Raw genomic sequence first — 134,241 nt, 5'->3', positions numbered from 1 at the left:
CATTTGAAATATAAATACATAAACTATCCAATTAAAAAAGGCAGCTATCGATACTCAAACTGTAGACATAGGACCAGAAAATTTTCAACCTCCCATAATTACTGAAACTAAGTAATCACTCAATTAGCCTAGTATAATAAAGATTATTTCTGAGAGCTTTAGTTCACTCTATCACAGATGAGGACCTCATCTCAGAGTTCACATTTCAGTTAGGTTTCTATTAGCTATATACGCTAACATCTCCGAGATCACGGTAGCTAGGGAAGGAGTGAGGAGGAAACAGGTGGCATCCAGGTGACATTGCCTCTACCAGCTACTAGAGAGTGGCAGTACCTCCATTACCTTAGGCCTGGCTAACTCTATTGTAAATGGCAAGGGATTAAAGATGGGCATTGTGCCATGCTGGACAGAGGGACAGCATGCAGCAAGGACTAAACACATGCTTCTGCAGCTGTGCCTTATTACAGCCTCACCTGCAGCTCCTTCCCATATGGTTATGCATGTGTGTCCCTTCACCTCTCTGAGAAAAACAGCTAATTCCTCTGCTCCCATTACTCACTTTGCCACATTAAAATGTCCTCTTAGAAGAAGTCAACACATTTTTCCTCTTGTCAGATGAGGAATCGGAGTCAAAAGCATGAGGGCTTCATACAGGCAGATAGAAGAGAAGCTAACACTGACTACTAAGCCCTATCAACTAAAGATTTTATATTTAATTATCTAAATTTGTGCATATGAGTGTAATTTGAAGAGACAGAAGATAACATCAAACTCTTGAAGCTTGACTTAGAGGTAGTTGTGAGCTGCCCATTGTATTCTGGGAACTAACCAATGGCCCTCTGCAAGAACAGTACATCCTCAAAACCGCCAAGACATCTTTTCAGCACTGCTGACCAATATCACTTCTAAACCCAGCCCCCATCGCTCTGAGTGCGCATCCAAGCACAGTCACTACTGGAGACACACAGATGACACCACTGGCTTGGTTCAGACGCTCAGGATGCCTCAGTCACAGTGGAATATGTCACAAAAGCTAGATATGAGCTCATGCCAAGGCCTTACCTACTATAACATTTCCAGAGAGTTCCCACATAGGTCTCCACCCATTCAAGACGTGGTCACCAAGAGTGGAATCTCTAATTGGAGAAAATAATTTCCTAAATATCTTAGGAAAATACATAATTTTCTCTGTTACATAGAAAGTTAACCTGCATATTTCAGTATCTCATAAACTCCACATACAGGCCATGACACTTGTGAGCACATCTGGTGAGAGTAAGGAGAACTATGTGTGTTTATCATGGACTTCCCGACCCTGCTTTGAACCTTGAGCCATCTTGGATTAAAACTTCAGAGTAGCACAGTAAAGCAATGGAGCCGTATCACCTGGAGTACCCTGGTTTGTTGACTCTCAAATTCATCTCCAATTACTTGGCTCTAGTCACTTTGGGATGTGATAAAGAGGAGCCACAGTTGATACAATGCCTGTAGCTGACTGACATGCAGACAAAATTGATGGAGGAGATCCCAGTCCACCGTGAGTGGTGGTTCTGAGCTGTGTGAGAAAGCAGGCTGAGCAGTCATGGAGAGCTGCCGATACACAAGGTTCTGCCCTGGCTTTGGCTCCAGTCTCTGCCTCGGTTCCTGCTTTGACTTCCCTCAGTGATGGACTGTTACCAGGAAATGTAAGGTTAATTAAAGCATCTCCCCAAGGTGCTTTTGGTCTTGGCATTTATCACAGCAATAGAAGCCCTAAGACAGAAATTGGTATCAGATGTGTGTGTTTGTGTGTGTGTGTGTGTGTGTGTGTGTGTGGTTACTGCTATGAAAGGCCTGACTACACTGTTTGTGGGAGGGTTGTATAAGGAGTTTAGAACTTTGCAAGCCATTGTGTGTTCATAGCTTAGCCAGCTGTTATTGACCTTGAAAGACAATGCAGAGAGCAGTACAGACACGGAGGCCTGGCTTGTGACATCTCACAGGGAAGCAGTGACTCTAGAGAGCCACCTATGTGCTTCTTTCAATAAAGACTCCAGGGTTCCGGTCATCTAGAGCCAAAGGACCAGCTGAGATTAACAAGATCACACCCTGTACCCCAAAACAGTGGTTCTAACATACCTAACGCTGTGTCCCTTTAATTCAGTTCCTCATAGTGTGGTGACCCCAACCATAAAATTACTTCATTGGACTTTATAACTGTAATTTTGCCCCTGTTATGAAACATAATGTAAATACCTGATAGGCAGGATCTTGATATTCAACCCTTTGAGGGTCGAGACACACAGGTTGAGAAACACTGACCTAAAGTAACATTTGCTTTGCTGGGACAATAAATATTTGTTGGCTGGGGCTGGAGAGTCAGCTGTGGTGAGGAAGAGACCGGAATCACTGAAGCAAAATGTCCTGGCACATGTCTCCTCCGGGTCAGTACACAGAGGCTGTGGTCTAGAGGGGGCAAAGGTGACACCCGTGGAGTCCTCCAAACTTGTCATCCTGCTGTTTACCAGGAGATGTACTGGGTTTAAGGACATATGGGGACCAGGAAGAGCACTGAGGCTTGGCTCTGTGAGGGGACAGGAGAGGCCATTGTGCAGATGCAGCCCGGGTGCGGTGGGACCACAGTGCCACAGGACAGCACTAAGGACAGTGGCAGCCATGAAGCAGAGCCAGCCTGAGCCTAGGAGCAGAGCTGAGGGCTGAGGAGGCCAGAAGCCAGTGCATCCCAGACCTCTGAGGGACGTCCGTTTGGTTAGGATCTTATTGTGACTGTGCCTGTATCTTCCCCATTGGAGTAAGAAATTGTCTTTTCTGGTTTTACAGGAACCACTGTAGACAATTTGAACTATGAAATAGAGGTTGAATTTTTTTTGATAGGGTCTTACTATGTAGCTCTGACTTTCCTGGAACTTACTATTAGACCATGCTGGCGGTGAACTCAGTGATCCACCTGCCTCTACCTGTGTATGCTGGGACTTAAGTTCTGAAATTATATCCAGCTGAGATGGTGGATGTTTTAAGGAATTGGAATGTTTAAAGTGCTTTCATTTTAAAGACTGTGGGACATTTTGTGTTATTTCTTTTATATTGTGATGTTAATATTAACATGAGATCTTGAGCTGAACATAAAGGAAGGGTGAGCATTGGTGTCAAATGACCTTGGTCAAGTTGACCATGGGGTTAATTGTTCTGAACATATTATTATTACACAGTTCAAGAAAAAGAATATCAACCTAGAAAACTTCTTATTTCCTCCCTCCCTTAGAAGTGCAGTTTAGTGGTTTTGAGGGCAGTATGCAACAGCCTCCTCCTGGCCATGAGACCTTGTATCACTTGAGAGTAACAGATGACCGTGATGAGAGATACTGTGTATGTTTATTATTGCTTTTTCTGTTCCTGCTTTGAACTCCGAGCTCTCCACTCTCCACAATGAAAGCTTTCTGAGATGCTGGTCAGAGCACTCTTGCGCAGCATAGCCTTGAAGACCCTTGGGTTCTGTTGAATATAAAATTTGACTTCATGGCACTGGTCATTGGCAGGCAGCTATAGAGAAGGAATTGGAAGTTTAAATGGCTCTGACTACAGTGTAAGTACCCAACACTGAACACACCGTGAATTAAAAACTAACTATAATCTTTTTTTTACTGAAAATAATTACCCACCTGTTGTTGAAAATGATACAGCCTAAAATTCTTTGCAATTTTATATATGTTTGTGAGAAAAATTGAGCTCTGAGTTTAAATATTAAAGATAAAAATAACAGTGATGCAAGAGATGGTTATCAGCCCAGGATACCCAAAGACTAAGTTCTCTGCCCAAAGGAGATTTATTTTCTAAAGAGGGACAGATGGCAGGGAATTAGAGAAAAAGACAAGAGCTACAGGACCAGGGAGAATGGGAAGGGAACAAGGGAAAGGTTACTGGAATATTTGTCACAGTAGAAGAACAAAAGACTGCCTCTGGATAGAAAAGAGACAAGATAGGGTCATAAGAAGATGGCGCTACTTTAAAAAAGAAACCCCTTGTTAGGATGAGATAAGTAATTCTAATTAGGCATGTAAATTAGGTGAGCCAGTGGGGATTCTGTATTGCTGGCCTTCAATACTTTGATAGCTGAACCTTGGTAGTCAGCTTCAGAAGGAGGTAGTGGCTAAGGGAACAGACATTGGTGGCTAGCTTTAGGAAGGGAATCTAATGGTTTCTAGCAATGCAGAGGGAATGGGAGAAGCAAAACCTGCCAGAGCCATGTTTGTGATCTGAGTAGAGTCCCTTCAAATGATATGACTCAAATGATGAGTAATTATTAGCTAAAGAGGCCTCTTTTCTCCACCTCTCCCAAATCCTCAGGTTTATAAGTCCATTTCCTGCAGTGAAGGATATTCACACCACCATCAGCAGCTGGAAGTCAGAGGCTCTTCATCAACCACTTGTCACAGAATTCGGACTCACAGCCCAGCGTGCTGGTGCTGAACTAGCTTTAGAGCCCAACACTGCACACGTGTGGCATCAACACCCAAACAGAGTAAGACACAAAGCATGTAACTCATGTGCAAATTGTCTGCTGTACATTTACCGTCAGTCTGTGTGTGCGCTGTATGTTCAATCTGTTTCTCTTATATAGATTGAGAAATGAATTCTTTTTCAGCATTTTCTGCTTTCACCTGGTAAATTCTCCCATCTGAATAAGTTTTTTCTGTGACAGTGTTTCATGTTAGAAACCTTTCTGGAGTCACTAAAGTCATAAGGTTACTAACCACCTTGTATATCTTTAAGTCAACTGAAGCATCACTAATTATACAAACTTTTTAAAAATTCATGTTATTTCACAAGTATGAGTTGATTATGCAGAAAAAGACGACTTGAGTAGAAATCCTTCCTCCGTTTGTACAGTCCTGGTATGTCACACCTGTATGTGTTCTCTAGACTTGACTCAAGACCTGGCTCGTGGAAGGACATTTTCAAACATTCTTTACCTTCATCAGTCTCACCAACATGCTTTGTCTGATGTCAAGTGAGGACTGACATTATATAGCAAGGTTTCATGAATTACCCAGGGCTTCCCATGAGTCGGCCATGGAGAGAGGCTGGAGACAGAAATGCTTCATGCATCTGTGTTCCCAGAGCTCACTTTGTGGTTTCAGTGAGGTGCAATGAGGGCTGACTTACACTACTAAGTCTCCTGTGTCACTTGCACTCTTAGGCTTTCTCCCTCGAGTGAAATCTGTCCTTGAGAGAAATGACGTCTGTGGAGAAGCTTTCCTGCATTGTTTACACAGTGAGGATCCTCACCTGTATGAGTCGCCTGATGTCCATTGAATTTGACTTGCTGTAGAAAGTCTTCCAGCACTTTTCCCCTGATGGACTTCTCCCCTGTGTGGGTTCTCTGATGTAAAGTGAGGTTTGAGTCTCTATAGAAAGGGTCTTACATTCTTTACATTCACAGGGCTCTCGCCAGTATGAGTTCTCTGGTGTGCAGTAATGTTTAATTTCTGTCAAAAGGCTTTTTTTTTTTTTTTTTTTTTTTTTGCTTTTATCCCATTGATAGGGCTTCTCACTGGAAAGCCTTCTCTGATGTTGAATGAGGTGTGACCTGTAAAAGAAAGCTTTCCTGCATCCCTCACATCCATATGCTTTCTCATCAGTATGAGTTCTCTGATGTAAATAAAGGAGCCACTTATAGCAGAAGGTTTCCTTAGATTCTTCACATTCATAGGGCTTCTTTCCTGTAATGGTTCGCTGGTGTTGAGTTAGGTGTCAATTGTGATAGAAGGAAGGCTTTCTGGCATTCTTCAAATTCATAGGGATTTGCTCTAGTGTGTGTTCTGTGTTCAGTGAGTGTTGACATATAACGGAAAACTTCACAACAATTACCGTAACCACACTGTTTCCTGCATATGTGATTTCTTTTATGCTGCGGCCTTTGGCAGTATGTTTCTACACAGAAATGGGTTTTGCCCTTGCTGGATATTCTGATGACCCTTTAGTTGTGTCTTAAGATAGAAGAATTTTTGTATTCATTGTATACATTATCAAAGCATAGATTCTTAATATTTTGTGACGTCTTTTCCATGAACAGTAGTGTGTGTGTGTGCATGTGTGTGTGTGTGTGTGTGTGTGCGTGTGTGTGTGATTTCTCATCTATGTACTTCATTATTTGCTGATTTTTTCACACAATGGGTTTTTTTCCTAAAAGAACTTGTTTCTTGAGCCTTAAGTACTAAAGATTTGAAAAATTCCTTGAAATAACTAGAGGTGTCTTGATTCTGAATCTCCTTTATTGAATATTACCTTTGTATAGAAGGATTTTCCTCATAAATACATCAAATATGTCATCATATTATTTTATTCTTGTTACAGGGACTAAGATGCTTAGAATATGAGTTTTTCAGCTCTTCTCCAGCCTTCATGACATAAGACTCAGTAGGGAAAATGTGATGTCATAAATAGGTTTGACCCCCATAAACTCATGTGTTTGAATGCTTGCCCTATAGGGAGTGACATTCTTAGAACATGTGGCCTTGGTGGAAGGGGTGTATCACTGTGGGGTGGACTATTAGGTTTCCTGTATTTAAGATATGCCCTGGGTAAGTCTCCTGCTACCTGTGGTTCAAGATGTAGAACTCTTGGCTTCTCCAGCTTCATATCTGCTTGAACCCTGCCATGCTTCCTACCACAATGATAATGGACTAAACTGCCAGGAGCCGACAAAATTAAAAAATTCCCTTAGCCTGAGTAACACCATTTTACACATATCTAGGCCTAGGTTTCTGTTTTCCACAATAGAGGCCTTATCCCAGAAATCAGGTGATCTCACTGTGTTCAGGTAGCTAGCTGAGTAGAACGGTCACCCAGACAGCAGATCCTGGTTGGCAAAACATTCTCTCCTGCGCCTGGGTAGTCCCCCTCCCCACGTAATTCTCCCTATTTTTCTTTAAAAGAAATGGTTTTGACACAAAATAAACAAAAGCTTGATCAGCACTTTAGACTTGCTCTGCTTTGTGTCTCTTGTCTGTCCCCCTATTTTCCAGTCCCCTCCTCAGATCTACGTTGAAGACCCCTTGGGCCAGGGCATCTTGAGGCCTGAGGAACGGGGATCGTGAAGAACGCCCCTAAACCACTGTCGGACGCCACTCATAGGATCGCGAGTGAAGATCTGCGCTGTGACCACCAAAGTTACCCGCCTGTGAGCCTGATTCGCTGGAAAAATAAGTGAGAGCGGCACAATTATGGGACAGGCATTGAGTAAGCGTGACTTATTCTTAAAGGGACACAAGGAGTCTCTCAAGACACGAGGAATGGGTAAAGAAAAAGGTATCTGTGCAGGCGCTGAGCCTGAGGTTTCTGCAGTCATTTCTGAAAAGCCTCTAATTAAGAAATCGGCTTCCAAGGAACCCTCCGGATGGTTTTCGAAGCCATCTTGGTTTCGAGAATACTAATCTGTCACATAGACTGACAGATTGTGGACTCCAGATAGCCCCGGACAAATTTCAATCAAAAGACCCTTATTTTTATTTAAGATTTGAACTCTGCCATTAAACCATAACTACTTAAAAAATTCAACTAAAAATTGGCCACTTACAAACCTTGAATGATTTTCAGAAACTCTTAGGGGATATTAATTGGATTAGGCCTTATCTTAAACTTACTACCAGGGAACTTAAGCCACCTCTTTGATATTCTTAAGGGTGACCCTAGTCTTTCTTCCCTGAGAATTTTGACCCCTGGAGCCAGAGAAACTTTAAAATTGGTTGAAAAAGCTATCCAAAATCAATGATAAACCTCTTTTGTTTGTTATATGTGATACAACTCACACTCCCACAGGGGTGTTTTGGCAGAATGGCTCTCTCTTTTGGGTACACCTTTCAGCCTCTCCTTCTGAAGTTCTTAGCCCTTAACCTTCCTTAGTAGTTAAACTTGTTATGTTTGGACGAGAACAGAGCCACCAAATTTTTGGTAAAGATCCAGATAGACTAATTGTTTCTTATTCCAAGGAGCAGTTGCACTGGCTTTTCCAGACTACAGATGAATGGCCTGTAGCCTACTTTTTTTTTTTTTTCTGGGATAATTGATAACCATTACCCTGCTGATAAACTGCTTCAATTTGCAAAAATACATCCTTTTATTTTTCCAAAAGTAACCTCTCCCTGTCCATTATCTGAAGCCTGCTTGGTATTTACAGGTGGCTCCTCTAATGGGATTGCAGCCTATGTTATAGATAAATGGCCAAGTTATGTCTGTTCCGTCACCCTACATGTGTGCCCAGTTTGTTGAGCTTTTTGCAGTTATAAAATTTTTTCAGTTGTTAGCAAATCATTCCTTTAATCTGTAAATGGATAGTGCCCACATAGCTCATTCTATTCCTATTTTGGAGATGGTCCATCAAACCTTCTACAAATGCTGCCCCAATTTTTTCTCAGCTCCAAAGCATAATTTCCTCTAGACAGTACCCCTATTTCATCGGCCATCTCTGAGCTCACTCTGACTCACCTGTTCCCCTTTCCAAGAGAAATGCTTGTGCAGATACTGATCCCCAACTGACTTTCCCCATGCTAACTGGTTCTGTCGACCAAGCAAAGAAAATGTATGCCTTACATCATTTAAATGCTCAGACCCCAGACTTCTTTTCAAGCTTACTCCTGAACAAGCTGACATGTTGTTAAACAATGCCCAACTTGTGTAACACTGTTGCCCACGCCTCATCTCAGATCCCGAAGGTCTGGTCCCTAATGAGATATGGCAAATGGATGTTACACATTTTACAGAATTTAGCAAGCTTAAATATATTCATGTTGCAATTGATACCTTTCGTGGATTTATCTTTGTCTCCCTAGAAGCCAAGAGAGGCCTCTAAAAATGTAATCGTTCTTGTATTGAATTGCCGTTCTGTCATGGGTAAACCCAAAATAATTAAGACCGATAATGGACCTGGTTATAATGAAAAGAACTTCCAACAATTCTGTGCACAGCTTCAAATCAAACATGTAACAGGTATTCCTTATAATCCCCAAGACCAAGGCATCATTGAGCATCAAACCTTTAAAAAAATGCTCTTCAAAATTAAAAAGGGTGAATTGTACCCCTTCAAAGGATCTCCTAAATTATGCAATGTTTGTGCTCATTTTTTTGACCCTGGATAAAGATGGAAAATTGGCTGCAGACTGCTTTTGGCATCCAGAGACTAATAAAGATTTTTCTATGGTCTTATGGAAAGATCCCCTTATGTTTAAATGGAATGGCCCTGACCCAGCCTTCATATGGGACCGAGGATCGGTGTGTGTTTATGATATCAAAGAAGGTGCCTCCAGATGGCTCCCAGAAAGATCAGTAAAATATGTAGATACTCCTATTTTAAACTCATCCTTAACCTAGCCAGGGGACAGAATGCTCCTGGGAAGAAATTCCCTTTTCTTATAGGAAACAATGATGCATTGATTGCTGCTTATGTAGGCCAGACAGAAGAAACACTCATCATCTCCTCAACGACACTTCAGCAGGGGGACCTTTGTGCAGCATTAAAAGAGGAATGTTGCTTTTATATTGACCAAATAGGAGTTGTTCGAGATAGTATGTGCAAAGTGAGAGAAAGGCTAGAATGGCGCAAAAAAAAAAGCAGAAAGAACAAGAAGAAGGATGGTTTAAAATTGCTTTTCCACTTCTCCATCACCATTCTCCCTTCCATTCTTGGCCCATTGGTCAGTTTCCTGATACTGCTGGCCTTTGGACCCTGGGCCTTTAATAGGTTCATGAAGTTCATCTGTCAGCAAATTGACTCCCTGGCATCCAAACCGATACAAGTCTATTACTACCAACTTGACCTAGCAGATGAACCCACAGCGAGTGGGCCTCCTATGGGATTTGCATAGAACTCAGAGCTATGCACACTCACTTACGAGCAGCATGGACACCAGTGAGAGGTGGGAGGAGAAGCACTGCAAGGGAAGGACCGTGCATCCTGTCTCCGAGTCCCTGGGAAGCAAACCTGGTTTTGTTGGTGTTCAGAGGTGCTCCTTGGCCATACTTGAATCTCTGACAAGGACACTTAGACCCTCTCCTCTTCAAAAAGACACCATGTAAACACATCTAGGAGGATCAGCTCAATACTTCCCCTCTCTGGTTAAACCCCACTGTCTCCAGACAGATAGATGTCCACTTGCCTATATCCACACGTATTATTAAAACAAAAAGGGAAGATATGCCAGAAGCTGACAGAGTTAAGAAATTCCCTTAGCCTGAGTAACGCCATTTTACACATATCTGGGCCTAAGTTTCTGTTTCCCACAATAGAGGCCTTTTCCCAGAAATCAGGTGATCTCACTGTGTTCAGGTAGCTAGCCGAGAAGAACGGTCACCCAGAAAACAGATCCTAATTTTAGAAAATTGAAATATTTATTTAAATATTAACACCTTTCCAGGCTTTCTAGTTGCAATGAAACGTGTATATTCTCTGGACACTTGTGTCCTCTGTTTGGTGTTCTTAAGAGTAACGCTGATCCCATCTCTGATAGACAACCTGCTACTGAAGACAGAGATTATTTGCAAAAGGTCCAACAAAACATTTGAAAGAGCTCGTTTGAAATGTGTAGATTATTCAATGCCCTTACAATTATTATTTCCATCTGAATATACTCCAACAAGATTATTTTGGCAGCAAAGACCTATTTTATGGGTATATTTACAAGCCTTGCCTTCGAAAATTTTTGTTTCTTATCCCCAAGCTGTTATTAATTCTTAAAGCACAAAAGATAGCAGTGCAGACCTTTGATAAAGAGCCAGAAGGTATCATTATACCTTATACTAAAGAGCAAGTGTGCTTTTTAGCGCAAACCCATACAGCTTGGGCTATATTTTTATGCAGTACTATTACCGAACTTGATAACCACTATCCTGCTAATAAACTGACTTAATTTTTAAAAAACATCCCATCGTGTTTCCTAAGGTGGTTTCCTCTGTCCCTCTTCCCCATGCCAGGTTGGTTTTTACAGACTGATCTTCTAATGGCTTTGCTTCTGTAGTATCTGAAGAGATTTATGAAACCTATCAAGTAGCAGTTAAATCTGCTCAAATGGCTGAAATTATGGCTATGCAATTGCTTTGCAGAGATTTCCCGAAGAAGCCCTGAGTATTTATACTGATAGTATCTATGTTGCTCAAATTTTGTCACCTTAGGAACTGGTGCTTATATTGCCCCTGTGTCAGCAGTTATTTATCAGTCATTGAAATTACAGACTTTGATTTGGCAAAGAAAGTTTCTTATATTTGTAGGGCACATTATTGCCCATACTGCCCTTCCAGGACCTCTTTCAAGGGAAAATCGTCTTGCAGATGGGTATGCTCACCCTCTTGCGTTGGTTATAGAAGAATCTAATGTGGATAAAGCTATTAGGATGCATACTAAATTTTATTTGGATGCAGAATCTTTAAGATTTTATTGCAAAATTACAAAGGACCAAGCTCTACAGATAGTCACTCAACGTCCCATGTGTGCAGAATTCATTTCTGCTCCTAATTTGGGAGTTAATCCTAGGGGACTCTCTTCTTTTGGAAAATTACAATTTCTGCATGCTTCAATTGATACTTATTCAGGAATGATATATGCATCTGCACCTAGTGGTGAGAAATTAAAAGGTGTCAAAAAATCACTGCTTGCAAGACTTTGTGCATATATGAGTGTTCCCAAGAAAATTAAAACAGGTAATGGTCCTGCCTATTCCAGTAAATGGTTTGAACAATTTTGTTTAAAATATGCTATAATTCATAAGGCTGGAGTTTCCTATAATCCCCAAGGACAAGCCATCATCGAACATATTCATCAAACCATAAATATAAATTTGTCTAAAGCAAAAATGGGGGAGCATACCTCCCCTCATGCACATATCCTTAATTTTATATATTTTAAAAAATTTTATCGGTAAATTCTGAAGGCCGCTCTGCGGCTGATCGACATTGGAGAGCATGCCCAGCGCAGCAGGGAATGGTGTGATGGGAAGATCTTGTCTCCCACTTGTGGCGGAGACCAGACCCTATTTTGATTAGGGTCCAAGGCTCTGTTCGTCTTTCCTTAGGAATCACCTGTCTGGGTCCCTGAGCACTGCTTCGTCCTGTGAAACCCAAGGAGTAGTTCTATTGATACTAACAAAGGAGACAGTCTTAATTGTTCTCAACAGGAATGTCTTCTGAGAAGTCACTGGGAGAGGGAAGACCTTGTAGCAGTGACAAGGATCCCAGGATCTGCACCTGTGCCTGTGGAGTGAACTGGGGAGAATCAACTGATTCCTGCACCAGGATTTTGACCGCAGCCGTTATTAGTGCTGTTTCAGCAGCTGCAGTTTTTGAGATTGCCCTTCCCCACCTTATTGCCACAGCTGCACAGTGGAACATTCTGAAGAAGTGGCTGAGGCCCTCTCCACTTAAATTAATTTAAAAATCATTCATTTAATTGGATATGCATTCAATGGGGAATGTTACATTTGAATTAACAGATGGCACTGTTACAGGAACAACTCCTTGTGTTGGTACTAGCCCGTAAGACCAGGCTAGTACCACAGCTCTGGGCATTATCCTCTACTTATCCACCGAGCAGAAAGGAGTCTGTTGAGAGCTTTTAGTGCTGCTTATAGTAATTTGGCAAGTACTTGTCTCTGGGCTCAAGGAAGTAGGCTCAGATAAGAATATTCTTATTTCAGCTGACTAGAGGTTCAAGGTAGATACAGCCAAGGAATGTGTGACTTCCCTTTTGTCTTGGTGATCCTGATAAGGCCCCAGACCCAGCAACTCAGGAGACTTTGTTTACCACTTTGTTTGACTCCTACCTGGTGTGATCTCTTTGTTTATCGGTTTGCTTACTACCTGGTGTGAGCTCTGTTATCGGTTTGATTACTACCTGGTAATCTGGCTCTTTGTTCTTTGCCTTGCCTGCTCACTTTGTCTTTGATCTGAAAACTGGCCATAGTCTTTGAAAATACCTGGATTGATATAAAAACAGACCGGGAAAAAACTAAAGCCGCTTCAGCCTCAGCACTGGCTGCAGCCAGGTTATAGTGTCTGTTGGGATTCTGCAAACCCCACCCCACAGTTACCTGGCAACAGCCAGGTATGCTTCCCCCCAGTTACCTGACATTATAAAGGTCTCCTCCTCCTCCTCCTCCTCCTCCTCCCTCTCCTCCTCTTTCTCCTCCTCTTTCTCTCTCTCTCTCTCTCTCTCTCTCTCTCTCTCTCTCTCTCCCTCCCTCCCCCTCCCCCTTCTTCTTCTTCTCTCTCTCCCTCCCTTTCTCCTCCTATTCCTCCTCCTCCCTCTTCTTTCTCTCTCTCTCTCTCTCTCTCTCTCTCTCTCTCTCTCTCTCTCTCTCTCTCTCTCTCCCTCCCTCCCTCCCTCCCTCCCTCCCTCCCCCTCCCCCTTCTTCTTCTTCTTCTCTCTCTCCCTCCCTCTCTCCTCCTCTTGCCCACTTTCCCTTACTCCCTTTGTCTCTCCTCTTCCCCATTCCTTTCCCTACTCTCTCTTCACGTGCTCATGGCCGGCCTCTACTCTTCTCCTCTTTTCTTCTTCTCTCTCTCTGCCTCTACTACCCTCATAACTCTCCTCCCCATGCCCTGATATAGTACTCTATTCTGTACTATATCATCGTGTGGCTGTTCCCTCGGGGGAAAGGGATTCCCAACATGGACTCCCCCAGAGGCAACCCCCTTACCCTTCCCCAGTGCCTTGTCGCACTTCCATGAGCCATATCCTCCACACACTCTCTCTTCATCTCTTTCCTAACATTGTCTAATTGTCTTTTTCTTCTCAATCCTCACTCCCTCCCTTGAGGCCCTGTTGACTGACTGGTCAGTTGGTGCCTCAGGACTGGATCTTGAGTAAGTGGGATACAGTGAAGGGCACTGCCGGAAGGGAAGCTTGAGCAAAGACAGCAAAGAAGACTTAAAGATTTGGGCCAGCGGTGACTAAACCTTGTACAAAGGGACAAGGTAATGGTACAGTGTGTGTGTGTGTGTGTGTGTGTGTGTGTGTGTGTGTGTGTGTGTGTGTGTGTGTCTACATTGTGAGTTCTTTCTTCAACCCTTTTCTATCCCCTAAAACTAAATAAGAGAGAGGGGAAAGGATGGGGAAGAGGGGGTGATGCTATCATTAGATACTTCCTGCTGATTAGGGGTGTTGAGTTCCTTGGGGCAAGTTTGATCTTCACCATTTGGATATTTAATTTTTTCTTTTTGTCTCTTCTTTGTACATGATTATTTAACAAAAGCAATCAAAAGCAACCAACAGCCCACACTGTTGCTAGGGGCTCTAGCATTTATATATCCTCTGGAAAGTCCCCGGGATACCAAACATCACACACGGAAGCCATCTGCAGCTGGCAAAATTATGCCACTTTCAGAGCATAAGGCAAATCATGATTGCTGTGGATAATCTGAAGCAGCCCCATACCCCACACCTGGATGGATATAAATGAAACATACCCCCATAGTATTTCTGTGTTTTTCAAAGAAACCAAATATTTCACCACAGAACTCTGCCTGTTGGCTGTTCTCTATGGCTTGTTCAGTTTGCTTTTTATGTAACCCAGGACCACCTGACCAGGAGGGGCATCACCCTCAGTGGGCTGGACATTCCCATATCAATTATCAGTGAGGAAAATGCCCCATAGACTTGCCCATAGGACAACTTCACGGAGGTATTTTCTTAGTCAATGTTCCCTTCTCCAGATGACTGTAGCATATGTCAAGTTACCCACCCCGGCCCCCCAAAAAATAGAAAACAGACTCAGTATTTGGGGGGAGAGAAAACCATAAATATCTTTTATGTCAATTAGGTGAACCAATATGATTATTTATTTGTAATATATAAAATAAAATATTATAGAGTTTTTCCATGCACTTGAAACAAAATCTATGGAAGAATATGTGTGTGTGTGTGTGTGTGTGTGTGTGTGTGTGTGTGTGTGTGTGTAAGGTTGTTATTAAGAGCAAGGGGAAGGTATATATAAACCCAGCCATATAAAAATAGTTTAAATCTGTGAAGAGCAAACACCTCAGTGAAATACAAATATCCAGGCTGTTGGCATAGCGTTGTGAGAAAGCGCACACCCGGGCTGCATGGCTGTAGAATCTGCTCATAGTAAATTGGGCTGGAGAGAAGGCTCAGCAGCTAAGGGTACTTCTTTCTCTTTCAGAGAACCCTCGCTTTCAGAGGTCCCAGCACTTGCTCACAAACACCTATAACATCAGGCCCAGGTGATCCAACACCCTATTCTGACCCTTCTTTTCCCTTTCATAAGACTTCATTTTTAAACTGTTTCCACCTTTTAACTTCACTGGAAAGCCCTGGTACCAGTCACTGAGTCTCCTTGGGCTCTTAGCCCCAACCCTTGTTAAGTGTAGTGACGGCCACTGAGCAGCTTGCGTCTCCCTTATTAGTCCTCCCTAAATTCTGGGTACGTCCTGGACTTCAGGCTTAGGACCTTCCCTTCTTCCCCACCCATGGGCGTGGCATCATCCTTACCTTCCAACTGCCCCTTGGAATGCCTTTTAGAAAACCCTTTGCTTCTCCACAAGAGAACCAACTGAAGGGACCCCAAATTTATTCACTTGTGCAATCAAACCTGGCCTTGATATCTCTTAAATAATCCATCCAAATGTGGCCAACTAGCAGCACATTATTATTATTTGGAAACTTTACAAATACTGCAAGCGATAAGCGAATGGAAAGAGCTCCCCAACTCCCTACTTCTTGTCTGCCTTCCTAGCCCTGTTTCCTTTTGCCTGGTCTCCCCACCATGTCTCGTCTTTAAGTTGCTGTTGATGAATTTTTAAATTTATTGCAAAGAGGGAGCCAGAGCTATCAGGAGGGGAGAAAACAGAGGAGTAGGCTGGCCGCAGCGAGCACAGAACCCTCACTGGCTAGTGTGTGTCTCTGTTCCCCTCTGTATCGTCCTCTCCTCTCTCGGGGTACAGATCATTTGTTTCTACTGGTTTCTGTCACCCAAAAAATTTAACTCCCGATTCTAGAGTCCAATTCTTCAGCTGCTGTTCCCCTGTATCTGCTCTAACCATTTGTCTCTCCTCTCAGCTCTGGCCTGTTTCTGCAGCCTATACCTTTTGATTGTTACATCCAGGAGAATCCCTCCCTTTTCCTCCTGCTACCTGTACATTATGAGTTTTCTTGCCTCCGCTAAGAGCTGCCTGCTAAGTCCTGCAGCAGCTCTATAAGTCCTGGATCTCTGTGACCTTTTCCCTCTGGCACTCAGCTTCCTCCTGGAAGTTCTGCAGCTTCTCTACCCTCATGGCTTCTACAATGTTGGAGCCCTCCCTTGAGTGGAGTTTCTTGTCTCATAACCATCCTTCCCCTGTGTGGCATAGTGTCTCCTTAACTCCTGAAGTTTGCTATGCCCTTGCGGTGCCTGCCACATGAGCAATTTTATATTTACATCTCTCCTGGCCTGCTACATTGGTCTAGGTCTCTCTCCTAAAGACACTTCTGGCTCCTATTTCCTTTGCTCTCTTCCAGCTTCCTCTTGCATTCCCCTAGATTTTATTACAACAGCTTGTCTTCAGCTCAGTGGTGCATCTGATTTCCAAATTCTCATAAATCTATCAACTTAAATCTATTGATTTAGCCACTGCACAAACCAGATCCCTAAATCTCTTATACCTAAACTTGCTGTTCTACACTTCCTTAAAGTCCAGATTTTATCCCCCTCCCCGTCTACCCTCTGAGTGTTCCTTGTCCCATACTTCCCCCGTCATTTCCACGAGGATATCCCCACATGCCCCACCCCTCACTCCACTAGACCTCCCAACTCTCTGAGGCCTCCAGTCTCTTGAGAGTTAGGTGCATCTTCTCTGACTGAACCCAGACCCAAGAGTCCTCTGCAGTATATGTGTTGGGGGCCTCATATCAGCTGGTGTATGCTGCCTGGTTGGTGGCTCAGTCTCTAAGAGACTCCGGGGTCCAGGTTAATTGAAGCTGCTGGTCCTCCTACAGGGTCGCCCTCCTCCTCAGCGTCTTCCAGCTTTTCTCTAATTCAGCCACGGGGTCAGCAGCTTCTGTCCATTGGTTGGGTGTAAATATCTGCATCTGAGCCTTTCAGGTGCTTGTTGGGTCTTTCAGAGGGTAGTCTTGATAGGTCCCTTTAGTGAGCACTCCATAGCCTCAGTAAGTGTGAGGCCTTGGGGCCTCCCCTTGAAGTGGATCCCAATTCCAGCCTGTCACTGAACCTCCTTTTCCTTAGGCTCTTCTCCATTTTTATTCCTGCAGTTCTTTCAGACAGGAACGATATGGGTCAGAGATTTTTGACTGTGGGATAGCAACCACATTCCTCACTTGATGCCCTGCATTTCTACTGGAGGTGGGCTCTACAAGTTCCCTCTCCCCACTACAGGGCATTTCATCTAAGGTCCCATTGAGTCCTGAGAGTCTCTCACCTCCCAGGTCTCTGGAACATTCTAGAGAGTCCCCCTACCTCCTACCTCCTGAGGTTGCCTGTTTCCATTCTTTCTGCTGGCCCTCAGGGCTTCAGTCCAGTTCCCTCCACCCAATACCTGATCATGTTCCCCTTTTCCTTTTCCTGTTCTCTTTCCCACCCAGGTCCCTCCCTCCCCGCCTCCTGTGATTACTTTCTTCTCCCTCCTAAGTGGAATTGACGTGTCTTTAATTGGGCTCTTCAGCTTGTTAACCTTTTGAGTTCTGTGGATTGTATCCTGGCTATTCCGTACTTCTGGGGGGCAAATATCTGCTTTTTAGTGAGTACATACCATGCCTGTCTTTTTGGGTTTGAGTTACGTAACTCAAGATGATATTTTCTAGTTCCATACGTGTGCCCACAAAACTCAGAAGGTCCTTGTTCTTTATAGCTGAGTAATACTCCATTGTGTAAATGAACCCCATTTTCTGTATCCATTTTTTTTTTGTGGACATCTGGGTTGTTTCCAGCTTCTGGCTATCACAAATAAGGTGTTATTAACATAGTGGAGCATGTGCCCCTGTGGCATGGTAGGGCATCTTTTGGGTATATGCTCAAGAGTGGTATAGCTGAGTCTTCAGGTAGATCTATTTCCAATTTCCTGAGGAATCTCCAGATTGATTTCCAGAGTAATTGTACCAGTTTGCAATCCCACCAGCAGTGGAGGAGTGTTTCTCTTTCTCCACATCTTCGCCAGCATTGGCTGTCACCTGAGGTTTTGATCTTAGCCATTCTGATTGATGTGAGGTGGAATCTCAGGGTCATTTTGATTTGCATTTTCTTAATAACTAAGGACTTTGAACATTTTTTTAGGTGCTTCTCAGCCATTCAAGATTCTGCTGTTGTGAATTCTTGGTTTGGTTCTATATCCCATTTTTTGATGGTGTTGTTTGTTTTTTGGTGGTTATCTTCTTGAGTTCTTTATATATTTTGGAAATTATCCCTCTATCTGATATGGGGTTAGTGATGATTTGTTTCTGGTCGGTAGGTCGCCGATTTGTCTTATTGACAATGTCCTTGGCCTTACAGAAGCTTCCCAGTTTCATGAGATCCCATCTATTAATTCTTGATCTTGGAGCCTGAGCCATTGGAGTTCTGTTTAGGAAATTTCCCTCTATGCCAATGAGTTCAAGGCTCTTTCCCACTTTCTTTTCTATTAGATTCAGTGTATCTGGCTTGATGTTCAGGTCCTTGATCCACTTGGACTTGAGCTTTGTGCAAGGTGACAAACATTTCTTTTCATTTGTCTACATACAAACTGCCAGTTAGACCAGAATTATTTACTAAAGATGCTTTTATTTTTCCCACTGTATAGTTCTGGCTTCTTTGTCAAAGATCAATTGTGAGAGGGACTCGGGATCTGCCCAAAAAGCCTGTGCTCAAGAACCAAATGCACAGGCCCTTTGCCACCTGGAACAACAGAGATCCAGGGACAGGGGCCTGGTGAGATTGCACTGTGAGTAACCAAAGCACAGAGAGGGCTGGGCAGAGCTCACGGAGGACTTGCCCCTGCTGCCCACAGTAGGGCTGGGCCTCTGCCAGAGGGACTCAGGATCCACCTGGAAAGCCCACGCTCTCGGACTAAATACACAGACCCACAGTAAGGCACAGGCCCTTGTCAAGTGGGAACCTGGGTCTGCCCTGGAAAGGCAATGCTTGAAGTTCAACTCTACAGGCCCTCATACACCTGGACCAGAGAGGAGCCTGACACATAGGCCCAGGAAGAGCACACCGGGAGTTCTCAGTGAGCAGAAAGTACTGTGCTATCTGAAAAAGGGTTCGTTTTGGCCTAGAGAAAGAGCCAGGTCCCTACCAGTAGTACTCAGGACCTGTGGGCAGAGGGCTGAGCTCTCAGAACAGCCTCACAAGAGCTCCCACACCTAAGCCCACAAAGACAGAGCTGAGTCACTGATACTCACTGCTTGCCCACTAAAAGCCGAACACTCAGAAGCAATTTTCTTCCTGAGCCAACGGGCCCTCAGATCCATGGGAGAGACAGGTGCCAGTCACTGACAACAAGACCACATATAACCACAGATAACAAGATGGCAAGAGGAAAGCAAAAGAATTTAAGCAATGGAAACCAAGACAACCTGCCAACATCAGAACCCAGCTCTCCCACCACAGCAAGTAGTGGATTGCCAAACACTTCAGAAAAACAAGACTTAGACTTGAAATCATACCTCATGGTGATGAAGATCTTCAAGAAGCACATAAATAACTCCCTTAAACAAGCACAAGACACACATAAACAAATAGAAGCTTTTAAAGAGGAAACACAAAAATCACTCAGAGAACTACAGGAAAACACAAACGGATGAAGAAATTAAAAATGGAAATAGAAACAGTAAAGAAAATACAAAAAGAGACAACCCTGGAGATGGAAAACCTAAAAGAGAAATCGATCACAAAATAAGCCTCAATAGATATAAGAAGATTGAAATGCTCCCATGCATCCTATCAGATCACCATGAACTAAGGCTGGTCTTTAATAACAACAAAGACAACAAAAAGCTCACATACACATGGAAGTTGAACAATGCTCTACTCAATGATAGCATGGTCAAAGAAGAAATAAAGAAAGAAATAAAAAATTTTCTAGAACTTAATGAAAATGAAAGCACAATATACCCAAACCTATGGGATGCAAGGAAAACAGTACTAAGAGGTAAACTCAGCTCTGAGTGCCTCCAAAAAGAAACTGGAGAGAGCACACATTAACAACTTGACAGCACAGTTGAAAGCTCTAGAACAAAAAGAAGCAGATACACCCAAGAGTGGAGTAGACAAGGCTGCCCACTCTCCCCCTACCTATACAACATAGTACTGGAAGTTCTGGCAGGAGCAATTAGACAGCAAAAGGAAATCAAAGGGATACAAATCAGAAAGAAAGAAGTAAAAATATCACTATTTGCAGATGACATGATAGTATACTTAAGTGACCCCAAAAATTCCACCATTCCTAAAATGGCCACCTCCTTTAACCTTCAACTCCAAATTTGTCCTGCCTTCAAGAAGTACTGGGACAAAGATGGAGCAGAAACTGAAATGACCAATAAAGGACTGGCCCAGCCTGAGACCAATGCCATGGACAAGAACCAATCCCTGACACTATTCCAGATCCTGTGCAGACAGGAGCCTAGCATAACTGTCACCTGAGAAGATTCACCCAGCAAATGATGGGAACAGATGCCGTGACCCACAGCCAAACATTAGCAGAGCTTGGGAAATTCTGTGGGAAAAGAATAGGAAGAGGAAGGATTAAAGAAGCCAGAATGGTCAAGAACACAAGAAAACCTACAGAATTAACTTACTTGGACCCACGGGGGCTCACAGAGACTGAACTGCTAAGCAAAAACATGCATGAACTGGACCTAAGCCCTCTGCACAGATCTAACAGAGTGTTTTGACTGAGACAAGCCTTTTGGGGGTTGATCTGGTGCTCCTCTGAATTCAAATACTAAGCACTAGCCTCCAAGATCTGATTAGTCCCAACCAGCACATTCTTACATAACCTGAATGTAATAATGTTATGTAAACTCCTTTGTTCACCAATCTTCTCTGACTGGCTAAATAAAAGTGGCTGACAGCCAATTACTGGGGAGAACAGAGGTAGGTGGGACTTGGGTTACCAGGCTGTGGAAGGGGGGCACAGGAGAATGGGAGAGGGAAAGGAAAATGGAAAGAGCAGGAGGTCTCCATTAAATGGGATGGACTAGGAGCATGTGGCCAAGAGAAACACACGTTGAGGACAGACTGATGGACCCGAAACCAGCCCAGGCGTGGGGAGTGTAGCTAGAAAATAGCCAGTCTAGCACAGAAAAATAGTTTAGGGATAATCGTCTAGTAATCCTGCTAAAGCTGATTAAATCAGCAGGACTGTGTCTCAGTTGTTGGGAAGCTGCCTGGGTTATGTTAGGAACTAATAGAATCATTAGATATCTTACAACAATGGCCACACAGGCTCGTAGATTTAAATGTTCTAAAGATGGTAGATGTGTTTAGGAATGATTAGGAGGTATTATTGGAATGGGTGTGGCCCTGTTTAGGGGGTGTGCCACTGGGGGGATGGGGGGAGGAGGGCTTTTAGACTTCAAAAGCCCAGGCCGAGGACAGTCTCTCTCTCTCTCTCTCTCTCTCTCTCTCTCTCTCTCTCTCTCTCTCTCTCTCTCTCTCTCTCTCTCCTCTGCTGCCTGTGGATCAGGATGTAAAGCTCTCAGCTAATTCTGAGATGCCTGTTCGCTTCCCACCATGATAGTCATGGAGTAGCCCTCTGGAACTGTATGTAAGCACCCAGTTAAATGCTTTATTTATAAAAGTTTCTTTGATCATGGCGTCTCTTCTCAGCAATGCAACAGTGCCTAAGATGTAGATGGTATCTGTTCTGTTTGCTAGAGAGCCATAATAGAGCAGCTCGGCAGTGAAGCCATTAACTGACTACTGTTTCTCACATAGATGGGGCCTTATGATCTCTTCCTATGGTTTCAACATTCCAATTTTTCTCTAGCAGAATAAAGATCCCTAACAGCTTCTAACTCTCAATAGCCTCACCTCATGTCATTTCCCTACAACTTCTTCCTTTTTTAGTTTTAAATTCGGTTGCTAAAATATTTTGCCACAAGGTAGGTATTTGTAAAGTGTGCTTGTGAAAGCAAGATGGATAAGCAGCCAGTCCATCCATGCCAACAAAAACCACACTAATGAGTAAAGCAATGCTGGCTCCTCTGGCAGCAGGAGTCATATTCTGTGGAAAAACTTTAGGATCCCTGCCAGACAACTGATCAACTAATATTTGAGCAAAGTCAGATACATCGTCAGTTTGGAATTATTTTTTGAATGTGTCCAACACTTGGTGTTGGAGTTGCTCAATATTCTTTTCTAACAGTAGAATTTCCTTTCAAATACTGTTGCATCTTTTTCCCAATCCTGAAGGCTGACATTATGTTGAAAATTAGTAACACAACATGCAGTAGAGTTCCAATCACAGTCTGACTGCAGCTGTTGCTGCACACTCAAATGTCCACATCATTTCAACGCATCTGCTTCTGCCTGCAGTTTCTGCGATGGGAGAGGTAACCTAGGAGGATGTTCAAAAATGGAGGGCAAACTTAACCACAACTGGTAACAGACATAATCCTATAACCATTCAAGTACCCAAGGCAAGTACTGAAAAGGTCAAACGTGTAAATGATGAACAGGAAAGCACTCTCTTTCTTAATTGCTCTAACCATTCAGAGGCAGCCTTTGCAGAATCACATTGCAGGGGGTTAGCATCTTTTAGACAAATCACTGGATCTACTCAAAGCTTTTTGAACTTCATCTGACACTTGCAAGCTTCTGTCCGAATACGGAAGTTCTGAAACATCAACTGAAAGGGCAACAAGTGAAAGCTGATGAAACATTGTAACTGAAAGTCATTGTAAAATGTAAAATACACAGTAGCCAAATTGCAGTCATAGCAAGTTACATTGAATCTATACATTGATCCAATTGAACCATACAGAGTGATGCTAATGTTCCCTACCAACATTACATACAGCAGGGAAACACAGGCAAGCGAGTACATTTCCCTGACATCCATCTGAACGCATACAATAGCTAACAGCAAGGTCGTCACAGGTCACATTAAACAAATCTCCAAACACAGAAGCACGAATGTGCCCGGTCATCAACACAGGAAGCAAGGATATAGAAGCCATTACAAATGTGACAGGGGACACGGGGTTGTTTTCAGTGTGTAGACCCAGAGGGATTCCTTTTTGACTTCGCATTTCAGGCTGTAGAGTGGGACAGTGGATGCTGAATCTCCTATATCTGCTTCCTGCCGACATTAGGATGCTGCAAAAGGTCCCAGGAAGGCCGAGATGCTAGGTAAAGGCTGGACATTGGGGCATTTATAAAAAGCATCTGATTAGCTGATCCATTTGAAAGAACTAGCTAACTAACATCAGCCTTCAGCAAGTCCAGAGTTGAGCAAGTCCACAGCTGATCCCTGGATGGAGTCTGTCAGCCAGGTGAAAATCTGCTGAGACAAATACAGACTTGGGATAGAAATGAAAATTGCCTAGCAATTGTCAAAGGTTACTTATCTGGAGCCTGTTTGATCTGTGACAGGTAGGTTCAGCTCTTAGGACTCTTGATTCCCTGAAGCTTGTGTGAGGTTTAGTTTACAAAAGAATATACATCAGCATTTAGCATTGTATTGAGATCCATATTTTAGAAATCTAGTTGACAGGTGTCTGTTATAAAAGCTACAGGTTTATAGCTATAGATCTGTAGACTGAGCATACATTCTTTTAGTATGATGAGAAAGAAGCACCTGTAAGTGTATATTCAGAAAATATCTTTGCTTCCCTGAGAGAGGCACAGCTGAGAACTTCTGGTGCTGCTTCTGGTCCCTCGTGCTGACTCAGCTGAGGCTGAGGCCTGGCTGTCTCTGCTGGGTCCTGTCACCACTCTGATCACGGCTCTCTGTCGCTGCTGATGACACTTCTGAACCAGACGGCTGGTGTATCAATGAAGTGTTTGTGAGCGGACAGAGCTGCCACTGCTGACCCGTGAACTCAGTTGGCAATTTCCTGACAACACAGACAGGAGTTGCTCCAAAGAACCTTTCTGAGCAGGTCCCCCATATCCTTTCTTTTGCACTGCCTCTGGTGGGTGGTGGGCTACAAGGGAGGTTGAAGCATTTAAGAACCATCATTATAAATAAGGTTTGAAAAGATGAATATTATACCTGATCGTCTAGTATTCATGCATGCTTACACACATTTACTTTTGGATGGATGGTGTCCTGGAACTCGCTCTATAGATCAAGCTGGGCTCCAACTCAGAGATCCACCTGCTTCTGCCTCCCAAGTGCTGGGGCTAATGGTGTATATCACTACCACTAGGCCTACATTAGTACTTTTTTTAAAAAAACTCTGTTGGCCTTCAATCCTGTGTAAAGGCAGTCCTCTAGACACTGGCCAGTGTGGAGTCATTCTTGTTGACTAATATCTGAATAATCTACCCCAGTGTCTAGAATGCCTCTAAAGGGATAGCTTTCAGTGTTTAAGGTCAACATAGGACATCTATACTCTGATAACAGCCTTATCTATAAAGCTAAAAAATTTAATTCCATTACACTAGATCCTGTTTCTCCTCCTGAATAACTAGATATTGTCCTTGAACCTGATTTATTTTGTGCTGCCTGGGTCAATGTCCACTCTTGTACTGGGGTTAGGGGGTTGCCCCCTTGGGAGTGTAAAGGCTTACCACCCTTGTCATATTTGGATAGACACTTTTTAACCCAATGTTTTCCTTTTTTACATTGTGAGCAAAGAAGGAGATCTGGATTATTAGAATTTTCCACACTCATTTTTTCCAGTGTTCTCTCTTTCCACATTCAAAGCAAGGTCCTCTTTGAAAAGTTTGCTGCATGTGAAAATGGCTGCTACCGTGGCCACTGCAAAGAGAGAAGCTGCCAGTACCTCGAGTGGCTGGTACCAAACATGCTTGGCTGGTGCTGGGGCAGCCCTGTCTGATCAGGATATCTGCAGCTTCACGAGTGATTAACCATTATACTGTGCTTTTAATGTGAGCAAGAAACCAGGCCAAGGCTCATTAACTTTCTGGCTTAAAGTTGTTGCCCAAGGAACCACATTTTCTCCCTGATCAGTAGAATTCTCCAGGCTCGAGCTGAAGAAAGGTGCATTTGGTCTAAGTGGTAAGAGGAACCATTCATTTGTACCTAAATTGTCACACTCCATGAAGCATGTCCAGCTTAAATAGGCACACTGTTTACTGTTCTGGTTTCTTTCTGCGGTTCATCACATTCATTATAACAGTTTGCTTTCTACATCAAATTTTGTTTTGGAGCTAAGGAAGCTTTGAACATTTGCTTATAGTCCCAAAGACTAACGGTGTCTGTCTTAACTGGTGTTTTATTGCTGTGAAGAGACACCATGGACACAGCAACTCTTATAAAGAAAAACAGTTAATCTGGACTTGCTTATAGGTCACAAGTTAAGCCTGTTATCATCATGGCTGGGTGCGTGGAGACATGCAAGCAGACATGGTGCTAGAGAGTAGCTGAGAGTTCTACATCCGGATCAGGAGGCAGCAGGAAGAGAGAGATAGACATTAGACCTGGCTTGAGCATTTGAAACCTCAAAGCCCACCCCCAATAACGCACTTCCTCCAACCTTCTAATCCTTTCAAGTACTGCCACTCCCTGGTGACCAAGTATTCACATGTAAGGGCCTAGAAGGGCCATTCCCATTCAAACCAAGCCATGAACCTTTTCTGAGGGTTGAGCTCTAGTTGTCGGGATTTCTGCAAACGCTACAGCCATGGCCAGCAGAGGAAAGAAGGAAATCTGGTGCAACGTGACTTAGTTATCAGCCAGCGTGGTTCATTTTTCACAGTAACATTTTGGAAAAGTTTCCTTGTGACAGTTGCCACAACAAAACTTAAGGCCAGACTGCACCAAAATATCTTTGCAAAGTGCCTGGAACTTACTTCATAAGAATGGCTTCAATTCTGTCAGGAGTGCACCTTTAATCCCAGCACTGGGGAGGCAAAGGTAGGTGGATCTCTGAGTGCAAGGCCAACCTGGTCTACAGAGTGAGTTCCAGAACAGACAGGGCTATACAGAGAAACACTGTCCAAAAAAGGGGGAGAGGGTAAGAATGAATTCTACTGACTAGGAAACAATACTCAGGAGTCTGGGAGATCTTGGTGATACCTGGATCTGTAGGATAGCAAAGATCACCAGGTTATTAACAATAACCACTCCAGCCTTTGGATGGAAAATGGGTTTTGTTGAGAAAAAAAGCTTGTGTGTATCCAGGTGTGGGGGCTCCACCTTTAATCCCAGCACTCAGGAGTCAGAAGCAGGCAGATCTCTGTGAGGTGGAGGCCAGCCTGCTCTACATAGGAAGTTCCAGACCAGCCATGGTGCTCAACGACACAGTAGAGTTCTACCTGTGGACCAGTTGGTCCATCGCAGATAAACGCGTAGAAGACTGGCCGCTGATGCAGTCCCCATGGCCAACTCTAAGCATAAGCACACTCTATCTCCTGTTCGTGTGGCTGGATGAGAGACCGCAAGCCGTTTCAAATGCGCCTAGTGCTCATAGTCTATCATTGTGGCAAGGTTTGGCTTAACCTTTTTATCTCCAGAGAGCTATTCGTGGGATCATACAACACAGGATACAGCTACATTTGCCAGTCAGTGGATTATTCTAACAACGTTAACGAAGTCAGGATAGCTGCTGCCCTGTGGTGGTACTTTGTATCGAAAGGAGTTGAGTATTTGAACACAGTGTTTTTTATCCTGAGGAAGAAAAACAACCAGGCGTCTTTCCTTCACGTCTACCATCACTTCACCATGTTCACGCTGTGGTGGATCGGGATCAAGTGGGTAGCAGGAGGCCAATCGTTTTTCGGGGCCCAGATGAATTCTTTCATCCACGTGATCATGTACTCCTACTATGGACTGACTGCATTTGGACCCCGGATCCAGAAGTATCTTTGGTGGAAGCGATACCTGACCACGTTGCAGCTGGTTCAGTGCCACGTGACCATTGGGCACACAGCACTGTCTCTCTACAGCGACTGCCCCTTCCCCAAGTGGATGTGCTCGACTTCGATTGCCTACGCAATCAGCTTCATCTTCCTCTTCCTCAACTTCTACACTCGGACCTACAACGAGCCCAAGTCGAAAACAGGGAAAAGGGCCGTGAGTGGCATCTCAGCAAACGGTGTGAACAAGTCAGAGAAGCAGCTGGTGTCAGAAAACGGGAAACCCCAGAAAAACGGGAAGCCGAAAGGAGAATAAATTGAACTGGGCCTTAACCAGTAGACAGTGAGGAAACTCCTGTGTCAGGGGGAACAGAAGGAGAGGGTCTGGGGTGGGGAGAAAGGCAGATAGGGTCTACGCACCTTCAGACTGAGTAAACCTTTCAATATATGGTACCCAGATGTTTTATTTATGAAGTTTTTATTTTTAAATAGCCTTCATGTTGTCCAGACCAAAGCAATCCCAGTGTGACCTTGGAGCCTCTCCTGTTCACATCCACCTGTGCAATGTGTGGAGTTTCACCCATCTTCCATTGACTCTTTCCTCAGTCTGAATTTTAGATGATCACAGAAACACAGTTTTATGGGGGAAAAAAATTTCCCCTAAATCTCTAGTTTTCTACTGGTCGCAAATCAGTTCAGAGACAGAACAGGAACATGCTTTTGAATTTGGATCCATTTACTGACCCCTGTGGCCAAACCTCCCTCCACCTCTAGCCAGAATATTCCCTTTTGGCTGTAATTAAATTCGAAAGCTCTGCAAAATCTCTGTAGAATCATAGAGGCTTGATGATGATGATGATGATGAAGACATCGACGACTATGATGATGGTGTTGATGAAGATAAGAAAGAATAACAGTAAAATCCTGTCTTGTGACCCAACGGCCAACATAACTTACGGCACAAATCACTGTGGGAAACAATGTATCTCTATTTTTTTGTAATGAGGCAGGTAATCTTTGAATAGGCCTATTATTAGCAGAAATGCATTATGAGAATTAAGATGGTTGTGTGACTGAAACATGAAAGAACTCATGTCTTTGTTAACATCTAAGGTACTCACATTCACATGCACTTAGAACTCTGAGGGTGGATTGATTTTTATCAGGGCTTTCCTTGTTTTGATTTGTGCCTGTTGCTGATTTTTTTTCCATACATGGACAGACATACACCTACCTCTTCTGTTGGAAAGAACATTTAAAATGAAATAAGTTTTACTTTAAAAAAAAAATCAAGGAGTCCTCTAATGTAGACTTTAATTTTAACTTTCAAATTTTACTTTTTATTTTAATTTTATTTTCAAATAGCTCAAACATTTTTGTGATGTCATACATCTGTTTCAGTGTGTCTAATTCTGAGTAATGCTTACTTCCCCTGTGACTACATTGCAAAAAAAAAAAAAAAAAAAGAATCTTCTTATTAACTAGAAAAGTATAAATGCATTTTGGTGCAATATCTTGACTCCTTGGTGCTAATGATCACTAAATTCAGTACTTGCTGTTACAAGGTGTTACTTATTAATACAGGATGAGAAAAATTGAGACTAAGTCCAATCTCTCAAGTCAAATGTGGTGTTTACAAAAGATGTATCTCATGTAATCAAAAGGGGAGACTGGAAATCTGCAGAAGAGATGTTGTTCCACAGTTTATTTTTACACAGATCAGTTCATTATGGGACGTCACAGAGGGATCACATGGAAAGAGAAAATGGGACAAAAATAATTAGCATGGATATTTCTAAATCTTCCAACTTGTCCAAACTGCATGTGTAGGATGCCTGCTGTTTGTACAGACGTTCAGAACATTTTGTAAATTATAAAATATTTATTGTGCGCTGAGATCACATTTTCCCCCAAAGGCACGCAGTCAGGAACATGGCAGAAATGAGCGTCGCAGGCTACAGCTCGGTCTGAGAGGATCAACACTTTGGTTTGTGCCAGTGTGTAATGACTGGAGATGTGTAAATCTTTGTGAACATTCTGTACTGGCTTCCCAGACCCCTTCATTACTTGCTATCAGATTTCAGCACAATAAATATACTACTTTTTTCAATCAAAAAAAAAAAAAAAAAAAAAAAAAGCAGGCGATTCTCCATGAATTGAAAGCCAGCCTTGTCTATATAGTGAGTTCAAGGACAGTCAGGGTCCCTCAGTGTCTCACATGCTGACACACATGTAAGCTGTTTGGGAACCAAAATTAACATTATAATACAAGCAGCATTAACCAAACCCACTACATGCTATGACAAATGGGTACAATGAATATAATAAATTCTTCATTCTTCTGTCTTAAGGCACAACTACGGGTTTGAGAGAAGATCCAGCAAGGGGGAAAACCCTGTTCCTGTGTAGAAACATACTTCCAGGAATAATACATGCAGGAAACAGTGTGTATGTGGTGATTGTTGTGATATTTTCCCTGATAAGTTAACACTCACTGAACACCAGAGTATACAAACCAGACAGAAGACCTATGAGTGCAAAGAATGCAGGAACAAATTCTACTTCAAGTCACAACTCTTTGGACAACAGAGAACTCGGACCGGTGAGGCTTATGGATGTGAGCGATGCAGGAAAGCTTTCTTTTACAGGTCACACCTCACTCAACATCAGAGAAGGCTTTCCAGTGAGAAGCCCTATTAATGTGATAAATGCAAAAAAAAACCTTTTGACAGAAATCAAACATTACTGCACACCAGAGAACTCATACTGACGAGAAGCCCTGTGAATGTAAAGAATGTAAGACCCTTTCTATAGAGACTCAAACCTCACTTTACATCAGAGAACCCACACAGGGGAGAAGTCCATCAGTGTAAAATTGCTGGAAAACTTTCTACAGCAAGTCAAATTCAATGGACATCAGGCGACTCATACAGGTGAGGATCCTCACTGTGTAAACAACACAGAAAAGCTTCTCCACAGACGTCATTTCTCTCAAGGACAGATTTCACTCGAGGGAGAAAGCCTAAGAGTGTAAGTGACACAGGAGACTTAGTAGTGTAAGTGAACCTTCATTGTACCTCACTGAAACCACAAAGTGAGCTCTGGGAACACAGATGCATGAAGCATTTCTGTCTCCAGCCTCTCTCCATGGCCGACTCATGGGAAGCCCTGGGTAATTCATGAAACCTTGCTATATAATGTCAGTCCTCACTTGACATCAGACAAAGCATGTTGGTGAGACTGATGAAGGTAAAGAATGTTTGAAAATGTCCTTCCACGAGCCAGGTCTTGAGTCAAGTCTAGAGAACACATACAGGTGTGACATACCAGGACTGTACAAACGGAGGAAGGATTTCTACTCAAGTCGTCTTTTTCTGCATAATCAACTCATACTTGTGAAATAACATGAATTTTTAAAAAGTTTGTATAATTAGTGATGCTTCAGTTGACCTCAAGATATACAAGGAGGTTAGTAAACGTATGACTTTAGTGACTCCAGAATGGTTTCTAACATGAAACACTGTCACAGAAAAAACTCATTCAGATGGGAGAATTTACCAGGTGAAAGCAGAAAATGCTGAAAAAAAATTCATTTCTCAATCTATATAAGATAAACAGATTGAACATACAGCGCACACACCGACTGGACGGTAAATGTACAGCAGACAATTTGCACATGAGTTACATGCTTTGTGTCTTCCTCTGTTTGGGTGTTGATGCCACACGTGTGCAGTGTTGGGCTCAAAAGCTAGTTCAGCACCAGCACGCTGGGCTGTGAGTCAGAATTCTGTGACAAGTGGTTGATGAAGGGCCTCTGACTTCCAGCTGCTGATGGTGGTGTGAATATCCTTCACTGCAGGAAATGGACTCATAAACCTGAGGATTTGGGAGAGGTGGAAGAAAGAGGCCTCTTTAGCTAATAATTACTCATCATTTGAGTCATATCATTTGAAGGGACTCTACTCAGATCACAAACATGGCTCTGGCAGGTTTTGCTTCTCCCATCCCTCTGCATTGCTAGAAACCATTAGATTCCCTTCCTAAAGCTAGCCACCAATGTCTGTTCCCTTAGCCACTACCTCCTTCTGAAGCTGACTACCAAGGTTCAGCTATCAAAGTATTGAAGGCCAGCAATACAGAATCCCCACTGGCTCACCTAATTTACATGCCTAATTAGAATTACTTATCTCATCCTAACAAGGGGTTTCTTTTTTTAAGTAGGGCCATCTTCTTATGACCCTATCTTGTCTCTTTTCTATCCAGAGGCAGTCTTTTGTTCTTCTACTGTGACAAATATTCCAGTAACCTTTCCCTTGTTCCCTTCCCATTCTCCCTGGTCCTGTAGCTCTTGTCTTTTTCTCTAATTCCCTGCCATCTGTCCCTCTTTAGAAAATAAATCTCCTTTGGGCAGAGTACTTAGTTTTTGGGTATCCTGGGCTGATAACCATCTCTTGCATCACTGTTATTTTTATCTTTAATATTTAAACTCAGAGGTCAATTTTTCTCACAAACATATATAAAATTGCAAAGAATTTTAGGCTGTATCATTTTCAACAACAGGTGGGTAATTATTTTCAGTAAAAAAAGATTATAGTTAGTTTTTAATTCACGGTGTGTTCAGTGTGGGGTACTTACACTGTAGTCAGAGCCATTTAAACTTCCAATTCCTTCTCTATAGCTGCCTGCCAGTGACCGGTGCCAAAAAGTCAAATTTTATATTCAACAGAACCCAAGGGTCTTCAAGGCTGTGCTGCGCAAGAGTGCTCTGACCAGCATCTCAGAAAGCTTTCGTTGTGGAGAGCTCGGAGTTCAAAGCAGGAACAGAAAAAGCTATAATAAATATACACAGTATCTCTCATCACAGTCATCTGTTACTCTCAAGTGATACAAGGTTTCATGGCCAGGAGGAGGCTGTTGCATACTGCCCTCAAAACCACTAAGCAGCACTTCTAAGGGAGGAAGGAAATAAGAAGTTTTCTAGGTTGATATTCTTTTTCTTGAACTTTGTAATAATAATATATTCAAAACAATTAACCCCATGGTCAACTTGACCGTGTCATTTCACACCAACGCTCATTCTTCCTTTATGTTCAGCTCAAGATCTCATGTTAATATTAACATCACAATATAAAAGAAATAACATGAAATGTCCCACAGTCTTCAAAAATGCAAACACTTTAAACATTCCAATTCCTTACAACATCCACCATCTCAGCTGGATGTAATTTCAGAACGTAAGTCCCACCGTGCACAGGTAGAGGCAGGTGGATCACTGAGTTCACCGCCAGCATGGTCTAATAGTAAGTTCCAGGAAAGTCAGAGCTACATAGTAAGACCCTATCAAAAAAAAAAAAAAAAATCCAACCTCTATTTCATAGTTCAAATTGTCTACAGTTGCTTCTGTAAAACCAGAAAAGACAATTCCTTAGTCCAATGGGGAAGATCCAGGGCACAGTCACAATAAGATCCTAACCAAACGGACATCCCTCAGAGGTCTGGGGTGCACTGGCTTCCAGCCTCCTTAGCCCTCAGCTCTGCTCCTAGGCTCAGGCTGGCTCTGCTTCATGGCTGCCACTGTCCTTAGTGCTGTCCCCTGGCACTGTGGTCCCACCGCACCCGGGCTGCATCTGCACAATGGCCTCTCCTGTCCCCTCACAGAGCCAAGCCTCAGTGCTCTTCCTGGTCCCCATATGTCCTTAAACCCAGTACATCTCCTGGGAAACAGCAGGATGACAAGTTTGGAGGACTCTGTGGGTGTCACCTTTGCCCCCTCTATACCACAGCCTCTGTGTACTGACCCGGAGGAGACATGTTCCAGGACAATTTGCTTCAGTAATTCCGGTCTCTTCCTCACCACAGCTGACTCTCCAGCCCCAGCCAACAAATATTTATTGTCCCAGCAAAGCAAATGTTACTTTAGGTCAGTGTTTCTCAACCTGTGTGTCTCGACCCTCAAAGGGTTGAATATCAAGATCCTGCCTATCAGGTGTTTACATTATGTTTCATAACAGGGGCAAAATTACAGTTATAATGTGCAATGAAGTAATTTTATGGTTGGGGTCACCACACCATGAGGAACTGAATTAAAGGGACACAGCGTTAGGCATGTTAGAACCACTGTTTTCGGGGGAGGGGGTAGGTTTGTTAATCTCAGCCAGTCCTTTGGCTCTAGATGACCGGAACCCTGGAGTCCTTATTGAAAGCAGCACATAAGTGGCTCTCTAAAGTCACTGCTTCCCTGTGAGATGTCACAAGCCAGGCCTCTGTGTCTGTACTGCTCTCTGCATTGTCTTTCAAGGTCAATAACAGCTGGCTAAGCTATGAACACACAATGGCTTGCAAAGTTCTAAACTCCTTATACAGTATAAACTCCCCCAAACAGTGTAGTCAGGCCTGTCACAGCAGTAACCACACACACACAAACACACACACACAAACACACACACACATCTGATACCAATTTCTGTCTTAGGGCTTCTATTGCTGTGATAAATGCCAAGACCAAAAGCACATTGGGGAGATGCTTTATATAACCTTACATTTCCTGGTAACAGTCCATCACTGAGGGAAGTCAAAGCAGGAACCGAGGCAGAGACTGGAGTCGAAGCCAGGGCAGAACGTTGTGTATCGGCAGCTCTCCATGACTGCTCAGCCTGCTTTCTCACACAGCTCAGAACCACCACTCACGGTGGACTGGGATCTCCTCCATCAATTTTGTCTGCATGTCAGTCAGCTACAGGCATTGTCTCAACTGCCGTTTCTCTTTATCACATCCCAAAGTGACTAGAGCCAAGGAATTGGAGATGAATTTGAGAGTCAACAAAACCAGGGGACTCCAGGTGATACGGCTCCATTGCTTTACTGTGCTACTCTGAAGTTTTAATCCAAGATGGCTCAAGGTTCAGAGCAGGGTCGGGAAGTCCATGATAAACACACATAGTTCTCCTTACTCTCACCAGATGTGCTCACAAGTGTCATGGCCTGTATGTGGAGTTCATGAGATGCTGAAATATGCAGGTTAACTTTCTATGTAACAGAGAAAATTATGTATTTTCCTAGGATATTTAGGAAATTATTTGCTCCAATTAGAGATTCCACTCTTGGTGACCACGTCTTGGATGGGTGGAGACCTATGTGGGAACTCTCTGGAAATGTTATAGTAGGTAAGGCCTTGGCATGAGCTCATATCTAACTTTTGTGACATATTCCACTGTGGCTGAGGCATCCTGAGCGTCTGAACCAAGCCAGTGGTGTCATCTGTGTGTCTCCAGTAGTGACTGGGCGTGGATGCGCACTCAGAGCGATGGGGGCTTGGTTTAGAAGTCATGCTGGTCAGCAGTGCTGAAAAGATGTCTTGGCGGTTTTGAGGATTTACTGTTCTTGAAGAGGGCCATTGGTTAGTTCCCAGAATACAATGGGCAGCTCACAACTGCCTCTAAGTCAAGCTTCAAGAGTTTGATTTCCTCTTCTGCCCCTTCACATTACACTCATATGCACAAATACAAATAAATAAAAACAAAATATTTAACAAAAGAATGCTTAGTAGTCAGTGTTAGCTTCTTCTCTATGAGGCCCTGATGTACTTAGCTTCTGATTCCTCATCTGATAAGAGGAAAAATGTGTTGACTTCTTCTAAGAGGACATTTTAATGTGGCAGAGTGAGTAATGGGAGCAGAGGAATTAGCTGTTTTTCTCAGAGAGGTGAAGGGACACACATGCATAACCATATGGGAAGGAGCTGCAGGTGAGGCTGTAATAAGGCACAGCTGCAGAAGCATGTGTTTAGTCCTTGCTGCATGCTGTCCCTCTGTCCAGCATGGCACAATGCCCATCTTCAATCCCTTGCCATTTACAATAGAGTTAGCCAGGCCTAAGGTAATGGAGGTACTGCCACTCTCTAGTAGCTGGTAGAGGCAATGTCACCTGGATGCCAGCTGCTCCCTCCTCACTCCTTCCCCAGCTACCGTGATCTCGGAGATGCTAGCGTATATAGCTAATAGAAACCTAACTGAAATGTGAACTCTGAGATGAGGTCCTTATCTGTGATAGAGTGAACTGAAGTTCTCAGAAAGAAGCTGTATCGTGCAAGGCTGATTGATTAGAGTACCCAGGCTTGGTGGGGCAGAAAAAAGGTCACACCACAGGCACAAGGCAAGGAGTCCCAGGAACATGAATATCCTGTCTCAGTCAGAGGAAGCAGGCTGGGAGGACCAATGTCACTGCAGGCGGGTCTGTAATCTTCTCAACTGCCGTTACCTCTCATTTCTTTCTGAAAGACCTATCTATCCTGTGGTCCTCCTTGTACCAGTAGAACAGGAGCCATCTGAAGGATCACAGAGACCAGACAGGTCCTGGGATCACCTCTCCCTGCTGATGAGCCTGTTTAAATGGATGGAACCATCTTTCCATTGCTTCCTTGGCAAAGCTCCTGTGCGGGGGCCATGACAGTATGTGTCTACACTCTACAGACCCCGTGAGCTTGGGGTTTGTACTTTCTCCAGTCCGCACACATGCCCTGCTCTTTTCCTTTCAGTTTTACTCAAGGCTGTTCTTTGCATGCTTCATAATTAATTTTGCTTTTGCTTCCTTGTTATAGTATCAAAAAATCCTGTTTTAAAAACTTCCCATATTTTTTTAGTTTCATCCTTTTAACAAGAAATTCAAGCTTGTAAAACTACTACTACTTTTTGGCTCATTGCCTTACCATGAATTTTCCATCTTAAAATTATTAAGAATTTAAATACAAAATAAGATCTAAACCTATAAGAGTAATACCAGCAGGGCTGGAGAAATGGCTCAGTGGTTCAGAGGACCTAGGTACAATTCTAGCACCCACATGGCAGCTCACAACTGTCTGTAACTCCAGTTCCAGGGCATCCAACACTCCCATACAGACACACATGCAGGCAAAACACTAGAGCACATGAAATAAAAAATAAAAAAAGAATAATATAGACTACTTGTAAGAGCTACATTTTCAAAATTCAAGTTCAAGTTATATGCAAACAAGTTAAAATTCTGGAGCTTAAGTATGTCACGAACAGGGCCCATGAGTTAAAATAATCGTTCCTCATAAGCATCATTAGATGCTTCCTTCATATTGGAAGTCATTGGTGTACTAAAGAATTTAGAGCTGTAATAAAGCGGTAGGATTTGCTGGACACACAGAGACTCACCTAGCATGCAAAGTCTTGGGTTGATGCCCATGGCAACAAACGCCAGGCGGGGGTGAGGGTGGGGCGCATCTCTAACCCAGAAGTTGAAGCAGAAGGATCTAGAGATCACTGTTATTTTAATCCTCTTCGCAGTCATTCTGGAAATGATGGCTGCAAACTGGGAACTAAAGGTGTGTTTGCTCTACCAGCTTGTTTGTCTTGCTTTATTTTGTCTGAGACAGCATCTCCCGACATAGCCCTGGCTGTCCTGGAATTCACTCTGTAGACCAGGCAGGCCTCAAACTCACAGAGATCAGCGTGCCTCTGCCTCCCCAGTGCTGAAAATAGAGGTGTGAGCCGCCATGCCTCCCTCTTCTGGTTTTGTTGTTGTTGTTTGTTTGTTTTGTTGGGGAGAGTCCTTAAATTTTTTAAAGAATTTTTATGTGCATGAGTTTTTTATCTGCTTGTATGTCTGTGTACCATGTGCTGGCAACTGGTGCCTTCTGGGGCCAGAAGAGTGTGTGATGGGTATTGTGTTCAGAGGATAATGTACTGTACCAGGCTCATAAAAACAACATTGTTTTTAGCTAGTATAAACCGTGAGGAAGTGGCTCCTACCTTGAATATGCCCTGTCAGCTAACTTCCCTAACAGGGACAACTTCCCTTTGCAGTTGGCCTAGTCTTCAAAACTGCTGATTGTTGCTACTGCAGCCATGCCTACAAAGTCATGGGTCCCAAGATGAAACCCGCTAACTGACAACCTCTGCTTTTGTATGAAATGCTTGCTTGCTTGGGTGGCTGAGGCACCTGCTGGCCATCTGTTATAAAACCAAGCCTTGTCTGCATCCAGACAGGATATAAGTTAATTTGGCTCCCCCAAAATTATTATAACTTTGTGGGGTCTGCCTTTACAGTACTTACAGTAACAATACCTGGGGTCTTCCCTAACGACCTCTCTCCAGTTCCGTCCTGACTAGACTCTTTTAATGAAAAGCCTCTAGCCTACTAAAATCATGACTTGAGTCTGACTCTGAAACTCAGACCCACAGCAGGAGGATCCTGGACCCCCTGGGAGTGGAGTCACAGACAACTGTGAGCTGCCATGTGGGTGCTGAGAATTAAACCCAAGTCATCTAGAAGGGCAGGCAGTGCCTTCAACCACTGAGCCATCTCTTCAGCTGCTTGTCCTTGAATTTCCATCATGAAAGGGTGATAGGTTTTTGTCTTTCGTGTTCTGCGCCCCCTGAACTGTAAAGCACAGCTCACAAATCCAGTTTCTGAAAGTTGGTAAAATTGTCCTGGAACAGAAGTGACCAAACTGCATCAGGAAACTTCTCAATTGTTAACATCTCCAGAACATGTGGACATACATATGGGAACACGGGGCTTCGGCCTCTAGAGAAACATGGATCAAAAGCTCAGGGAAATTTTTTTGCAGGGCATTTCAAGACAGGGGTTCTCTGTATAATGGCCCTGGCTGTCTGGAACTCTCTGTAGATTAGGCCTCAAACTCACAGAGATCTATCTACCTGCTTCTGTCTCCGGTGTGCTGTGATTAAAGGTGTGTATCACCATTCCCAGAAAGTTCAGGGATCGTCAGTTAAATTCCTCTCTGATCACAAGCCTGAACCTTAAGGCTCATATAAGAAGTGAATATTGGCCACTTGTGTTTTTTCTGGTGTAAGATGATCAGAGCTCACTTTTAATTCCAAATAAGACAGATGAGGTCCAGTTCAGCCAAGACTTTACTCATCTGTACATTCGGCGGGTCAGATGTAGCTTCACCGGTCTGTGTCTGAAATTATAAAATTCTCTCTCATACTCAAAGGAATAAAAGGATTTGCATACACATTGTGTGTGTTTTCAAATTTTTCCTACCTCAACGATGACATTCTGTCATTGTCCTTGATATGGTCACTATAATCTGTTTTAACTGTTCTGATATTTTCTCTCACTTATAAAAGTTTAATATGGACTTGGGACACCTGTGATATGAAAGCCACATGTAGGGCATCACCAGGAGGAAACAACCATCGAGGACAAGGACAGAGGCTCGGGTGGAGGGCAATGCTGGAGAGAAATGAAGCAGGTCAAAGGCTAACAGCCCCTGGGCTGGCAAAAACCCTGCCTATGCCCATCTTCCTGGGCACACAAGCTCTTGGGCATCATCTCAGCTAATCTCCCCACCTTGGTCACCATGACAACCACAAAGTTCTTCTCATCTATATGGTATTCCTTGATGGGAACATCATCACTCAAGATCTTGCCAGCATAGATGAGTTTCTGTTCAGCCACAGGGAAAGCATCTTTACCCTTCTCTGCTTCTATCTTCTCCTTCAGCACCTTCACCTAGAGTGAGGAGCACAGGTATTACCACCTGGTAAAGGTGTTTTCTGTCTGAAGATGCAAGCCTGACAACTTGAGTTTAATCACCTGAGCCCCAATAAAGGCAAAAGGAAAATCAGCTCCACAAAACCACCTTTAACCTACACACACCATGACATGATGACATGCATACACACACACACACACACACACACACACACACACACACACCTTTTACAGTCATAATAGAAGTGATATGGGACAGATCTAGTGGTCACACCGAACACTAATAATTACCTCCAATTATTAAAACCTGTCCTATGAAGATGTGTCCCATTTTTTTCATTTAATTTCATTGATTTATGTACTTAGCTACCATACTTGGCTTACAGATCATTACATCACTCAATACTCCTCAGAGAAACGTCTTCTTGATGTAGATGGGAGTTAACACAGGGACCCACAAATGGATAATGCACAGAGAGAGAGAGACTTGAAGCACTCAGTCCTAAGTAAGGTGTCTTCATCAAACCCCTTTCTTCAAGGCTCACATTATGTGGAAGAGTAGTCAGAAAGATTGTAGGAGCCCTGAGTGTTGGATGACTGAAAGAAACTATTCCAGACACACAGGGTTGATGCACAGATGAACTCACAGAGACTGTGACAATGTGCACAAACTGCACAGGTTCAAACCAGAGGAAACCCCAGCTCAGAGAAGGGTGAGTAGAAATGAAGCCCCACCCCTAACTGAAAGGGTCTCTACTATTGATAGCTACTGAAGTCCCCTTCCCTCCCTTCCCCGTCCCTCCCTCCCCGTCCCTCCATCACTACCCAATGCTAGCACTTCCAGACCTACACAAAGCTTCCATCTCTTTCTGCATTGTAACTATAAACCCTTGTAATACTCTGCTACAGGTATAGCCCCATTGTATATTTCTCCAAACAGCTAACCATGGCCCTCAGAGACTGACCATCCTGCCTCCAGACCCCAGCTGTGGAGGCACTGCTTGTCTAGGAGGCAAAATATTGCTTTACACCTCCTATACATCCTCACTACCCACTCACTGGGGACTTTATAGCCACCTCATTTTCCTAATGTGCCACCATCCAGCTAAATGCTCAACATACTGGGAAATCTACAAGTCTTTGGAATTCTCCTATATTTGACTTTAAAAAGAAATCTGAAAAAATGAAGAATGTTAACAGATTGTAAAACCATAATTATGTTTTACAACCTAAAATTTCCTTGCCTTCTTTATTACCTAAGAAATGGTCTTTTATAGTGATTGATTTAAAAGACTGCTTTTTTACTATACCTTTATAAAACGATGACAAAAAACATTACCTTCATAGTGACTACTTATAACACTGCTCAACCTCTTAAAGGGTATCACTGGAAAGTTCTTACCACAAGGAATGTTAAATAGTCTAACATTATGTCAATATTTTGTACAAAACTGTTAGAAATAATTCATAAAGTTTTCTCAATCTAAAATTTACCATTATATGGATGATACCTTATTGGTTAATTCAGGGATAGATACCTTAGGAAAAAATGTTTGATGAAGTAAAGAGAATTTTGCCTTGCTGGGGATTACAAATTGCCCCTAAAAAAAAAAAATACAAAGAGGAGAGATTCTATCAGTTATTGAAGATACAAGACAGGTTTACAGAAAATACAACTACAGAAAGTACAAACTAGGAGAGATCAATTACAAATTCTTAATAATTTTCAAAAATTGCTGGGAGATATTAACTGCCTATGGCTCATAATTGGATTAACTATTCAAGAGCTAAGTGATTTATTTCAAACCTTACAAGGTGATTAAGAACTTAAATAGGCCACGAAAATTATCAGCTGAGGCTGAGAGAGAATTAACTCTGGTAGAAAAGAGACTACCAGAACGCACATGTGGAATGGTAGGATCCAAACCTGGATAGTATTTTAGTTATTTTGCCTTCTACTCATCCTCCCATGGGAATTCTAATGCAAAAAGAAGATAATAATTTAAAATGAATACTTTTAGCACACAAGTAGAGTAAAAAATTAAAGGCCTTTGTAGAAAAGTTTTCTGAACTGATTCTGAAAGGAAAAATGAGACTTCATCAATTAGCAGAATAGACCCAGCAGAAATTGTGGCACCTTTTAATAATGATGAAATTGCCTTACTGAGGACAGAAAATAAACAATGGCAAAGAAAGTGCTTCCAGTAATTTTGGGGAAAAATTAACAACAAATATGTCAAAAGCAAGAGACTTCAATTTTATAAAATGAATTAATTGGATTCTCCATCATATAGTAAAAGAGAGACCACTTTCTGGAGTCCCTACATCTATACTGATGCAAATAAATCAGAAAAGGCAGGTTATAAGTCAGGAAAAATAAGTAAAGTTGCTCAAAGTTCTTATTATTCAGTTAAAAAAAATAAAACAGGCCTGCATGATACATCCTTATGGTATTATTAGATTTTCCTGAATCTCTTAATATAGTCATTGACTTTCAACATACAAAAAGAGTTGTTTTATATTTTGAAACTGCTAAGCTTATCCAGGATAATTCAGAATTAACTATTTATTCAGCTACAACAAGCCATCAGAGATAAAAATCATCCGTTGTATATAACACATAACAGATCCCACACAGGTCTGCCCGGCCCTCTGGCACAAGTAATGATGAAACTGATCAGCCATTAATAGAGAATGTACTAAAAGCCTCATAATTTCATAAGAAACACATGTTAACAGCAAAAAAAAATGAAAAAGAGGTTTTTCTGTCACTTGGTAACAAGCCAAGAACTTATAAAGAAATGTTTTCCTTGTTTTTTGTATAACCAAACTCCATTACCCACAGGAAGTAACCCAAAAGGTACCTGAAGAAATGAAGTTTGACAAGTGAATGTGTTTCGTTTTTCAGAGTTTAAAAAAAAAATTAAAGTATGTACACCATGTCATAGACACATATTTAGGATTTCAATGGCCAATCTAACTTCTGAGAAGGCTGATTCTATAATTGCAGGCTTATTAGAAGTTATGATTATTATGAAGGTACTGTACAGATTCATTTTGACAGTGCCCAGCATATGTCCCTAGTGGAATGAAACAAGTTTCCACACAGTTAAGCATAAACCATATTAAAGGTATATAACACAGGACTAGCAGTTATAAAACGGTCAATCATACTTTAAAAGACATGCTTAGTAAACAGAAAGGGATAATAAATACCCCAGAGACAGATTACACAGTGCTTTATGAACACTGAATTTGTAAAATGCTAGTGAGAGAACAACACAAGTTGTGGAGAGATACTGGATAGTTTTAAAAAAACCTGCTGAATTAAAAATCATTCTGTATAGTTTAAAGATATGTTGTCTTTAATGGAACGGAAACTGGGTGTTACACCGTATGTATTATGTTGGGGGAAGAGATCTTGTGTTTGTTTTCACAAGAGGAGAAATGCTGTGGAGACCATGGAGATTGACAAAGATTAGGTCTGAACAGGAGAGATCTCCAGAATAAGGAGGGTAACCGTTCATCAGACAGCTTGGTCATTCAGTATAAATTAACTTACAAAGACTAACAAATGCCTTTCATCTATCAGGCATGAAAAATTAAAATAAAAGATAATTTCCAATGATAACTTCCCAAAGGCACATTTGCTTTACCACTATAAAGTGAAGAATGAGTCTCTTACACCACATGACTTAACTCCATGTTAGAATGTTAGACTGTAGTTTGTCATGTGACCCATAACATCTTACGGGACATCAACTTTTGAGTTTTCTCCTTAAATACAATGGATATTTTTGTCGATTGGTATTAAAAACACAGGTAAGAGGTTTTAAGTGTTTTAAGAGAATTCAGAGATGGAGAGATGGCTCAGCAGTTAAGAGCACTGACTGCTCTTGCAGAGGTCCTGAGTTCAATTCCCAACAACCACATGGTGGCTCACAACCATCTGTAATGGGATCTGGTGCCCTCTTCTGGTGTGTCTGAAGATAACAACAGTGTACATAAAATAAATAAATCTTTTTTAAAAGAGAAAGAGAATTCAAAGGGTTACTACAATTCAAATTTGTCTCCTAAATCTCCAAAAGTTGGAGTGATTTGTAGCTAAGGTAAAATATTTGAGCAGGTTGGTGGTAACCCATTACTGTGAACAGGGCAGTGGTGGTGCACGCCTTTAATCCCACCACCAAGCACAAATCTCAGATACAGTTCCTAACTGGAAGATGGTCAGGCCTATCAAAGCAACATCCCAGTGCCTGGTAACCATCTCTGTCCTGGTTAGGGTCCCATTGCTGTGAAGAGACGCCATGACCAAGGCAACTCTTATACAGATAAACATTTAAGTGGGGCTGGCTAACGTCTCTGAGGTTCAGTCCATTAACATCGTGGTGGGAAACATGGCGTTCATGACATGGGGTGCAGGTAGACATGGTGCTGGAGGAGCCACGAGTTCTATTCTGTATCTTGATCAAAGGCAGCAGAAGGGGACTGGAGTTTGAAGGTTTCTGAGACCTTTGAGATGCTTTGAAGGTGTGAGAGAGGGGATTCTTCTGAGACTTCAGCTGAGGAAGGTCAGCTTGGTGCTTGCTCTGCCCTGAACTAGCAGGTTTTCACCGCAGCATCCGGCTCCTGTGTCTTCATTGGTAAAACCGAACAATTGAGATTTTGTTAAAAATAACAAATTCCTGTAATTATATTACTAGGAAGGCTGAGGCAAAAGGGTCCTGAGTTCTAGGGCAGCCTGAGCTACATTACCAACCCTTCTTATATAGCAGAGAAACGGAGAAAGAAACCTACACCCATGCTGGGGTTGTCCAGTTCAAATGTCAGACCAGAGTAGGGGATCCCTTTTCTAAGCCTGGATCTGTGAAGACAGGGAAACTATGAAGCAACCCTGATCATATAGAACAAGCACACTTGCTTGTTTGCTTGTTTGTGGGGGTGGTGTGGTTTCACGATGGTTAAGCACTAAACTATACCCTCAAGTTCGCGTTATTTTTATATAGTGTTTCATGCCTCCTAGGCTGGCCTTGAACTAATTATAAGCGCTCGGATTCCTGATCCTGCTTCAGCTTGCCAAACTCTGGGATTACAAAGTGCACTGCCATGGCCAGCTCCAGGGTTACTTTTAAAGAGTGTCTGCAGGTCAGGCGGTGATGGCCTTATAATCCCAGCACTCAGGAGGCACGGGCGAACAGATTTCTGTTAGAGGCCAGCCTGGTCTACAGAGCGGAGAGTTTCAGGACAGGAAGGGCTACACAGAGAAACCCTGCCTTGAAAAACAGTGTCTGTTGCAAACAACCATGGTTTCAAGAACAGCCTCCATCCCTGAGGACCTTCCGTGCTCTTGCAAACACTATAAACTACTGTGGATAACGCTAGATGTCGCACCATCTGGAAGCCGAGCATATTTGCCTTCCCTTATTCAGAAGCAGCGGCGGAAAGACGTCGGCGTCTCACCAGCACAACTTAAGTGAGAAGTCCCAGCTAATGCCCCCGTCTACCTGGTGAAGCAAGAAAGGCGGGGGTGGGGGGCGGCGAGGGGGGAGTGGGCGTGGCTATGTTATGCACATGCGCGGGACGTCATATAAGTGTTTGGACTAGGTGACAGACTAGTGTGATTTCCTTGAGACCTGGCAAAGCATTGATCCATGAAGGCCTGCGATGGTGAGTTCGGCTGCCCGCCCCCAAGGGGAGAGGGGAGGGAAGAAGAAGGGGGGAGGGCTGCTGGTCCTATCGGTCTGCGCAGCGACCAGCCCAGCAAGAGCTCTGAGCCCTGCAGGTCTGCAGGATTTGGGCACTGGATTTGGGCACTGGAAGAGCTAAGCTTGTGCGGCCCGGGCCTCCCGCTCGCCCCAGGGTCACTGGTACCACCCACGCGATTTCATGAAGATGATGGACACAGCCACCGATTTCAGGCCTTGCCGGCGAATCTATTCTTTCTAGGGCTAGAAGTAGATCTCTAAATTTCCACAGCCTTCGCTAATTTCTCAGCTTCTTCCCACTCCAGTTTAGAACAGAACTTCTTGATCTCTGAGTGGCCTCAGTGGTGCGTTCACATGCGCAGTGCTTAGATACTGTAACTCGTGCTGGGACTCAGCGGCTAAGAGTACTTGAAGCTCTCCAAAGGGCGGGGGTTCGGTTCCCAGCACCCATATAGTGGTTCACAACCAACCATAACTCCAGATCTAGGAGATCCTACAGTCCCCTACTGACCACCTTGGGCACAAAGCACACAGGTGGTACACATACATATTTGCAACTGAACATTCATACACATGAAATAAGTCCTTTTTTTAACAAAAGAAAGAAAGGAAAGCAAATCCCAGGCTCACCAGGCCTGTAATCCTGGCAGGAAGCCAAAGCAGAGAGATCACTTCAAGTTTGATTCTATCTTAGGCTACATAATATATTCCAAGTCAATGTGAGACCCTGTCTTCAAAAAAAAAAAAGAAAGAAAGAAAGGCTAGAGAGATGGTTCAGTGGCTAGGTTAAGAGCACTCTGCTCTTACAGAAGACTCAGGGTCAGTTCCAGTAGCTAACCTGTAGTTTCAGAATTTCGGGGGGTGACACCTCCTCCTGGCCTCTGATACCTTCTTGCCTCCAAGGGCGCTCACTTGCATTCTCTCTGTCTGTCTCTGTCTCTACTTCTCTCTATCTTTCTTGGGGGCAGGGGTGTGAGATAGGGTTTCTGGCTGGCCTGGCTGACTCAGACTCAGATCCACCCGCCTCTGCCTCCCTGATGCTGGGATTAAAGGCTTCCTGGCTCATAGCGCCTCACTATGTAGCTTTGGCTGTTCTGGAACTCACCACTTAGTATGGGCTGGCCTTGAACTCAGATCTGCTTGCCTCTGCCTTTCAAGTGCTGGGATTAGAGGCGTGTGCCCCCCAATGCCCAGCTTCATTAAGTACTTCTCACAAACCCAATTCCACTGAGCCGTAGCCTCCAGAAGTACCTCGATTTTTATTTGTCTCAGAAAGACATTGTCTCAATTATTTCAGTTTGGGTGATCAAACCCATTGCCCGATGCAGTTGCTATACCACTGAGCCACACTCCCCTGCCCTCTCTCCTTATTCATACTCTAGAGGGAAGGTCTTCTGTATGTTGCCCAAGCCTCTGGAGAGATTGCTCTGCCTCAGCTTGATCATTTGGGCCTATGCAAACCTCCACACCTGACGTTTCTCTCAAAACAAATAGTTTAGATGTATTGATTTTACACATGAGTATCTCTCCAGCACACATGTATATGTAGCACAGGAATGCCTGGCGCCTACAGAGGTCAGGAGGAGTTGTGAGCCGCCATATGTGTTCTGGGAACCAAACCCAGGTCCTAGAGAACAAGTGTGTCTAACCTCTGAGCTATCTCAGCAGCCCCCCTGTTCTGAATCCTAGTACTGTGGAGTTTTCCTCTCTTAAATATTTGAGAAATGACCCCACTCTGTAGCTTTCATGACTTGTTGCCCTTCTCCTCTGGCTCATTTTTACACTTTACCTTTGCTCTTCAGAACGAAATGTGTCTTCAGTGTTTACCCTACTCGGTGTGTGTTTGGGGTTTTTTTAAACCTGTATCTGTAATTACATGTCTGTCTTTAGTTTGGAACAATTATTGTCAATTATTGCTTCATGGATGTTCATGCTTTCATTCCTTAGCTCACGGGTGGCCTCTCGAGTAGAAGTTTTGTTTTGTTTTTTTCCTCTTGGTATAAGGCTCCAGAGACAAAGATTTTTTGGGGTTGGAAAGATGAGTCAATAGTTAAGAGTACATACTTTATATCAGAACTTTGAAGGCCACTGCATGCAACTGGAAGTTAGCCTTGATGGTTTAGCCATTTTCACAGTATTGGTTCTGCCAACCTAGGAGCATGGGACAGCCGTTCATCATGGAGTACCTTCTGTGACCTCCCTCTCCAATGTCGTAAAGTTTCCACTGTAGAAGTGTTCTCTCTGGTTAGATATATCCCTGAGAACATTTTTTTTTTTTTTTGGAGTTAATTGGAATGGGCTATTTTTCTCAGTTTTCTTCTCTGAGGGTACATTCTTGGAATATATAAGTCTGATTTTATTTTCTTTAATATTGATTTTGTATCTTGTGACTTTACTTTGTTTGTTAGGTCCAAGGGTTTTTTAGTACGCTTTATAGGGTCTTTAAAGATGGTGTCACCTGCAAATAGGCAGGGTTTGTTTGGCTTCTTCCCTTCCTATCTTATGCCTGTTCTGCCCTTCACACGTCTAATTGCTACAGCTGTGACTTCAGACACTACAGGGAATAGGAGGGGAGGGTGTTTCACTCCTGATTTTAAAGAATATGTTCAATTTGCTTTCATTTGATATATTGTTGGTTGTAGGTTTTATTGTTTTTAAATGTATTCCATCTGTTATTAAAGTCTCCAAGACTTTTGTGGTGAAGGCATGTTAAACTTTGTCAAATGTTTATTCAGCAATCAACTGAATGGTGTGATCCCTGTCCTTGAGTTTTTTTAAATGGTGTGTTACATCTCATTCTCCCCCCCCCCCCCGCCACTCCCTTCCTCCTTCAGACAGTGTTTAATCTACAGAGCCCTGGCTATGGCTGTCCTGAAACTCACTACATAGATTAGGCCTTGAACTCATTTGAGATCCACCAGCCTCTGCCCCCCAAGTGCTAGGATTAAAGGAGTACACCACCATTTTTTCAATTTTTAATTTTTTTTTTTCTGTATATGGATGTCTGTACTGTGTGTATGCTCGGTGCTGGGGAAGGTAGAAGAGGGCACTCCATCCCCTGGAACTGGAATTACAGACAGTTGTAAGCTACCATGCAAGTGCTGGGAATTAAACCCGGATCCTATGGAAGAGCAGCCAGTACTCATGACCACTGAGCATTTCTCCAGCCCTTACATTTCTTGATTCACACGGGCTAAACCAACCTTGCCTTCCTGGGATGAAACCCAGCTGGCTGTTGTGGTTTGAATGGGAAGAGCCCCAAGTTCTCCCCAGTTTATGACCCTGTTTGGAGGGCTTATGAGATATGGCCGTACTGGAAGTGTATGTCATTGGGCTGGTCTTGGGAATTTAAAGCCTTGGAGCCATCTGGAGTTTGCTCTCTCTATTTCCAGCTGTGTGGGGGATGTGAGCACTCAGCTCTTGTTGCCACCGTGCCTGGTGGTGGCTGCTTGCTTCCTCACTGTGATGGACTCTCCTTCCTATAAAACTGTAAGCCCAAAATAAACTTTTTGTTCTGTAAGTTGGCTTGGTTGTGGTGGTTCATCCCAGCAATAGGAAAGAGACTATGCACATCTTAATGTGCTCCTAAATTTAGTTTGCAGGTTCTTTGTTGATAATTTCATCAAAGAAAGTACTCCAGTTTTTGGGTTTTTTTTTTTTTTTTTTTGTATTTTTACCTGGTTTTGGTATTGGAATAATACTAGTCTCATAAAATAAATTTGATAGTGTTCTTTTACTTTCTATATAATGCCTACCTGAGAGTTAGGTGTTATTCTACAAAGAATCATGAATCCTAGGTGTGGGAGCATGCCCCTTTAACCCCAGCATTTGGAAGGTAGAGGCAGGAGAATCAGGAGTTCAAGGAGATCAAGGAGATCATATCATAGCAAGGTGGATGTCAGTCTGGACTACTTGAGACTCTTGTCTCAAAAAGCAAATTAAATTATATTTTTTAAATGCTTGTGCAGTGGCCATAATAAAAATGTAGCCTATGTTCATGCTTTCTAGAAGCTGTTAAACGTATACAACTTCACTATGAACAATTAGTAAAACTGACAATCAAGCCAGGTAGAGTTGAGAGGCCACAGAATTGTATGTCACCTTTGGACTAAGCTGCCTGAGTGGTAGAGTTTGCCTAGTGTGAGTGACACTTGGTTCCATTCCCAGTACTACAGAGGAACAAAGAAATGGTGTGAGCGTGCAGTTACAGATTGAATGTAGATTTCCCTAGCCCTGTTGATCTTCTTACTCTTCTTGTGGAATGCTTAGGATTCAGTGAACTTTGAAGACGTGTGTGTGACTTTCACTAAGGAAGAATGGTCTCTGCTGCGTCCTGCACAGAAGAAGCTCTACAGAGATGTGATGTGGGAAACCGTGAGGAACCTGGCCTCTGTGGGTAAGGATGATGCTGTTTCCTTCACGTCTGTGATTATATGATGAGGAATTTTGTTGTTGTTGTTGTTGTTGTTGTTGTTGTGTTGTTGGGATTGTTGTTTGAGACAAGGTTCACCATGTATCCCCGCTGCCCTAGAACTCGTTCTGTAGATCAAGCTGGTCTTGAACTTTCAGAGATCTGCCTGCCTCTGCATCCCCAGTGCTGGGATTAAAGTCATGCACCACCAAGCCTACTGACTGATTTCTTGCCCACATCACTATTTTAAGACTTAGAAGGTAAAACGTGGTTTACATTGATGTAACCAGGCATTATGAACTTGTTTCAGATCTAGAACCTAAGAAGAGTTTTGTAATCTCTAAGAGTGTATAATGGTTTTATGGTTTTACATTTTAGGGAGTGATTTGGAAGACCAAGATGTTACAAATCAGTATAGAATCCAAGAGGAAAACGTAAGGTGAGTTTACCACTAAGGAAAGCAGTATCTTACTACATATTATATTTTTAAATTGGGCAACCAAAAGAAACTCCTGTATGACTTCTGGGTTGAAAATGTCCTGAAATATTTTGCCACTTGATTGCTGCCGGAGTCACAAGTCAGACACCTTTGGTGTGGCTACCCTAGACCCACTTCTAATCAGACCTATAAAACGTCCTTTTCTAAGCTTTCTTCCTGGTGTCCTGCCTCCTTGTGTATTGGTCTTTAGATGCACTGGTCAGCCTTTGATGTTACTCTTCTGCTTAGCTCAAAACAGTTCTCCACACAGAGAAAGTGCCTAATTCCTCTTTGTTCCTCGCCTTGAGGAACAATGCCATCTTCAGTGTTTTATTTCCCCTCACATTTGTGGTTGGTAGAGTTCAAACTGGAATGGCTAGCGTGTGCTTGCTAAATAACTTTATACTGGGCTTATCCTGGTTCCTAGTTGTTCTTGTTAGCAGGTTCAGGGGTGCCTCTTTCAGTAAGGTTGAACCTGGGAATGTCCTTTTGAATGAAAAGAACACATAGGCCATATTATCTCCTAGCATAAATAGGCATCTCTGAAATGGTACTGGCCACAGGAGAATTTCTTCAGGCATTTTGCTGTTCTTGGCCTTGAACTTACCTCTGAGTAGATGTAATTGATCGTAGCTGTTCCTAATGCCCTCCTGCATGCTTAGAACGATGCTTCGGGGAACAGTGGTAAAACACAGTATTCATTTGCTTACCTTCTTCCAGAGAACTTGGAGGTAAGTTACATTCATTCACTCAGGTTTTCCTCTTGCTGTTCTGATAAAAGCGTGCATTTTGACAAATCAGCATTTGTTGTAGCCAATATTTTAGATAAGGTTTAAAGAATCTGTTGTTTTCTGACCCATCACCATACTGACTGCAGCTTAACCTTGCAGCATGCCAACTTTTGTTTCAAGCTAGATATCTTTCCTTGATACTTATGATGCAAGACCAACAGCATATTGAGAGACCTGTAGTCATGGAGGCAAATCTCCTGTGGGTTTTTTTTTTAATCCAAACATTTTCAATTTATTTTATAAATTTATTGACTTTTTTCCTGTTATGTTTTATATAATATATAGATGTAACTAAATAAATAACAGTAATAAAATAACAATACAAAAGAGAAAACTATTTCCTCTAGTGCGTCTGTTAATTGTGGTCTACAGTTCCTTCTTTTCTATTTCTCTACATTCCATGCTCAGGTGAATTCTCATGTGGTTGTGTGTTTAAAATAATCTCAGCCATTGTCAGGTCAGTATTCGTAGCTGGTTTACTTACTCCAGAATTTGGTTCCTTTGACTGTCCAAAGGCACATATTGTCAGTAGAGAGCAACGGGCCGTGCTGTAGAGAATAAAAAGAGTGTATCTAGAACAGAAAATTTCTGTCTGGTCCAGATTCTGGCATCACATTGCCTTGTCCACCCCCATGAGGCAGCCACTGAAAATTTCATCATCAATCCAGTGAGATACCTCTGAGTGTAAACTCTGTCCTGCTCTTGCACTTCTGTGAATCTCACCTGGGAATTCTCAAGAAGGGGTTTTGTCCTCTGTTCAAGGATGTCGGTATTTTTATCAGTACTAATAAACTTTATATACAAGAAACTCATGTATGGTCTTTAAAATTTTTTTATCAAAGTATTTTAAATGGTAGATATTAAACATGTAACTATTTTGTTAGATAATGTTAGTTGTCTTAGGGTTTTATTGCCTGTGAACAGACATCATGATCAAGGCAACTCTTGCAAAGGTAAACATTTAATTGGGACTGCATACAGTTTCAGAGGTTCTGTCCATTATCATCATGGTGAGGAGTATGGCCGTGTCCAGGCAGGCATGGCACTGACAGAGCTGGGAGTTCTACATCTTGATCCAAAGGCAGCCAGGAGGAGACTGTCTTTCACACTGGGCAGAGCCTGAGAGAACTCAAAGCCTACCCCACAGTGACACACTTCCTCCAACAAAGCCACACCTCCTAACAGTGCCTCTCCCTATGGCCAAGCATCCAAACACATGAGTCTGTGGGGCCAAACCTATTCCAACCACCACAGTGGTGCACACCTGTAATCCCAACACTTAGACAAAGGCAGAGGCAGGAGGATCATAGCAAATTAAAGACAGGAGGGGAGCATCATGAGTTCAAAGCTGACCTAGTCTATATAGTGAATAAAGACCAGCTAGGGCTACATAATAAGACTCTCAAAATAAAGTTTTAACTTGAAGCAACATTAAGAAACCCCATATAAGCTGGGTGGTGGTGGTGCACGTCTTTAGTCCCAGCACTCAAGAGGCAGAGGCAGGTGGATCTCTGAGTTCAAGGCCAGTCTGGACTACAGATGACCTCTGGGACAGCCAGGGCTACTCAGAGAAACCCTGTGTGGAATAAAACAAAATCAAAAGCAACAAAAAAAGAAAGAAAGAAAGAAAGAAAACCCTACATATTAATAATACTTTGTAATTGCACCTTTTGATTGGTTTGGAATTATCATTATTATTCTATTGATGTGTTTATGTGTGTGTCTATCTGCTTTAACTTATGTGCACTCATACGTGCAGGAGGTCCCAGGGGCCAAAACAGGGTATCAGATGCCCCAGAACTAGAATTACACGTAATTCTGAGCCTCCACGTCTACAGACCTAGACAAGCAGTAAGCACTCTTAACTTCGGCCATTTCTCCAGGCCCTGCTTTGGTGTGCTGAGACGGGAATCTACTGTATAGCCCCAGCTGAGCACACACTTCTACCACACAGTCCTCCTGCCTCAGCTTTCCAAATGCTGGGATTCCAGGCACACTACCAGCCTAGCTTTTGCTTTTATTATGAGATAGAACCTTGCTTTATAACATTAACTGCCCTCACATTCGTGATCCTCCTGCCTCAGCCTCCCAAGTGCCAGGATTAGTAGTCTGCCACCATGTCCTGGCTATAAAAATGTAATTCCCGTGTATATCAGTGAACATTAAATGATGAACAACTATTCATAATGTGCTTCTAATTTTTTTTTTTGCAGAAGTTATGTGACACAAAGGTTCTATGAGAGTAAAGAAGTTACACAGCGTGAAGAAAGCTTCAGCCAGACTCCCAACACTGGTGTGACCAAGATCACTTCAGGAGGAAAGCCGTATAGCTGTAGTGTGTGTGGAAAAGACTTCATGCTCTGTTCATCTCTCACTAGGCATGTCAGGTCTTACCCCGGGCATGAACTTGAAGGGTTTAAGTGTGGAGAGAAGCGATATAAATGTAAGGAGTGTGGGGCCACCTTCAGTTACCTCAAATCCTTCCAGAGACACGAAAGGACTCACAGTGGAGAAAACCCCTACCGGTGTAAGTACTGCGGGAAAACCTTCATCTATTACCAGCCCTTTCAAACACATGAGCGGACACACGTCGGAGAGAAACTCTATCAGTGTAAGCATTGTGGAAAAGTGCTTAGCTCTCCCGGGTCCCTTCGCATCCATGAAAGAATTCACACTGGGGAGAAGCCCTACGTGTGTGAGAAGTGTGGGAAGGCCTTCAGTTGTCCCAGTTCCATCCAGATCCACGAAAGAACCCACACTGGGGAGAAGCCCTACGAATGTAAGGAATGTGGGAAAGCCTTCATCTCCCGCACGAGTGTTAAAACACACATGGTGACGCACGGCGGTGATGCGGACAAACCTCATAAATGCAAGGACTGCGGGAAGGCGTTCCTTCGGCCATGCTTCCTCCGAGTGCACGAGCGGATTCACACTGGAGAGAAGCCGTACGTCTGCAAACAGTGTGGCAAAGCTTTCCGGTGCTCCACGTCCATTCAGATTCACAAAAGGACTCACACCGGAGAGAAACCCTACGCGTGCAAGGCGTGCGGAAAAGCTTTCAGTTCCCATTCGGCGTTCCGCGTCCACCGGCGGGTGCACACTGGCGAGAAACCTTACAAATGCCGAGACTGTGGGAAAGCCTTCATCTGCCTTACCTATTGCCGTGCGCATGAGAGAAAACACACCATAGAGAAGCCCTACGAATGCCGGCAGTGCGGGAAAGCCTTCGTTTCTCTTGAAAACTTTCGACGACACGTCAAGACACACACTGAAGACATACCTTATAAGTGTAAGGAATGCGGGAAAGCTTTCGTTTTCCTCAGCGCACTTCAAGCGCATGCAAGGATTCACACTGGAGAGAAGCCTTATGAGTGTAAACACTGTGGCAAAACCTTTAGATGTTCAAGTTATGTTCAGGTCCACAGGAGGATCCACACCGGTGAGAAGCCCTACGAATGTAAGGAGTGTGGGAAAACCTTCATTTATTCTACAAGCTTCCGAGGGCACATGAGAATGCACACGGGAGAGAAACCCTACAAATGTAAGGAGTGCGAGAAAGCCTTCAGGCTTGGCAGTTCCCTTAAGAGACATGAAAGGACTCACAGTGAAAAGAAATGTGTTTAGTATACGCATTGTGGGAAAAACTTTTTGCTTTGTCCACATCCTTCAATAAACGTGAAAACGCACAATAGGGAGACAAGGAATGTGAGGAATGGGGAAACACTTTGTTGTGAAGTTATCCATTGTGGAAAAATCTCATGCTATTGAGTAACTAATACAGGAAACTAACTGCAGTATAACAGAAACTCACATCAAACGGGCCAGAAAATTCAAAATGTGAGGAAACATAAAAGCTAAACGTGTTCATCAGTGTTTGATGCTTTGGTTTGTTTGCTTGTAGCCCTGACTGACTGGAGGTCACTGTGCAGACTAAACTGACCTCAAACTCCCAGAGGTGCTCCTGTCTCTACCTCCCAAGTGACATTAAAAGTATGTAGCACCACGCTAGGTTGTGTGTGTGTATGTGTGTATTAGAACGATTATTTTATCTTACAGTTTCAGAAGAATAATGTCCATTGTAAAGTAACTTTTATTTGCCTGATGTAATTGTCTCTGTGGCTTCTATCTGCTAACCTGGGTCTAGCCCTGGAAGCTTCTAGCCTCTGTACAATCTACTCTAGGCTGAGAACGTTTCAGCTTCTAAGACTTACTGATGAACAACTCACCCTTTCTTGTTCTTTCTGAACTCTGGCTGCCTGGTCAACTCAGCTGTTCTGGCTCAAAACTCTCCATGCTGACTAATTCACTCTGGCTTCTCTGAGCTTCTCTGGATTGCTCTGCTGACTAAGTCCAGCAGTCTCTGCTAGTCCTCAACTGTGTCTCCCTTGTTCTCACTTCAGCCTGCCTCTGTAGAACCCTCAGTGACCCTCCTCCTTCCTCTGTCTCTTCCTGAACTGCTCTGTCTTGAGTAGCCTCTTTGAGAGTTTGGCATGCCTTATTCTGTCACTTTGTCACTCAGTCAGACATTACTTTCAGACATGGGTGCTTCCTTCTGCCAACTAACTTTACCTTCATTGTTGGAGATTGGTGTATACTGCGGTACAGTCTGTATCTCAGCCAGCGGGTTTAAAGTTTTTGTTGTTTTTTTTTTTTTTAAGATTTATTTATTTATGTATATGAATGCCCGGTCGCTGTCTTCAGACAGACCAGAAGAGGACATTGGATCCCATTACAGATGGTTGTGAGCCACCATGTGGTTGCTGGGAATTGAACTCAGGACCTCTGGAAGAACAGTCAGTGCTCTTAACCACTGAGCCATCTCTCCAGCCCAGGGTTTAAAGTTTTGAGCTACAGGCTGAGCCACAGCACAGCGCAGTCAGGGTTCAGCAGCAGTCAAGCACGGTGACAGAGCAAACAGCAGGGACAGGCTGCGGCAGCTTCTGTGCTGACACAGCAAACTGCAAGGAGAGCTCGTCCTTAGGCTCTCAAGTCCCTGCCCCAGTGACATACCTCCCCCAGCAATGTCACCTCAACCTCCCCTAAATAGTGCTGCCAACTGGAAACCAAGTATTCAAGTGCCCATGACTATGGAAGTCATTTCTCATTCAAACCACCACAATTAGTTGGGGTTTTGCTGACCTCAGAAGAAAGGGAATAGACATTGTCCTCACCTTTATATTCAAAATGACTTCATTCTCATTTTTAATAGGATAGACTTATTTTCCTTGTTATCAAATGTCTGTCATAAACTACTAAATATGCAAAGCTTGCCAAGCAGTCTCATGGTGTTTACTGTCTGCCCTTTGTTCTCCTTGTTCCCAATGGGAATTTGGATTATAGACTTTACGAAGAGCCATTTTAGGAGTTGGGGACATGAGTTGGGGACATGGCTCAGAGCTTTAAGATGCTTGTTGCTCTTCTAACAAGCTCAATTCCTAGCACCTGCGTCAGGTGACTCACAAGCTCCTCTTGCTTCAGTCCATGGAATCTGATACTTCCCTGTGGTTTCCAAGGGCACTTGGAGTCTCCTGCACACACTTCAAAAGATACGGCAGTTTGGGGCCTGACGGCTCAGCATGTAAGTGCATGCTGTGGTTTGTTTCTCATCAGTGATAAAACACAGACCAAAGCCAACCTAAGAGAAGAAAGTGTCTTACACTTCCTGTCTTAGTTAAGGTTTCTATTGCTGAATAAGATATAACCAAAAGTAAGTTAGGAAGCAAAGGGCTGATTTGGCCAGCCCTTCAGTATCACTCACTGTTCATTAGCAAAGGAAGCTGGAGCAGGAACTCAAAATGGCAGGTACTGGAGGCAGGAGCTGTTGCAGGAGGAAACAGTGGAGTGCTGCTTACTGGCTCGCACCTCATGGCTGCAAAACTCAGGACCACCAGCCCAGGGATGGCATCACCCACATTGGGCGGGTCCTTCTCCCATCAATTACTAAGAAAAATGCCTTACAGGCTGGCCCAACATTATGGAGGCCTTTTTCTTTTTCTTTTTTTTTTTTTTTTTAATTGATTTATTTTATTTTTATCTTATTTATTTTTAAAGATTTATTTATTCATTTAATGTATATATGAGTACATGTAGCTGTCTTCAGACACACCAGAAGAGGGCATCAGATCCTATCACGGATGGTTGTGAGCCACCATGTGGGTGCTGGGATTTGAACTCAGGACCTCTGGAAGAACAGTCAGTGCTCTTAACCTCTGAGCCATCTCTCTAGCCCCGGCCTTTTTCTTTCTTTCTTTCTTTCTTTCTTGCTTTCTTGCTTTCTTTCTTTCTTTCTTTCTTTCTTTCTTTTTTCTTTTTGAGAGCGAGTCTCTCTGTGTAGCCTTGGCTGTCTTGGAACTCACTCTGTAGACCAGGCTGGCCTCAAACTCATAGAGATCCACTCGCCTCTGCCTCCTGAGTGCTGGGATTAAAGGCCTGTGCCACCACCAACCTGTGGGAGGCCTTTCCTTGAGGTTCTCTCCTCCCAGGTACCTTTAGCTTGTGTCAAGTTGACAGAACTAGCCAGTGAGCTTCCCAGTCACCTTCTGTCACTGAGGGAAGTCCAGAGCAGCAGTGCAAGGGAGGAACGAGGACATGGAGCAGAATCACGGAGGAAAGGGTGTTCATGGCTTGCTCAGCTTACTTTAGTACACAATCCAGAGCCACCTGTCAGGGGTGACGCCGCTCACGGTGAGCCAGCCCCTCCCTCTCATTATTCAAAGTGTCCTATAAGACAATTGGATGAAGGCGATTCCTCAACTGAGACTCCAGCATCACAGGTAACTCCAGTAGGTGTTGTTAAAAGCCAACCACCAAGTGTTTGCCACTCTTCCTGAAGACTTGAGTTCAACTGATTTCCTCGTCTCTTTCAATTGTGGGTTCTCCTTCTGCTGATGAATGTGCAAATGTAATCTTAAAAAATAGATTTTTTTTTATTGGCACAGGCAGATCCACTGGAGACAGTGATGAAACCAGCATAGCTTTGAAACAGTTCTAGCAAAGCTGAGGTGAGTGTTAAAACCGCTGGCATGCTGTCTCACTCCGGGGTTTGGCACTGCGTCCTTGCTTCCTGCCTCTCACTCCGGGTTTGGGCTCTGTGCACTGCGTTCCTGGGGACTTTCTGCATCATGATTCCTTTTGTGTCCCTTCCTGAGAAGATCATGTTTGAGTCTTTTTTAGGAAAATCCTAAAATTAACTTTACAAGGCCCTATTTGGAAGTCTTCCAATGCCCTGGAGATCATTAGCACAGATAAACACATAACTAAATGAGGCCAGGTTTGGGGTATCTGCCCCTGAGCAAACAGTATAATTGGTTCAGGGTAAACATTTGACAGTCTCTGACTGGCCAAGAGAATAGTTTACAGATTCAAGGCCTCTTTTTTCTATATGCTTAGAGCTCTCTGCAAATGAAGTTTAAAGATAGGGGTGAATAAGAATTCAGCTGACTAAACTTCCGACTTTATGGCGTAGCTGATAATCGATATAGTAAGGGAGTTAGGTATTTATATTTTCTATTCATATGAAGACCAGTTAAGATATTTTCTGTTTGTCTGGAGTGCTTTCGACCTCAAACTCTGCCAACCTAAAAGAAGGTTGTCATATAGTAAATGTGTTGGCTTTGGAAGAAGCATTCTTATATATACATATATATAAGATATATATAAGCTATATATATATAATACACACACACACACATATATATTACATACATTGGTGTTTTGCCTGCATTTGTAAGGGAGTCAGATCCCTTGGAACAAGAGTTTCAGGCATCTGTAAGCTGTCATGTAGGTGCTGGGAATTGAACCTGGGTCCTCTGGAAGAGCAGCCAGTTTTCTTAGCCCCTAAACCATCCCTCCATCCTGGAGGAGACATTCTTTAGATTCTCTAAATTGGAGTTATAGCACTGATAATAAAAATAGCTCAGTGGTTAAGAGCACTGACTGTTCTTCCAGAGGTCCTGAGTTCAATTCCCAGCACCCACATGGTGGCTCACAACCATCTGTAATGGGATCTGATGCCCTCTTCTGCTGTGTCTCAAGACAACGAAAGTGTACTTGTAATAAATAAATAAATCTTTAAAAAGTAAAATAAAATATGTTCTGTTTCTAATTGTGAATGAATTTGTAACCCTAAACATGTAGTGAAAAGTCAAACGGATAATCTGTACATGGTGACTAATCCCTAGTCTAGTTTTTGTTCTGTGAAACTTGTATCAACAAAGAAGCACCTGGTTGCTAGTCAGTGAGAGCTGTGAGTCACTTGACCATCGAACCTGACGCCCTCCTTCTCACTGACTCTCTATCTCCTCTTGGGGGAACCCTGTTGATAAACAGCTGGGACAGGCCCCCAGCATTTCATGAAATAAAAGAGTCTATAAAGAAGTCTTGGCTGTTTTTGTATTAAATATTTTGTAACAACTTGCATACTACAATTGCCTGCTCCATTTTCTTGGTCTATTAAGATATGCCATTGTGAGCTGGAGAGATGGCTCCTCGGTTAAAAGCACTGACTGCTCTTCCTGAGGTCCTGAGTTCAATTCCCAGCAACCACATGGTGGCTCGCAACCATTTGTAATGGGATCTGGTGCCCTCTTCTGGTGAGTCTGAGGACAGCAACAGTGTGCTCATATAAATATAAGTCAATGTAAGTCTCACATGTCTCCGTTTGGGCCTGCAGTAACCATCAGAGCATGCAATCTGAACATTCCATGCTATCGGTTTCCTAGATTTGGTCTCAGGCTTCTACATGGATCTTATACCAGACACATGGCCATCTAACTCCAGGGACAAAAGTTATGTGACACAGTACAGGACCTGGTCAGAGCCAGCTCACCTCTATGGGCTAGTTAGCCTGAATGGCTTAGTATAATCTCAGCTTCCAAAGAAGCCTTAGAATGTCATGGCGTCTAACTGAGACTGCACTCAGCAAAGAAAATTTGTTGTAGCCCTGGCATTCCAAGCTCACTCTGCAGACCAGGATGGCCTCCGATCTGCCTGCCTCTGTCTCCTGAGTGTTGGGATTAAAGACCTGCACCACCACCACCACTCAGTATTAGACTGTTATCCATGACCTTCCCCTCCTTCGCCATCCGTGCTCAGTCTTCCTGTCTTGGAAGGCCTGAAAACATTTCCAGTGCTCATGAGATACGGAAAGGAGGATCATTTCTAGCTATGAAGTGCATATGAGGCCAACCTAGGATACATGAATCCCTGTCTCAAACAACGACTGGACCAATAAGATGGTTCACTGGGTGAAGGTGCATACCTGACACGCTCCCTGATGCCCACGGTGGAGACAAATGAGCCTTACACGCCGTCGCTGACCTCCACATGTTCAGTGTGGGAGGGACGTGAGCAAACACACACGTGTCCAGGCACATACACACAATTTTCAGAATTTTTTTTTTTTTTAATTCTGGAGAAGCACATTTATAGAGAGCCCTATGAACGATGGCAACTGTCCCAAGTCACCCTCCAAATGACCCCTGGACCACTTCACTACTGCCACCCTCTGGAAAATCATTTTCCCAAGTTATATGAATATGGCTCAGCACAGCAGACAGGCAACTCTGGTTTCTCTTTCTAGTCCACACTAGCTAGCTCTCCTTCTAGACTCTAGAATAAGACTTTGTTTTGTTGAGACAAGAGTTTCACTACATAACTCAGCTTGCCTCAGCTTCCTGAGGGCTACAATTAAAGGCATGTGCCCCACACCCTGCCTACAGTGAGACATAAGTAAGTACATGTCTGTAATTCCAGTACTAAGAAGAATGAGAGAAAATTCCAAATCCAAGGTTAGCCTGGAATGGACAGTGCCTTCTGAGCTAGCCCCAGTTAGATAACTTGGGGAGAGACAGCGTTGCCTCTGTACCTGCCAGACAGAATGGGGAGTTTCTGGGGTCATTTGATGACTGTGCAGTATCACAGCGAGTTGTTGCCCAAGCAGGATGTGTCTCTGGTTCTCCCTGCCAGATTCTGCCATGTGACCCTCGCTGCTCCCAGGGATTGTCAGCTGATATTAGTCTAGGAGGGCAGAGACTACAGACAGGGGTGGTATATATATATATATATATATATATATATATATATATATATATATATATATATATATATATATATATACATATATATATATATATATATATATATATATATAATACATTCTATATATATTCACTCTATACATTCTGTTCCTCTAGAGAATCCTAATACAGGGATCCTACTCACCCTCTCTCAGGTTGGATTACAGACATAAGCTACAACACCAAGTCCTTATTTTATTCATTTCTTTATTTACTTTTAAAAAATACTTGTTATATATGAGTATACTGTGGCTGTCTTTAGACACACCAGAAGAGGGCATCAGGTCTCATTACAGATGGTTGTGAGCCACCATGTGTTTGCTGGGAATTGAACTCAGGACCTCTGGAATAGCAGTCAGTGCTCTAACCACTGAGTCATCTCTCCAGCCCCTTATTTATTTTCTTAAGAGAGAAACAGGGTCTCCCTAACTACACAGTGAGTGTTGGATTACACAACAGTTCCATCTCCCCGGCATGAGTCTACACTAAACCTCTGCATATGTGTTTTGGTTGTTAGCTTGGTGTTTTTGTGGGACTCCTAACTGTGGGAGTGGGGTGTCTCTGACTCTTTCATCTTCTCTTGGGACCCTTTTCCTCTTACTGGGTTGCCTCACTCAGCCTTGATATGAGGGTTTGTTATGCTGTGTTTGGTAGATACTCCTGGGAGGCCCTCTCTTTTCTGAAGGGAAACAGAAGAGGAGTGAAGGGGGTGGGGGAAGCTAGGAGAAATGGAGGTAGGGAAACTATGGTTGAAATGTATTGAAAAGATAACTTTGGGGGCTGAAGAGATGGCTCAGCAGTTAAGAGTACATAATAGCTCACAACCAACTGTAGTGGGATCTGGCGCCCTCTTCTGGTGTGTATGAAGACTACAGTGTACTCACATACATAAAGTTTTTTTTTTTTTAATCTAAAAAAAGAAAAAGAAACCTTTAAGTATCTTTTTTTTCCCCCAGGGTGTGTGTGTGGAGAGCATTTTGGCACCACTGGACAGTTGGCTGCAGGAATTTTTTTACTTTCACCAACGACAATTAGAAGCTGGTCCAGGCAGGAATCAGACTCTGGCGCTTTACTCAGGAAACTGGCCTAGATTAAGAGTATTTACATTTGAAGCTCAAGGCAATATGTTTACTTTATAGCTCTGGGTAGAATATTTACATTTTTAGTTCAGGGCAGGTGTGGCAGTCTCTTTGTCTCTTGGAGCCCCTTGCCCCTGATCATCCCACTTAGCCTCCAGAAGGAAGTTTACAAGATCTTTGATCATTAACTTGCTTGTTCCCTGACTCAGAACTGATGCTATCTTTCTGCTTGTAATTGTAGTGGTTTAAAAAGAGGAAAAAAATAAAGAAGACTTCACTTCAGCCTCAGGACTGGCCGAAGTCATGTTACAATTTTGACTGTCTCTCTTTTCATTCAATCCTAGCTCCTGCCCTGGGGAACTCGGACAGGTGTACACGTGAGTGCAGGTGACCACGGACCATAAAGGCCACTGGCACGGGAATCCCTCGAGGGCTGGTGTTACAGCTGGTGAGCCACCTAATACGGTGCTGGAAGCTAATCTCAAATCCTCTGGAAGAACGGTTTATGTTCTTGATCAGAGCCATCTTTCCAGACTCACTATCTAAACAGACATCAGAACACACTAAAATCTCAGAGCACTAGGCTCTGCCTCAGAGGTATGAGTCAGGGGTTAATCTCACAGGAAGAGGGGCAATGGCTTCCCCTATGTGAGGAACTTAAGGCTGGGACCTGCTTCTGCTTTACCATCTCCTCCTGAACCTCCCAGATTCCTTGCCTAGATCTGACTCAAAGGCTCTTAGGAAAGAGCAACTGGTTTTCTGATGCCATGTCCTGCAAAGGCCTGTCCTTGGTGCTTCTTAGACGGCCATGTGAAGGCATGTGTGGACAAAGTGGGAAGAGAGGGAAGGGATGAATGAGATGGGGAAGAATATGTGGTGATTCCAGTGGGGAGGTAACCTTCCACCAGGGTGGAGGGTCAGGGCTGAGCTAGGGTTTGCTCATCTCCCTAGACCTCACAGTCTATGTCCCCTCCTCAAAAGATAATGTACGGGATAACCTGAGTCTCAGTAGAAGCCTTTTAATGATTTTTGTGAGTGGTTACAGCAAGAGAAGGGGAGGCCTGCCCCTCTTCCTGGCAGGCCTAGCTGTGTTCTCGCCATTGAACTGAGACCAAGAAGGTACGGATTTCCATAGGCCGCAGCGTGACTGAGGTAGGGTCCAACTCGGAAGGAGCAGGGTAGGAGATGGAACCTGGTGATTGGCAGAAGAGAACTCAGGCCTTGACACAACCATACACACCCACCTTGCAAGTCTGCCTAGGTTCTCACACCCAGACCTTTAAACCACTTCCCTAGGCCTGATACCACCTAAGATTCCCAGAACCCTCTCAAACTCCTAGCCATTGCTCTTATATCCCAAAGGCAGAAGATGCCATCCTAGAACCAGACACTGATGGAGATTAACTCATCCCAGAGACAAAATCCCATGCTGCAAACTGCAGGTACTTTGCTGGCTTGCTGGGCCCACTGCTCACTCTAAGCCTCCGTCCCACCCTCTGCTGCCAGCCCCAGGCACAATGCCTGCCAAGTCTTCACCAGTATTTGTCATCCACTTGAGCCTGGAAGCCCTGGACAGGGGCTGGTTGGCTGCCAGTGTGGTCTCCTGCAGGGAGCTGATAGTGAAGGTCTGGAACAGGTTCTGCAGGGAAGGAATGGGCCCAGCTGAGCTGACAAGCCGAGTTCTGGCTTGTCTGGATCCAGTCAGTTTCTCAGCTCAACAGCCCCTCACCTGCAAGTTCAAGGTTACAGGGGAGCTCAGGTTGCGATTTGAATCTTCGTTCACGGCAAACTGGTGCTCCAAGCGCAGCAGCAGCATCTTTGGACCCCAGCGAGCCAGTGTGAGCAGATGCACCTGTGGAGGTAGGTCCTGGCGGAGTCCCGACAACTGTGGGAAGACGGGAGACTGGATTGGTCAGAGCCTGGCTGGCAATCAGCGCTGACTTGCAGGAAATAAAGCTTACTCCTGAATGGGAAGGGGCTTTGAGGCGGGATGGAGCACTTCTGAAGGAGTAAGGCTTAGACTGAGGAGGAACTCACTCTTGAAAAGAGGGGTTTGAAGGCATCACTCGGGTTCTCCCTTTCTGCCTGCCTCGCCGCCCCTCACCTGCGTTTTTGGTGCTGCCTGGGAGTGATACGGACTGCTACCATCCAGAGCCAGCACCACCTGAGGGGCCAGGACAAGCTGCTCTGCCAGCAGTCGGTGTCTTGCAGCCGCATCACTAACAGAACTCAAAAGCACAAGGTGGCGGCCTTGAACCATATCCCCAGCATCTGTCTCCAACAAGGGTTCCGACACTCCACGATCATCATCTACCAACAGCCGTCGGTGCACCTGGGAGGAGGGGTGAACTAGCAAGTGATTGGGGGTCAGAAAGTGGGTACAGGCTTGCAGGAACTCCAGAGAAACTAGAGACCGAGTAAACAATGAAGACTAGGGTCAGCGGCTGGCAGGAGACACCAGCTGAAGTGAAGCCCAATTGACAGGAGCCCAGGACAAAAAAAGGTTATTGTGCCAAACAAGAGAATCATCACAGGACAAGTCAAGGCCTGAATAGGGGATGGATAAGAGGAGGGAAAGTGGAACCTAGAAATGTAATTCCAAAGCCAGGCATATTGATGCAGGCCCTTAATCCCAGCACACAGCAGAGAAAGGAAAGAGAGTAGGACCAAGGCCACAAACAGAAAACAGGTACCAACAATAGGACCCTATGGGAGAACCTCAGCTTGGATGGGGCTCCCCTCTCTCACCATGAGCTCCAACGAGCCATCCTGCAGACTGCTGCCCCCCTGGGAGCGGTCGGTCAGCACAGTCAGCTGCATGTTCCCGTCCTAGGTGTAAAGGTGACTGAGAATGTAGGCCCTACTGGGAGCCCATCCTGCCCCAGGTATCTGGGAGATGCTTCCTAATGTGAGGCAGTGGCAGGGCAGGTACCGTGATGTAAATTCGAGTGTTGACCGGATAGTAATTTCCAGCCACCGGTTCAGTCTGGTTTAATGTCCAGGTGGGTCGATAATCATCCCTGAGAAGAGGTGGGATGTGATCAGATCTGGGATCCTGCTTCTCTTCATCCTCACAGGCATACCATCACCAAATCCCCCACACCACAGACCCCACAACACCCTCTTCTCACCTCCTCTGCAGGATTTCCCGGCCGTTGCTGTCCGTGAAGAACTGTCCCTTGGTTTTCATCGGGGTATCAAAGCGGCTGATGACTTCCTTCCCCCAGTTATCTCTGTACTCAACGGAAGAGTAGCCCTGAGTCCCTCCTGAGCACCACTCTGTTTGCCCCGCACTGCAGGGGCTCCCGACACTTACTTCACTGGGATTGGTCCCACCCTCCACTCCAGCTCCAAATGACGCTGTCCTTTGTACAAGCGAATCACTTGGGAACACCAGGCTGAGAAATTCTGGTGTACCTCCTGCACCAGGGATGTCTGTGAGCACACAGGGGGACTGGTGTCAGCCACGTTGAAGGTGCCACATAAAGGTGATTCCGCCACGTCCACCTCAGACTGACTCAATGGGATGTTCTCACGGCTTTCATTTTGTCTAGTTGTGTTGTGTTGTGTGTAGGATGCATGCAGAGATCAAAGGACAACTTGCAGAAACTGGTTCTCCCTACCACATGCATTCTAGAGACTGAACACAGTTGGTCAGCCTCAGTGGAAAGCACCTTTTACCCACTGAGCTACCTCACCAGCTCTTCCCTCCCACCCCAACTCCCCCACCCTTATTCTGGAATCCAGAGCCTGGCTGCCCACATAATTACTTTATTTTATTTTATTTATAGATAGGGTCTCAAGCACCTCAGGCTAGCCTCAAACTCTAGGAAGAGAAAACTGAAAACAAGCCCTGAACTCTATTGCTCGCGCTGCCTCCTCCTCCCTGCTACAACTGCAGGTGTGTCTACCATGCTCCACAGGCTACATGGCCTTTGACTGTATCCATACATACTTGATACCACCATTGCCCAACTTCCCTCCTTAGAATAGGACTCCAGAAGAGTGTCTAGTCTTCTGTGTGCCTATCAGGAACTGTATGGCCACAATCTGCCCCATGGGAATGATCGAGGCAGCATGAACAGTGTTTCCCTCTCGTTGGCTCAAACACAGAAGCTGTGGGTGGAGCCTGGGTGTCCATATTGGACCAGGAGAGGAGCTGAACATAAAAGAAGTTAGAGGAACAAGCAATGGTGGCAAGTGAGAGACCTCCACCTTTCCTGGATGCCCAGCCAGCCATTCTCTTAAAAAGCGTACTTTAGTTGGTTGGTTGTTGTGATGCTGGGGTTTTTGGTTTGTTGGTTTAATTTGGTTTGGTTTTGAGATGGGGTCTCACTATATAGCTTTGGCTGACCTCACACTCAGATATACCTACCTCTGCCTCTTAGTGCTGGGACTAAAGGCATGCAACACCAAGCAGGACCCAGAAGAAAAGAGCTTTGTCTTATAAGCATGGTTACTTTAGATAACACTGTACAAAAGGCCAAACCATATTCCAATATAGTATGTACATTTGCCTCAAGGGGAATCACATCAAATATGAACTGCTGAAAGCTTTTGGTGCCACTTCTAGGAATATGGCATTTATCACTGGGCTCGGAAAAGAAAGAAAGCTCAGATATCAAAAAGTGACCATGGGGCTTTGTTTACTACTTTGCTGAATTACTACCTTATGTGATCTCTTTGCTTACTGCTTTATTTAATTACCATCTTGTGTAATCTCCTTGTTAACCATTGCACTTGGCTACTTCGTCTTTAATCTAAGAACTGACCATGTGTTTTGGATGTACCTAGAATGATATAAAAGCAGGCTGGGGAAAAATAAAGTTGCCTCAGCCTCAGTATACGCTGGAGTCATGCTATAGTTTTATCTAATTGTTTTTCTTCTTTTTCAGTCCTCACTCCTTTGACTGAGACCCTGTTGGCTGACTGAGCTGGCTTGGTCAGGGAGCCTCAGAAGCCTGCAGCCACTCCTTTCTCACCCACAGAGGAAACATCAGAAAATCATTAGAGGGCTACTGGAGACACTCAAGGAAAAATAAGTGTGAATTATCAAATATCCACCCACAGAGAAATGTTTTTGTTGCTGTTTGTGTGCATATGCAAGCATGTGCACACGTGTGTGCATGCATGAGTGTGTGCATGTGTGAGTGCATGCAGGGAACCATGGAGTTAGCCCGGCCTAGCTGCCTTGGGAGGCATGCAACATAGATTTTTCAGGTTATAGTCCGTGACTCCAAGGGCACAGCGTGCCTTCCAGTTCCTGGAGGGACTGATGTACTCTCTGAGGCAGTGAGGTGCTCAGGCCTCTGTGTTTTTCTGTATATTCCCTTGGCAGTCAAGGAAGCATGAAAGCTTAACAAGACAGTTGGTTTTAGACATTAATCTTGTATACCAAGTCTAGCTTGCAAACATCATATCTTAGCAGCTACAACTATATTGATCCTGGCAATCCACTATATTCAGTTTCTGATAAAGGTATAAAACATCTGATTGCTCTCAATAAAACTGTCACAGCTTCAGTGGCTCAACCATTCTGTTGGCCGCTAACCTGACCTGACCTGATTTAATCCTTCATGTCTACATCAGATGACCTTGGCCAGGTAAGTAAGAGTGCTTACATGGGGGACCTGGAGGGGAGGGCACTACATAGCCTTGGCTGACCTCAAACCTGATACACTCCTGCCTCAGCTACCCACGTGCTGTTGTCATAGCCCTCTTTGTGCTGGTGAGGCCCTAGATAGAACTCAGGCCTTTATTCATATGCAAGTGATCTAAACTACCTCCCAAAGTATAAACTCACTTCCTAGATCTTGGTGAACTCAAAGCAATTATACTTTGCCACCCACTTCACCTCCAATCTCCAAAGCTAGGAATAGATGTTGAGAGAGCCCTTTATACAAGTGACTTTTGCCCATCAACAGGGGAGCCTGGAGTCTTACGCCTGTATGTGAAGGAAGAGTAAAGTCAGGCACAGTGCTACACTCTTGTAGCCCTGGTACTCCAGAGGCTGAGGCAGGATCAAGAGTTGAGATGCCAGGCTGAGCGACATAGCAAAACCCTGTCTTGGGGACCAGAGAGATGGATCAGTGGGTAAAGGTGCATACTGCCAAGGCTGACAACCTGCATTCTATCCTAGAGGCTCATGTGGTAGAAGATGAAATAGTTCCCACCCACACCTGACAGGAGGCACATCCCGTCCCCAGAATTCACATTCCCACTCTAACACCCAGAACCCACTCATGGTTCCTGGCCACAGACCTTCACCACAGTGGTCTGAGCCCAGCGGCTCACGGGCAGTGGTTTACGACGACTGGGTCTGAAGATATAGGCCCCAGAGGCCTGAGAACTCTCCTGATCACCAGCGCTGGCATTGTACCTGCAACCAGAGCATATGAGCATCAAGGAGACCTCAGCTCCAGGTAACCCACCCCTGCCCTGTGCAGCCCGCTCTGACATAGCAGCCCTTCCTCACCAAAAGAAGCCTTGGCTCACAGGAAGCGAGAGGTTCTGTTCCATGTTTTCAATCTTCATCAACAACCCTGTGCCAGAGTCAAATATGGCCCGGATGTACTGGGGGGGAAAGGGAACACAGATGTAAACAAGCATCTCCTCCAGCCTTTCCTGGAGTCATCTCCTCTCCTCTGACACACTTCGTGCCTGACCCAGTCAGGAAACACAGCTGTGACAGCTGCTTCCATCAAGCTTAGCTTCTACCTGACCATTTCTCCACACACTAGGCCCTCCAGGACAAACAACCCTTTGCAGAAACCCTCACTTCTATACTTAACAAGTCTACCCTGCAAAGCAGAGGCCAATATGGTATCCTGTATTGATCACAGTCACAGACAGTTGTGAGCTCCCAAGCCAGTGCTAGGAATTGAACCTGGGTCCTCTAAAAGAGCAGCAAGTGCTCTTAACCACTGAGCCATCTCTCCAACCCCTTTTATTTTTATTTTTTGAGCCAGGTTTACATTATGTAGCTCTGACTAGCCTGAACTCACTATGAAGATCAGACTGTTCACCTTCTGTTTTTGAGACACAGTTTCTCAGTGAACCTGGAGTTCACCAACTCTTGGGCCAGCAAGCCCCATCCATCCTAACTCTGCCTTTAAAGTATCAGGATTTTAGACACACCATAGTCCATATCATCTGATACAATGTTTAGTTTATTTTATGAAAAAAGGGGCCTATAAAGGCCAAGTCTTAGGACAAGCTGTTTTTCTTTATCTCATTTACCTGGGTTTTGGGTTTTTTTTTTTTTTTTTTTTTTGTTTTGTTTTGTTTTGTTTTGTTTTGTTTTGTTTTTTGAGACAGGGTCAACATTGTTGCTCTGGCTATCCTAGAACTTGCTCTATAAACCAGGCCAGCCTTGAACTCACAGAGATCTGCTGGTTAAAGGCATGTGCGGCTACACCTGATCAGGGTTTTCTTTTTTGAAGATTAACTTTTAACCGTATATGTGTGTGTGTGTGTGTGTGTGTGTGTGTGTTTGGGTAGGTATGTGCACATTTTGACCGTATGTGTGTGTGTGTGTGTGTGTGTTTGGGTAGGTATGTGCGCATTTTGACCGTATATGTGTGTGTGTTTGGGTAGGTATGTGCACATTTTGACCGTATGTGTGTGTGTGTGTGTGTGTTTGGATAGGTATGTGCACATTTTGACCGTATGTGTGTGTGTTTGTGTGTGTTTGGGTAGGTATGTGCACATTTTGACCATATGTGTGTGTGTGTGTGTGTGTGTTTGGGTAGGCATGTGCGCATGATCGCAGGTGCCTGCAGGGCCACAGACACTGTGTCCCTCTAAACCTGGAGTAACCGGCTTGTGAACTGCTAGACCTAGGTACTGGGAACCAAACTTGAGTTGTTTGCAAGAGCATGGTATGCTCTTAACCAGCTGAGCTATCTTTCCAGCTGTGCTGGGTAGTTTTTATGTCAACTTGACACAAGTTATAGTCATCTGACTGGAGGGAACCTCAACTGAGAAAATGCCTCTATAAGATAAAAGGGCTATAGGCAAGCCTGAAGAACATTTTCTAAATTGGACAGGACAAGGCCCAGCCCAATGTGGTGGGGCCGCTCCTGGGCCAGTGGTTCTGGGTTCTATAAAAAGAGCTGAGCAGGCCAGTAATCAGCACTCCTTCGTGGCCTCTGCATCAGCTCCCGCCTCAAGGATCCTGCCCTGCTTTATTTCTGTCCTGATTTCCCTCAGCAATGGGCTGTCACCTGGAAGTGTAAACAAAATAAACCCTTTCCTTCCCGATTTAGACACAGTCTCTCATCACAGCAGTAAGAACCCTAAGACACCAGTTCTTGATTTATGTTTTTTGAGGTGCTGGGATTGAACACAGGGCCTCACAATCCCAGCCTTCAACTGTCTCCTTATCAAAGAAGCTTTCCCTGACCCTTCACCACCGGCCTGCCATGAGCTCTGACCTTACCAATCTCATGGTTACACTAGTTTACACATGAGCTCTGACCTTACCAATCTCATGGTTACACTAGTTTACACATGAGCTCTGACCTTACCAATCTCATGGTTACACTAGTTTACACATGAGCTCTGACCTTACCAATCTCATGGTTACACTAGTTTACACATGAGCTCTGACCTTACCAATCTCATGGTTACACTAGTTTACACAACTGCTCCAGAAAGAAAAGGTCACCCTCCTCACTAAAAAACATTTCATCAGGGCAGAGGAACATAAGCCAAGGACCCAGAACCCAAGTCATTTTATACACTTTAAGTTTGTCTTGGAGGCAAGGAAGATACCCAAGGAGAGTCTCACCTCATTTTCAATGACTAAGACACGGAACTTGCGTTTCCTGGATCTGGACAGTAGTTCGAGAGCCTGGAGGTTACGGCCACTCATTTTTTTCACAGAGTAGATGCTGAAGCCCAGGGCAGGCACTGAGGTTGGGAATAGCAGCTCCCATTGGTACGTCTCACTGTAAGAGCTGGGAACCATCACCACCTTGAGTAAGAGAGTGCTAGTCAGGAAAATACTTAGAAAACAAGTCATGTGGGCAAGTATAAACCTCAGGGGGCAAGGAATAGACAGAAGAGAGACCTAGGTGTAATGGGGGTGGGGAGAAGAGCATTTGCCTACCATATTCCATACCTAATTCAAGGAAGAAGAAAGAGGGAGAATGGAGAGGAAGATGGAGTTATAAACAGAGACTAGGTAGGAGTTGGGAGAAAAGAGGAAGCAGAGAAAGAGACCAGGTTAGGGTTAGAGGTTCAGGAGAAGAGACATCCTGAGAAAAAGGAACTATCCATAAACAGAAAATTTGCTGGGGAAACAGTGAGGTGACCCAAACCTGCAATCTTAACACTCAGAGAGTTAAGGTAGGAAGATCATAAACTAGAGGCCAGCCTGGGCTACACAGTTAAAACCATTCTGAAGGAAGAAAGAGGAAGGAGTGGGGGGGGGGAGAAGGAAGGAAGGAAGGAAGGAAGGAAAGAAGGAAGGAAGGAAGGTAAATTCCAAGGGGAACATTTAGAAGGCTTGTCTCCTGTGGGAAGAAACTATTCCTCAGGAGGCTGCCATTAAGGAACAGAGGTAGAAGACACGCATAAGAAGGAGAAACTGGGGGAGACATCTACAAGATCTGGGGAAAATGCAGTGGGGAAAGGAAGATTCATTGTGCAGGCTCACATTACTGGAAATGTTCTTATTATTAGGGTCCTTCACAAGGAAGATGCCTTCACTGACCGGCAGCCGAACCATCTGATCCACCTTTCGTCCCAAAGGGTTGTAAATAGTTACCCGGAACTATAACAGAAAAGGCATAGTCATAGCAGGCCTCCAAAACCACCCATCTAGGAGAGCATCTTCCCACACAGTCCTGGCCTTCCATGCCTTAACCCATGTGATGAACTATTCTGTTCCAGCATCCCTGCACCCAGAATGTACCCCCCCCACACACACACATACACACGCTCAATAAATTACACAACCACTTCACCTTCTGGGGTCCTGTCTCATTTGCCTCCCAGCCCTGACTCACGCTCTCTGACGTCTGGCTGACTGGGCAGATGCTGATGTTGAGCTCCCGACAGAACGTGAAGGCCTGTTTGAACTGGCTAAGTCGAGCCAGAGCGTTGCTCACGAGAACCTGGTGAAGATCACCAAAAGACCTGCACCAAGGTCTGCACCCCAGGCAGCCTAGCCCTGCCCCTAACAAGGCTCTGCCTCTCCTACCTATAGCCCATCCTTTCCAAAAGCTCCACCCTTCTTTCACAAGAATGGCCCCTCCTCACGGTTCCCTCCTCTCAGCCCCTACAAGTACTTTGAGGCCCGCCCATCACTATGGACCACGCCCCTTCCTGGTGCACGGCCATGCCCCTCAAACCTCACAGGGTCCCCAGCCTTCTGCCAGCTGCCTCGCGTAGTCATTTACAACCTTCTGCTTTGCAGTGCCACTGACAGCGTCGTGGTGCTGGAGCACCGCCATTGCCTCCTCTGCCAACAGAACATAAGCTGGATGCCATCCACCACAGAACTGAACTCTACCACCAAGCAAGCACAGACAAAAGGTCCGGTGCTGGCCAAAGACGTTCTAACTTCACTCCTACCCTCACCCACCCCATCCAATCCATGGTCAAGAGATGACACTTACTAAGGGGTGCACTATCTCCTGAGCCGTAGGGTCCCATGTTGGCTTCAGGACCCACTAGTGCTTCCAGCTGGTTGCATACCTGAGGAGAAAGAGACATGTTGGGTAGCAGCAATTCCTCTGGGTTGCTGGCTCCCCACACACTCACTCACCTGCAGGAAGTTGTAGCTGAGGCGCTCATAGCGCTTGAGGGCTGGCCTGCTGGAAAAATAGCCAGTCCAGAACATGTGGGGGCCATCGGCATAAGGAAAGAAGTCGTCCTCCTTCACTGTCCTGTAGACATTGAGAGCAGTCACAAACCATGGAGCATGCCAACCCCACCCCAAACTCCCCAGTCCCGTCCCAAATACCAGGTGAGATTGGCCTTGTTCAGCTCCCAGAGGTAACACGTAGGGGTGGAGTAGAGAACGTGGACCTGGCTCCCGTTTGCCTGCTGCTGGGGGAAGGTGTGTGTGAGCCTCGGAGTCTGTGCCTTCCCGGAGCCCACAGGAATCCATGTGTTACTGCTGTCGTTTTTAAGATTTGTTTATTTTATGTATATAGATATTTTGCCTGCATATGTGTCCATGCATCACCAGAAAAGGATGTCACAACTCATGGGACTGGATTACAAATGGCTCTAAGCCGCCATGTGGGTCCTCTGAGAGGGCAGCCATCTTAGCCTCTTCACCATCTTTCCAACTCCTAAATACACCTTTTGTGTGCAAAACAATGGTCAAAGATGGATGTATATCTTGGCCAAGACCACTGCTGCACTTAAAAGAATTTCAGGGACAATCCTATAACCTCATACCACTTTTTCTTTTCTTTTGTACATATTTTAACTGAGGCAGTCTCCTTGTGTTACCCAGCTGCCCAGCTGCCCTAGAATTTTTGATCCTCCTGACTCAGCCTCCCTTGTGGCTGGAACTACAGATTTGGGCAGCTTTATTTTTTTAAACCAGGGAAAGAGTGGTTATGGTGTGTGTGGTTTTGTCGGTACATCTTGCCTGGCTTGCACAAGGTCTGAGTTGAACCCCAGCATGCCCAACCCTCCGGGAACACGGGCCTAGCAGATGTTCAAGTTCATTTCCAGCTACATAGCAAGCAGAGGCCAGCCTGAGTGACAGAAAATCATGTCTCAAAAAACAATTAATTAATTAAGGAAATATTAAGTATGCCATTACAGGGTAGAAATATTTTTAGCACTGTAAGACCACCAAAAGGTAGATTTTTTTTTTTTTTTTTTTTTTTTTTTGGTGCACTGAAGATGGACTCAGAAGCTTAAATTTGCTCTGCCAATGAATTGCATCATCTTTGTGGTGAGAGAGAGGTTCCCTTTTACCAGTAAGACAAGGAAACAGTGTTTGCTCTGTTATTGCTGTGTCCCCAATATACACACCAGAGATTCAATAAACAAGATCATCCATAGCCAGTGTGCAATCTGAAAACAGATCTCCGTCCTATGATGGCCCTAGGCCAAAGGGAAACACTGAGATTTTTCCTTATTTATTTATTACTTATTTATTTTCCGGAAATTGAACTCAAGAGACTTACATATGCCTCTACTTCCAGAATATCCTCTTAGGATATTTTGTTTCAATTGTTTGGTTCAGTTTTTTGGAGACACAGTTATATTAAGTTGTCCAGTCCCTGGACTTGTTCTGTAGCCAGACGGAAAATGAATTTATGATCCTTCTGCCTCAGCTTCTATCTTGTCTGGCTTTTTTCTCCAGCTTTTCAATCCACACTTGGCTGAGTTTGTAGATGTGGAACCTAGATTCAGGGACACACTGGCTACTTCAGAGCAGATATCCTCAGTAATAATACCTCACTGCCTCAACATGCTTGGATTGCCAGCTTCTGAACCTCTGAGAATTAGGTGGCAGAGGGAAGATGTCAGAGAGGTTAAAAGTGCCCCAGAAGCAGCATCAGAGGTGACAGTGGGAAGGTCTAGGAGCAGAGAGGACTGTTGGGCAGTGTCTTTGGGTGTTTTTTTATTTGTTAAGAAAAATCGCTGTAGCTGGTCTTTGTTACTTTGTGGGTTCTTTTTCATTCCCTTTATATCCCCTCCCCCATTTAACCCCATCACTAGATAGGAGAGAAAGAAAGAAAGAGGGGGACAGAGAGCAAGATCCCTGAATCTAATTTCTTTCCTTTTGTTTCTTCTTTGAACATAACCAACAACCAACCTCCATAAATGGCCAACAACCACCACCACCTCCTCTGAAAAGTTCCTGGAATTCCAAATGTCACACAATCTCAGAAACTACCTGCAGCTGGCAAAGACACTGCCTAGAACACCAGGCAGTCACGTCAGCTGCTGGGGACAATTCGAAGTAGCCCCATATCCCTACACCTGGGACTAAATTGAAAACACATTCTTATAATACTTGTGTTTTTAAAGAAATGAAAATTACAGAATTGTCACTACAGATCACTTTGTATCCTTGATACTGATTATGTGGCCCACTGTACCCTAGAACTCATAGCAATCCTATGGCCACAGCCTCCCAAGTGCTAGAATGGTACGCATGCCTAGCCTGTATCTCAAAGAAGGAACAGGAGACCTTAGCTAGAAAGAATAACTATAAACAGTACTGGGGATGCAAGTCATTAGGGGAGGCGCACCTGCCTCAAATACTCAAGGCCTGGGTTTGATCTCCAGCTCTATAGAACAGCAGCAGCAATAAGATTCCAAGTATGGTGGCACACACCTGCCTGCCATTCCAGCACTCAGGTGGAGGCAGGGGGATTGAAGATTGGAAATTCAAGGTCATCCTTGCTATGTAGTTTAGTTCAAGACCACCCTGAGTTATATGAGACCCTGACTCAAAAGGCCAAACAAAACAACACCAAGAAACCAAAATAATCCCCATCACTAAAATGCAAATGAATCAGGCACAAATCTAAGCTGTACAAACAGACTCACCTGAACTCACATTACTAGCTGTGTGAAGTGGGCGTAGATGGAAAACTAAGACACGGCGCACTTACCATTTCTCAGAATCACCAAGCAGTAGGTAAGCAAAACCAGGATTGGAACCGAGGGGCTTTCTAGGAGGCAGGGATCTGGGGAAGGCTGAAAAATGACTTCTGGGAGGCCCTCGATATAGTCACTGAGAGCTGTTTTAGTGAGGCAGACCAGGGAGAGGTGGGCAATGACAGGGGCTGAGAATACACTGGTAGACAAGGATGTTCAGCTAAGATGGAAGACGGCACACAAGCTTCTGTATAGATGAGGAATAGTGACAAAACCACAAAGGCAGACCACCTGAGAGGACATGCCCTCACTGTTTCATGTCTGATGGGTCTGATCCCATAGAATCTGTGAGTCTGTTAGTAAGCCAAAGACGACTGGAGTGGCCCGAGATGACTCTTACAGGAGATCTGGGTTCCGTTTTTAGCAGCTACAAAGAAGCCTACAACTAACTGTCTATGACTCCAGCTCCAGGGGACCTGGCTCCCACTTTTGGCCTCTGAGGCACACACATGTGGTACACAGACATTCATGCAGGTAAAACACCCACTCACATAAAATAAAACATTTGAGTTTAGTTTTCATTTGTTTGATTGTTGTTTGGTTTCATTTTGGTTTAGTTTGGAGACAAGGACTCTCTCTGTAGACCAGGCTGGCCTTGAACTCACAGAGATCCACTTTTTCTCTGCTTCCCAAATGCTAGGACTAAACGTGTGTGTTGACACACCTGGCTATAGAATTTTTTTTTTTTAATTTTTAAGGGCATTGAAATTTCTCATCAGCTGGTCTTAAAATAAAAAAGTATCTGGAATGCCCAGAATAATCACAAGGATCTTTAAAAGTGTACGGGGAACTGAAGTGTGATGCCCTTGCCAAGCATATATGAAACTCATATATGAAACCCCAACACTGAGAAAATGGAGGAAGGGGAGGAGGAGGAGGCTCAAGTGGCAGGACTTGATTTCCTGCACTCGGAGGTGCAAGCCCACAGATCTCTGTGAGTTCAAGACCAACCAGGAATGCACAGTGAGAGCCTGTCTTTTAAAAAAGGGAGAAGGGGAAATGGATCCATGATTAAGGCCACCAGGTGCTATTTCAGAGAACCTGGATTCCACAAATACCTGTAACTTCAGTTAGCTGTACAATTATCTGTAACTTCCAAGGATTCTGGGCCTTCCCTTTTTTTCTTTCTTTAGATTTATTTATTACATAAATAATATAAGTACACTGTAGCTGTCTTCAGGCACACCAGAGGGAATCGGATCCACTACAGATGGTTGTGAACCACCATGTGGTTGGTGGGATTTGAACTCAGGACCTCTGAAAGAGCAGTCGGTGCTCTAACCACTGAGCCATCTCCCCAGCCCACTCCCTCTTCTGGACTCTGTAGCAGACATATAGATGGTACATAGATACACATGCAGACAAAATACCTATACACATAAAATAACTAAATAAATAACGTTTCTAGGGAAGAAGGGAGGAAGGGAAGAGGAAGGGAAGAGGAAAGCTAGAACAGAAAAGTAGTAATAAGGATGAGACTCATTGTGGTGTTGCACCTTTGGTCCTAGTACCCAGGAAGTAAAGGCAGAAAGAGGGGTTCAGGGTTATCCTCGGCTATTTATTGAGTTTGAGGCCTGAGTACAGTGCAGGCTTGTTGACTGCCACCCTAGCTGCAGCTCAACCTTCAGGAGAGTAAGACAGAGACCAGTTGAGCCAGACACTAAACATCCTCCTCTGGCCTCCATGTGTAAGCATGTTCACGTGCACATGAGACCACACCCACAATTTCAGAAAACAAAATCTATGCTGGGTGTGGTGTTACACGCCTTTAGTCCTGGCACTCAGGAGGCAGAAGCAGAGAGATCTCTGAGTTCAAGGCCAGCCTGGTCTAAAAATCAAGTTCCAGGAATACACGGGAAACCCTGTCTCAAAAAAAACAAAACAAAAAAAAAAAAAAAAAACTAAACTAATAACTTTCTCTATTTTGGTTTCTGTTTTTCTTTTAAAACAGGTTTGTGTGTATGTGTGTGTGTGTGTGTGTGTGTGTGTGTGTGTGTGTCTATGTGTCCCTGCTTGTCACAGGCTGGCCTTCAACTCAAAGCAATCTTCAGGAGCCTGTTTTCCCTTAGTCACTCAACCATCTCAGGCATTGATTGTAGTGACAGAAAGCTGATTAACACACACAGGAGACACGCTGACCTGCTCGTTGACCAGGCGGATAAGCTTGTCCATGTTTTTGAACCACATGTTGGCATTCTCATAGTGGAAGTCTGAGCCCATGGTCATCACAGTGTGGTTGGTTCGGTAATGCTTTTTCTGGAGATGAAAAGGCAACCATCAGGTCAGGGTATCCTGGACTGTCCCAAGACCTCAGGTTAGATCCCCAATACAATCAAACACACACACTCTCTCCCTCTCCCTCTCCCTCTCCCTCTCTCTCTCTCTCTCTCTCTCTCTCTCTCTCTCTCTCTCTCTCTCTCTCTCTCTCTCTCTCTCTCTCGAATGTGGGGATGCAGCTCCGTCAGTAAAGTGCCCATAACAAGGCCTAGGTGTGGTGAGACTCAGCACTCTCAGCACTCAGAAAATGGAGGCAGGAGGAGCAGAAGTTCAAAGCCAGCCTCAGCTATATAGCAAGTTCAAAGACAGCTTGAATTACTTAAGACTTTGCCTAAAAACAAAACAGCCAGTAGTTGCTGAGGTACTACTCTAGGGTCCTGTACTCAGATGAGGCTACAAGGCACTGAGCCACCCTTTCTCGTCATTTTTCTCTTTCCCTTCCTCCTTCTCCTCTTCCTTTTAAATGTTTATTTATGGGGGTGGGGGAACATATGTTATGGTATGCACATTACAGCACCAGCTTGGAGATTGGAAAACAACTTACAGGAGTCGTTGCTTACACTCCACCAAGTGGCTTCTGGAAACTGAACTCAGGTTGTCAAGCTTGGCTGCAAGCACCTTTATTCACTGAGCCATCTCACTGGCCCACTTCTTAGGTTTATTTGTTTTGGTTTGAAACTATGTAGTCCTTCGCTGGCTTCAAGCTCACAGAGCTTTACCTGCCTTCTCCCCAGCTCCTATCATTAAAGTACACCATTATAGCTGGCCCCATTATCTTTTGTTTTTTAAGGTATTGTGTACTATATGTTGAAATTGTATTGAAATAAAGTAGAAAATGTTCAGTAAAAAAAAAAAAAAGGTATGTGTGTATGTGTGTGTTTTCTGTGTATTTACACATTGTGAGGGATGCATTTGTCATATACATGCACAAATCAGAAGAGAGTCCCAGGTGCCCTCCTACCATTCTCTGCCTACTCCTCTGGGCAGAATCTCTCCTTGAATCTGGGACCTGCATTTTCTTCCACAGGCTGAAATCCAGAGCCCCAGTGACCCTCCTGTCTCTATGTCCCTTGGAGCTGGAGCTCTAGATAACTCCCATTCAGGAACATGTGGTTAGAATGACTAACTTACTATGTGGGACCTGGGCTCTAAACTCTTGACCCTCATACTTGAGCAGCAAGTGCTCTTAAGTGCTGAGCTGTCTCTCCAGCCCCTCATATCCCTTGGAGGCATATCCCTGGGCTTTGGGAGAACTTAGGTGCCTGTGCGTGCATACTCTGGACTGTGATGTGGATATCTTTATTACCTGGGAAGAGGCAAGCATCAGGAAGTAATTGACCAACTCATCTGCATTGAACTCAGGGCTCTGGGGATCGTCCACCACAGGAGGGTCCGTACATAGCACATCCCAGCACAGGTTTTTCGGAGGGTTGTAATTATTGGGAAGCACACCTGTAGACAAAACCAGACTCAGCACCCGAGGCCTGTCCTGGGGTCAGAGCCTGTCAAATCCCACCCAGGGTAGATTTCTAAATTCAAAAGGGATGGTACAAAAGGAACACACAGAGCCCTGCTCAAAAATTATTAAAATTCCTAAAATAATCACAGCACAGCACAGCATCACAGCAAAGCCTTCTGATCTTGAGGCCTTGAAGGAATTACTCTCACACCCACTTACCAGTAAAGAGGTCAGCAGTGGGGGGCTTCAAGCTGGCACTGGCTCTCCATATCTCCTCCATCTTACACTTTCCCTCACGATTAAATTTATCTTGATAGTCAATGCGCCCAAGGAAGAAGCCATCAAAGCCCATCTGACGGTGCGGAGAGAAGGGAGTGAAAAAATGTAGGGCCTCCTTACCCAGTTGGGACAGACCACAAAGAGAAGGTATGCACAACTAAAACTAAGTTTTTCGGAGCTGGAGAGATGACTCAGTGGTTAAGATCATTATCTGCTCTTCCAGAGGAGCGGAGTTCAACACCCAGCATCTACATGTGACTCTCATAGCCACCCACTACTTTGGTTCCAGGAGATCCTATAATCCTCCTGTGTGGGCACTGCACACGTGTGGTATATGGACATACATGCAGGCAAAATAGCCATATATAGTAAAGAATAATTTTTTATATTTATTTATGCATGTGAGTACCCTGTAGCTGTCCTCAGACACACAAGAGGGCATCGGATCCCATAACAGATGGTTCTGAGCCACCATGTGGTTGCTGGGAACTGAACTCAGGACCTCTGGAGGAGCAGTAAGTGCTCTTAAGTGTTAAGCCATCTCTCCAGCCCTAGATTCTTTTCTGAGACAGGGTCTCAGTATAGACCATAGCTCAGTCTTCCTGCACCAGCCTCCCAAATGCTGCCATTACAGGCATGGGTCCCACAAAGCCTGAATGTTTATTTCCAAGGTTGAGGATTAACAAAGAAGAAGCAACTGTTAAACCACAACCCACTTCCACCTCCCTAGTTATGTCAAAGCCAAATTCTCTAGAGTCTTGAGGTGGGTCAGGTCAACACAGACATGAAGCTGTATTTAAAGGAAGGTATCTCCACCAGTCACTGGTTTAAAGAGCTGTCCCAGCCCTAGCAGGCTAATGGAGTTCAAAATTCAGATAAGGCCTGGTCAAGGGAAGGGACAACAACGCAGTTTAAAGCTGTAAGACCCTAGGACGTAGACCAGGCAGGGCTTGACCTCAACTCTCAGGAGTCAATTTCACCCAAGAGGTGGTGTGTTTCAGCAAGCCACAGTCTAGTCCCAGGGACTAGAGAAGGGCAGGGTTTGAGCAGCTAAAGGCAGAGTCAGAGTAGGTTAAGGGCTGGTCCGAAAGAGAACAGGCTGGCTGGCACCTGGGCAAACAGGGAGGCCTGTTCTCGAGAGTGACCAAAAGGGTCAATATGCCAGGCCACTCGGGGAAGTCCATCAACACCAAATGTGTCTTGCAGGAAGCGTAGCCCAAGTGTCATCTGGTCCACAATAGCACCATAGTGGGTGGTTGCCTCATCATTCATCACCCAGCCACCATTGACAAACTCTAGGCGCCCTGTTCAAAGAAGGCAGGGGGAAAAGGGTAGCTGTTAGAAGTGGGGCCATCATGGGCAAGACTAGGAAAATAGACCATACTATATACCGAAGCCTGAAGAGGAAGGGACTTTCCAAACCAGTGTGCTTAGATCTGCATGACTGACTTCCCCATTGGAGCCACTGGAGCTGGGACCTTGTGAGACAGGGCTCTCTACATGAAGACAGACTCTAAGCAGGTAGAACTATGGGTACAATGTGTGCACACCATGAGATGATAAAAATCTCAGAGATATCTGGTTGCCCAAGCCTTTCATTATAGCTCTAGGGAAGCAGGGAGGAAGGAGGATTTCCACAAGTTCAAGACCAGCCTAGTCTAATATCAGATTCCAGGCCAGGAAGAGCTATATAATAAGACATTAGCCCACTAAATAATAATGATAATAAGGAGATAAATAAATAGTCTGAGAGAGCAGGTTTGCAGAAGTACAAGGTGGGCTGGGCTTTCTCTTCACTTCTTGGGGCAGGCTCACCCTGGCGCACCAGGTTCCGTACGATGTCCTGTGTCGCAGTGTTCTGCTGCTTCCACCAACGGGAAAAGAAAGCCATTTCCACATAGACGAAGCGACGAGTAGGATCCTCCAGTAGAGAGGAGATTACCGAGTCTAAGATGTACTGAACAGATGCGTGCTGAACATCATTCAGGACTGTGGACATCAAGGTCAGGAAGTCAGAGCCCACTAGAAGATATGCATTGATAACAGAATCCAGAAAACTCACTGCTCCCACTCCAATGTCCAGGTCTGTGGAAGAACTAGAGTCTACTCACCGCCATAATAGTACTGGTCCACGGTCTTCAGCCAGCCTACATCGTCATGTGTATGAGGCAGCAGGTGAACATTAAGCATGCCTGGCTTCGTTGTGGGACATGTCTGCACAGAGACCCCCAAAACATACACATTCCCTGTCAGTAATCTAGAATTTTAGAGGCAGGCAGGTTGGGGGCTCTGTGGTAGAACCCTTGCTTAGCATGGTTTGATTTCCACGATCACAGAGCAGGCAGGAAGATGGCACAAGCACAGGCCTTTACTTTGAAGTGATCCAGAGAGGTCAAAAAGCTATAATCTGTCCCAGGAAAGGCACACAGAGTATTATGCCCAAATACTCTATAGATGCAATTCCCACTCTGCACAAACCCCATCGGGCAGATCACATTAGGATGATAACTTTAGCTGGGGTTAGCTAAGCATTTGCAGACGGCAGGAAACCACCCTGAGATGTGGGGCAATACTGGCCCTAATTGTCAGGCTAGGACACTGAGGCATGGTGCTGAGAAGTGACTTGCACAGGAAGGAACCAGAGTCCTTGAAGGTGAAACTAGGGATGAACAGCCCAGAGTACATCTCACACTCTGGAAAGTAAAGAAGAGGCGCTTCCAGGTGATGTAGTCAGATTTGCAAGACAGATTTTTCAGCAGAGCCACCCCAGATGTGTCTTGGGGGATGCAGTCACCAACAAGTGGAGCCGTGCAAGCACAACCTGTGAAAGCTTAGAGTCCTGCTTCCAAGAGGCTGCTCATCCTTCACATGACCAACCACAGTTAAGTGCATGCAAAGTCCAAGCGGGCCACTTGGAGTCACAGGGCGGTGAGTACAATCACATGCAGCCTTGCTTTCAGGCTCACGCCAGACCTTTTCAGAAACCCAATGCACGCTCTTAGTCCACACCCTCAGATCAACAGCAGTCTCCTATGGATTAGTGTCACCCACATCCCTAGTTCAACTCTGCCCAAATACATTTCCGCCCGCGGGCCCCAGCTCACCTTGTAACCCGCGGCTCGAGCGCCAGGCGCGGCCAGTAACAACCAATAAAGAAAGGAAATAGGCTGGACTGGCAAACCTAGGTTGCAGAAGCTCATCCAGAGCCACCCAGAGTTTCTGACACCAGCGACACCAGCACCGACACCAGAGGTGAACGATCGGGTGCCCATGGTTCCGGCGACGCCGCTTCCGCGGCTTTCTCTACCCTAGCTAAATCCCCGAGAATGCTCCTCCCCCAGAACCCGAGCCGCCAATCGGTGAGAAAGGGGGCAGGGCCTAGGCTATTAAGGAACCGTGGCCGTAGACCGACTAGACCGACATATCTGTACTGAGCACAGGGAAGAACTGGATCTATCCCCATTTCACACAGGGCTCTTTTGGCAGGAGACCTTAGCACTAAGACTTTTTGATATGCTTTTGAATGAGCGTGAGCAAAGGATTCAGCTTTTAAAGTGGGCTTTAATGTTTCCTAAGGGGTGGAAAGTGTAGATGGGATTCTAGGGTATCATACTGTGTTTTAGGGCTGGGGTCCTGGAAGGACCTAGAGTCGAAAACAGTTCTGATCTGCCTGTGGGACTGGGACTTTAAACAAACTGCCGCTGGAATGCCAAAGATGAAGCAGCAAGCCCAGTCTGGACAGAAACTGAGCAGCCTGTGAGCTGGGAGGGCCTTGTAGAGGAGAGAACCCTGAGTCTTGCATACCCTTCCCAACTCTTAAAGTTCTATTCACTGCTCTGTTGCTGTGCTAGGAAAACTCAGGACCAGGGTTTGGTATATTAATATACAGCTGTCATGTCAGCATGCTGAGGCTGAGGCAGGACTGTTTACTGGGCCAGCCATGGCCATGTAGGGATACACAAATAAATAAAACCTAGAAATATACCTTTGTAGAATACCTGTGTAGCCTGTATAAAGCCCTGACTTTCATACACAGCACTTCAAAATAAACAACACACACACAGACACACAGAAAACCAAGGCCTAGATTGGTTAGGCTATGAAGGCCAACAATCAACCAAGTGTAGAAATAATTGTCTTGCCCCTGATGCCTAACCCTAGACATGAGGCTTGTGAAATATGAACATAATCTCATTTTTTAAAAAGCTAAGACAGGGGCCCCAACACTGGGCAGTCTTCACTGGGCAGAACACCCCATGAACAAAAGAGAAGTAATACAAGCCAACCAGAGTGGAAATTTTTATATCAACTGGTTTCAATAAGAAAACAAGTGAATACTTAGAAACATGAACAGTGTTGCTCATAACCGTGGCCAGGGGAAGGAAGGTAGAAGAGGGGTCTGCAGGTTTATCTCTTTGTCAAAGCAGAAGCAGAACCCCAAAGAAAGGGCCAACTTCCCTCCATTCAGCTGGGAGTCCAGAAGCCACACTCAGGCAAGTTTAAGACAGCAGCTGAGGGAGGGTGGAGGCAGCCAAAGGCTAGGCCAGAGAGAAGGTGGGCCGGAGACCAGGAACCAACCCTCCTAGGTGGCATCACCATGGAGGTGTCATGGGCTGAGGATTCTGCAGATAGGACATCACCACGGCAGAGATTGAGAGCCTGAGACAGAAAAGAGCTGTCAGTTCTGGAGAGCATGCATGGGACCCCATCCCCTTACTCAGGATCCTCACATGAAGCTACTCATCATCTGCTTAGTGTCCTCCGAGCTCCGGGAGTTGGCAAAGCTGATAAAGGAGCAGTAGACAGCAACCCAAGCACACCATTTCAGCTGAAGAAAGGTGGGTGAGGAGACTTGGTCAGTGACAAGTATGCCAAGAAGTTCCCACAACCAAGATCCTCAAATATCAGGTTCCACCTGCAGCTTGGACCTTGTCCCCAATAAGTACCTCAACACCAACCCTTCAGAGCCTACTCCAAGCAGCAGGCTTCTGATCCTAGTGTGTGTGTGTGTGTGTGTGTGTGTGTGTGTGTGTGTGCGCGTGTGTCCTACACTTCTCACCCCACCACATCCTCTTAGACTGCTTTAACATTCCCACATGCTTAGGACCCTCCCAGCATTTTTTTCCATAAGTCTTCTTTAAAGTGTCTAAATTAGGCTCCACTCTCAGACCCGCTAGGCTATGTATGAGTCAACAAGTACAAGCCCAACTTCCTCTATGTTGGGGGCCTCACCCTAGCTCCGCCCGCCCCCCCCCCCCCCCCGCTGACCTCAGCCCCCACCCCCATCCCCACTCCCAACACAGCCAGAGGACCTGCCTCTTTCTGAACCCGCCCCCGGGCTTCAGTTTCAGGCGGACCAACAGACACTCAGGGAAATTCATCCCCACCCACCTTAAGCATGAGGCCACACATGCTGAAGATCATGCCGAGAAGATTCATGTAGTCCGGAGTCGGGTCGTCCAAAGCCGGGTTGCACTCGCTCGGAGGAGGCTTATACCTGCGACATGTTCAAGGATCAGGAGTGATCAAGCCCCACCTGGGCCAATTTAGCCTAGGCCCACGGCCACAACCAAAGACGCCTTGCCATGACTTGCTGGACTGCTCACCTCAGCACTTTGTTGGGCCTCCTTGGGTCGGACATATTGTTGGTGGACATAGCAAACTAAATACCACGCCGTCTTCCTTTCACGGCTGGAACAGCAGCTTCCGGCGTGAGAATGAAGGATGGCTTTTAGAGTAACACCAGTAACCTGGCGCTCCTGTTCCCAATTGGCAGTGGCCAGGATTGCTCTCAGCCAAAAAAAGGAGAACGAGAAAAGGCTAGAATAGTTCCTCGTAAGTAGAAAGTATAGAAAAAAAAATGAAAAGAGCTTTCATTATCCCCAACACTCATTAACGCACTGAAATTTTGAGCACGGAAGTGCGACGCAGGAAATAAATCCTGGGGGACAATAATAAGGTTACACCCGAGCAAGGATTTTTTTTTTTTTTTTTTTTTTTTGAAAGCTTGGAAGGAAGGCGGTCTCATACAAACAGTAGTAAAGCGGGCAGCGGTCTAATACCCTTAAAGTATGGCTTTTCCTGAGCCAAAGCCTAGGGCACCGGAGCTGCCGCAGAAACGGTTGAAGACGCTGGACTGCGGACAGGGCGCGGTGCGAGCCGTGCGATTTAATGGTAAGCAATCTCACCTTCATCCCGGGCGTCCCTCCACTTGAGCCCCGCGGTCGGGTAACCCCTGCCTACTCTTTCCTAGTGGATGGCAACTACTGCCTGACGTGCGGCAGCGATAAAACTCTAAAACTGTGGAACCCGTTGCGTGGGACGCTGCTGCGGACGTACAGTGGCCACGGTTACGAAGTGCTGGATGCAGCCGGGTGAGCCCCTGGCCAGACCGGAATAAGGAGCGCAGAGGCCAGGATCGTGAATGGATATTGACCTTCTTTTTACCGTTCTTCAGCTCCTTTGACAACAGCCATCTCTGTTCTGGTGGCGGGGACAAGACGGTGGTGCTGTGGGATGTAGCAACTGGGCAGGTCGTGCGCAAATTTCGGGGCCACGCCGGAGTGAGTACAAACTAGAAGACCCTCATTAACGTGTGCATTGTGGAGATCCATATTAGCGCATAGGTGGTACGAGGAAGATCCTTCCATTACAGTCTTCCCCATATGCCCATCTAGTATACCCTGGCAGCCACCAAGCACTATCTTCCTTCCAGTTTCCCCAGAACCTTCCCTACCTAAAACATGTGCCCTTGCTTCAACATGCACTGAGAGCCTTACCTTTATCCCAATCCTCCAAAAGCCCCACTTCTCTAAATTGGTAATTCCTGATTCTCAGAAGGTGAACACCGTTCAGTTTAATGAAGAGGCCACAGTCATCCTGTCTGGTGAGTCTGCGGTCTAGACAGCAAGAAACTGGCTGCTACCCAGAGACCCAACCCTGACCTCACCTTCATGTTGGCCTTACAGGTTCTATCGATTCCAGTGTGCGATGTTGGGACTGTCGATCTCGGAAGCCTGAGCCAGTGCAGACACTAGATGAAGCCAGAGACGGCATATCCAGTGTAAAGGTGTCAGACCATGAGATCTTGGCAGGGTGAGTAGGTCCAGTGCCACACTCCTTGCCCTGGTGCCACTGGAGGTCATAGAAGCCAGAGTTTGGTTGAGACAGGGCCTTTTGTAATCCAAGACAGCCTTCAATTCCTAATCTTCTTTTGCCTCTACCACCCAAGTGCTGAGAGTATCAGAATGAGCCATGAAGGGCATGGTGACACATACATGCTTTTAATGCCCAGCCTCAGGAGACAGAGGCATTTGGATCTCTGAGTAGTTAGGGATATGTGAAGAAACCCTGTCTATTTTTTTTTAAGATTTTTTAGGGCTGGAGGGATGGCTCAGTGGTTAAGAGCACTGACTGCTCTTCCAGAGGTTCTGAGTTCAATTCCCAGCAACCACATGGTGGCTCACAACCATCTGTAATGGGATCTGAAGCCAGCTACAGTGTACTCACATACATAAAATAAATAAATAAAGATTTTTTAAAAAAAGATTTTTTAAATTACTATATATGAGTACATTGTCGCTGTCTTCAGACGCACCAGAAGAGGGCATCAGATCTCATCACAGATGGTTGTGAGCCACCATGTGATTGCTGGGATTTGAACTCAGGACCTCTGGAAGAGCAGTCAGTGCTCTTAACCGCTGAGTCATCTCTCCAGCCCAGAAACCCTGTCTCAAAACAACACCACACACACACACAGAGAGAGAGAGAGAGAGAGAGAGAGAGAGAGAGAGAGAGAGAGAAAGAGAGAGAGAAAGAGAGAGAGAGAGACACACAAATGCTGAATCCCAGCCTAGATATGTTTTTGTTTTTCTGACAGGGACCCACTCCGTCTTGGAATTCATTATATACAACAGGCTGGGCTTGTGGCAATGTTCCCTGCTCTGCCTCTTTACTGCCATTGATGCAATTCTAGGTGTCACCTCAAAGCCTGGCCCAGCCCAGACCATTCAGTAAATCAAAAATAAGCATCCCAGGGGCTGGAGAGATGGCTAGTGGTTAAGAGCACTGACTGCTCTTCCAGAGGTCCTGAGTTCAATTTCTAGCAACCACATGGTGGCTCACAACCATCTGTAATGGGATCCAATGCCCTCTTCTGGTGTGTCTGAAGCCAGCAACAGTGTACTTATATATAATAAATGAATGAATGAATGATGTACTTATATATAATAAATGAATGAATGATGTACTTATATATAATAAATAAATAAATAAATAAAATCCCAAAAGATCAAAGACATGAGGGCTGGAGAGATGGTTCAGTGGTTAAAAGCACTGGCTGCACTTCCAAAGAAATCTAGCTTCAATTCCCAGCACCCGTGTGATAACTTACAGTTAATTGTCTGTAATTTCAGTTCCAGGGGACCTGATACCTTCTTCTGGCCTGTGAGACACAAGGCATGCACATGATAACAAACATACATGCAAGCAAAAACACAAATACACATAAAAATTTTTAAAATAGTGTAGATGCATCTGTATGGGGGGATATGTGTATGATGGGGAGGTATCAGCAGAGGTCAAAGACGTCTCTGGGGCTGGAGGTTTTTTTTATTTATTTTTAGTATTGTGTGTGTGCAGACATGTAGAGGTCAGAGGACAGGCTGTTCTCTCCATTTCTGCCATGCTATGTACTCCAGGTTGACTGGCCCTTGGCTTTCCAGGAGAATCTTCTGTCCCCAGCCCCATTACCCAGGAATCATGCTAAGACACTAGATCTTCCTACTCCATCCAGCTATTAGTGGTTTCCAGAGATCAAACTTGGATCACCAGTCTTGCTTTTTAACCCTCTGGGACTTCTCCCAGGCTCACAGACATCACTTAATTTCAGCTTGGTGATAGGGAACTTGGTTGTGGCGGACTCCACACTGTGGCCCAGCTCAAGAGCTTAAGCAAACACAATGGTCTCTGTACTTTACTTCTCTCCTTGGCTGCATCTGGTTGGCTACTCTCACCTTCAAGTCCCATGTCTGATGCCACCTGCTTGGACCTTTCTAGATCTCCTTGTTCAGCATAGGCTACCTAATGGTAGAGACTGGGTAACTTCTTCCACTGAAAGCTGCAGTTTCTAGTCTGTCCTGTCTAGCAGGACAGTCAGTAAATGCAGCCATGGGGGCTGGAAAGATTGTCCAGTGGTTTAGAACACTTGTTGCTCTTGTAGAGAACCCAGGTTTGATTCTTAACATCCACATGGTGGCTCACAACCATCTGTAACTCCAGTTCTAGAGAATCCAACCCCTCTTTTGGCCTCTCCAGGAAGCCAGACACATACATGGTTCATATATATAAAATATCCATGTATATGAGATAAAAATTAATCCAAAAAGTTGATTAAATTTTACATAAATAAATGCAACCATGAGCCAGGCAGGCATGGTGACATGTGCCTTTTATTCCAGTTCTTGGAAAGCAAAAGCAGGTGGATCTGAGTTCCAGGCCATTCTGGTCTATATAACACGTTCTAGGCCAGCTAGGACTAAAGATACCCTGTCTCAAAAAAAAAAAAAAAAAAAAAAAATTACTGAGTGCCAACTATGGCAGATGTAATGATATCTTCCCAGCATTGAGAAGGCCAGGGCACAGGGCCAAGAGTTAAAGGCCAGCCTGTCTATAGTTAGTCAGTAGAGACACATGCCTTTAATCTTAGCACTCAGGAAGCAGAAGTGTGCAGAGCTCCAGGTCAGCCAAGGCCACACACAGAAACCCTGTCTCAAAATAAATAAATAAATAAATAAATAGAGAAAGATCAAGCATAAGTACAATATCTAGTCACATTAGGGACAAAAGTGAAGGAGTGACGATCTGTGAGACAGCAGAAAGGTAGAATTGGTGCCAGTGAAGGCCTGGTGAGACCAAGCTTGGGTGGACTTAGAGCCGCCTAGTGGCTAGCTGGAGGGAAAGCAAGCACATATCCCAAGATGAACTTGGCAGGTGCAGCTAGGCCAGATGAGAGCTGAAGGCATGGCAGAACAGGGTCTGGAGGCCTGCAGGGGACATTTGGACATTTATTTTTCCAAGAGTGGTGAAATGCCTTATTTCTTTGAGAGGAAGACTGGCAGAAGTGGCTATGCTTCCAAAATTCCTGGTGTGGTAGGTGGTGAGCCAGGTGTGTGGTAGGACACGCCTGTAATCCTAGCATGTGAGAGAGGTTCAGGGACAAACTCAGTCACAAAGTGAATATGAGACCAGCATGACTCTGAGATCCTGTCTCAAAAATAGGAGAAAGCTGCTTTGGGGGTGTGGGCATTAAGGATTATAGGCAAAACTTTTATACAAGACAAAAATAAGATGGTGATATCAAACTCAAGTTGGAAGAGGAGTCCAGTCTCAAAATGGAGGGCCATGATCCTGAGGAACCAGAGCAGCCGAGGAAACTGTTCACTGGTGGGCCGAGCTTCGAAACCACAGATGACAGTTTAAGAGAACATTTTGATAAATGGGGCACACTTACAGACTGTGTGGTTATGAGATCCTCAAACAAAACGTTCCAGAGACTTTGGTTTTGTGACCTACTCTTGTGTTGAGGTGGATGCTGCAGTGTGTGCTCGGCCACACAAGGTCGATGGGTATGTGGTGGAACCAAAGAGAGCTGTTTCTAGAGAATTCTGTGAAGCCTGGTGCCCATTTAATGGTGAAGAAAATTTTTGTTGGTGGTATTAAAGAGGATATGGAAGAATATAAATCTAAGAGACTATTTTGAAAAGTATGGCAAGATTGAAACCATAGAAGTTATGGAAGACAGGCAGAGTGGGAAAAAGAGAGGATTTGCTTTTGTAACTTTTGATGATCATGACACAGTTGATAAAATTGTTGTTCAGAAATACCACACTATTAATGGGCATAATTGTGAAGTGAAAAGGGCCCTTTCTAAACAAGAGATGTAGTCTGCTGGATCACAGAGAGGTCAGGGGGTGGATCTGGCAACTTTATGGGTCGTGGAGGAAACTTTGGTAGTGGAGGTGGAGGCAGCAGAGGTGGTTATGGAGGTGGTGATGGTGGATATAATGAATTTGGAGGTGATGGTGCAACTATGGTGGTTGCCCTGGTCACAGCAGTAGAGGAGGTTATGGAGGTGGGGGACCAGGATATGGAAACCAAGGCGGTGGATACGGTGAAGGAGGAAGAGATGATGGTTACAGTGAAGGAGAGAATTTTGGTGGCGGTGGGAACCATAATGACTTTGGAAATGACAGTGGACAGCAACAATCAAATTATGGACCCATGAAGGAGCAGTTAAGGTGACAGAAGCTCAGGGAGTCCCTGTGGAGGTGGCTGTGGATCTGGAGCTGGAAGTAGTGGATATGGAAGCAGAAGGTTTTAAAACAGAAACGGCTACAGTTCTTAGCAGGACAGAGAGTGAGGAGGTGTCAGGATAGATTCAGGTCACTCTGAGACAGTCGTCGTAAACGCATTAGAGGAACTGTAAAAATCTGCCACAGGAGGAACGATGATCCACAGTCAGAAAAGTTACTGCAGCTTAAACAGGAAACCCTTCTTGTTCAGGACTGTCACAGCCAGTTTGCAAAAAGTGCAGCTATTGATTGATGCAATGTAGTGTCAGTTAGATGGACACTCCTGAGGTCTTCTATCTGTTGTAGCTTTGTCTTCTTCTTTTTCTTTTCATTACATCAGGTACATTGCCCTGTAAATTGTGGTAGTGGTACCAAGAATAAAAAATTAAGGAATTTTTAACTTTTCAAAAAAAAAAATAATAAGATGGTGGTGGTCCTGGAGATGAGGAAGGAGTCGCACTCTGAGAATACAGTTTCTTTGGTATCTATAGTAGGTTGATTTCAGGATCTACCAGGGATAGCAGATTTTGGGCTACCCTTTCTGCTCATAGTTTCAGTTTGTTTTTACTGCTTGAGATGCTGAGTATGAAACTTAGGGCCTGTGCGTGCTGAGAGGTCAGACTGGTCTACAGAGTGAGTTCCGGATCAGCCAGGGCTACAGAAAGAAAGCCTGTCTGGAAAAATGATAACTAAATCTTTATAAGATATATTCCTGCATAAATAAACCTTAAATAAAATAAAATAAAAACGGTTGCAATTGTTTAGGCTGGATCTACCCTTTCTTACAGCTCTGTGGATGGCCGCGTGAGGCGCTACGACCTAAGGATGGGGCAGGTCTCCTCAGACTACGTGGGCAGTGAGTGTGGCCAGAGGCCAGTGGGACAGTCAAGGCAAGTGGTGGGACAGGCAAGAGTCCCCAGCCTCACCTGCCTGCCATGCTCTCTCTAAGGCCCCATCACCTGCACCTGCTTCAGCCGGGATGGGCAGTGCACGCTGATATCCAGCCTGGACTCTGTTCTACGGCTTCTAGATAAAGACACAGGGGAGCTGCTGGGCGAGTGAGTCTCCATGGTTGGCTTTCCCCCTCACCCCACTTCTGGGGTGGAACAAGCCCTTCTGATCCTCCCACCCCCGCTGCTAGGTATGTTGGCCATAAGAATCAGCAGTACAAGCTGGACTGCTGCCTGAGTGAGCGAGACACACACGTGGTCAGCTGCTCTGAGGATGGCAAAGTCTTCTTCTGGGACCTGGTGGAGGTGAGCCTTCCCCTTGTGCTCCTTGCTAAGGGTATCAGCTGTGTGTTTCCCATGCTTGAAAGGAGCAGTGATGACAGGTATTTGAGCTGGGACCTCTGGCAGAGGGTGGAGGTATGTGTCTCACTTTGTAGCCCAGGCTGGGTTTGAATTCATCCTGCCTCAGCCTCCTAAGCTGGAATGTGAAGGATGAATGAGGGGAAATCAGGAAGGACACTCAAGCAAGGGGAACAGCATATGTGCTAAAGGACTTGAGAAGATGGTGCCTGTAGCTGGTTCCAGGTGGGTCACAAGGAAGACTGAGCTAGGGCCTCTGTATGTCCATGGCTGGCAGTCTCTAGGCCAAAGATGTGGGTGGCTCAATGGCATGATTTGCCTAGCATTCTCAGCACCACCAAAAGAAGTCAGGGAAGAGATGACTGAGGACTTCAGGCTAGATCTCAAGGAGACTAATTGATAGTAATTGTTCCCTACCACTCATTCCTTAGGGTGCTCTGGCACTGGCCCTGCCTGTGGGTTCTCATGTGGTACAGTCGCTGGCTTACCATCCCACAGAACCCTGCCTTCTGACTGCCATGGGAGGCAGCATCCAGTACTGGCGAGAAGAGACCTATGAGGCAGAGGGTGGAGCAGGCTGAGGCTTAAGGACCTGACACCAAAGATCCAGAACAACTCAGAAAACCCAACAAAAAGACCATTTATTCTAGAGATGCTGCTACCAAGGAGTGGGCCCAGGGAGGGGCTGGTATATAAAGTTAATAAATAAAGGTGTGGCAAAAAGCCTCAGTCTTAACCAATCTTCTTAGTCTTCATTCTTCTCAGCTCTGAAGGCATCTGCCTTTTGGGCGAATGTCTCAGCCACCAGCAAGGGGAAAACCAGAGAAGCATCAGCATAGACCTGCAGAGGACCTGAGTAAGCCATGGAGCCATGGGCTATCCCATGGACCCTGCACCCTGGTCAGCCACCATTTACCTTTACTGGCTGTGCATCCATCCGGATCTTGCCCCAAGAGACAGCCTCATCTGGCCGGGCTCCCGAGTCTGAGCCATCAAACTCCTGAGCTGTGTTGATATAGACAGCATAGTCAGCTCCATTCCGCTGTGTATAGAGGAAGGCCTGGTCAGAAACCATAGACAGAGGCACCACCAGAGCCACACGGGCTGGGTATGACACAGAGGAAGGCCTAGAGAGCTTTTAGGAAGGGCCCATCAGTGCCTGAGGTTCATGGGCAGGTGATGATGTTTCCAACACAACCACCACCTGCATACAAGCTGTCCTACCGTAAACCAAAATGTACCACTTCTGAGCACCCCATGTGACAAACCAGTTAAAACACAGACAAAGTAAGAATAGTGTATAGGGCTGGAGAGATGGCTCGGTGGCTGCCACAAACCATCTGCAGGAGACCACACCTACCTCTGCTCCCACTACAGCACTGTTCTGTGCCTCAGATCCATTACTCTCACCCCACAGCCACCAGAGGGCCTCTGCAAATATGTTCTTCCTGAGTCCTGATCTCATTCAGACAGTTCCACAGGCCAAGTTGGCTGCGCAGTGTAACGTCTAGGCAGCCTTCACTACTTGTCTCAGGGCCTTTGCATTAGATGTTCCCTCTCTGAGAATGCTCTTCCCGTACATAACCATAAGGCTGGTGGGTAACACGTCAGTCTCTGCTCAAGCTTACGATTCCAGAAGACTGTCTCAACACTCCCTTTAGTAAACAGCATTCTTTTCATGTCACAGCATTTCAAGTTGGCCCTGAACTATGGACAAGCCTTCCTCCTGCCTTAGTTTCCCAAGTAGCTATGACTAGTCACCTTGCCTGACTGACATTACTTAGTCCTCACATGCATGTAACTTATGGCTGTCTGACCTGCCTCACCCCAACATAACTCCAAAGAGGACAGGGATTCTGGTCCATCTAGCCCACTGCTGAAGTGCATGCCTAGCATACCATCTCTTGTAACAGGGTGGGGACGGCCTGCCAAGGGCCACTCCACTCACCATGAGGTTAGCATTGGCGATGTGGTGCTTGACCATACCTCCACCCAGGATGATCATCCCAGAGCGCTTGGCGAAAATGGCCTGCATGTTGATGAGTCGCAGGTCTGGGAGAGAGGGCAGAGGTCAGGCCTTGGCCTCAGTGGGCTTTCCTCACCCTTCTCCCAGGGCTTTAGCTCCTCACCTTCAACGATGTCCAGAACCAAGCCTGGGTTTTTATAGGAATGGAAGAAGATCATGTCACCCAGTGAGCCATCTGTGAGCGCAGGACTCAGCACAGGGATGTGGTTCTGGTGGGGACAGGCCAGTTAGCAGCTACAGCTCACACCCCAGAAAAATTGATCCCCAACCCAGTGGCATCCCTCCCGACCTAAGGAGGCCACTTGATTTCTCTATGGTCATGGACCTCTGCTTTACATGAAGGCAGATGTGAGGAAAGCACACATGACTTGAGGACGGTGCTGGCACACTGAGCAGTGCCTGATTACTGTCCAGACGCTTGAGCTGCACCGTCCCCGGGAGCACGGCACCCTGGGTCGGGTTCCACTGACTCCTAAAGTACTCTGTTAATTCCAAGAATGTAGGGGCACAGCTAGAACCCTGCAGCCAAGTGACACAGCACCTATCCTCTCTGGTCAATGCTCCTCGTATAACCTGGGAAGACTAAGAATAATGATAGAGACTCTCGGGATACTGTTTTCACCCAACCCACCTTATAGGCCCAATAATACACAGACTCCGGGTTGTTGATCTCCTTCCCAAGCCGGGAGATCATCTTGGAAGGTGTCCACTTCACACCCTAACAAGGGAGAGAACAGCAGTGTCAGCTCCTATGTCCTCTGACTACCATGCAGGTCCTGAGCCTCCCAGCCTACCTCTGTATTCTGCTCCAGCACCATCTGGTCTAGAATGGGCATGAGCCAGTCCTCAAACTTGCAGTAATTGTCATTTGGCACCAGCAGGTTCCCAATCCTGGAAATGGGAACCATGTGGGCATCTGTCACTAGGACCCTCAGCCCAGCTTCCCTGCCCCCACCACAACTCTGAGCCTTACCTGTTGATCCCATTCTCCCGGAGCTCCTTTCCCCTGAGGCTGAACTCGCCAAGATATGTGGGTGCCAGGCACTTGATGAGGTCTTCTTCCACACCTCCAGCAGTGGTCACCAATACATCCACCTGTAGTCACGGGCAACACTGATCCTCATCCCTAACAATGGCCTGAGCTCATCCAGACCCAAAGCACGAGCTCTACAACAAAACCAACTCAAGCCCAGTCCTCTGCTTAAAGCAGACCCACAGCCAAAAAAAGTAGCACTCTGTGATCCCAGCACTCAGAGAGGACTGCCAGTATGTCTAAAAGCAACAGTCCATTTCCTTACACCCATTTTTTCCCTTTAAGATTTATTTTATGCATGTGAATACACTGTCCCTCTCTTCAGACACACAAGAAAGAGGCATCATCAGATCCCATTAAAGATGGTTGTAAGTCACCATGTGGTTACTGGAATCCAAACCCAAATCTTCCACGGAACAGCAGATACTCTCTATCTTGAGCCTTGTCATTTCTCTTAAATGAACAATAAATACTATTTTGTCTATTGGCCCAAAGAGGTTGGGGCCACAGATCTAACGTGGACCCACCATGTTGTGCTGCACGAGGTAACGAATGGTCTCACGGAGGCCCGAACTGATGAGGTTGGAAGTATAGCCCAAGAAAATGGTGCAGCCTGTGAGTGGGCGGCGGCTCTGAGTCAGGTCTTCGTGATGATCTTCATCTACTGCCAGTGGCTCCAGCTTCTTCTCAATCTGGGCACAGAAGAGTTGCACTAAAACTCTAAACTTCAGTTGAGGAACCAGTGGATTGGATAACAGGGGTTGATTACAATCAGGGAAACTACTACAAAACCAAAGCACAACCCCAGTGCAGTCCTTAACCCTCCCATTCCAAGTCCAGGTCCTGTCACTTTGGGAACCACACAATTATCTTCTTTTCAAGTCTCCTTCCACTGGGAAGAGCAAATCCAGGGCTCTCCCTGCGTTAAGCTCCTCCTACAAGCCCTGTCTTGATTTTAACCCCAAGCTCCACCCACCGCAGAACACTCGTTCACCAGGACTCCGCCTCTCCCGGACACTCGGGAGGAAGTCCGCGCGGGGCGGCCCCGCCTCCCACCCGGGTGGCCCCGTGCCTCACCATGGCGTTGACTTGCTGCACCGCGCGCCCGAAGTTGGTAGCCTGGAAGCCGGTGGTGCGGTAGGCTTCCAGAAGCGCATGGTAATCTACGCCGCGGTTAAAGTCGTAACCTTGGACCTGGGCGCTGTCGGGCGGCAACGGCGAGCTGTGCTTGAGCACCGCGGCCAGCGCCGAGGAGGGCGCCGCCTCCGGCGGGATCCCCTCCATGCGCTCGCTGCTGCTCTCAGGTCACAGTAGCCTCGGCACCCTGGGACCCGCAAAATCTTTCAGCGTGTTCGGCACGAGCCCAGGAAATGCGACTCCAGAGCTGGTGGGGGTGGCAAGGGGGGAGGAGGAAGGAGGGAGAACCACCGGAAGCTACTTGGTCACGTGACCCTGGACAGTGCCTTTGGTACTGGTAGTGGCCATTTTATTCCTGTTTCGTACAAATGGTCCAGGAGCTGTTACTCCCTATAGGCAGATTCAGCTTCAAGCAGATCAAAGTGCCTAGTTTGCAAGCTGTCTGTCCAGATATTCTTGTCCCCCATGAGCAAGGTGATTGTTTCTAGGACAGAGTCCTTGGACACAAGGGGTTTGCATCAGTAAAAAAAATGAGTTAGTTGCAACCTTTTGTCAAAAAAAATAGTATCTTCTTTTGATGCTTCTCCGAATCTCAACAAACTTCGTTGCTTCCTCTTTTTTCCCCTCTAGCCATAGTTCAGTTTTCACTGGAGCAAGGGTATCTGGGGAGGCAGGGATGACTGCCATCTTTTTACTGCAAGAACCTTGCTGAGAATCTGTATCTCATGCATCCTCTTAATGATATACTGGGCCTAGGGCAGGGCACCCCTAATCCTATAGTTTGTGTAGTCTACACTAGAAATAAAATGGTTAGGCGATGAGATTTAGCAATGGACAAGGCCTCTGCCCTCCTGATGACCACAGTCTGATGAAACAGGAAATTGTTAAGTAGTTAAACCGGGCTTGGGACACAGCAATCAGGAGTTGAAGGCAGAAGAATCTCCGAGTTCCAGGCCAGCCTGAACTATAGAGAGCAATACCCTGACTCAACAAAAGGGCCTGGCATGGCTAGGAAATAGCTGTCAGTACAATCCTTACTTTGCAAAAAAGCAAGAGTGTGAATTGAATATGTGCATTCAATTCCTAGAACTCAAGGGTGTGTGGGGTGGGGGGGGGGGGGGTGCCAATACCAGTAATTCCAGCTCTGGGGAAACAGACAGGCAGATTCTTAGGGATGGGAACTTCAGAATGGCTCGGTAGCCAAAGGCACATGACAAACAAAAGACTCTTGGGCTAGAGAGATGGCTCAGTGGTTAAGAGCACTGGCTGCTCTTCCAGAGGTCCTGAGTTCAATTCCCAGCAACCACATGGTGGCTCACAACCATCTGTAATGAGATCTGATGCCCTCTTCTGGTGTATCTGAAGACTACAGTGTACTCATATGCATTAAATAAATATTTAAAAAAAAAAAAAAAAAAAGGAGTCGGGACTACCATGCATTATCTGCTGACCTCCATAAGCATGCCATGCATGCACAAGGTTATACATACAGGTCTGGGGACCAGGTGAATATCTTCTGAGAGTGACATCTGAGGTGGTCTGCTGGCCTACCTCTGTCTCTCCCCCCTCCCCCCTCCTTCTCTCAAAGTATGAAGGTGGATGAAGGAGTTGGTAACCTAAGCTGAAGAAAACTGCCAAGCACAAGGTGTTTTGGCCAAGGCCAGGAGACCCAGAAAATTCCTGATGTATAAAGACTGCAGACAGATTCTCCAAAGATGCACAGATAAAGGCCTCTCCTTCATTTAACCTATATATGCTAGCAGTGCCCAATACCATATGTGGCTGGGGGGAGATCTTCGTGCATCTGGGGGTGGCAAGGAAGGAAGCAGAGTGACCTGAACCCCAGTGAGACTCTGATGATACCACACCTCTAGGGAACAGGCTCGATGACGGTAACCAAGGCTGCTCTGATTAAGATGGTAATGGCCGTTATGCTCAGGTAAACACTGATTTGCAAGAGGAAAAGCTGTGGGGACACAGCAAGAAGTTGACCTCCAGGCTGGTAAGACCATGACTCACTGGGTAAAGCCCTTTGTCAGGAGGCCTGGATGCCCAAGTTCAATCCCCAAGACCATCATGGTAGAACAGGTTCCCAGAAGCTGTCCTCTGACACAATATTTTTTTTTTTTGAGACAGTCTCATCATATAATCAACTGGCTGGAATTTATTATGTAGACCTGGCTAGCCTCAACTCACAGAGATCAACCTGCCTCTATCTCCTGAGGGCTGGGATAATGAATGCAATTTTAAAGAAAAAATGTAAAAGAAGTTGCTAAAGCTATAGAGAAATCAACACCAGCACCTTGACCTCAGATTTCCAGCCACCCAGCCAACAATTCCTGGGGTTTATACAGTTCAGTCTGTGGGGTTTTGTTGTAGCGGCTCAGCCAGGCTGATACACTGTTGAATGAAAGAATAAACAACTGAATGAACACAGGAACATGAACACAACAGAGTCAAGATAATCCTTGGGGTACGGGGAAGGATGATAAGCAGGCTGGGAGTACCCAGGCTGGCTACTCAAGCGGATGAATCAGAGCGCCATCTTAGCCCAGGAGTCAAAGACCAGTCTAAATGATATAGCCCCTGTCGGATTAATAATGGTGTTGATCATATAAATAACAGGAAATACCAGTAGGTAGTGCGCGGCAGCAGCTTGTGGACTGTGCAGAGGATGAGTTTACTGCAAGAGGCTTCAAATCGAGAGACATTTTCTCAACAAGGTCCTCCTGTGGCCCAGGCTGTCCTCTAAATCCTGGCTTCCAGTAAACAATCTTTGCAGCTCAGCTTCTGGTGTAGCTTAGAATACATAATGCCAATCAGTCCCACCCCAGACTGTTGGTTTTGGTGACAGAGCCTTACTTATGTAGCCCAAGCCATCCTCCATGGTGACAGGATCACAGGTGGACACTGCCATATCCCAAACAGCCAGAAATAAAGCAGGGAATAGAAAAGCTGGCAACTGACACAGGTACTGTCCGGGCTCAGACCAGTGGGCATGGTTGAACAGTTAGAGCAGGAACCTGCCTGAGAATCTCACTTAAAGGTTGGTATGATAGTACATGAGGCAGAAACAGAAGTGCCTGAGAGATGGAGGCTTTGAAGTTGGATGTCTGAGCTGGGATGCAGGTCTGGGGAGACACAGAGTCATCTGGGCATGATGGCAAGGTCAGTGTGGACTACAAGACCATCTCAAACTCCATTAAAACTTTAAAATGGAGTGGAGAAGGGTTATTAAAAAGACAGTTTGGAGTTCAGAGAAGAGCTGAGCCAGAGAACATAGAGCCTTAGGGGGTAGAAGCAGGGAGGAAGGTCTGCTGGGGACAGTCCACAGATAACCAGTAAGTCAGTCCCACATCCATCAGGCATGTAGCCAAGTCCCCCAGGGGAGCCAAGAAACATGTGACACCAAAGCAGCCACTGGGCCTCCTGGGGAACAGACCCCTTCTGTCACAGCAGCTGCCACTGTTGTTACTGGTGACATTTCACTGGGTCCTGGCTTCAAAGTCTCTGCAGGGACTGGGAAGGGTGTTGAAAAAGCCAGGTCAGTATTGGGGAGAGAGTCAGAGCAGGGTAGGTGAGGCTGGAGCAGGCAGCCAAGCATATTCAGGAGTCTTAAGAAAGCAGGAGTAGCTGGGGACCGAGAAGGAGCTACAGAAGCTTGGAGTCTCAGGCTTGCACAACCCTGCTCACCCTCTCCCAGATGTCCAGCAAGGTGACCATTGGCAGTGACATTGGACAGGCCCGCCGGGCAGTCGAACAACTGCGGATGGAAGCAGGCATCAACCGCATAAAGGTGAGGGCTGGGACAAGCCTGGGGGTGGGCACAGCTGTGCAGGGAGCAGGTGGATACCCGAATGTGGCTGACTTGATGGGGTCTGCAGGTATCCAAGGCAGCCACAGATCTGCTGCAGTTCTGCACGGAGCAGGCCAAGAGTGACCCCTTCCTTGTGGGCATCCCAGCTGCCACCAACCCTTTCAAGGAAAAGAAACCTTGTGCTATCCTATGAACCCACAATAATGCTACTGCCCCTATTACCCTGGATACCACAGGAAGGTCTTCAATAAAAATGACAGCTCCTGTGTTGCAATCTGTGTGTGATGAATGGGAGGTTGGGAGGTACCACAGGTCTCTGGGGACCAGTGCACACCTGTCATGTCTCCTCCTACGCCCATTTCCAGTCACAGCTTTACTTACCTGTCCACCTAGAGCCCTGCATGAAGAGACCTGCACTATGGCTGCCTGCCACATACCTACAGGGTGGTTGAAACACGTGTCTGCTCTCTATAAAAACTTATGAAGTTTGTGGGATGAGTCAGAGTCTATATGCCACACAGCCCACCACCTCACTAAGTTACATCAGACACAGGTGTCCACGGCCCTTGAGTTTTCTGTCATGTATACACAGAACAGCTGGCACCTCAGCCCTGGCATGTTACCCTCCTACCCACTCAGACACATCTACAAACCCAAAGAGGCACAGACATCCCATCACAGAAAGCTCACACTCCAGTTTCCAACAACTGCACAGTAGGTTTATTTCTCTTCATTCCTGTGGGAGAGAGAAATCCAAATCCTAACAAAATGGGTCATTCAGGCATGGTGGCACACCTGTAATCCCAACACTTGGGACTTAGGCAGCAGGATCAGGCATTCAAGGCCTGCCTCAAACACAGTGCATATGAGGCCAGCCTGGGTTACATGAGACCCTGTCTCAACAAAACAAAACCCAAAAGTGGAAGGTAAGAAATAGTCCCCTTGGTCACTAAAACTAGAATGTCTCCCCCGCAGGCACAGGTGTGAGCCCAGCTCTAGGGCTTCCTGTGTCCCAAGTCTGTGGAGTCGGGCAGAAGCAGCACCAATAGCAGGAAGTTCCTCCAGAGCAGAGGCACCGGTGCGGCCTCAGTGGCAGTATATACCAATATCCATCCACAGCCATGTCCAGCCAGCTCTTCAGGCCAGCAACCTCCAGACCTCCAATGACATGCCACCAGATGCAGCCACCACTACGTTGCCCTCAGTACAGATCTGGGGAACAGTGACAGTAGAATCAGGAAATGGCCTGGGTTCTTGGTAGGCCAGCAGGCTATCTGAGGCAGGACCTTACCCCATTTAACACGTTGTGGTAGCTTCGGGTACAGATGGTCCTGGGTGGATCTGTGGGCACCTGAACCTGACAGGGACAAGTGGCAGAGGTCAGGGTATGTGCCCTAGCCGACTGAGGGGAGGGGGTCTGTATGGACCAGTGTTCTCTCACCCGAATAGTCTTGTCAGTAGACGTTGTGTACAAAGTCCCCAGCGAGTGTTTGATCCCTGTGATCTGAGACCGGTGACCCACATCGAAGGACTAGAGGAGAAAGGATGGGTGACGCTCAGGTGGAATTCTCCCATGGTTAGCCCTCCACACCCAAGGAGTCAAAGGGGAGGCAGAGACAGGGGTCCTAGCAGACCCGAACAAGCTGGAAGCAACCATCTCGGTTGGCGAAGACGTGCAACAGGCCCTGGTTGTCACCTGCCCAGAGCTGGGGCTCCTGATAAGACATGCAGAGCAGATACGAGTCCAGCTGTCGGAAGGACAAGGCATAAGGCAGGTCAGGAACTGCAGACTGGGCTGTGCTTCTCCTCTGACCCACGGCAAAGGGTTGCACCCACCTGCAGCCGCTGCAGGACGCTATTGGCTCGACGATCAAATACCACCAGACTGTGGTCCTCACTGCCTGAGATGATGTGCCTGTCATCTGCCAGCACTGCTAGCACAGCGCTGGAGTGTAGCCTCCGGCTCTTCACCAGGGCCAAGCCAGCTGGAACGTGATGAGGGACCAGGGAAGATGGAGGACATCAGCCCTTCAGAGACTCTAGGCCCACCAAGGATCTGGGCTATCATCTCCCCTGGGAAAACCTTCCACCCATTCAGCCTCTCACCTGACAACTGACCACTACCCTCACACCCCACCTAGATCTAGGTCCTACAGGCTTTTGTCCTTTCCTGCCCCATCTCCATGATACCTCCCCCCACCCCAACCCCACCAGCTTCTCCCAAGACTGAGCTAAGCACATTCTGCCCAAGCCTAAGTCCAGCTCAGGGTCCCCTAGTTTCATGGAGTTAAATGACTCAGTTGAGGCTAGGTTGGGGACACAGCTCAATAGCTAAGCAATAGCCTAGCCAGCACAAGGCCTTGGCTTCCATCCCAGGATGGGGGAAGGGGAAGGGATTAATCATCAGCCAGACCTCATGGTGCAGGCCTGTAATACCAATTACTCAGGAGTCTGGAGGCTGAGACAGGAGGATTAATAGGTGGAGGCCAGCCTAATATACACCCTGGGCAACACAATGAGAGCCTGCCTCAAAATGAAAAAAGTGAAAAGGGAATACAATTCCGGGACAAAGCATCTGTCCAGTGTGAGGGAGGTACAAGGGTCAATTCCCAGAACAAGAAAGTCGCACAGCCACGGGAAAGACATGCAGTGCAAACAGGCTTATGTCATCCTCAAATGACTCAGTTTTTCTTATTCTGAGGCTTTGCTCTTTCTCCTTACTTTATATGTCTGAATATTTTCCCTACACGTTTGTGCATGACGTGTACACAGTGCCAATGGAGGCCAGAAGGTAATGCCCCCTCTTAAACTGAAGCTACAGATGGTTGTTAGCTACCATGTGGATGCTTCCCAACCCAACCCAGGTCCTCTAGAAGGGCTTCCAGTGCTCTTAACTGCTTCAGCCCCTGCACCCAACCCCATGCTCTTTTCTCTTGCGTTGTTTCCTTTCTTTTGCTTTTGTTTTTGTCTTGCGGCAGGATCTCACTGTGTAGCCCTAGTTGGCCTGGAATTTACTATGTAGACCACGCTGATCTTGAACTCAGAGATCTGCTTCTCTCCCTTCGAAGCACTAGGATTAAAGGCTCACCTCTGGGATCATAGATGGTCACCTTCTTGTCATAGGTACCAGTCACCAGAATATCAGGTCGGTAGGAGAGGCACAGCACTGCCGCCTTGCCCCTGGGGACACACGGCACACAAGGCTGGGGTGATGGCTGGGCAGGGCTCTACCCACCCAGGCCCCCTGCCCGGGCCCCTTCACACTTGATCTCTCCAAACTGCTGCCCATCGGCCGCCATGTCCCACAGCTTCACGGTGCTGTCCCAAGAACCGGAGCACACACGGTGGTCCTGCGCTGCCAGCGACCATACCCAGCCCTGCAGGAGCAGGTACAACAGTTACATAAGACCCCTCACTTTAAGAGTTGTACCACAGCGCATGGCTCTCTCCTTCCCAAAGCCCAAGAGAGGAAGCCTGGATCATCCTGCTTTTGCAGAGAAGGATCTAATAGATGAACAGCTTTCCTCCCTCATGCCCACTTTCACAGACACTGCTGTAACACACGTAACTCCCACACTACATAATCGTCTCTTCCCACAGATGACAGAAACCAAGGTCAGAAGGGGAGGCAAACAACTGTACATCAAACTGTTTCAAAGAACAAAAACAAACTCTTGAAGACTACCAGAGCGGAGCTCTGTGACAGATAGAGACTCACAACAAATACCACCGTGTGGGGTTAGGGTTTGACTCTGCAAGCCTGTCACAGCCTGGGTACAAGAACACATATCTCCAGTGGTATCTAGGGAGACCTCTTGGTCTCTCTTAGTGCCCCCAACCCCTCTCTTTTTGCTAAGATGGAACCCAGAGCTTCAACAGATTCTAGGCAAGTCCTCTGTCACTGAGTTACACTCTGGCAGTCCTTGCTCTTTGAAACAATCTGATGCTATATAGTCCAGACTGGCCTGGAACTCATTAGGTAGTTCAAGCTGGCTTCAAACTCAGAACAATCCTCTACCTCTAGCTTCCGGAGAGTGTTGGTATTGTAGACATAAGTTACCCACCCAGTAGACATTTGAACTCAGCACTCAGTCCGCTGGTCATGGGCACAGACTACCTTGATGATGGGTAGAGTTACCCTCCACCAGACGCTTCTCACAAAAGCAGTAATACTTAAGGCTAGCTCACCCCAGTGACAACTACTCACAACTACTACCTATTTGCACTCAGCCGCTGGAGGTATACCTGGCAACTTATTGAGCAACTATTGTGTGCCAACAACCAAAATTATGACCTATGCATATTAATACTGAGTCCATTTTCATCTTCATCTTAGCTACCCACTGGACAGTAAAAACTGAACTCATCAAAAGTTATACCAGCAGCAGAGGTAAAGTCAAGTCTATGCAATCTGACATCAAAACCCAACCCTTCGGCTGTAGCACCCTCCCAGCCTGTTTTTATGCCCCCTCAAGATGGCTCACCTTGTGTGTGCTATTGCCCTGGGTACCCAAGGCCTTCACCAGAACTCGGCTGGGCTCCTTCCCTAGATGTCGCAGGTCCCACAGGTTGACATTTCGATCCCGGGAGCCCGACAGACACAGTGCCCCACCCTGGAAGGAGAGCCTGGAGTTGTTGCTGAGGTTCCTCACCTCCTGCCCTTCTTGGCCTCCCACCTCAGCTCCCCTCACCTGGAGCAACAACACTGCATCAATGGCAGCAAAGTGGCCGTCAGCCAGGCAGAAGTGCTCCGTCCGCTGTCCATCCTCTGCCCAGCGGGCCAGGTGCTGCTCCAGCTCAATGCAGGCAGCTGGCCAGTCGAAGTTCTCCCCTATGGAGTACCATGAGCAGGATATTCAGTGGGCATCAGCTGATAGAGTCCAGCCCTGGCTGCCACGGAGCCCAACCTTCACCAGACCTAGATAGAATGCTCCCTGGATCCCATCCCCTACCCCAAACAGGCACAGACTCTGGCTTTGCCTCAGGCTACCTGACCACCCATCTCCCATGCAGGACCAGCTCTAAGAAACCAGGCTTCATTCTCAAACCCTAGCCCAGGTGACAGCAACTTCACTCTCAATTCTCTCCAGGGGCCTCAAGACTAACCAACCCTTCTGGCCTCAGCCACCTGACCCAGATCCAGGGACACAATAGTCAGAACTTCTAACTATAAACTAGGAAGCCACATCAAGACACAGAAACCAAGGAATGGTAAGTCTGGCTTGGCAGTAGAGAACTTACCTAAGAAGTACAGGGCCCTTGGCTTTTATCCCTAGTAGCTCTCCCTCCCTTCCAAGTCAGACTCAAAGCCCCAGGTCAGCCATGCAATGGTTTAGATGAGGTCCAAGAACCTGTTTTATCAAAGCTATATGTAAATCTGTCTAGGGGTTGGAGGTCAACTCCCTAATCCAGAAGTATGTAGAATCAAACTCTTCCAGATTAGAAGAATCAAGAGCCTAAGAACCTAGTAATACCAGGATCAACAATATGTCAAAGTGGTGTTGAAGATGGGACATGTCATAAAGCATTTACCTAGCATACCCAAAACCCTGAGCACGTCTGTACAACCCTTAAAAACAACAACAAAAACTCAAAATCATCAATTTCAAGTTGTCTTTTCCTCCAGAAACCAATGAACTCAAGTGCAGAAGGAACAACACAGCAGCTCTGCAAAGATGACAAGGCTAGCCCAACACTTGCAGCGCTAAGGAGGGAGGATCAGGAGTACAGAGCCAGCCATAAGAAGCTGTCCCAAAATAAAATAAAATAGAAAAGGTGACAGGCTAGATCCAGTACTGAAAGATTATTGGTATTAATGATCTCAATCCCTAAACCTCCAAGGCTAGTTCAAGATTTGGGAGTATAGAATCTCTTCTTCACCGATCCTGAGTCAACACTCCAGGGGTCAAGGGCTTTGTTATGCTAGGTGCTGCTTGTGCCTTAAATTGTTTCTAAAGCCTGGAAATTCCTTGGATTTATTCTGACTCCAAGTACAATCCAAGAAGTCCGAGAGTTATCCCCATGAGGGCTTAAAGCCTTAGTGTTAACAAAGCGCAAACCCAGGAAGCTTAGAATCTTACATTTAGAAATCCCAGGTCCAGAGCACTTCCTGAGGAAACCAAGTATCTGCCTTGTGGTTGATAAGGGTTAGGCAGCACCCAAAAATTCCTCTATCTCCAGGCAGGGCTGGAACAGCCTCGAAGTCGGCTTCAGAAGCGGTGCCCACCCACAGCCCAGGTAGCTCTTTCTCCCACCCGAAGCCTGACCTGGACAGAGTTCCTGTTCCCAGGGGTGTGCGTACCTTCCACCACCGGGTAGGGTGCGCGTACGCGGCGTTGAGCGCGTAGCCTCCAGGTGACTCGATCACGCACGAGGTCGTGCAGCGCTTGGCACACGCACGGCAGGACATGAAGCACGACCCGTGCATCCAGGTAAGCACAGATCTCCAGTAGCAGCTCCGGGGGAAGGCTCAGGAGGCCCGGCAGGCGCACGGCCGGGACTTTGGAGGCAGCCTTTCGCTCCGGCACGCCCAGGGACGCGGAGTACATAGACTGCAACGACGAGCGCCGCGGGGTCAAGCCAGGTTTGGGCGGGGTGAGCACGCGGGCTACGTAGGCCTCAGCTTGAGCGTCAGGGTCGGGGTCTGGCTCGGGGTCCGACTGGTTCTCACAAGAGCGAGGATCCCCACACGGCCCAGAGGGAAGCTCCATGGCGCCAAGGTGGGCGCGGCTACTCGGGTTCGGCCAGGGCCGCGTCTTGTTTCCTAGGCAGCGCGAGATCACTTCCGGCGCTCGTTAGAAGACGTCAGAATCCACCTTCCGCCTGATACTGGCTTGGAAATCAAATGTCTAACTCCGTGCTGGCCCTCTTTCGGTGTGCAATGTTTTTTTTAACCATGCACGACTCTCTTGTTTTAAAAGCTTATTTCTGCTGTTTGGCATCCCCTGAAACTAGGTTTACAGGGTGACAACCGCCTCGTGTCAGTGCTAGTAACCTAATTTGCATCCTCAACAAGACCAAATGCTTTTCTTCTAGAAATCCAAGTAATCAAGGATGGCCTCGGATTCGGTAGGTGACCTGTCTGCCTCTCTTGAGGTGAAAAGCATGCATCTTGCATCTGGCCGAAATGCTCTTAAGCACTAATCATCTACCGTTCCAGCCCTGGAGTTTATGCTTTTTAAGTATTTAGAGGCCTGAGGTTAAGATGGATGGAGTGTCTTCTTCAGTCCCCATCTTAGTTTCTTGTCCGAAATTTTGATTGTGTGTGCTTCCATGCACCACAGACCACGTGTAGTGTATTTAGTCAGAGATTAACTCTGTGGAGTCAGTTCTCCATCACTTTTATGTAGGATATAGAATCAAAGAGAACACCAAGCAGCCAAAGTACATGCTGAGCAAACTCACATGCATCTTACATCCTGAAACAGGTCTTTGGCTAATGACCTTCAGCTAGACTGGTTATGCCAGACAATGAACCTCAGGAATCCGTCTGTCTCTGCTCACCAGTTCCGGTTAGAGTTGCTCTCCAGTGCCCAACTTGCACGGCTTTACCAATTAAGCTCCGAGTTTATTTGGGGGCTTGTCTAGGAATTCCGATTCTGGTTGCTCCAAATAACATGTCAGATGTGAGCAGTAGATAGCTAAGGACTAAAGGCAGACCAGGGTAATTTCACAGCTCCCCAGTCTTGTCCATGGAACCTTAACTCAGAAGTGGTGGGTGTTTTTTTTGTTTGTTTGTTTGTTTTGTTTTTGTTTGTTTTTAATTTTTAAGAGTATTACTATGTAGTCTCATCTTCTCTCAATACAGATCTGGTCACTAGTTAATCAGGCTAGTTAAACTCAACAAGTTTGCACTCCAAATGCTGAGATTAGAGGTATGAACCAACATACCTGACATAAAAGGCTTTCCCTGACTCAGTCACCCTGCTTCAGTCTTCCAGTACTACAACCATACAGTCTCATACTGCATTTTCTTTCTTTTCAAAACAGGGTTCTCTGTGTAAGTGAGTTTAAGGGTCACAAATCCCCCTACTTTAATCTCACTTTAATCTCCACTGCTGGGATTAAAAGCAATCACTACTACCACCATCCAGCCTAGCTAGTTATTCTTTTAAGATCTCGAAGAATTTCAAGCCTGCCCAGTGATCCAACGTTCTGTTGTCTGCAAATGAGTTTACGGGATGGCAGCCCTTTGCTGGGTTGGTAACTGGCAAGGAGATGAGACACCATGTTTAGTCACCCTCTCACACCTTCCCACCTTACAAAGGTGAAAACAGAGGAAGCTTCCTTAGTCATTCTCTTCAAGTTCTGGGAATAAAAGCTACAACTATGTAATCTAGCTGAATTGGCTACCACTAGCCTCAATTTTACTTCATAAATGGAATTCTATTCATCTCCACTCTCCACTGAGACAGGATAATCAGCCGGGGCCGACTTCAAACTTGACATCCTCCTGCCTCAGTCAGTATATCACCTGTGTGTGCGCACCCTCGGATTCCAAGAGAAAACAGCAAGTGTTCTGCTATATCATTCTCTACTTTATTCCCCCTGGGCCCACATATTACCCTTCCCACTTCCACAGTAGTGGAGTTACATTGAGCCCCACCTCTACAACTTAGGAAATAAGACGCCAAGGGTTTCACAAGAAACTGACCTTTACTCAACAAAGTTCTACACGAGTGGAATCTCACGCCACCTAGGCGCTAGTCCCCAGCACAGCACAGTAACAGATGGATAGACCTGGGAGCCCATGGGGTAACAGAAATAAAAGATTCAGGGAAAAGGCAGCAGGGCAGGCTACAGATCAAGGTCAGTCCATGTCAGCAGCCCTGGACAAGGTAGGTTAAGAAACTGAAACTTCATTGTGCAAAAACCAACTAAAAAATAAATTAAAAAATTAAATAATTTCTTTAAAAAAATAATAAAATAAAATAAAAAAGGGAAATGAAAGAATTGGGCTCCCTTTTCCTGAAAGCAGTTGAAACTCTCCCCTTGGACAAAGAGGAGTCACAACCACATCAGACAGTCAATCCATCAATACACCCCAAGACCCAGCAGAGGATGCTCCTAAGAAGTGGAATTACCAGAAAGCTAATGGTATTTCTTTAAAAAATTTTTTCCTACAAATGGCTTCCAGAGACCTGCTCAAATTTCAGGCTGGAGGGATGGGGACCACTAGCTGAGTTATGGAATGTGTACTAAGTGTCCCTGGGAATAGACGCAGGGCCTGACCCTACTTGAGAAAAGATACAAGGCCTGGAAGGGTCCAGGTCCTCGGAGGGATGATGGAGCAGGCCCTAATATGCAGAACTCCAGTCAAAGCCCAAAATATAATGGGCTCCCAAAAATGTAGGAAGCAACGATGGGGATAGAGGAAAATTTCAGGGATCTTACAAGACTGATTTCCATAGCTAATTTGGAAATAATCATGCCCCTCTCCTCTTGGGAAGCCCCTCCCACCTTGATGGCATTCCCAACCAATTTCATCAAAGATTTTTAGAGTCAGTGTACCAATCTGGTGTGGTCTGAGTCCAGTTGACACTGATAAACGTTAAGTCCCAAAAGGGACAAAGTTTGAGGCCCTGGGTACACCCTGCTCCTCTAAGCCTTCATATCTTGATGGACCCAGTAAACTTCTGTCCTTTGTTCTCAATCATGTACCGTTGCCCCAGCTCTTGAGCGGGCTTCTCAGAACAGAGCACTAGACTGTCCTTACAGCTGTCTCAAAGAGACCAGGCCCTGGCAGCCCTTTGCTTTCTCAGGGAAAACTAGTCCCAGGCCTGTGCCTTTAAATACCCTTGGAGCACAGGAAAAGGGTACAGGGTAGCCTCAAGCCAGTCTCAGCTGCTCCAATGGTCCCCACTGTGCTGCTGGCTAGGATGTGGCGACAATGGGGACACACATGAGGCTGCCATGAAGCTGGCAGGAAGTATATGGAGCAGGTCCCAAGTGAGCAAGTGCTGAGACGGCAGACCCAAAATGATCACCCTCCTCCCTTGGCCCTGAGAGCCCAGCCGAGGTCCCCCAACCTCCCAGCCCTCCCAATTACCACCAATTCTGGCAAAACAGCAGAAGCTTCTTATACTCTAGATGCAAGGTACACAGAAGGCCATAGGCATAATTTGGGGGTTCACTAATTCTACTGTCTCCATGCAGTCGAGGAAATGGTGGGGCGGTTGGCCCAGCCTAGCTGGCTGTGGTGCCCGCACATGCGTGTGTCCACATGTGTATATGTGAGTGTATGCTTCTCTACAAGGAACCCCCCTCCCCACCTGTAATTCCCTTGCCTTATCTGACACCGGATTCGGTAGGCCTTATGGATTCCTCCCTCCCACATGGCTGGCCCAAGTGGGCTGCCCAAGATGACCCAGATTAGAGCCCAGAGAACTCTTGCCCACCAAGAAGTCCCACCCCCCTCCCTATTTGTAGGATGAGAATGGAGTCACCACCCACCTGCCCACTCATCAGGCCCGGTGGGGCAAGTGGACCGAGAGATGGACAGATGCACAGACTGGGTTGCACCTGGATTTAGGTCCCACTCACTCCTCCCTAACCCCCCTCGACCAGGGCACAGTGACTTCTGGAAGCAGCACATTCCCCAGCACACCCTCCGACGATGACGCAGACAAAAACCTGTAGGGGAAAGGGAGGGTTCAGTGTCCTCATCCTTTTCACTCTCCAATAGGCCCGACAGCTGGGAGACCTGCTCACCTGGTGGTCTCCACGTTCACCTAGACCCCATAGAAGGCTGCCAGCCTCTCCTTGAGCAGAGGTGGGAACTGCTCTGAGAACTGTTGCCAGTTTTCCTCCCCAACTTGGTCTTTGAAGCCATGGAGGATCTGCAGTGAGGCAGGGTTACAGTGGGCTGGGGCAAGCCTGGTGCCTATCACCCAGAACTCCCGTGAGACCACCAGTAGCCTCACCTTATAAAACATGTCCCGAAGGTCATCCTTCGGGCTCACCCAGGAGGCTACAGCATCGCAGAAGAAAATAAAGTCCTGAAACATGACGGATCCCATGTGAGGGGCCGCCCAAGCCAGCCCCCGCCCTGCCCTCTGAGCCCCGCTTCCCGGACCTGCACAACACCCCCAGGATTGACACCAATCATCATGCAGATGCCTCGGAAGGCAGAATCCTTCTCCTCGTTGTCCCGGATGTTCCTAAGGGACGTGCACCTGGCCATGGAGGAGGGCAGCAGGTCAGTGGATGGACTTGGGGCTGGGCAAGCACAGATGAAGGATGGATGGAGGGAATGGGCGGGGTGGGTGTCAGTGGGTAGAGGTCTCCCACATGCATCCATGGGGGTGGCCCTGTGGGGGTACAGCTGTCCTGCCCACCCCCAACAGGCCCCACCCAGGCAGGCACACACCAAGGCCGGATGAACTGCTGCAGCATGGGTGCCACCTCCTGTGGGCACACGTAGCCCAGGCGGCCGATGGTGATGGCTGGAATGGCAGAGGGACTCGTCAGGCGACCTGCAACCCCGAGTGGCCCCGGGACGGTACGTGGCGGGGCCTCTGACAGGAGGCACCGAGCCCCGCCCCACAGGCCCCAACTGAATGATCCTGTGGCTATCCTGGGCCCTTGAGTTTGGCCCATAGATGTGTCCTCCCCACCCGGCCTGGATCTCTTCCCATTTATATATTCTAAAGTCAGTATTCTTCCTTGGGTTCTTCCCAGTTCCTATTTCAGGTGTTAAGACACTTTTTGGAACTATCCCCTTAGTCCTGGCCTGGTACTCACCTGTGTTTTCCAGCAGAGTCTTGGGCGTGTTGGGCCTGTTAATGATCTCCACCAGATTGTTGAGGACCATCTGCACATAGGGCTGCATCTCTGCCCCTAGAAAGCAGCCATTCAGAGCCCTGCCCTGCCCACTCCACCCACAGAGTACCAGCTGGGTATGGCTGACCTCACTTGTGACCCCAGTTTCACACAGACTGGCACACTGCAAAGCCTGAGAGAACAAAAACTTCCTTGGGATGCTCCCCATGAAGTTCACAGCCAACATATAACAGAACCACCCAAAAGAGTCTCTGAAGTCACTACCCACAGGTGACAAGACTACTCCACCAGTCTTCCCTAAGGACAGGACAGGAGGCCAAAGTCACTGATCCCAGTGGACATTTCAGAAAAACAATCCCATGAGATGGTCCAGTAGGAACCCCGTATCATAAATGGCCCTTCAGTTATTGGACTTCACCTGTCAGGGAAATCAAAGCATGTTCTTCCCCCTGACCAATTAAGAATAAAACCGTGACTCCAGGGTGGAAGCAGACCTATGAAGAGGCAGTCTGCCACGGTCAGGGCACTCACCCATCTGCATGCAGATCTCCCCAATGGCCCAGGTGGCATTGTTGCAGACAGAGATGAACTCAGGGTTCAGGTTGGTGCCCAGAATAGGCATGAACTCAGCTAATACAAAGAAAAGCAGGGAGAGGAAAAGAAAAAAAAAAAAAAAAAAAAAAAAAAACTGAGCAGAAAAGGCCAATGAGGCCAAGCTACCAGAACTGACTGGGCAGGCCCCATCAGACAGTACGAATACATCCCAGTCCGGTCATGGGCCTCCCAGGGTTATGTCTCCATCACTTGAGGCCAACACTGGGGTCATGAGATTAGGGGGAAAGGGGGTAGCCTACCAATACAGGGCTTGACGTGAATAAAGCAGGCTTTGGTAAGGTCTCCCAGAAGGGCAAAGGAGCTCTGCCGGACCTCAGGCATGGAATCCTAGAGTTGGGAAAGATGGCAGAAATGACAGGCTCAACTCCTTTCATCTAAGCCATCTGAGGTGGCACAGTCCCTAGAGCACATCCTGACCACCAAGACTGGCTGAGGTGAGGGCAGTCCCTTATTCCACTAGCCTTCTCCTATTATATATACTACAGCCTGTTTTCCAGGACTGGTGAAATTTATTGGTAAGCATTTACTTTTAAATTTCTCCAGAACCCTGTTTTATTACCACCCACGCCCTCTCTCCAAACCACAAAGTAACAGTTCTCTTTGATGCAGGGTCTTGATGCACAGACCTGGCTGACCTGCCGTCTTCCCGCCTAAGCCTCTCACAGTCACCATCATGCCCAACTGTGTGGCACTAGTGTGCACCCTCAGTTGCTACCCTATCGTAGTTGAGGAATAGTTTCTTTCTGAACCTGAGCTCACTAAAACTCAGCTAGACAAACTGGCCAGAAACCCCAGGAATCCTCCTGCCTCTACTTCCCCAGTGCTTTGAGTCGCAGGCACCTCTATGCAGCTGCACCCATTTTATTTCCATCTTTAATTATGTGGATGTTGGTTGAGAGGGTTGTACACATTTATAGGTATCCTTGGAGATTAGAAGAGGAAGACAGGGGTTGGGGATTCAGCTCAGTGGTAGAGCGCTTGCCTAGCAAGCATGAGGCCCTGGGTTCGGTCCTCAGCTCTGGAAAAAAAAAAAAAAAAGACAAAATAGAAGAAGACAGGTCTCTGGGGAGCTAAAGTAGGCAGTTGTCATTATTAGCTGCCTGGTGTTGGTGCTGGAACCGAACATAGGTTCTCTGGAAGAACAGCAAGTGCCTTTAACCAAAGCTACCTCTTCAGCACCTACCCCAGCTCTTTGCACAGATAGTGGTGATGAAGCTCAGGTCCCTGTTCTTCTCTAGCAGACACTTGCGTCACTGACCCCGGTACCTATATTCTGTTTTGTTGTTGTAGAGACAAGCTTTCACTACATAGCCTCTATCCTGGAACTCAGAAATCCACCTGCCTATGCCTCTGGATCTTAAAGCACTGGGATTAAGGCTGTGCACCACAAATTTTGCAGATCAGTTTGTTCTATGTTCCACATGAGTGGGAAGGGTGTGAGTGCACACCTGTGTGGGGGAGGGCAGAAAAAATCCAGGTATTATTCCTGAGGAACCGCCCAACATACATTTATTCATTTACTTGTTTGTAAATCTAGATGTTAGTTGGGCAGTAGTAACATGTGCCTTTAATCCCAGCATACTGGAGACAGGCAGATCTCTGAGTGTGAGGCCAGCCTGGTCTACAGAGCAAGTTCCAGGACAGCCAGGAGGTGTAGGGGTGTGTGTGTGTGTGTGTGTGTGTGTGTGTGCGCGCACGCGCGCGCGCATGCGCGCACACATCCTGACTTAGGAAGGTCTCATGTTGGGTACCCACTCACCTGCATACACTGGAAGAGCAATGTCATGATGTTACTTCGAGCTACCAGCTGTTCCACGTGGCCACCGAGGCCCTCAGCCAAGCCACTAAGCAGGTCCAATGCAACAATCATGAAGTCCTTGTCTGGGGCCTCATATTGTTCTGGGTGTTGTGTATACATCTAGATATAAATGAGACAGATGAGGGAAGCGGTCTAGGGCCTGGGCAGTAGAGCAAGTGGTCCGGAGGCCCAGGGTGCTCACCATAGCCTGGGCTAGTGTCTTCTGCACCAGGGTAACACAGCGCTGGTAGACAGGCTCACAGTAGGGCAGGAAGCCACTCTGCAGGGCAGTGGCCACAGATGATAGGCACTAGCAGGGAAAAGGGAAAAGGTAAGCCCAGGCCAGGAGGGAAGGCTCTGAGGGAAAGACCTGAGCCCACTCACCTCCAGCAGGGGGAAGAGGTCCTTGTCTTCATCTTTGAGCTCATTCCACTTCTGGATCAGTGGAGGCATCAGCTTCTGAATGTATTCCTGGAGAGGAGTGGGGAAGTGGGCTTCCTGAAATGGCTGTGGCAGCCTAACTCAGTGCCATTCCTTAAAGGAAAGATCTGTGCTCCTGATTATTCTCATCTTGTATGTCGCTTCCTCCCACTCCCAGGAAGCTGGGCAGGGCCTGCTGGTAGCCCAGGCCTGGCACTCTCCCAGCACAGCACAGGCCATGTTGTCTCCCACTCTCCCACTCAAGAGCTTTGGGGGCTGCTTCTAGAAACTTGGCAGAAATTTGACCTAGGGCCAGGACAGGGAAGTAGGCTCAGATTATCTTGGTCATCCTGATAAGCCCTTAGTAATCATGGGACTTTTATTGCCTGGCTTGTACCTAGTACTGACCTTATTACTTGCAAGTACTTAAAATAGTATAAAAGCAAATTGGGGGAAAAAAAACCCGCCTCAGAACTGGCTGGGATCATGCTATAGTGTTGTCTAGTTGTCATTTTTCTCTTTAATCCTGGACTCTCCCTAGAGCCTGTTGACTGACCGAGCTGGCTTGGCGCCCCACTCAGCTGGAAGCAGAGTAAGGGTGGCTAAAGGCTTCAGCCTGCCTGACAAGGTCATGGCCACATCCTTGGCATGTAACAAGATAGATACCAAAACACCAGATGTTAAGGGACACAAGACGGAACAGAGTGTGTCTAGAGTCTCACCGGCTGATTGAGGTGGTGGCCCACAGAGTCGGCCAGGGTGCCAATGGCATCATAGAGGATGAGCAGGTTCTTATGCTGGTATTTGCCAAAGGCAAAAACGAGAGTATCAAGGATATAGCTGAGGTAGGGCACCAGCTCTGTGCATGCCTCCTCCTCCAGGGTAGCAAATGCACTGGAGAGAAGATGGGAAGAAAAAGCTTAGGACTCCAGCAGATGGAGCAGCAGCACAGGTAGGTGGATCTAAGGAGGGTGGATCCAGGATCAGCCAGTACGAATACGACAGAGATCAGAGTCTTGTCAGCAGTCATAGGCATCATCATTTCCCAGGGTGAGGGCCACTTTAAGGACAGGGGTCAGGAGTCAAGGCTCACCTGCAGGCTGCCTCCTGTACCCTCTTATTGCCATCCAGGATGCGCTTGAGCAGCTCTGTCATCAGAGGCTTGAGGTGCATGTCTGGTGGCTGGCTGACTACCCAGTGGGCATAGCGGCTCAGCGTCCAGCAGGCAATGGAGCGGACCAGGGCCTTCTTGTCTGACAGACACTGGATAAGGTGTGGGATCAGCTCAGGTAGATAGGGCACCATTCCCTGCATGCAGCCTGCAGTTACCAGGAGACAGGAGGGCTTTTAAGAGAAGGCTGGGGCATATCCAACCCAACATGATAGGTGGAAAAACTGAGGCTCTTCAAAGAGCCTATAAAAGGCAGAAGCAAAAGGGGACACAGCAGATACACTGCAGCTGAAGGTGGTCCAAATTCTAGCTGGGCAAAACCCCAAACTTGTAAAGCAGGAGCCCAAAATAATCATGGAGGAAAACAGCCTACCTGTCCCACCTCCCACTTCAAAACAAAACAATGATCAACACTGCAGGATTACTTAGGGAAGTAGGTGTCATTAGACTGGACAGAAGTGATTCTCAACCTGAAACCCTCTATACTTGTACTTCTCTCCCCACCGCCCTCCCTCTGTCTGTCTGGTCTGTCTCTCTCTCTTCCTCCCAGCCCCTCTTGACTTATTTTATCTTAGTGTATGAGGGGTGTTGCCGAGTGAGCACAGGTGTGTGCATGGTGTGTGTAAGTGCCTAGGTCAGAAGAGGATTCACAGGTCAATTACAGAAACTCATAAAGAGCACATGGGTACCAGGACTAAAGCCTGCTCTCTGAAAGAGCATCAAATGCTCTCACCACTAAGACATCTCTCCAGCCCTTACTTTAACTTTATAGTTGTTTACTTTAATTTTTGTTTGGTGGGTTTTTGTTTTGTTTTGTTTTCTCAGAACTAGGAATAAAACCTTAGGCTTTATGTATGCTAGTCCCCACCCCCTAGTTTCACCCTGACTTTCGAGAACTTAAAGTGCATATCAAGCTGGCCTTGAACTCAAGAGATCTGCCTTCTCTGCTGCTCCCTGAGTGCTGGGAATCAAAGCATAGGCCCAAATATGAACACATCTTTTATTACTGGAATCAACTTCTCTAGATCTCTCTCATTGCCTCTAGAACAGAGTAGACTTAACTGGGTTGCTTCAACATACTCACAGGTGATACTACTCTGGATGCAGAGGCAGGATTGCCTCAAGTTCAAGACTAGATCCTACTCTGAGTCAGGTGTGATACACTCCTGTTATCCCAACACTAGGGAGTCTGAGTCAGGAGAAATCACAGCATAGCAAGACTATCTCATAAAATACCACGTACACTATTGCATGATAATCTGAGACAGCAACATCAGCAAGAAAGAAATGAATCCATTTCTTAATGTGGAACCCAGAGCCTTAAAATCCAGACAAATGTTGTAGTGATACACTGTATCCAGTCCAAACCACACAGGTATTAAACAGCTCTCCAGACTGAAAGCTCTCACCTGCCCAGTGCCTGCAGTTTAGGTGACAATTCTGGGTGTTGAGATAGCCTCTCATGCAAAAAATGGCCACAGTCTATATCCTATGTCTTGTGGAGGAAAAGAAGCTCAAATGTTATGCCAACTATAGGACACCCTGTGGGCTTTGGTTTTGGTTATCTCCCTAGTGTAGACTACACTGGCCTCACATTTGCAGTAGTCCTCCCCCAGGTTGGTAACTTCCAGTATGCACACCACTGTGCTCAGCTTAATACTACATTAAAGTTAAGGAAACTCCATATCTAGGCACTTCTAATTCTAATGGACAGCCTAACAGCAAGAATCAGGTTTCAGCCCAGCTACACACTGGGAAATGGTGGGGAGTGGTGCCAGACTGCTTTGCTGTTTGGCCATGTATGAAGCCTGAGACTGGCACTGGGTATGCAGAGGGAGGGAGTTCCCCTGAATAAATTCTCATGCAAGGGGTACCCAAGTGGGATGGGTATTGAGGTAGGGCCTGCAGTGGGCACTATAGCTACGACCTATGTGCTTGAACCATTACAGAATCACCTGTTAATGGGGATGGGGGAGGGCTGGTGTACTGAGAATTTGCTAGCGGGAGGGAGACACCTTTCAAGCCAAGCCTGGCAAAGAATGAGATCACAGAACTATTTGGAAAAGATAAGCCAGATGGTTGTGGCTCAAGCCTTTAATCCAAACAGAGGGTATTTCTGAGTTCAAGACCAGCCTAATCTATAGAAAAAATTCTAAGACAGCCAAAGCTGCACAGAGAAACCTTGTCTCAAAACAAGAATAAAGATTAAAAAAAAAAAGGCTGAGGAGCCTTGGCCTGTGCTAGCTGCATCCACTACTTAGGTCATTTCAGGCAAGTGCCAACAAATGTAGGAGACTCACCCTCGGCGATTGCACCCAGCACCAGGATCCCTGACTCCTTGACTACCCACTCAGGATGGAATAGGAGGCCCTTGAGTAGGGGAAGTAGATGAGGCAGCAGTTCCTCCCGGAAGACATTGGCAAGGACATCCAGTGCAGCTGCTGAGCACTTCCCTGAAGGAGGACAATAAGGCTCAGGGAGGTCTGTGGGGTAGGTATTCAACCCCTTTATCTCAGCCCTGAGACCAATTCTTTATCAAGTGCTTCTCACCAGTTTCTCACCCTCTCCCTGCAGAGCCAGCCTACTACCTACTCAGATTCCAGTCCGACAAAGCATCGTCATCATCATCATCCTCAGCATCATCAGAGCCATCAGGCCGCTCAGCCTCGTGGGTCAATGTCACTGTCCGTGACTTGTGGAAACGTGGCTTGATGTCCTGCTCACTGTCAGGTACTGCCTCGTCCTCTTCCACATCCCCCTAGGGACCAGCCCATGCAGATTTCTCAGCACTGGCTGGAGACCTCCAACCCCACACCCATATGTTCTTGACCACCCATAGCCAGCTGTGGATACCCCTGGCTGACCTTAAGAAGGATGATGTCAATTTCAGAGTACTTCATTCCATTCACGAGGATAGGGATCAACCTATTGGGAAAGAAACTGTAAGGATGCTAGGTACCCATCTTGACAAGGAAGCAGAGGTTTGAGTACGAATGCTGAGCAAGGGCAGACGATGCTCAACACACCCACATCCCTACGTCCTGTTTCTGTTCACTTCCCTTCAGGGAATTAGCAGCATATTTTCAGCCACCATGATTAGGAGACACAATTTTTTTCCTCTCCTTTTGAGACAGGGTCTATGTAGCCATGGCTGACCTAGAAATTGTACACCTTCTTGAGGCTAGAGAGATAGCTGAGCAGTTATGATCATGAGTTGCTCTAACTGCAGCCCCAAGGAACACAATAGCTTCCTTTGGCCTCTGTGGGCACTGCATCCTTGTGGTGTAGGCATACATGCAGACAAACCACTGACATACATTTAGACATAATATAAAATTGTTTAAAAAAAAAAAAAAAACACGATCCTTTTGCCTCAACCTCCAACACTGTGATTATAAGTGTTTACAGCCGGGGCTGAGTTCAATTCCCAGCAACCACATGGTGGCTCACAATCATCTGTAATGGGATCAAATGCCCTCTTATGGTGTGTCTGAAGACGGCTACAGTGTACTCACATAAAATAATTTTTTTCAAAAAGTGTTTATAGCCACATCCAGCTGCTTTATCTGTCACTCTCAGTGACAGATAACAGCACAGAGCCTCTTGACCCAAACACAACAAATGACAGAACCCTGAAAACCTTCAGCAATGCTGCCCCCCCAGCACTACACAAAACACAGATATCTGACCGTTAGCCAGGCACTCTTAAGACAAAGCTGCTGGGCTGCTGGCAGGAAACAAGCAGACAGTGTGGTCGAAACAACTGGAGCATGACAACTTTAGGTATGAGAACTGACACACTTCCTGTCCACCCCTCTCTGCAAGTCTCAATCCTCCTCAAAGACCTCTCTCCCTCTAGCCACAACTCCTACTTGCTATCAATAATCTGAGATGGCCAAGTGATCCAAAATGGTCAAGACAAGGGGGCTCAAACAATGGTGCCACATGTCTCTAAACCTAGCACTTGAAGAGTCTAAGTTCTAGGCACACTTGTCTCAAAAAAACAAAAACAAAGAAACAAAAACAAAAAAACAAAAAACTAAGCTCTTGTTAAAGTACCACTCAAGAGACTCTGAACTCCTAAACTGAAGAACACCAAGCCATAGGACAGTAGTAGGCACCCGGGGGGCAGAGGCAGGGAGGTATATCTCTCTAAGTTCTGAGTCAGCCTGGTCTAAGGGTGAGTTCCAGGACAGCCAGGGCTACTCTCCTGTCTCAAAATCAAAAAGAAAAGAGTCAGAGCTACAGTATTACTTACCCAGGAGGGCCACACCCAAAAGAAAAGTGGATGCCCCTCTCTAAGAATCTAGAGCCAGTCATCCTGAAGCCTTGATTTGCTTAAGGGTTGTTTCTTCTCTTTTTTGAGACAGAGTCTTATTATATACCCAGATTGGCCTTGAACTCATTACACACCACTGTGGCAACCTAGGTATGGGTAAGAAGCCACCACATTTGGTTTCTGTTACCTAATTTTTGAAGTCATTAAAGCTACATTCCATAAAAATCAGTGTACACAGGATTCAAAGAAAACTGACTTAACTATACAGTACACAAAAGCAGCCAGGGGGAGGCACAGGGAGGAGGAGAGGCTGAGAGCACAGGGCAGAGTACTCACTGGACCAGGTGGGAGGCCAGGACTTCCTTGCAAATGGGCTGTTCGGCCAGCGTCAGCCAGAACTCACAAGCCTCCAGGGCCACATTCTCGTCGTGGTCCTGGGTCCTCTGCAGCATGTACTGGGGCAACAGAAAGAGGCTGAGACCTAGCCCAAATGAGAGGGATTCCCCAACCCCACCAGGCACCCATTGGCCCTTGGTGTTGACCATTCGCACCTGGATGATGCTGTGCATGTGAGGGATGAGCCTGTCAATTCGCACTTCCAAAAGCATCACGAGGGCTCGGCACACATTCTTTCTCACCTCAGGATCATCATCCACAGCCAAGGCAAACAGGTGCTGTGTAAAAGGAAAAGGTCAGCTGCCTGAGGACCCTTAGCCTCTTCCTATCCACCTGGAGACTGGTGACCCACCTCAATAAAAGTATCAATGTTGTCCATCAGTGCTTGGGCCCGGTCCATGATGAACTGGTTCACACAGGCAATGGCATGGGACCTAGCAGTCAGTGAAGGCATGGATCATTTATAGACTCCTGCATCTGCCTACCAACTCTAAGACCATTCTGCTCTGGGGAACATCACATACCGGATCTTAGGGCTGCAGTGCTTGAAAAACTGCAGGAATTTAGGGATCATGATGTTTAGGGGCCTGTTGAGAGCATCACTATCCAAAAGCTCAGAGGAGTCTTCACAGATCTTCTGTAGGGCTCCAAAGGCTCCCTAAGCAGAAAGATGTATGGTTGTGAGTCCTACTCTAAGCTCTAGTCCCTGCTTGGGCCAGGCCAGGTACTGCCTGTCACATACCTCACAGGTATTATAATCCTCTGAGTTGAGCAGGTTGCACAGCTGGGGCAGCAGCTCTGGCCACATCTGCAGCTCACCCTTGGAAGCGATGGTGGTGATGAGAATGCCTGGGGCAGCCAGGAAAAGGAGGCTGCTCAGGCTGGGCAAGGGCCTACTGTGTCCTTCAACCCTCCCCACCAAGGGACTGGCTCACCAGCTTTCCCTTTCTCTCCCATGTAGGTCTTGCATGGCACCCTGAGCCTTTCTTTGGGGTGCTGGGGACAAAACCCAGGCCTCATGAATAAGTGAGCACTCCATTGTAGAGTGTCAGGCCCTCTGCAAAACATTCTTCCTGACTCAGCACACAGCCTCACTATGACACAACTGTTATAGGATCTGCCCAAAATCACTGTTTTCACAAGTGGAGAGAGGGATGAGGTGAAGATGCATAAGCCAAAGATACGGGTGGCCTCAGAAAGAGTAAATTGTTTTTCAATTACTTTTATTTCATAGTACAAAGGACTGAACTCAGGGCCCTATGCACAGTGGGCAAGCATTCTCCTGCTGAACTAAATTCCGGGCCCGATTTTGTTGTGGTTGTTATTGTTGCTTTTTTAACTTTTTTGAGTTAAGGTCCCAAGGCGAGACCTGAACTTGCAGATTTTGCCACAGCTTCTTGAGAAGCTGGAATTACAGGCCTGTGTCACTAGGCCTAGCTAAAGAGAAGCAATTTTAAAATGGCAGTCTTGACATGTATGCAAAGACCTGAAGGACGTGGCCTCCAATCACCTAGGACAAAGGTATCTTGGCTAGAGGTGTGGCAGTTCTGGTGTAGTAACAGAAGAACAGGCCAGTGTGGGAAAGAAGGTTGTGAGCAGGAAGGTGGTGGGGATGAAATATAGTCACGTCATAAAAGCCTCGGTATCTGAAAGAGGACTCTACTGACAAGTAGAAATCTGGGGATAGGGTCTGGGGAGATGTCTCAGTAAGAGTGCTTTGCTGGACCAGTATGAAGACATGAGTTCAGTTCCCAGTACAAACATAAAAAGCCTAGTACAGTGGTATACACCTGTAATGTCAGTAATCAGTTAGACAGAAAGATCTCAGGACTTGCTGGCTTCCAGCCTAGCTCCAGAACAGAGTACCTGATATCTGGAGAAGAGAGTATCCGTTGGCCCCTGTCTATGTGCATGGGTATGCACACCTGCATGTGAGCATGTACACACATATACAGAGCAACAGGGAATATTTGCTTAAGTAAGCAAGTATACTGACACCGGAACTAATGTTCACATTACAATAAACTGGCTTAGAATAATAAAATCCACAGGTACTGAGTAGAAGGCTTCATCTGAAGCCTAAGGGCAATGAAGCCACCAGGCAGAAATGGATATTGTGGCCAGTGCACACACTACTCATTAATAAAGGATGGCAGGGAGAGCAGAGGCACTGCCAACTCTCAAATGATGCCAACTCCTAAAACTGAAGCCTCTCTGAAATGACAAAATGACCAGGTAGATTGTGAGGATGCCAGCCCAGTCTGAAACAGACCCCAGACTCTCTGGCCATCTCACAAAACCTCTGTACCACACATGACTCAGCTTTCAACAGAAACAATAAAAAATACCAGCTGTGCTCAAGCGCTGTAGTAAGGATCTGTAAGCTAGTTCTTGGACGGCTGAGGCAGGAAGATTCCAAGTTTGAAACCCCAGGCTGAGTAGCAAGCATCTGTTTCAAAAACAGTACCAGCACCCCAAAGCTCTTCCAAGGCTTCTTCAAGTACAGATATTTTATGGGGAATTAGTTCCAGGTTCTCAGAGAGGCCAATACCAAGCCCAGTACATAAATGGGCACAATATTTATACAGAATCTACCCACACCCTCCTGTAGAGGCACACTGTAACAACTGAGCTATGTCCCAAAGACTTTAAATCACCTCTACATGACTTAAATTCCTGTAATAATGTCAATACATAGTTATAAAGTATACTGTAGGACAAGCAAGATAGCATACATACACACACACACACACACACACACACACACACACACAAAGTATATTACAGCCGAGCATATAAAGGCATTACCACCAACCCTGCCAATCTGACTTGGATCCTTGGGACCCACATGGGAGGAGAGAACAATCTTTCAAAGTTGTCCTCTAACCTCCACACATATACACTACACGCCCCACTCTACCCTCCACACAAAACACTATATTGCTAAGGAAAAAACAATCTAGGCATGTATAGACTCAGTTTTCCCCCTGAGTATTTGGGAGCCACAGTTGTTTTAACCCAACAGGTCCAAACATCTAGCTCTAATTCAGTACTATTTTTCTGTCTTCATTATATTATGTTTGTTAACTCATAGGCAGAGTCTCACTTTGCAATCTTGACAGGGCTGGAACTCTGTTCAGCTCAGTGTTGCTTGAACTCAAGAAATCCACCTGCTACTACTTCCCAAATAATGAAATTAAAGGCATGGGCCACCATGTCTAGTTATTTGTTTGTTTATTGAGACAGGATCTCACCTAGAGTTGGCCTTTTTAAAAAATTAATATATTTGTTTATTAAGACAGGATCTCACCTAGAGTTGGCCTAGAAGTCAGTATTTAGACCAGGGTGGCCTCAAATTCTAAGTGCTGAAATTACAAGCATGTGCTACCACACCTAGCCTTTTATTTATAAGGCTTCCTTTCCTGTCTTTTCCTTTAAATAGTCTACAGAGGCCAGCAAAATGGTTTAGTGGTTAAAGGCCCTTGCTGCCACCCACCATGGCCTGAGTTCCAGCCCTGTGCCCCACATAAGAGGAGAAAACCAACAACCAAGCTGTCCTCTGATCCCCATACACAGCATAGACAAGTAAGTAAAAAATAACACCGTTTAGTTGACAGATTTCAAGAAAAACAATGACTTTTAAAAAAAATCTGGAGCTGGGAAGATGACTCAGCAGGTAAAAACCACCCACCACCTAAGCCTGCTGGCCCAGACTTGCTCCCCAGACCCACATATAGATACATTAGTGTGCACCTATAATCCATCACTTCTACTGAGAGAGGAGAAAGGATAGGAAGCTTCTGTGCCAATGAGTCTGGAATACATTGTGCAGCAAAAAAGTGAGACCATCTTGACAAGGTGGGAGGTAAGAACTGACTCTCCAGTGTTGTCCTCTGATCTCGACTCAAGCGCTGCTAAGAAATCACCTATTAATACTTTTAGTGTAAACGCTTAAAGGAGAATGTCCCTAAGTAAACCTTAGCCGCAATGCTGCAATGTCCTCAGGTGTTTCTTCTTCGGGGATTCAACAAGGCGCCTCCATTAACTAATTCCCAGTGTATGAATCATTCTGAGCGGGTATCACTAATGATCTGTCTGGACAGCGGAAGCAGAAGCAGTATTCTAACTGCTGAGCCTCAGGCACAGCATTTGAGACTGTGGGCACTGCACTCAGAAGGCTGAGGCAGAAGAGTGGAAAGTTTAAGGCCAGCTTGGGCTACCTTTTCTCAAAAAGAAAAAAAAGGGGGGGGGAGACTGACCTGCACTGCCTGGCTTGTTTCCAAGCTGTTACTTGCCAGGCAAGTCCCTTTATCATCTCTGTGCCTCAGTTTCCTCTCCAGTCAGATGGCAGTAGTAAGAGTGCTATCAGAGGGTGCTGGAGCATTCAGTAAGCAATACCCTGAACACGTTGAATAGCTTCTTGGCCCAGTGCAAGCCCTTAGTGTGTCCTTGATGATGACCCCCACAGCCCCCTCACCAATGGTGGCTCTGATGAGAGAGGAGGCATCGCCAATGTTGTTGAGACACTCTTGTTTGATGAAGTCAGCCACAGGAGGCGGGAAGCTCTGGTAATGCGCCTTCACGTTGTTCTTGAGGATGAGGCCACTCAGAGAGCGGGTTGGCTCATCTGTGGGGAAAGTGCTAAGATCAGAGGACTAAGGGAGAAGCAAGATCTGTGTGGCTTGGAGGGACAGAGAACATACCTTCTGACTTGAGTCTGGTCAAGACGAAGATCAGGTAGTTGTTGAAGTCAGGAAACTGGTTGAGTTGTTTAAGTTTCTGCCAGGCTGTTAAGGAACTTGGAAAGTCAGGTATATTGGAACATGTTTGTGATCCCAACACTAGGGAGGCTGAAGCAAGATCTTGAATTCTAGGCCAGCATGAACCCAAGACCTTATCTCAAAACAAAACAAAAAAAAAAAAAAAAACCTAAGAAAAACTTGAGAGTCAAAAACCTTTCTGAGGCAATATTCTTTCGTTGCCACATTGCTCAAAATGCTGGTAACCAAATCAATTAGGTGACCAACTCCTGGGACAACTCGGATCAGTTCCTAACCTCACAACACCATACGTCCTTCTCAGGAGGATCAAGTCCACAGAGGGGCTTGGGCACATGTCTGGGCTTCATGCACAACCTTTATATCTTACCAAAGCAGGAGAGGGCTGGAAAAGATGACTTCTCTTGCACTGGCAACTGCTACTCACTTCTGATCTAGGCACTAGTGATGCCTGCTTTTCTCAAGCAGAATGGAAGGCCACCTGGGTGTGGTGCATGCCCAGGGAACCTGGGGCAGGAAGATCACCCTGAGTTCAAGGCAAACCTGGGCTACATATACAGTTGTAAGTTATTAAGTTAATAAGACGGCCCAGGGATATAACCCTGGAGTAAAATATACATCTAGCATGTGCGAGACCAGACCATGGGGTCTCCAGCCCTACTAAGAGAGAAAAACAAAGAAAGTGAATGACTGAGTTCCAGGAGCAGGACTTAGGGGTGCAGCTCAGGATAAAGCAAGTGACTAGCACTCTCCAGGCTTGTTATGCTCTGTCCTCAGCACTGCAGGAAAAGGTGGTGGATTAGTCCCATTTCCAAGTGAAACTTGATGCTGTTTCAAACATTTAATTTTATTGGAGATATCTTCATAAGACCAGGCTGCCCTCAAACTCTGGAATTCACCAGCCTCCTGAACACTGTACATAATTAAAGGTGGATGCTATCATGACCACATCATTTAAAATTCTTAACTTATTCTTGGTTCTCTGCTACTGTGATAAAACACTTGAAAGAACCAAGCCTAGCTCATCATGGAGAAGTCCCAAAGTAGGAACTCAAGGAATAAAACTGAAGAAACCACTGCACAGGATCATACTGGTTCCTTCCCTGACTCACACCCAACCTTTCTTATACAGCCAAGCATCAATTATTAATCAAGAAAATTCCTCACAGCCATGCTCACAGGCCAATCTGATTGAGATGATAATTCTTCAGTTGAAGACCCCTCTTCATAGGTGTATCAAATTAGTAAAACTAACCAGTTTTTTTTTTAAGCTCCTAGGAAAAGTTTCCAACTCTGACAAGGCAGACTGGACTACAATCTGCTAAGGCTTGGCTTCTTAACCCGAGTTCCTAGCTGAGGCTTGGCCAAGGCATTTTTCCTTTTTAAGCCTCCAGGTCCCCATACGTTAAAGGAAAGTTAACAACATTCACTTTAACAGTTAAAGGATTAAGTACTCAGTGAACATCAAGCATCCCCATCATTTTCTCCACTTCCAGAAATGGAACCCAAAGATCAATTCTCGTCCATGTCATGTTCTCTTGAAGCAGAAAGCGTCTGGGAATCAAGTAGTCCCTCCCTCTCTTGCCTTCACAAGAGCCCCAGAAGGAAAGAAGGATACATCCTGCACAATGCGCTGAGTAGCTGTGTTGGGCGACTGCGAGTCTTTGAGAAGCTGCAAGACCTGCTGCAGGCCCTGCTCGTCTGGCTGCCAGTCCATGGCGCAAGGCGAACTGCAGGGGTAGGAGCCTGGGTCAGCGCTGGGTCGCTGGAGTTCTGTGTGAGACCCAAGTTGAGTCCCCGAGGCAGAGGCGGCTGCATGCAGACGCAAGCGCTCTCCTCGGACAAGCAGAGGCCTCCAATCCGCGCCTGTCCAAGTGCGGGGTCCCCTCCAGCTAAGCCATCCTCGGCCACGCAGTCGCGGGCTCGGGAGTGCGAGTGGGGGGAATATAAAAGCGGGCCATCAGGACCAGCGGCGGGGGCGCGACGTATCCACATCGAGCCTAACGAGGAACCCTCTTTCCAAAGCGGTCCACGCCACCGCCGCCCCCGGTTACGGGCCTCACGGCTTCCGCCTCCCTCGAGGGCGAGGAGCCCCGCCTCAGCGGTCTTTCAGGTGAAGGCTCAGTCCACGAGGATTCCCTTCCCCAAAATCCAGCCTTCCAGCTCAGCTAGATGCCAGCCGCCTCCTAGATTCCTGAGCTCCTTTAGGTCCCTAAGCGCCCAGACACGGCTCATCCCTGCTCCTTCTTCTAAACCGGCTCTACAAGCTCAGTAGACGCCGGCATGCCCCCCCTTTCTGACCTAGACGCGGCCTAGTAACTCTCCTTAACCAAAATACAAGCAATACCCGATAGGTCTCCAGTGTCTCTTTGAATGAGTGTCAGTCAAAACCGCCCAACACACAACCAAAGCCCCCAATGCCCACTGCCTGCCCCAATCAGATCTGGCCAAGCCTCTCTACCCTTACCCTCCGCCCCAGTCAGCAGGAATTAACGCTGACGGATCTCTGGCAGCTCCCCCAATCAAATTCCCCTAAGCCCCCCGACTACTTCATGTCGGAAACCCCATCCGTCCAATCCCTGCAGCTTCCCTTAAAGAGTCCAGCACAAACACTCGCCGGTGCGCTACCCTCAACGGATCCCATCACCGCCTCGCAGACTCAGTAAAGCCCTCTGGGCTTAAGTCTGAAGCCTCTCCCCATAAGGACCAAACAACCTTCCCCTCTCAACTTTCAAGGCTGTCTCCCCCACCCCCAATCAGACCCAACCAAGCCCAGCCGAAACAGACCCACACACACACCCGATCCTCGCGACGTCCCCCGACGATTCCCCCAATCAGGGCCCCTCCAGCCCGACCCCAGCCGCCCCACTGGCCCGCATCTCGTGGCACCCGAACCTGCCCGGGCGCCGAGGCCCCACCCCTAAAGATCAGCTTAGCTCCCCCTCCCCCGCCCGGCCCGTTCTGCCGGCCGCGAGAGCTGGCCCAACCCGGTACCCCGCCTCTCAGCCGGGCGCGACCCCGACGCCTGGGCGGCGCGCGGCGCAGGCCCAGAACCCAGGGAGGTTCGAGGTGAGCTGAAGCTAAGGGGCCCCGGCCGAGCGAGGCCCACCTACCAGGCCCCGGGAGGCAGTGGCGGCGCCTAAGTGCTGCAGCTTCTCCAGAGGCTCGCGCGGAAGGAGGGAGCCAGAGACAGAGAATAAAAAATAAAAAAAAAAAAAAAAACTAAACGCGGCCGAAATGAACAGTTTAGGCTTCCGTACGCCGTTCAAACTGGCCTAACCAAGCCAATCGGAAAGCGAAGCACTCACACGTGATCTGGCATAGAGCGCTCTGGGCCAAGTTGAGTCACGTGAAAGAACAAGCACCGCCTCTAGGCTTCTCTAGCCATTAGGTCCTCCCAGAGTCTCGTTTCCTTTTTCTTACTGCAGCTTTCCTCTTATTTAACGTATATTGGTGTTTTGCTTGAACCACGTGCGCGCAGTGCCGTAGGGACCTGAAGAAGGCATTGGACACCTGTGAAACTTGGTGGTGGTGAGCCAAGTGGATGCCGAAATCAAACCTGGGTCCTCTGCGAGAGCCGACAGTACTCTTAAACGGGCTATCCCTCCAGCGCCCCTGACTGCAGATTTTACTAGAGCCAGAAATTTGGTAGTGCATGGGTGCTCTTGGTGTGTAATGGATCTAGGTGTCCCTCAACCTCAGCTAATTGTGCCCTTACTACAACTCCCTAAGATGTAAACTTTGCAATCCGGTATGCTTCAGAACTGGGTTGGAGGGGTGGGGTAGAAATAGTGAGTAAGACAACAGCATACCCCCCTGGTACCAGGAAAGCCTGGGCTATATCACAAACACTTTGATTAAAAAGTAAGTTTAAATGAAGCCGGGCAGTGGTGGCGCACTTTAACCCCAACACCTCCTGGAGTGCGGAACTAGTTCCAGGACAGCCAAGGCCACAGAGAAACCCGGGAAGGGGTTAAAATGTAACTTTCTCTTTTCGCTCCTCTCAACAGCACTAAAAGAGGGGCTGGAGAGATGATGGTTCAGCAGTTAAGTGCACTGACTGTTCTTTCAGAGGTCCTGAGTTCAATTCCCGGTCAACCACTTGGTGGATCACAACCATTTGTAATGGAATCTGATGCCCTCTTCTGGTGTGTGTCTGACAGCTACATTGTACTCATACATAAAATAAATATAAAAAAAGAATCAAAAGAAAACCAACTTTAAAAAAGGGCAGGGTATGCAACTTGAGGTGCTGGTGTTTTACAAGTGCAACTGTCTGTTATTATTGTTCAATATTGTTTACCACTTTTACATGGAACTGAAAAGTAACACGCGGCAAATTTTCTAAATTTGTTTGTTTTGCCTGCATTTAGGTCTGTGCAGCACGTTTCTGTCGGGTGGCGTTGAATCTCCTGGAACTAGAGCTACAAGACAGTCGTGAGCTGCCATGTGTGTGTGCTGGCACTCGAAACCAGGTAGCAAAGCAACACGTGCTCTTAATCGCTGGGTCAACTTCTTCAGCCCCTGGCTATAACTTTTTAAATAAAAAAAAGATAGCTAAATTCAAACTGAAGACCTAGCCCATTAACCTACCTTAAAAGTGAGATGAGAGTCCCTGCCCAGAGCATTTAGGCAAGAGCCAGATCATGAATGCTTCTGCAGTTTAAATCCAGCAGTTTTTCCTTTTTAGCCGCAAAACTGGAGAATTGGAGACCCTGGTGCTTTCCTCTCACCCTCTTCCTGTCTCCATCCTCTCTTAGTCCTGATGTTGATATGGGAATCGCTCTTCAGCCGCTCCTCTATTTCAGTAGATGTAGCATAATTTGCTCTGTTAGAGATGATCCAAAGTAAGCTTGACCATAAGCTTATTATTTAAGTAATTATTCAGGTCATAAATTATTTGAAAACGTGGCTTTAAGCACAGCTCAGTTGACTGTAGGTTTGTTTCCTTCTCGCCCTGCTTAAACCAGTATTTACTAAACTAACCATGATTCTAATCTCAAAGTACAACCAAGTCCTGTCATAAATTTTGCTGTGGCTTTTGTTGTTTTTTTTTTTTTTTTTTTTACCTTCAGGTGAAGGTATATAGGAATGTCTCAAGGAAAAAACAACTTAGACCACTCCTCATTGGCTCAATCGGTCCCAGCAACGTTTAGTCATGAAAAAGCAAGATTTGAGGCCCCCATCACAAAGATCTGTTGAGAAAATCTCCGGAAGACTAGCGACTCTAATATAGAGAGAAACCCTTTAACACGTGCAGCTAGCCTCCCTACGCATGCGCAGTTTTCTCTAACCCTACCATTACGCGTCCGTGAGCCTTGGAACTACAAACCCCAAGATGCCGCGCATCCAAAACTCATTTATTTGTGAAGATGGGCTGGTCCCTAAGTCTTCCTGAGTTGGCTATTAAGAGTTTGGAATATTCACAGTAGTTTTTGGCTTTTCCTTTTTTCTTTGTGGGAGGGGCAGGCGTGGTGTTTTGTTTTGAATCAAGGGAGGGCTTTGACTCCAAGTAGAGGCCACGTGGGATATGAAATGCAGACCAATTAATGATTTTCTTTAAAGTGTCAGTATTCAAATGCTTTGAGTGGCAACTCACAGGTTCTCACACTATGTGGACCCTAGGGATTGAGTTTTCTGAGGCAGGGTCTACCTCCATAATACAAGCTGGCCTCCAACTTGCAGTCTTCCTGTCTTAATTAGCCTCCTGAGGGCATACATGCTAGTTGACCACTACAGTCTTTAGCTGTCTTTTCTTTTTCCACAAGATCTTGGATCAGAAGTTTCCCAGCTTGGTTTCCTTGTTATTGTTGCTGCCTTCCTGTACTGCCCATGTTAGTCTTAAAACCACCCACCCACCTCAGCCTCCTAAGTAACCACAGTTGAGCACCACCATACTGGGTTATCCCTTCCCTCCTTTAGTATTTATTCCCTGCCAGGAGGCTTCCAAACAGTATTTTCCTGTGCAATTCTCACAGTGGCCCTACACATTTACTTGATTTCAACTAAAAGCATTCAGCTCATGTCCAACTTCAAATCTGATGAAAGAACATAAACGCTTAATTTACAGAAGTCTCCCTACCTGAGCATCTATCACAAACACGTTGGTTTAAAATGTGTAGCTCTGGTAGAGAAATGGCTCAGCAGTTAAGAGCACTAGCTGCTCTTCCAGAGTTCAAATCCCAGCAACCACATGGTGGCTCACAACCATCTGTAATGGGATCTGATGCCCTCTGCTGGTGTGTCTGAGGACAGCTACAGTGAGTGTATTCATAACAAAATAATGTGTAGCTCATGGTCTCTAGTTACCCAGCATGCATAGGAACTTGCATTCCATCTCAGCTATTCAAAGGGAATGTCCAGGGAAGACTGAAAAGATGGCTCAACAGATTAAGGAACTAGGCACAAAGCCAGACAACCTGAGTTCCATCCAAGGGGGAAGGAAAGAACTGACTTACGGCAAGTCTTGACCTCCACTTGTGCCACAACAGATGTGTGTGCAATGTGCATGCACACGCAAATGTGTAGTTTAAGAAAACATGATACAAAGGCTAGAAAGACATCTCATGTACTGCTCTTGCAAAAGACCTAATCTATCAGACTTCCTTATCAGGTAACAAGTAAACTACCTGTTAACAGCTCCAGAGGAACCAAACCCAAGTCCTCTACAAGAACAGCATGTGCTCAAAACCAGGGAGCCATCTCTTCAGCTTCAGTCTAATGTTTTTAAACAAGGCCTCCAAGATATAGGTCAAGGCTAGTGTGCTTGCCAGCAGACACTAAAAAATGGGTTCCATCTCCAGAACTGTAGAACACAGCCTTTAAACATAAGCTAACTACTCTCAGGAAACCAATGAAAGCAGTTTTAATCACAGGGTTAGAGTCAACTATACAAATGTCTTCTGCCTTTCTGCAGTGAAGATCACATGGGGAACATCTCAAATGCCAGGCATCACTGAGCTGCCGTACAAGCCCTATTATTAAAAATGGACAAGAAAGGAAAAAAACGCCCAGTGTGCTAGTGCACACCTTTAATCCCAGCTTTTGAGAGTCAGAGGCTGGTGATCTCTGTGAATTGAAGACCAACCTGATCTACATAGTAAATTCCAAGACAGCCAGGGCTACACAGAGAAAACCCATCTCAAAAGCCCACAAATAAGATTAAAGACTTGGACCATAAAAAAGCTGAGATGGGTCAGAGAGACGACTCAGTGGTTAGAGCACTTAATGCTCTTCCCCAGGACTACAGTTTAGTTCCCAGCTCCCCTGGTCAATGACTTGACAACTGGCTCTACTCCAGCTCCAGGGGCTTGGACACACACACAGCATCTGCACACATAATGGCAGATATAGATAAATGAAAAACCTTAAGTTGTTAAAAAGAATAAGTGACAAAAGGGGGCCAATTCAGCTAACAGTCACAGAAGTAGGCAGAAGCCAAGGCTGACTCACCCTAACTTGTACTTGATGTTCCTTTCACTTTTCCTGGGTCACACGTGGTTAGGCTCTGTGAAGGGAGGAGCCTGGATTTCAGCTTGCCCTGCTTACTGACACACTCTAAAATAGAGGCCAAGCTGCTGTAGTTGTGACCTACTTGTGTGTCTATGTGTAAGATCCAAAGGCTTCCAAGGAAGTAACAACCGACTCCATTAAGCTTCTTGTGTTTCCTTCCCTATCCTCTACCCATCAACCCTTCCTTTAAGGAAGTACTAAGGATCTTTCTACTCACTGTTCCCTCTGCTTGGAGCACTTGAGAGTGTCACTCTCCACCCTATCTCTGGGATCTAGAATAAATGTTCTCTTTTCAAGCTGTCAACATCAACCAACTTCACATTTTTTATGTGGTTTTGGAGAAATAATTTACATCAAAAGTTACCCTGAACTCCTAATCCACCTGCCTCCACCTCACAAGCACATTATAGGCATAAGTCATGCCCAACTCCTATTCAGCAAGTGTTAACCAAACCTCATGCCTTCAGACTTTGACAAAAAATGCCAAGAGCACCACTTCAACATTCCAGGACTGTAGCTATCTGTCCTTCCTCAGGTCCCAACAGAGCTTGCTACTCACCTCCCTCCAGACTTGGATCAAATGTCACCTAAGGAGGCTAGAAAGATTGCTCAGCAGTTAAAAGCATTTGCAGTCTCCCAGAGGACCCTACTTAACTTACTAGCAACTACATGGCAGCTCAAAACCAGTTTAACTCTAGTTCCAAGGAATCTTCTCTTCTGGCCTCCACAGGTAACAGGGATGCATGTGTTACAGACACACATGCAGGGAGAAACAATACAGATTTTTTTTTTTTTTTTTTTTTTTTTGAGAAGTGGCATACGGACTGGAGGGATAGCTCGGCCAATTAAGGGTTGGGCTCACAACCAAAAACACAAAACATGGCCCCAAAACAGACAGCTCCTCCCCAACAAACACCTCTATTCTATCCTTGTTACCCATCCCTTCTGATTTCCCACTTGGCTCCTGTAAGAACAGGTAGAATGTAGACACTGTTCACTGCTCTGGTCCCTAGAAACTAGGACATCCTTGGCAAATAGTAAGTAGTTGGTCAGTATCGGGGGACTACATAACAGCTTTGTATTAGCCAAAACCGAAGATTAGTGTACTGCAAAAAGGTGGAGGGCTGGAGATTAAACATGGAGCTAAACTGAGACTGTGAGAGACTTAGAAAGCATGCAGCTGAGGCAGGAGACAAACTCTGCACATACAACCATGTCTCAAAACAAACCCACAAACAAGACCAGACTTTAAAAGTCACAGTTACTAAAGATGGAAGAAAGCTGTCTTGAGAGTCCTAGACAGGCAAGCATGTGCCCCTGCCTACAGAACCTTCCCCTTCCCTTCCCACAATGGGTCAACCCCAGCTCGGGCAGATGTGGTATCCACCAGTGGCTTAGCTTGGAGGTCGCAAGGAGACAAACAAAGCACACAACTCCAGCACTAAGTCAGGTTCTTTACTTCTCAGAAGTGACTGCTAAAAGGAGAGACAGCAAGAAGAGACAGACAGAGCCAGAGAGAGCAAGGTGATGGGAAGAAAGGGCACAGTAAACCACTGGTCTAGTAAGTCTCAGGAGGCAAGTGCTCAAAGGTAAAAAAGAGTCCTGGAGAATGGTCTGCGGCCACGGGAAGCGCCTTGGTTTCCTTCTGTGTATCAGTCCTCCAGGAAGGCCGCTGCCGTTACCGCATTAAATATTATGTACATCGCAGAGAGTCCCAGGTAGTGGGCACCTGGGAGGGGGTCATTTCACCAGGGGCCGAGTTTTATCATCATCACCGCACTGGTGGGCTTTGTACTTTTTCACTTCTGCCATGTACTTGGCCCATGCGTCACCTTTACTTGTTAATACCTGTAGGGTTGGAGGAGGGGAGGAACGGTTGGAAGACAGATGCCCAAAAAACTGGGACAAGAGTCAGGAACACCATGAGACAGCTGACCCATCCCCAGTATCACCTAAAGGCCCTGGATGTGAGGTAAGAATAAGCAGAAGCAGGTTGTCTGGGGAACCTCCCACCCTACAAGGCCCACCCATCCACAGCCTGACCACTGGGCACTGTGTCTGGACAGAAAAGGCAGTTAGGGCGGCACCTCTATGCAGGCCACTCACCTCATCCTCCGTCTTCTGCTTCTTGGCTACTATTCCCGTCTTGAGGGCTAGTTTGTTCCCGCCTC

The 134,241-nt window shown here is 46.1% G+C and overlaps 8 protein-coding genes, 1 long non-coding RNA gene and 2 pseudogenes across 18 annotated transcripts in view; 5 read left to right on the top strand and 6 right to left on the bottom strand.

Moving 5' to 3' along the window:
- The first annotated feature begins 26,390 nt into the window (after positions 1-26,390).
- On the top strand, positions 26,391-27,276 carry LOC308435901 (very long chain fatty acid elongase 4-like; annotated as a pseudogene). The gene has a single exon. The product of its transcript is annotated as a very long chain fatty acid elongase 4-like (transcript).
- Positions 27,277-48,475: 21,199 nt separating this feature from the next.
- On the top strand, positions 48,476-52,145 carry LOC308436338. The gene is made up of 3 exons (XR_013975527.1): positions 48,476-48,548; positions 48,942-49,002; positions 52,046-52,145. It is a non-coding gene; the product is annotated as an uncharacterized lncRNA (long non-coding RNA).
- A 9,864-nt stretch (positions 52,146-62,009) lies between these two features.
- MAN2B1 (mannosidase alpha class 2B member 1) lies at positions 62,010-81,942 on the bottom strand. Of its 2 annotated transcripts, none has more exons than XM_080937200.1 (24): positions 81,751-81,942; positions 80,758-80,860; positions 80,462-80,635; positions 79,757-79,950; positions 78,587-78,719; positions 78,215-78,360; positions 76,771-76,887; positions 71,960-72,081; positions 71,762-71,882; positions 71,613-71,691; positions 71,346-71,455; positions 71,001-71,108; positions 70,649-70,765; positions 69,779-69,964; positions 67,463-67,560; positions 67,249-67,366; positions 64,304-64,422; positions 64,119-64,220; positions 63,920-64,007; positions 63,736-63,816; positions 63,092-63,319; positions 62,717-62,872; positions 62,524-62,626; positions 62,010-62,179 (listed from the first exon to the last, which is right to left on the bottom strand). In XM_080937200.1, the coding sequence occupies exons 1-24, from the start codon at positions 81,916-81,918 to the stop codon at positions 62,070-62,072; spliced, it is 3,081 nt and encodes a 1,026-aa protein (XP_080793326.1). In that variant the 5' UTR covers positions 81,919-81,942; the 3' UTR covers positions 62,010-62,069. The 2 variants fall into 2 exon arrangements, with proteins under 2 accessions (XP_080793326.1, XP_080793327.1); XM_080937201.1 differs by having other exon boundaries at positions 71,960-72,042.
- Positions 81,943-82,931: 989 nt separating this feature from the next.
- On the bottom strand, positions 82,932-84,539 carry WDR83OS (WD repeat domain 83 opposite strand). The gene is made up of 4 exons (XM_080937215.1): positions 84,253-84,539; positions 84,038-84,143; positions 83,377-83,474; positions 82,932-83,305 (listed from the first exon to the last, which is right to left on the bottom strand). The coding sequence occupies exons 1-4, from the start codon at positions 84,300-84,302 to the stop codon at positions 83,239-83,241; spliced, it is 321 nt and encodes a 106-aa protein (XP_080793341.1). The 5' UTR covers positions 84,303-84,539; the 3' UTR covers positions 82,932-83,238.
- A 131-nt stretch (positions 84,540-84,670) lies between these two features.
- WDR83 (WD repeat domain 83) lies at positions 84,671-92,018 on the top strand. Its single transcript, XM_080937210.1, has 9 exons — positions 84,671-84,820; positions 84,900-85,020; positions 85,104-85,209; positions 85,484-85,532; positions 85,615-85,741; positions 90,786-90,853; positions 90,947-91,055; positions 91,139-91,253; positions 91,739-92,018. Exons 1-9 carry the CDS (start codon positions 84,718-84,720, stop codon positions 91,886-91,888), a joined length of 948 nt encoding a protein of 315 aa, XP_080793336.1. The 5' UTR covers positions 84,671-84,717; the 3' UTR covers positions 91,889-92,018.
- Positions 89,038-90,026, top strand: LOC308436329 (heterogeneous nuclear ribonucleoprotein A3-like; annotated as a pseudogene). The gene has a single exon. The product of its transcript is annotated as a heterogeneous nuclear ribonucleoprotein A3-like (transcript).
- On the bottom strand, positions 91,932-95,754 carry DHPS (deoxyhypusine synthase). Its single transcript, XM_080937206.1, has 9 exons — positions 95,444-95,754; positions 94,894-95,058; positions 94,307-94,428; positions 94,128-94,224; positions 93,965-94,051; positions 93,437-93,542; positions 93,256-93,359; positions 92,224-92,349; positions 91,932-92,148 (listed from the first exon to the last, which is right to left on the bottom strand). Exons 1-9 carry the CDS (start codon positions 95,648-95,650, stop codon positions 92,053-92,055), a joined length of 1,110 nt encoding a protein of 369 aa, XP_080793332.1. The 5' UTR covers positions 95,651-95,754; the 3' UTR covers positions 91,932-92,052.
- Positions 95,755-99,206: 3,452 nt separating this feature from the next.
- Positions 99,207-99,513, top strand: GNG14 (G protein subunit gamma 14; the record flags this gene model as incomplete). The annotated part of the gene is made up of 2 exons (XM_080936943.1): positions 99,207-99,299; positions 99,388-99,513. 2 exons carry the CDS (start codon positions 99,207-99,209, stop codon positions 99,511-99,513), a joined length of 219 nt encoding a protein of 72 aa, XP_080793069.1.
- Positions 99,514-100,112: 599 nt separating this feature from the next.
- FBXW9 (F-box and WD repeat domain containing 9) lies at positions 100,113-106,030 on the bottom strand (the record flags this gene model as incomplete). Its single annotated transcript, XM_080937233.1, has 10 exons — positions 100,113-100,532; positions 100,612-100,677; positions 100,762-100,851; positions 100,955-101,068; positions 101,157-101,305; positions 102,409-102,500; positions 102,585-102,697; positions 103,805-103,933; positions 104,012-104,151; positions 105,622-106,030. 10 exons carry the CDS (start codon positions 106,028-106,030, stop codon positions 100,458-100,460), a joined length of 1,377 nt encoding a protein of 458 aa, XP_080793359.1. The 3' UTR covers positions 100,113-100,457.
- Positions 106,031-107,934: 1,904 nt separating this feature from the next.
- TNPO2 (transportin 2) lies at positions 107,935-127,745 on the bottom strand. Of its 5 annotated transcripts, none has more exons than XM_080936763.1 (25): positions 127,672-127,745; positions 126,177-126,288; positions 124,484-124,559; positions 124,258-124,407; positions 120,523-120,629; positions 120,305-120,438; positions 120,133-120,214; positions 119,936-120,058; positions 119,721-119,839; positions 117,970-118,030; positions 117,698-117,863; positions 117,406-117,558; positions 115,028-115,253; positions 114,657-114,828; positions 113,899-113,985; positions 113,717-113,824; positions 113,476-113,634; positions 111,956-112,043; positions 111,633-111,731; positions 111,063-111,158; positions 110,689-110,794; positions 110,395-110,494; positions 110,243-110,317; positions 110,031-110,158; positions 107,935-109,952 (listed from the first exon to the last, which is right to left on the bottom strand). In XM_080936763.1, exons 2-24 carry the CDS (start codon positions 126,273-126,275, stop codon positions 110,051-110,053), a joined length of 2,694 nt encoding a protein of 897 aa, XP_080792889.1. In that variant the 5' UTR covers positions 126,276-126,288; positions 127,672-127,745; the 3' UTR covers positions 107,935-109,952; positions 110,031-110,050. The 5 variants fall into 5 exon arrangements, with proteins under 5 accessions (XP_080792889.1, XP_080792888.1, XP_080792891.1 ...); XM_080936762.1 differs by having other exon boundaries at positions 126,177-126,331; positions 127,672-127,722; XM_080936765.1 differs by having other exon boundaries at positions 110,689-110,764; positions 126,177-126,331; positions 127,672-127,722.
- A 5,766-nt stretch (positions 127,746-133,511) lies between these two features.
- The window catches only part of TRIR (telomerase RNA component interacting RNase), a gene marked incomplete at its 3' end in the record, with an annotated part of 3,363 nt that continues 2,633 nt past the window's right edge, over positions 133,512-134,241 (bottom strand). Inside the window, exons 2-3 of one of the 3 annotated variants that reach the window (XM_080937019.1) lie at positions 134,177-134,241; positions 133,512-133,918 (exon numbers count right to left, since the gene is read on the bottom strand). The exon at positions 134,177-134,241 is cut by the window's right edge and continues 13 nt beyond it. In XM_080937019.1, coding sequence (XP_080793145.1) covers positions 133,811-133,918; positions 134,177-134,241 — 173 coding nt within the window. Of the gene's footprint in view, positions 133,919-134,176 lie in introns of those variants that run through there. The other 2 variants (XM_080937021.1, XM_080937020.1) reach the window with 2 other exon arrangements.

This window comes from Micromys minutus, assembly GCF_963924665.1.
Source record: "Micromys minutus genome assembly, chromosome: 24".
Lineage (NCBI taxonomy): Eukaryota > Metazoa > Chordata > Mammalia > Rodentia > Muridae > Micromys > Micromys minutus.
Note: the sequence above shows the minus strand (reverse complement) of the source record. Positions and strands in the feature narration are given on the sequence as shown.

Coding starts and splice junctions, on each gene's coding strand:
- DHPS (XM_080937206.1), bottom strand. CDS start 95,650: ATGGAGGGGATCCCGCCGGAGGCGGCGCCCTCCTCGGCGCTGGCCGCG. Junction 94,429..94,893: donor ACCTCGTGCAGCACAACATG/GTGGGTCCACGT, acceptor CCGTGACTACAG/GTGGATGTATTGGTGACCAC. Junction 94,225..94,306: donor CGGGAGAATGGGATCAACAG/GTAAGGCTCAGA, acceptor TCCCATTTCCAG/GATTGGGAACCTGCTGGTGC.
- WDR83 (XM_080937210.1), top strand. CDS start 84,718: ATGGCTTTTCCTGAGCCAAAGCCTAGGGCACCGGAGCTGCCGCAGAAA. Junction 84,821..84,899: donor GCGAGCCGTGCGATTTAATG/GTAAGCAATCTC, acceptor ACTCTTTCCTAG/TGGATGGCAACTACTGCCTG. Junction 91,056..91,138: donor ACAGGGGAGCTGCTGGGCGA/GTGAGTCTCCAT, acceptor CCCCGCTGCTAG/GTATGTTGGCCATAAGAATC.
- TNPO2 (XM_080936763.1), bottom strand. CDS start 126,275: ATGGACTGGCAGCCAGACGAGCAGGGCCTGCAGCAGGTCTTGCAGCTT. Junction 117,864..117,969: donor TTGACATCATCCTTCTTAAG/GTCAGCCAGGGG, acceptor GCTGGTCCCTAG/GGGGATGTGGAAGAGGACGA. Junction 114,829..115,027: donor GTACAGGAGGCAGCCTGCAG/GTGAGCCTTGAC, acceptor TCTTCTCTCCAG/TGCATTTGCTACCCTGGAGG.
- WDR83OS (XM_080937215.1), bottom strand. CDS start 84,302: ATGTCCACCAACAATATGTCCGACCCAAGGAGGCCCAACAAAGTGCTG. Junction 84,144..84,252: donor AGGCCCAACAAAGTGCTGAG/GTGAGCAGTCCA, acceptor AACATGTCGCAG/GTATAAGCCTCCTCCGAGCG. Junction 83,475..84,037: donor TGTGTGGCCTCATGCTTAAG/GTGGGTGGGGAT, acceptor ACCTTTCTTCAG/CTGAAATGGTGTGCTTGGGT.
- MAN2B1 (XM_080937200.1), bottom strand. CDS start 81,918: ATGGGCACCCGATCGTTCACCTCTGGTGTCGGTGCTGGTGTCGCTGGT. Junction 71,456..71,612: donor AGGAGATAGTGCACCCCTTA/GTAAGTGTCATC, acceptor TTCTGTTGGCAG/AGGAGGCAATGGCGGTGCTC. Junction 62,627..62,716: donor CTGTAACCTTGAACTTGCAG/GTGAGGGGCTGT, acceptor CCTTCCCTGCAG/AACCTGTTCCAGACCTTCAC.